The sequence below is a fragment of the Cibotium barometz genome, chromosome 5 (genome assembly GCF_041138505.1).
Source record: "Cibotium barometz isolate CiBa-2024 chromosome 5, ASM4113850v1, whole genome shotgun sequence".
NCBI classification, from domain to species: domain Eukaryota; kingdom Viridiplantae; phylum Streptophyta; class Polypodiopsida; order Cyatheales; family Cibotiaceae; genus Cibotium; species Cibotium barometz.
Window position 1 is genome coordinate 60,235,661 of NC_141050.1, and position 138,467 is coordinate 60,374,127.

General features: G+C 42.1%; 1 protein-coding gene across 2 annotated transcripts; it reads left to right on the forward strand.

Moving 5' to 3' along the window:
- The first annotated feature begins 8,795 nt into the window (after window positions 1–8,795).
- APM1 (aminopeptidase M1) lies at window positions 8,796–89,573 on the forward strand. 2 transcript variants are annotated; one of them, XM_086798692.1, is made up of 20 exons: window positions 8,796–9,122; window positions 9,219–9,689; window positions 53,979–54,124; window positions 54,223–54,325; window positions 54,586–54,772; window positions 54,851–54,944; window positions 64,438–64,591; window positions 64,676–64,780; window positions 86,510–86,626; window positions 86,816–86,929; window positions 87,088–87,270; window positions 87,349–87,658; window positions 87,749–87,870; window positions 87,962–88,059; window positions 88,140–88,317; window positions 88,432–88,546; window positions 88,651–88,718; window positions 88,801–88,878; window positions 88,985–89,059; window positions 89,149–89,573. In XM_086798692.1, the coding sequence occupies exons 2-20, from the start codon at window positions 9,375–9,377 to the stop codon at window positions 89,332–89,334; spliced, it is 2,748 nt and encodes a 915-aa protein (XP_086654818.1). In that variant the 5' UTR covers window positions 8,796–9,122; window positions 9,219–9,374; the 3' UTR covers window positions 89,335–89,573. The 2 variants fall into 2 exon arrangements, with proteins under 2 accessions (XP_086654818.1, XP_086654817.1); XM_086798691.1 differs by having other exon boundaries at window positions 8,896–9,689.
- Window positions 89,574–138,467: the final 48,894 nt, after the last annotated feature.

Consider the following 138,467-nt stretch of genomic DNA (forward strand, 5'->3'; position numbering starts at 1 on the left):
GTGTCCACCGCCTCACTAGATGAGCTCGATATCTCAACACCATAAACTAGCCCACAATTGTATAAACAAGATGTGTCACTAACCTTGTTAATTTCTTGTGCTTGAATTCTCATAAGAGACCTTGTTGCCATGTAGCCACACTCCAAGCTCCGCTCCAACACCGCCGCCGCACTCCAATGGAAGCTCAACCCTCCTCTCTCACTCAATTACACACACTCACTCTCTCACACACACATACAAGCAAGAGGCAAGCAAGGAAGCAACAGCATAGAAGAGTAGAGAAGAAGAGCACTCTATTGAATTAGCATAAAAGAATGAATGGTGAGTATACACAATGACCCTTATCTTGGTCCATAGTCTTCACACCTTGGACAGCCATACCTCAAAAATAGGTCCATGGCTATCCACAGCCACTTAGGCTTATGTAAACACTTGATCTAAGAATAAAATCTCAATTATTAATCTCGTGGCATGTCTTTCACATAGACAAGCGACGATTGCACACATAAAATATACAATGACACTGGGGAGAGGTGTCCGATGAGGGTTAACATGCTCCCCTTCTTGATGCAGATTCCATCCTTGAAATATATCGATGAAGATAAGTTGATGCTATTGTTGGATGCATGAAATGTTGAAGGTCTTGGAAGGTCTGCAAGCAACATGGTACCACGAGTAAGGTGCATCTAAGCATAATGCAAACAACAATCGTGCAGTGAGGAATGATATTTACAACTAGTTAACTTTTCTAGTTAAGACAAGGGTAATATGAAGGTTGGTCCAAATTCAATCTAAACCAAGGAGCAAAAAGTATACCTTGGGTTATGACCTTAGTCTCGACATACTATCACTTGGTGAGACCATCTCTAGCTATTTTCTAGCCTCCTAAATGGAACTTCTAAGTGGTTATTATAAGCGTTCATTTTGATTTCAAAAAATATACAAGTAGGGCACCACCCTACAGACCTAAGCAATGGTCTAGAGACCTCATACAAGAGTATCTAAGAACCACTAAGTATCTCCACAGTGATGTTTTTTTTTAGGCTCTTTATTGATAGATTTTAGCCACAAGGTTTCATCCCATGGAAATCAAGGCTATGGTCTCAAGGCTCCATCACACACTAAGAGCCAAAAGTCCTACCTAGATCGCACATGGCGATGGTTATCTTCTTGTGGGTTTTTTTTTTGGCTTTGTTTTTGTTTTGTTTTTTGTTTGTTTGTTTGTTTTTTAATAAACTAATGTCACTTCACAATTCACCTAGAAGGCTCTATTCTAACTAAAGAGGCACACTAAGAAAGGTGGAGTACTTGGCATACTCCTTTAGCATACTCTAAGGTCAATCTCAAGGAAGATGGAACTAGGAACAAAGCCCAAGTACTAACTAGAAAATTGATAGACTAGATACCTAGCAATGCATGCCAGCAAAAAGTAAATGGAGAATCACAAACAGTAAATAAAAGGTGAGGTTGGGTTAGAATACACTTGGGCAATGAGGAAAATCCTGTCCATATCGAGGTTGCACATCCGCCACATGTTGTAATTCTAGATTTGGTCTACATGATGGCACCTCAGTAACCTTTAAATCATACTATCTAGCAAGCTCATCATTAGATAACCATAGTTCATAAGCATGCTCTGATTCTTTGTCAATTTGAATTTTCCCCTCACTTGTGTGTACTCCATATATATATGCATCCTCTGGTCTACTAGGTAATAGTCTGAGTGCTCCATGTACATATGCATCCTCTGGTGTACTAGGTAATGGTATGAGTGCCTCCTCACTGTGATAGGGCATGGGTACTATAGGTAAGTTCACTAAGTAGCTACCATGAGCTAAGATTTTCAGGAAATCACCCACTATACCCAAGAAGAAACAAGGAAGTGGAAACATATATGCCATAATTGATGGTGTAAGTCCATAAGTTCTCCCCCTTCTCCACTGCTCTACAAGCTATTCCTATGTGGTTCTATCTTGCTGGGGTCCTCTCATCAGGTAATGAACACTCTCATGATCATGTCGATGTGGTAATTCTCCTACCATGGACTGCGATAATCCTATCCTGTAGTGCCTAAAATAAGCTCGACATTGCTAACATAAGTAGGACGCTGCGTATAACATGCAGTGCCCATGGTGCAAGGGGATGGAACTGTAGGTAGAATAGTGGCTCCACAATATGTCTCCCCTAGTGGTGCATAAAAATAGCATGAGTGGGTTTGGAAAGGGGGAATACTTAGCTGCCCTTGATAGTACCATTCCTAGCAATCCAGGCCCAAGATAGGGTCACTTGTGTCGGTCCACAAAAAGTCCATGCTCACGGCCTGTGCAACAGAGTCGTACTTCATTCTTCTATTTGATATGTGCTCCTTCTCATCATCTTTTTCTTAAAAAAAAATTGTATGGTTGGTCAGTTTTTTAGTATGTGTATAGTTGCTATATTGTTGTACACTATTGGATCGAGCTAGATTGTCATGGGTTAGCTTTTTTCCAATAGGCTTTGTCTTGATATGGACATAAACTTTGTCAGGGAGAAAACGGTAAGGTTATAACATCTATAACCTTTCTGCTCCATAGCATAACCAATAAAGATGCATTTCTCTGCCTTTGGATCCAACTTTATTCGTACGTTATCAGGAACATACACATATGCAATACACCTAAACACTTTCAAGTGAGACACATTCGGTCTTATGCCTGTAAACTTCTGTTCAAGCATCACACCATGAACAACTTCAGTGGGTGTCCTGTTCATAATGTACATAGCAGTTTGCAACTGCTTCTGCAAAAAAATAATGTGGCATATTCTTTTCAGCCATCAAGGCACGTGCCACTGTTGCAATGGGCATGTTTTTTCTTTTTGCAACACCGTTATGTTGTGGAGTGAACCTACATGTAAACTGTCTCTTGATTCCCTGCTTTCACAGGAAATCGCTGAACTCATTGGATAAATATTCTCCCCTACCATCAAATCTCAGGCATTTTATTTGCATGTCTTTTTCCTTCTCGACCAAAGGCTTTAAATCTCTGAAAGTGAGCAAAAATCTCACTTTTCTCCTTCATGAAGTAAACCCACACTTTCCTAGTGTGGTCATCAATGAATGTAACATAATACTTACAACCTGCAATTGTTGCAGTCTTGGCTAGTCCCCATACATCTGAATGTATAACATCTAATGGCCTTAAATGACATGCTTTTCATGTGGGAAAGCATGTTTTGCCTACTTACCAAGCTGGCATGCTTCACATACTTTATGCATACCATCAACCTTAAACTTTGGCAAACCTGCAAGGCAAACCTGCAACAATATTTTGGGCATGCATAGACTTCAGTTTGTTGTATATTCACATGACCAATGTGCTTGTGCCTTGTCAATATCTGCAATAACACTTGTTCCATGCGTAAATATGGCTACCTTTACCTTAGGCATGTTCACCTCCAAAGTAAACATCCTGTCATTTTTGTTACCCTTTGCAACCAAGCGACAATGGTTTTTGAAGTCTTCCATAAAACATGCTTAAGGATTAAACCTCACTTGTAGACTTGCTCAACCATTTGTCCAACAGAAATCAAGTTCTTTGTAATATTTGGAACATAAAGTATATCTGCCAAGTACTTCATTTTGCCATCTTGCGTAGACAATGGCACTTTACCAACATGCGCAATGGGATGCATAGTAGTATCACTTGTTTCTACATACCCTAGTTTTTCCATTTTTTGCATGTCTCTAAACCACTCAGCATGACTGGTCATGTGGTTAGAGACGCTAGAATCTACATACCATATATTTTGAGATCCTGACACATCCCCTATTATGGAACTGAGCATGTGCTGCATCACAAACAACTACTTACTTCTATCATCACCACCCTGTTTACTAGATGATACATGGTTGCCTTGCTACAACTTTCCACTTTTAATGTCATTATGCCTTTTATAGCAGTCCTTTGCCATGTGCCCCAGTTTGCCACAATAATAGCACTCTATGCTGTTTGCACTCTAATTTCTTTGCCAACCACCTCGGCCTCTTTGGCTCCCCGTGTCTCTAGACATACCTCTTCCACCTGTGTATGATTGCTGCTGATGTGAATCATTGGATGATTGTTATCCCGAATTCTGGTTTCCTTGTTGGCCACCACCTTGGCCTCGACCACGACCTCTACTTGAATTAGAGTAGAAGGCTTTTCTTACTTTGTGAAGAAGAGTCCTCACCTAGAGACTTTTCTTCTATGATCAGCATAGACACCAAGTCCTAAAAGTTGGGAATATTCTCTCTCATTGCAATGGAGGTCTTGAATGGCTTGTACTCTTTGCCACTCAGCAAATCATCATCTTCCACCGATACATTGATAGACCCAAGGGATTCAACAATGCCCTTGATCTTTAAAGCATACTCATTGATAGATATGCTTTTCTTTTTCATATTATGCAGCTCTTGTTTAGCTGTAATTTCCTTGCCTTTGTGTTGGTGTGGAACATTTGCACCAGATTCGGTCACACAACTGTTAGAGTGTTTGGCATCTTGTATGTGTTCTATCATTGTGTATGTGACACTAATTGAAAGCCAATACATGACTTTCCTCGCACCTTGGTTCCAATCAGAGGGGATGGCAGTCCTGTGAGCCAAATACATTCTTGGGCAACAGTCCCAAGGGAGGTTTATCCTCCAAGGGTGATGTGAAAGTGCCAAACTCATTTCTCAGGAATGAAGACCAAGACAGTGTTCAGAGTCAGGGCAGGAATGGATTGTGGACTACATGAAACAGATGCATAGATCTTGATCTAAGACAGAGTGGTTTTGGAGACCAGGCCGGGTTTTCAATGAAAAGGGTTGCAAGAGTTGGATGGATGACAGAGGGACTCCGGGCGTGAAAGTGACAAACAACTCTTGCTTGCTCCTTCAGAACCTGGAGCAAAAGTCTAAAACCAAGTGGAAACACGTAAGCTATGTTAGCCAAAAACAAAACCATGCATCATTCTACATATGACACACATATGCATTCACAAACAATATGCTCCCTGTTGGTGATGTCCCGTAGAGCCATTGTACCTAGCAAATGGAGATGGAGATGTAGATGGATACAGAGATGGAAATGTGGATGGTGATGGAGATGGAGATGTAGATGGATACAGAGATGGAAATGTGGATGGTGATGGAGATGGAGGATGGAGGTGGAGGATGGAAATGTGGATGGTGATGGAGGAGATGAAGATGGAGATGGTGATGGAGATGGAGGTGGAGGAGATGCAGATGGATATAGAGAAATGGAGGCCTTGAGGAGATAGATATGGAGAGCTTGCTAGTGATGGAGATGGAGAGCTTCAGCTTGCAAGGATGTGTAGATCTGTACCTTCACAGGAGGGGATGGTGAGCTCTTCCATGAGAGCTGGTGGAGAGGATGATAGATATGGAGAGCTTGCTAGTGATGGAGATGGAGAGCTTCAGCTTGCAAGGATGTGTAGATCTGTATGCCCATCACACCAGCAGAGAGAATGGGTCTACCCATGCCCATCACCACAATAGGGCCCACCAGCCTATGAGCAGTATCCCCTTCAAGGGGTACACCCACCAGTGTACCAAACAAGACCCCGTGGACCACAACCAGGTCCTCCCAGAGGACAAAGCTGTGGGTTGGCCAGGTAGGATGTATGCTAATGCACTCTAAGTGACTACATTCTAGCAAACCAAGGACACATTGTTCTCGGGTTATAGAGCCTATTTGAGGGTCCATACAGTCTCAGGTGGCTGTGCTGGAGCGATTTAAGATCCCTATATTACCCATCAAGAAAATTGGTCATTCTAAACTTCCAGGCATGGAAGATGTTCTTGTCCACGTTCTCATCACACTAATAACTTGATTGAGTCCATCATACATGTTTTCCTGCAACAATCGAAAACCTGCAACAAACAGATAATTTCTGTATGCAACCTGTAACACAACAGTATCTTCTGTGAAGGTCACTAAATATGACCAGAGTACATGTACATACACTCAATATCAACAATACATGTGCAAACACTGGCTATACTCCCAAGATACACTACTGCACTGTAATAACCACATTTTGACCAGAGATAGTTCTACACCATAACTTCTCAAAACTGCCGAAAATACCTTGCAATGATAGAATAGAGACTGAGACGCGCCCGAAACATGATTCTGGCCGCTTAACATCAGTTGTACCTAAACCACGAAGGGGAAGAGATGATGATGCTCTTACCTGTGTACCCCTTTCTTGCTTGCCTCCTAGATCTCACACAAAGCAGAGCTTTGATACCATAAAAAGAATGCAGGGGAGAGGGAGAGCTTGAGTTCCTTGTAAGCAAACACACACACACACACACACACACACACACACACACACACACAAGAGACTGCAAGACACAAGAGAGAGATGAATGACTGAATTTTCTACTTTCTTCTTTTCTTCTATACAACCATATAACTAAAAGATAAGAGTACATACATAAAGGGAAAGTACTCTCCTACAAAACAACATACAAAATGGTCGGTCTATAGTGTGAACCCGACTATATGAGCTGGCGTTATAACTATGTCATAACTCTAGTACTCCAAAGTGCAATGTCACAGAGCCTGTCATCCACTGGTGGCATATTAACCATAAGCTCACCAACCATGCCAATGACATAAGTGCGAAAGCTATCACCCAAGCGGGTCATCAATGTCCGCCGTAGTGCTACTTGAGCTCGATATCTCTACATGTCATGTGTGGGTGGTGAAAGGTTAGGAGATGGATTATGTAGACTTCACCATGCTAAGTAGGGTGCATGTAAGTGTGGGATGATTAACCATACTCTTGGGTAGAAGAAGATCTTCTCGGGGACACCTATTCCTAGGGTTGCAGGGCCCAAACACCCATATGACCTCGCATGGGTTTGTAATCTACACCTTGACCATAGGTCTCTTGTTTAGTCTAATATGTAGTATATATATATATACCATCATAAGGCCAAATGAATCTGAACTTACGAATAATTTTAAAAGAAAGAAGAGAATCACTAAAAATAATTAAAATAAAAAATAGGAAAGCTTAATATAGACACTTGAGAAGAAATAATAATAATAACTTGCAAAAATAGACAAATACATAACTAAATCACACACGCCCACATACACACACACAAATTCTTCATTGAACCACAACAAAAGAATTTCTATAACAAACAAGCTAAATAAAATTTTTAATGACTAATTAGCAAAACAAACTTTAAATGACTAATTCACTAAAACAAAACAAGCAAAGACAAGAATACAAGAAGTGCGAACTTTACCATCTGGACTAGTCGTGGGGTGCCTGGCATACCTATAATACGATCAACCATGGATAACTATATATAGACACATTTGGTAGTCTAAATAGTTATATTGAGATCAACGACTTAGATCTATCTTTATTGTAGTTGTGTGCCTTAATTGTGCTTTTGTCCAAAGTCTACCTAGATTGCCAAGCTGGATCGCACAGGTGGTTAGGCACTAATTCAACAAGATTCCTCAATCTGTCTTGCATCAAGTATTTTTATCTTGTGATCTTTTGTAGTGGTTATATTTTCTTACACTTGTTGGAAGCTGGGTTGGATGTTAAAATATGTGTGGATAATGGATCGTCCTACACCTAAATGCTCGGATTTAGATGTGGGACTCTTAGGCTATCTTCATCCAACCTATAGTTTTCTTATCATTTGCTATGGCATGTTACAAATGTAAACATATTGAACATAAGCATGGGCTTATTCATGGAAGTGGTGTTTGGTTCTAAGCTTAGGGACGGTGTCTCTTAGGATCAACCAGATTTGGCTAGGAAGTCTTCTCCTCACCCAGTTTGGGGATGTGTTAAAGTTTCCTCCTTTCGGAGGAAGAGATGGGAAGAGAATATGACCTTTAAGCTACTACAAGTAGCCATCCATTGCTTGCTCATGTGAATTTTTTGCCTTTACCAACCAAGCATTCTTCGAACTATCAATGACCTTGAACAAATTTAGGAGTCATGTTCTCTCTTCAACTATGCAACATTACAAGATTATATTTTGGGTTGGTTGGGAGGATGTAGCAAAGTGGATGAGGGTGTAACTTGAGGTTGTAGAGAAGTGGTAGAGGGTCAATTCAATCCTCATGTATGTCAATTCAATCCTCATGTATCTACTTGAAAACTTTGCTTTGTTGTATCAAATTTGGAAAGTGTTGCATTGTTGTATGCTGAAAAGTTTTAAGGGCTGATGAGCTCATGGTTTTCCTTATTTTGGAAAACTTTGCTTTGTTGTATCAAATTTGGAAAGTGTTGCATTGTTGTATGTACTTGAATACTTTGCTTTGTTGTATCAAATTTGGAAACTGTTGCATTGTTGTATGCTGAAAAGTTTTAAGGGCCGATGAGCTCATGGTTTTCCTTATTTTGGAATGTGGCAAGCTTCTCAAACCCTTAAGATTGGCGGTAGAGGTGTGGGAGATAGCCTAGCGATAAGGGCTCTTGCCCTACACCACGACGACCGGGTTTCAATACTCGCCCCCTTCTCTCTCATGCCTATGCGGTTTGTTTAAAAATAACCTCTTAATAAAAAAAAAGATTGGCAGTAGTTAAAAAAATGATATATCATCCTTGTGGATGGTATGTCAAAACCTAGCTAACTAGCCACATATGGCTGAGTTTCCATGCATGCTCTACATAAACCAGGAAAGAAGTGAAGTAGAAGAGGAAAAGGCCCTATGTCCATACGACAGTAGAGAGGTCGGGACCTGATCTGGATGCCAGTTGGACCTCGTCACACGTCAAGTGGGTGCGGTGGTACCGTTTTCCAAAATTGACCCTTGCCACATGTCACCACTGTTGAGGACGTGTTTTCTCGCCACGTGTCCAAAAGGAGACTCTCTCTCTCTCTCTGCTTTTTGTGGTCGAGTCCGCCGCCCCAGAAGAGTCTTGAATCTCATGGCCTTTCGTACCCTGTACTCCATCCTCTTTCTCTCCTTCTCCTGCGCTTGCTTCAAGGTCGTTCACTACATGGTCCGCTTTTTTGCGGCGTAACCTGCGATCTCCCGTTGGCGCACGCCACACTTTTTGGGAGATTCTGGCGTCTACAGTGCATATTCCGTGAAGTTTTCGGAAACAAGGTTAGATCTTCGCGACAATTTCGATTTTTCTACGCATCAACGTGCCAGAGTCTGAGGCATTTAGGTTTCCGGCTGTGGTTGGCTTCACACCTTCAGGTCGTTCAGCTTCCCGGCAGATTTACAGCGAGCGTCCGACAGATTTAGTTTGAACTTCGTGTTTCGCGGCGGCAGTTTTTCATATTCTGGCAGTTTTGCGGTGGCAGATTCACCGGCTGGATTTCCGGTTGCTTCTTTGAGCTTTTTGCAGTGGCTATGGCTTCCCGGCTTGCTTTAGCTGCAGCTGTGGTTTTTGCCGCATCCTTTGCCCTTGTGTCATACTTTCGCAAGCGCGACAAGAAATCCAGGAGCTCGGCTTCTCTTTTCAAGGGCTCTCCCAGATTACCGTCCTTTGCCGCGCCCCGGTGCTACAACATTGAGCTCCAGCCTGACCTCAATGCCTTCAAATTCTGTGGAAAACTGGCTGTTACCGTAGAAATTTTGCAGGAAACTTCTCATCTGGTTCTCAATGTTTTCGATTTGACGATTCCGGCTGGCAGTGTGTGGTTGCGTTGCAACAAGACTCGCCAGGTTAGATTGCTATACTTTTCTAACTGCTGTGCTCTTCTCCTTGGGATTGTCAATGTATTTTGCTCCTCTTAGTGGAAATACTGTGGTCAACTTATCTCATTAATTATTAATTTGCTTGTAATGACTCATTATATCAAATGTTTTTGGACCTCACATATAATACAACATATCTTAAAATGATTCTTTGAATCCTCAAAGTACTCCTCCTTTAAATAAAATTAATTTAATTTATATTTATATATAAAAATAAGAACATTTTTTCTATTTCTAAACAGAAATGCAGATCAGAAAAATGAATACAATCCTCAATTGTGGAGTTACTGGATTTGGGGCCTCCCTGCTATTCATTGGGGAAAGCGCCACAATGGGGCCTGTAATACCAACTAATCCCATCCGAATTTCTGGATTTGGGCTCCAAACGAACATAAAGGAAGCTCTTTGCTCCTTGGTGCCAGATCAGCCATTGGATCTTTGCCCCACCAAGATAGAGTCCAGATCAGCCATTGGATCTTGTGCATTTCAGTTGCCATCAAGATAGAGTCCAGATCAGCCACTGGATCTTTGCCCCACCACATAGCAAAACAATGAGAGACTCTGCTTCAATACGTCAGCTTATTGCAAATGCTTGCAACAAGAAGGGGGACATGATTATGTTGCCGAAGTTACTTCTTTCTTAGACAAAGCTGGCTTGGGTGTAGATGAGGCCAGGGAGGAAAAACTGATTGATTTTGTACACCGTGCCCAACAAAATGATATGCTTTCAGTGTGGGATGCCATTTGTATCGCTCTCTTCCTTCATTATCAGATGAATGCATATTAGATGGGGCCTTTGGCATATCATGATCTTGCTAAAGGAACTCCCATTACTGGGGCACTTCCCTGCGAGATGGTGCCGGAAGTTTTTTTTTTCCTTTCAAAATCTGCCAAGGGGCATGTTACAACCCTATCCCATGATGGTAAGAAAACTGAAAAAATGAAAGGGGGGCTCCCTCCATGGCTGGCCGCTCTCAGAGGGAGGGTACATCTTGGGGGGGGGGGATTGCCAAACAGGTGGCCTTTAATGCCAGATGATGTGCCTTCCTTTGTGCTGAGGAAGGGTCTGGTGCTCCAAGTGTAGAAGAAGGTTGCATGATATGTGTAAGGTCTTCGTAGACCACACCCAAGGATCATTGGACCTAGAATCAAAACCCTAACGAGGTTTCTTAGACCCGACATTGTCCGCATTGCATGACGACGATAGATTGTGGCTAGTGATTCACCACACAAAAGTAGAGTCCTGTGGACTCACCCCCGAGCGTGAGGTCTGATTGCTGCGAGCTTGCTTGGTAGCGATGGCCCCAACCTAGCGTCCCATAGCACTAGGCCGAACCACCCACCTTGCAACTCCATGGCCATGAGGGCTTGCATGCCTTGACATCATCCCCTTGCTACTGGCTTCTTGTGTGGTGTCCTATTTTAGCCTTTAGGGCTAACCATGTTAGCTAGAGGGGCTGGTCACCCCTCACATCATTTACCCACCTATTTTCCCATTTTATCGAGTCTTGGGCATTTATCCTATCCTAGTCGTGGAGAGCTGGTCGGTTGCCCCTACATGGGCATATATAAAGCCGGTCCTTCTCTCACCCTTTTTCATTGCATTGCATTGTTTGCTGCAGTCCCTCACATATGAGGCCTTCTCCCCTCTTGCTTGGGACTTGTATTCTTGTTTGGTGATATTGAGAGAGGTATACACCTGTGTTTCCTTTCCATCTCTCTCTCTCTCACTCTCTCTCCTGTGTTTCCACTTTCCATCTTCCGCTATGCATTCTATCATGGTATCAGAGTGCCGGTGACATGCAATGTTGGATGCTCCCTCCTCATGCTATGCAATGCAGCATTGGTATGGACAATCCCCGTTCATGAGACTATACCAAAATAGACGTGCTCTAGGCAAGTACATGAGGTACCAGACCCAATGGAACATCAATCCACTAGGCATTTCCAGGCATGTACGCAGAGGCACAAGTCCCAACGGAAAGCCAAGTCCACGGTATCACATGAATGGCATCAATCCCCGGCATATACAATTGCCATGGACACCAATCCAATGTACATACATGATGAGAAAGCACGGGTGGACCAATTGGGTGGCCAAATGGTGACAATCTCAACGGTTGAGGTCTTTTATACACAAGGAAGAGGTATCAATCACTTCTCGCCATGCATCTACTCCTCATGAGGCAACAAGTATGTGTATGTTGGAGCTAGTGGGCGACATGATGGCCTTGTGGATTCAAAGGATGTATATCATGGAGAGAGTGGTCGGCATGCAAACCGAAAGACTCTGCCCATTGAGTTGTCTCATGGTGAGACATTGCATCATTTGGGGAGGTCACATGCATCTGGGCCACAGATTCATAATGCACATGCCACCGTGTCTCGTGAAACATCTTTGGCTGCCCATGAAGCCCATACAGAGAGGGCTGCCCCGTTGGATAAGGGGAAAACTCTGCCCATTGAGTTGTCTCGTGGTGACACATTGCATCATTTGGGGAGGTCACATGCATCTGGGCCACAGATTCATAATGCACATGCCACCGTGTCTCGTGAAACATCTTTGGTAAAGCTCAAGGAGTTCAAGGCAGAGGACAAGTCCGTGAAATTTGATGCCTTTCATGGAGAGTATGATGCCTCCAAGGTGCTTGCTTTTGTGGCACAGTTTGACATTGCTTTTAGTGATGAGGACTTCACTGAGAAGTCTAAAATTTGTCATGCAAGCATGTTTTTGAAGGGGACGGCTGCCCATTGGTGGATCACTGAAAAGACCACCAAAGATCCCATTGGCACTTGGAAAGAGTTCAAGGATAACAATGAAAGTGTGCAGAAGTATGTCAACAAATTTTGGAAAGTCTTGATGGAGGTAACTCCCTCTATGCAACTCTCCGAAGATAAAAGAAAAAGAAAGTTTCGCTTTGGATTGCAACCAGCTTATCGTTCGGGCATTGAATTGCACCCGAAACACACTCTTCAGCAGCTCATAGCATTTGCTCTTGCTACGGAGCAATTGGTGCTTAAAATTAAGGAGGATCAGGGAGGTTCTAAGGGCAAAGAGAGGGCTGTCCCAAACCTGGAAAAAGGTGGACAGCCAGCTAAAAAGAGCTTTTGGGAAACCCAAAAGGGTGGTGAAGCTGAAAGTACCCCATCCAAAGACATTGCACCAAAGAAGAATAAGTTTGGCTTGACCCCCGAGCAAAGGGAGCAATATGCCAAAGAGGGGAAATGCTTTTCTTGTGGTAGTAAAGAGCACATGTTTAGGCAATGTCCTACCCGCAAGCAAAAGCATGAAGACAAGCCACCCAAGGCAAATGGGCATGCCATACCTGATGTGCAGGGTAACACTGAGCATGATGGCAAAGAGAGAGTGGTATGCAAAGCTTGGGTACATTAGCTCGCCTTATTCATGTTTGATGATTGTGCAATTGATAACTTCATCTCTACATAGATGGCAGCCGCCTTGGGCACAGAGATTGGAGACATGGGATCCCAAATTGAGGTAGAGGCAGCTTTTGTTGGCAAAGAGGTCTAGGTCACTCCTCTTATTGGCATTTATATATAGGGTTAGTTGGATTATGAACATTTCTTGATTGCCCCACTCAATGGATGTGATGTATTACTTGGCAAGCCTTGGCATCATAGGCTTGAGTCCCGCAAAGAATATAAAAGCAACAGGATCACCTTTATGCATAGAGGCCGCATGCATGTCATTGATGCTGGCAAGGAAGGGGATTCTATCCCAATTGTCTCTCACATCCAAATTAATAAGGCAATAAAAAAGAGTCTTTCCGCTTACTTGGTTTTTGTTCGTGACAAAATTGAACAACATAATGTGAAAGTAGATGTATTGACTCAAGAGAGGCTGAATTTTCTTAATGCTTATAAAGATTGTTTTGCCGATGCATTGCCACGAGAGCTTATGTCACGACCCTATGTTTTTCTCTGGACAGTATGCAGGTGTGCACGGGGACATGGTGGACAGTGTGAATGGCATCAGGTTGGAGTCAAAAAAGTAAACCCATGTGTGGACAACCCCAAGTGTGAAGGGGGCCAAGTGATTAAAGTCTTCTCTCATAACCCATGGGGACAAAGGGTTTTGGAGGGGACAAAGGTTTAAAAGCCTTTAAAAATAAAAGAACCCTTTTTAGGGGATAATCGTGGCCTTTATGCTTATCTTAGAGGGAGTCGAGCTGCAGCATGGGTCGCATGTGCTTTTTGGGTGGCTGTGTGGCAACCAAGTACAGGCTGCTGCTTGACATCTGGCTCAGGGCAGCGTGGCGACCAGGTGCAGGCTGCTACTGTGCGGGCAGCTGTAGGTGCTGTCCTGTACGGAAAGGTGCAGGCGCAGCATACAAGTGGGCTGAACCGCACGAAGGTTGATCAGAGAGCAGGCTGGACTGCATGTTGGTTGGGCAGGCAGTGCACAGGGGCTGCACAGCAGATGTTTTTCCACCTAGTAACTGGCCGGCTACAGCTGCATGTTTTCCTTCTCTCTCTAGGCGGCTGGCTGGGCTGCAGAGAAGTACAGCTTTGGACTATTCATGGCCAGGACTGCTGGCCGACAGGATTGTTCACTCTCTTGTGGAGGGTGGCAAGTTGCAGGAGAAACAGTAGAGGGAGGGCTGAAGCTGCGGCACATGCTTTTTCTCTCTCTCTCTCTCTCGCTTGTTGCTCAGGTGGCCAGGACTAGAGAGGTGCACATGGTGCTAATCCTTCTTGCAACAGGGTTGTTTTGGGACTGTTTATGGGCTGTTTTTGCTTGGCTGCAAATTCAGCTATGTACTTGGGTTTCCGGCTGCAAGTACAGGTCACTTGAATGTGTTTCTTGGCATGGGAGTGAAGCAAGCTCGCATGGCTGCGTGCTCGTGGAGCAGATTGTTTTCTTCCTGCTAGAAAGGAACAGAGGGACCTACAGTTATGGGCATCTCTATGTTGCGAGATGTTTCATGAGGGAACAGGTAACTAGATGTATGTTGTTGGCACTGTTGTTGAATGGTGCCATGAATGGTTCTGTATGGAAACAGGACATAAGTTTCAAAGGGAAACAGGCCTAAGGGTTTCATGTGGAAACAGGTCGTAGGTTTCTCGAGGAAACATGTATTTGGGTTTCTCCAGGAGATAGGTCACATGCAGGCAGAAGGTACAAGAATGGACACATGTTTGGTACAACCTTGCTATTGATTGGGCAGGGGACAGGGAATCCATGACAGAGATGGATAGTACCCTTGGAAGGTAGAGAGGGTTGGTACAGGTGTGTCGACTGTATGGTATGCTGTGCTGTGATGCGAGTTCTCTTTTGAGAGACAGTTTGGGAGTCTGTGTTGTGATGCAGAAGCACTGGATGTGTCAGGGTGTGATGCTGTTCATAGTGTGAGAGGTGTCTTTGCCTATATGAGGTGAAGAGCAAGAGCTGAAGATGAAGCTCAGGAGAAAAGACACCAAGGACAAGAAGTAGTCGGCCAGGAACAAGAAGCAGTTGAAGTGTTATGGTGCAAAACATTCGATAGTTTGTCACCGGTCGTATCTTCATAGAGGCTTCATGGGTTCGGAAGATAGTTTCTTTCTATGTTTAGCAGTGGTGATCTCCTATGCTTCAACGAGGACTTGTGCTTACCACTTGGGTGGAGTGCAAGCAGGTTTTGGGTGTCTGAGGATGTATCAGATGAGGCTCAGACGGAAGCGGAGGAACTTGACGAGGTTCTTTTTCCCGAGCAGATATTGGCACATAAGAAAAGAAAGGTACAGGGTAAAGTTTCCCGTCGCTATCCTGTGAAGTTCAAGGGCTGTTCACTAATGGATGCGAAGTGGATGGAGGAGGTTCACTGATGGATGCGAAGTGGATGGAGGAGGGTGACTTAGCAGATTCACCTCAGGAGTTGCAGCTTTATCTTGATGCCGATGAGTTGGAGTCGACTCTTGTTACGGCTCATTCAGGTTCAGCAGATCATAGGTCTGGAGCATTGCCTGATGCTCAAGAGGGGGGTAGCACCTCCACTCCCTTGTTACAGACAGGCTCAGTTGTCATCTAGGAGTCGCTTGGTGATATCTTTGTATTCACCCGAAGGTACTGAGGTTGACAGTACATCTGCTTATGGGACTTCTATGATCTTGTGTACTAGTCACATGAGATGGTAAAGTTGGGTATGGTTCACAGTCGGCCGCACCTTGAACTATAACTACAACTATGGATAACTCTATGTAGGGCATAAGTCTTGCGAGCAGTCCTAGAGTTGGTTTGGTTCATGGAAATATGGATCGAACTCTATTTGTGCATGTATGCATACACTTTTTGAGGTAGAGGTATTTTTGTATTCTGGTGCCATTGGATCCTGGTACCATTGAGAATACATTGGGAAATACTCTGCATTGTGTTGAGTGCTGCATGTATATTGGTATGATACATCAAGTGCTTTATTATGTTCATGGATGCACCACTGGGTGTGACTCCTGCGGGATGGCCATGAAACATATGTGGGAAAGTACTTAGTGGATATAGTGTTTGGATGCATTGAGTGCTTGCATATGCTCATGTTGTACCATCAGTCGTGGGTCCTGCGGGATGCCCATGGGCGTAAGGCTTGCGAGCAGCCCTTAGACTGTTACTTTAGAGTAGGCAGAGCAACTTGAGGAGCATATTGTTTGCGAATGCATATGTGTGTCATGCATATGTTTGTCATATGTAGAATGATGCATGGTTTTGTTTTTGGCTAACACAATTAACGTGTTTCCATTCGGTTTTAGACTTTTGCTGTAGGTTCTGCAGAGGAATAAGCAAGAGGTGTTTGTCACTTTGGTGTGACAGTGTGGCTTATTGTGCAGGATGATTGTATTATCACCCAGATGCATTGGAGGGCCATTGTTTTTGTCATATGGGGAGTCTTTGCTCATAAGATGCCTTACTGTGCAATCGAGGACGCTTGTATGTCACGACCCTATGTTTTTCTCTGGACAGTATGCAGGTGTGCACGGGGACATGGTGGACAGTGTGAATGGCATCAGGTTGGAGTCAAAAAAGTAAACCCATGTGTGGACAACCCCAAGTGTGAAGGGGGCCAAGTGATTAAAGTCTTCTCTCATAACCCATGGGGACAAAAGGTTTTGGAGGGGAAAAAGGTTTAAAAGCCTTTAAAAATAAAAGAACCCTTTTTAGGAGATAATTGTGGCCTTTATGCGGTGGCCAGGACTACAGAGGTGCACATGGTGCTAATCCTTCTTGCAATAGGGTTGTTTTGGGACTGTTTATGGGCTGTTTTTGCTTGGCTGCAAATTCAGCTATGTACTTGGATTTCCGGCTGCAAGTACAGGTCACTTTAATGTGTTTCTTGGCATGGGAGTGAAGCAAGCTTGCATGGCTGCGTGCTCATAGAGCAGATTGTTTTCTTCCTGCTAGAAAGGAACAAAGAGACCTACAGTTATGGGCATCTCTATGTTGCGAGATGTTTCATGAGGGAACAGGTAACTAGATGTGTGCTGTTGTTGACACTGTTGTTGAATGGTGCCATGAATGGTTCTGTATGGAAACAGGACAGAAGTTTCAAAGGGAAACAGGCCTAAGGGTTTCATGTGGAAACAGGTTGTAGGTTTCTTGAGGAAACATGTATTTGGGTTTCTCCAGGAGATAGGTCACATGCAGCCAGAAGGTACAGGAATGGACACATGTTTGGTACAGCCTTGCTACTGATTGGGCAGGGGACAGGGAATCCATGACAGAGATGGATAGTACCCTTGGAAGGTAGAGAGGGTTGGTACAGGTATGTCGACTGTATGGTATGCTGTGCTGTGATGCGAGTTCTCTTTTGAGAGACAGTTTGGGAGTCTGTGTTGTGATGCAGAAGCACTGGATGTGTCAGGGTGTGATGCTGTTCATAGTGTGAGAGGCTATGGATGGTTGTGGCAGCCTTGATCATGGGAGAAAGCTTCTGTATGCAGACTCAATGTGAGAGAGTCTTTCGATGCGAACAATGGCTGGTTGGACTTGTTTGTGGATGCCGAGTGGACAAGAAGCCATGATGCAGGTTCTTTGCAGGCTTCAGGGGTTCTACTGTGACGGCTGAGTTTCCAGCCTTATTGTAATCAAAGCTCTTATAATCAATTAAAGAAATACCGCAAGGGACGCAACTGCGATTTGGGGCCAATCGGTGTCTGTGTACTGTTTGTAGGAGCACTCTAGCTCCCCCTGTTTGTTTTCCTTTTCTAGGTCCTCAATGGCGTTGAAGTGTTTTATGTGCGAGTGTTTGTTTCACGGCCCGTCAGATTTTTGAAGGCCGGTTTCAGCTACCTTTTGAGAGACCGGAGGATCATCAGGAGATCATGAAGCAGGTTAATGAGCTTTTAGAGAAGGGTTTGGTTTAGCCAAGCTCTTCACCCTTTTGTTCTCCTGTGCTTCTTGTGCAAAAGAAGGATGGATCTTTTCGTATGTATGGATTATCGAGCTCTAAACAAGCTCACCATCAAGAACAGGTTCCCAATCCCACGCATAGATGACATCTTGGATAAGCTTGATGGTTCAGATTGTTTCAACCGTATAGATTTGAAGAGTGGTTACCACTAGATTCGTGTGGTACCCTAGGATGTCCATAAAATTGCATTCAGGACAGCTTTTGGATTGTATGAATTCTTGGTGATGCCTTTTGGCCTTACCAATGTCCCAGCAACATTCAACTGTAAGATGGACAGGATATTTCGACCCCATCGTAAGTTTATAGGTGTATTCTTTGATGATATCTTGGTTTTCTTAAAGAATGAGGAGGAGCACAAGATTCATTTGGCTATAGTGTTTGAAGAGTTGTGAAAGCATAAACTCTTCATAAATGCTAAGAAAAGTGAATTCTTCCTCTCAGAGATACACTATTTGGGGCACATCGTATCCAAAGAGGGTGTAAGAATGGATCCTGCTAAGAGTTGCAAAATGTATATCAAGTGGGTAGCTTTCTTGGGTTGTGTTCATACTATAGGGGATTCATAAGGCATTTCGCCAAGATTGCCTCGCCATTGCATGATCTTACAAAGAAGAAAGCCACTTTCCAATGGACTTCGAATGAGCAAGATGCTATCATTTGTGGACCCGTTTTGATTGTTCCCGACTTGAAAAAGCCATTCACGGTAGAATGTGATGCATGTAGGAATTGTATAGGAGCTGTCTTAAATCAAGAGGGTCATGCAGTTACTTATGAGAGCCGTTTATTGCATGATGCCGAATGAAACCGGCCCTCAGAAATCTGATGGGCGGTGGAACAAACACTCGCACATAAAACACTTCATCACCCATGGGAACCTGAAAAAGGAAAACAAACAAGGGAGCTAGAATGCTCCTGCAAATAGTACAAGGACACCGATTGGCCCCAAAATGCAGTGGCGTCCCTTGCGGTATTTCTTTATTTGAACAAATATGAGTACAAAGTACAACTTGTCGAATCCTTTACCAATAGGATCCCTTTTAGCTTTTCACCCTAGACTTTCCAAATAAGTAACTCTCGTTACTACAGCAAAGCATTCCATAGAGAAGGCACACCTGTACAACACCTCCCTGCTTGAAAAGGTCTTCTCCATCTCAACCATGGATCCCAGCCCTTTCCCAAACAGCAGTAGGGCTGTACCAAACCATATGTCCTTCCTATAGTCACAGCGTGCATGTAACCTCGAGAAAACTAGAACCTGTTCACACGAATTCAGAGTCATGCTTTCCACACGAAACCAAAGACCTGTATCTGATAAACCATAGACCTGTATCCATAAACCATAGGCCTGTATCCTCGATACCAAAGTCCCGTTTCTTCACGAAAGACCAATGTCCTGTTTCCATGACAGATAAATCCACATATGCATCATCAATCACGATGCCATAAACCCATAGACCCGCTTCCGTCATGCTGGTCTAAGCCTGTCCAGTCTGGCTGTGGAGATGCCTCAGCGATGCCTGCTTCATGATGTAAGAAAATCCGCTTGCCTAGCTGTCACATGCAAGTAACCTGCTCCACGACCACCAGTACCTGATATTCATGCGCTGGCAGCAATCCATGTGGCGCCTAGAGCTGTTCATAGCCCACCTGACAGCGCCCAGCAACAACCAGCGGCAGCAGTAGCAACATCACCCTGTGGCGGCAGCAGCAGCAGTAGCAGCGGCCGCAGCAGCAGCAGCACTCGGCAGCAGCACTTGGCGGTGGCAGCAGCATCAGCAGCACTCGGCAGCAGCAGCCCCTAGCGGCGGCGGCAGCGGCAGTCGCCTGGCTCCTGCGCAGCAGCACCACCTGCCGCCTGTAGCCGAACGTGCAGCAGCACCCGGTATAATCCAGCTGGCAACTCCCACACGGCGATCTCCACACACCCACCTTGATGCTCGCCACCCTTCAATTTATAAGGAAAACGATGCGCTTTTTCTCAAAAACGCCAAAAGCTAAGGTTAAACAAAAATGCATGCTTTTCAAGATAATAATAAGCCCTTAAATCATCAAAGGTTTAAAAACCTTATAACTTTTAAAGTTCCTTTTTGTCCCCTTTCACACTTGGGCTGGCCACTAACATGGGTTTCCTTTTCACATTCAGCTGATGCCTGTCCACATTGTGCGTCCCATGCCCGTGCCCACCTGCTTGTTGTCCAGAGGGAAAAACACCAGGTCGTAACATACCTCCCTCTTGAAAAATAGCAAGCGTTCTCGATTGCACTCAATAACACAGTAAGCATCCAATGAAGAAAGATTCCTCATATGACCAAAGCAATGCCCCTCCAGTGCATCTGGGTGATGAAACAATCATCCTGGACAATAAGGTCACACTATCACGTTGAAGTGACAAACAACTCTTGCTTGTTCCTTTAGAACCAGGAGCAAAAGTCTAAAACCAAGTGGAAACACATAACCTGTGTTAGCCAAAAACAAAACCATGCATCATTCTACATATGACAAACATATGCATGACACATATATGCATTTGCAAACAATATGCTCCTCAAGATGCTCTACCCACTCCAATATAATAGTCTCAGGGTTGCTCGCAAGCCTTACACCCATGGATATCCCGCAGGACACACGACTGATGGTACAACATGAGCATATGAAAGCACTCAATGCATCCAAACAGTACATCCACGAAGTACTTCCCACATATGTTCCTCTTGATGCTTTACACACTCTACTTATGGCCATCCCGCAGGAGCCACACTCAATGATACACCATGAACATGGTGAAGTACCTGATGTATCATACCAACATACATGCATCTTATCCTGACACATCCAAAGTATTGCCCAATGTATTCTCAAGGGTACCAGGATCCAATGGCACTAGAATACCGTAATACCTCGGAAAGTGTATAAATACATGCACAAATAGAGTTCAATCCATATATGAACCAAACCAACTCTAGGACTGCTCGCGAGACTTATGCCCTTCATAGAGTCTCGAAGTGTTAGCTTAGGTTGCCGTAGCCTTTGAGCTCAACCAAACCATGCCATTCCAAAGAAGACCAACTCCACAAATAGCATCATCTCAAAATCCAATTGACCGATCCTGTGGTCAAGAACAGCCAGAACCATATGACAAAGATCAATGTCCCAATCTTCCTCAGTCATACTTAGTTCCAAAGGCAAAAACCATCTCTCTTAACCATACGTGTAGACAGAGTTTTCCAAAGTTGCAGTTATAGTTCAAGGTGCGGCCGATTGTGAACCATACCCAACTTTACCATCTCATGTGACTAGTACACAATATCATAGAAGTCCCAAAAGCACATGTACTGTCAGCCTCAGGTCCTTGGGTGAACACAAAGATGTCACCAAGCGACTCCTAGTAGATGAAAAACTGAGCCTGTCTATAACAAGGGAGTGGAGGTGCTACCCCCCTCTTGAGCATCAAGCAATGCTCCAGACCCATGCTTTGCTGAACCTGAATGAACTGTAGCAAGAGTCGGCTCCAACTCAAAGGCGTCAAGATAAAGCTGCAATACCCGAGGTGAATCTGCTAAGTCACCCTCCTCCATCCACTTCGCATCCATCAGTGAGCAGTTCTTGAACTTCACAAGATAGCGATGGGAAACTTTACCTTGTACCTTTCTTTTTTGTGTGCCAATATCTGCTTGGGAATAAGAACCGCATCAATTTCCTCTACTTCCAACTGAGCCTCATCTGATACATCCACAGGCACCCAAAACCTGCTTGCACTCTACCCAAGTGGTAAGCACAAGTCCCAATGAATCATAGTGTCACCATTTGGCCACCCGAATGGTTCACTCTTGCTTTCACACTATGTACATATTGGATTAGTGTCCATGGCTTATGGAATATGCCTATGCAGGTGATTGACACGTGTCATGCTGTATAGTTGGATATGATATTCCGCTAGGACTTGATGTTATCATGCCCGGAATATCTGGAGGACTTGGCTTTCCACTGGGACTAGTGCCTTTGTGTACATGCCCGGAAACGCCTGGAGGACTTGGCTTTCCGCTGGGACTTGTGCCTTTGTGTACATGCCCGGAAACGCCTGGAGGATTGGCTTTCCACTGGGTCTGGTATTGCGTATACTTGCCTGGAAACGCCTGGTCTTATATGGTTTCATGAATGGAAATTGCTCATGCCAATGCTGCATTGCATAGCATCCTTATGTGCTTGCCTGCAAATGAAATTGCATGCTGTTTTCATGCTTGCATGACCTATGTGTAGTTCCGGGTAAGGGGACGCCCGCCCGTGAACCGTGCGTGTGAAACTGTCTGCTGACATGGTTGTGTGGCATGTGAACAGGTGGTAAGTATTTCCCGATCTAGGCTCAAATAGCCCTTAGGACTTGGCCAATATTTATAAGTTAGTTCGTTCCCATTTCATTAAAGTTTGGGCGCCCAAAAGTCACTTATAAATTATGACCTCTTCCAAGTTCACACTCACTGAAGTCCCGAGGCGGACAAGACTCAATGTCCAGGACCTGATCCTCCCCTTTTACTCATAAATGGGCATCTCCCCATGTCCCTTCACCTGATTGGACCCCAATTCACTTAATTCGTGTTTTCTCTTCATGAGGATTTTTGGAGGCTGAAAACTCTGTTTTTCCACCATTTCTCTCCATTTCCAAGCTCTCCATAGCCATACCCAACTTGCTAGGGTGTTTTCCAAGCTTCCAAGAGTGTTTCCAAGTGCTAATCACTCTCCTACTCACTCCCAATGACTGAAATTCAGCAAAACAGCTCTCATTTTTGCTGTAATTTCTGGTCTTTTTGTTGAAAACCTTAATTTCAGCCTTCCTTTCTCAAGTTGAACCATAGGGGAAGCTTTCCCAAGGTTCCCTTCATCCTCTTGAAGACTTTTGTCGCGAAGGATTGCGGCAAAATCGAAGATATCAACACTTCTAAAGCTTCCAACGCGAAGGCTTCCGCTTGCAACAACTTCTATGAAGACTGGTAAGGTAATTGGACAATGTATTGTCATTACTTACTCAGTAGAAGGGCAGGACTCCTTGTTTAGCCGTCCTGTGTAGTATTTCTCTTGTCCTATGTGCTCTTGAAGATGTTGCTACCTTGCTTGGTAGAACATAGAGCCAATGGTAGAGAATATGGGCACTGAAGTCGGGCCGGGCATCAAGGCAGCTCCTTGGTGATCTACATCGACATACCATTGTTTTCTAAATGCTGAATTTCATATGCATTGGCATGGAGGATTTGCCAATGGATGCCCGTGAAACTATGTATTGAATTTCTCCAATAGTAATACAATTTACTCAAGGGAGGGGTCGGCCGTTCCGGCTCATTGTGTGCCTCTTGTCAATTCAGCAATTTACTTCTTGTATTTGAGCAAGTGTCCTTCAAATCTTAGTGTATTTAAGTGTATTGATTAGCATTGTGTTCAACCAAGTTACATTGGTATCAGAGCGTACGGTTCTCTTTCACTTCTATCGTGAGAGACGATCACCGTGAACACTAGCTATCTCTACACTTAGAACATTATGGACAGCCATACAATGAATGTTGGAGATGCTAATACAAGAGGCAGGGACAATGAAATGCATGCCTCCAATGCTTTACAGGATGAGCAAACTCATGTGGTGCACAATAGGGAACATGAATATGTGGGACAGTCGTCCCGTGGCATAGAGAAGATGCAAGAAGAAGAGTCCATAGTCTTGAGGGCTGAACTTACTCGTATGCAGGCTCTTCTCCATGCACAACAACAAGAATTGAATCTCTATCGCCGCGAGGATCGATTGGTACATGACCATTTGAAAGCCAAGAAAGCTGAATCTTATATGGATCATGCAATGGCAATGATTGCTCAAGAGTTGCACATGCAACCGAGGGATGCAGCACGTGCATACTTGGCTCGTACCGAGGATGCCTATGTAGAAAAGGCAACCATCCCACATGTCTTGGAATCCCCACAAGTACCCGAACAAGAACTTATGTCTAAGAGGATGAACCTCCATGCGATGGGAGAGGAACAATCAGTGACTTCACGCCATGCAGGAATACCTCATGTAGCCCGTGAAGGATACAATGTTTATGGCAGTGGTCAAAATGTATGTCAAATGCCATTGCCGGCTGAAAATGTACATGCACAACACATGCAACATGGGCTGCAATTTTCTGTTGCTGCAGGTATTCCGCGTATCTCTCATGCCACTCATGCCTTCGAGTGTACTCGTGAGGGAGAAGTTATGGCTGAAAATGTATCAATGCATGTTGAGGGGCCAGCCATGCCTCATGCTTACAGGGCACATGTATCTATGCCTTATGTATCACCTTTTGGTCCAAAAATGATGCCAGTCTCACAGGAGCTGTCCCAATGGACAAACATGGGGGAAAACATGTTGAGATGCACACACATGCATCAAAGTCTCGTGACTTCAAGGCCGGAGACAAATCTGTGAAGTTTGACACATATCATGGAGAATATGATGCATCAAAGGCACTTACTTTTATTGCCCAGTTTGATATTGCTTTCAGTGATGAGGATTTCACTCAGAAATCCATGATCCGGCATGTAAGCATGTTCATGAAAGGCACTGCTGCCCATTGGTGGCTTACGGAGAAGCTCTCACCGAATCCTGTTAGATCATGGAAAGAGTTCAAGGAGAGGTTCTATGCTCAATTCTTGCCTCCCAATGCATTGAATGAGATAACAATGAAGTGGGATTGGGTAAAGCAAAATGAGGGGGAATCGGTAAATGCATATGTACAAAAGTTTTGGAAAGTGCTCTTGGAGGTGTCTCCATTTATGCATGTTACCGAGGCGGAAAGGAAGAGAAGGTTTCAATCGAGATTGCAACCCGTGTACGAAGCGGGATTACAAATGTATCCTGGTCATACCTTACACCAATTAATCGCAGCCGCCACCACCATCGAGCAATTGGAACTCAAATTGAGTCGATCCAATAAGGCTAAACCCTCATTTCAAGGCAAAGAGAGGGCTGTCCAAAACCTGCAAAATGATGGACAGCCACCTAAAAGGGACCAAAACCAAGCCAAATTAGGTCCAAAAGCTGAAAATAAGTTTGCTAACAAGCGCCCTTATAAGCCGGCAAACTTTGGTCTTAGTGCTGAGAAGAAGGAGCAATATATGCATGAAGGCAAATGCTTTACTTGTGGCAGCACTGAGCACATGGCAAGAGCATGTCCAAATAAGAAGAACAAAGCTGAAAATGCTAATGTACCGAAGCCTAATGTGCATATGGTTCCGGATGTGCAGGGCAACACTTCACATGATAGCAAAGATAGGGTTGTATGTAAAGCTTGGGGACAGCTCAAAGATCAACCCGCTTTGTTCATGTTGTTGTGCATCGGAGAATTTCATATCCACTCTCAGATGGCGGCTGCTTTGGGTATTGAAGTGGAGGACATGGGTCCTCAAATTGAAGCAGGGACTGCCTTTGTTGGTAGAGAAGTGCAGGTCATGCCTATTTTTGGCAAGTTGCGCATACACATTCAAGGCTATGTGGATCATGAGGATTTTCTTGTGGCGCCTTTGAATGGCTGTGATGTATTGCTTGGAAAGCCTTGGCATACACATATTGATCCGTGCAAGGCTTACAAGACTAACAGGATCACCTTCATGCATAAAGGCCGAGAACATGTAATTGATGCTGGTGAAGAGGGTGATACCATTCCCCTTGTATCTCATGTACAAATTAAGAAAGTAATGAAAAAGAGTGTTTTTGCGTACTTGATTTTTGTACGAGATCATGTTGAGAAAAATAATGTACATGTAAATACTCTTAGTAATGATAGGCTGAAATTTTTGCAAGAGCACAATGATTGTTTTGCTGATGAGTTACCACTTGTACGACCGGAAGATCATCGCATTGATCTTGTGCCGGGTAGCTCACCGCCTAATAGGCCAGCCTATCGTGTAAGTGCATCCCAAAAAGAGGAGATCATGAAGCAAGTAAATGAGCTTCTTGAGAAGGGTTTGGTTCAATCAAGCTCTTCCCCATATTGTTCACCCGTCCTCTTAGTTCAAAAGAAGGATGGATCCTTTCGTATGTGTGTGGATTATAGAGCTTTGAATAAGCTTACCATCAAGAATAGGTTTCCGATTCCACGCATAGACGACATCCTTGACAAGTTGGATGGATCGGCATGCTTTAGCCGAATTGATCTCAAGAGTGGATATCATCAAGTGCGTGTAGTGCCTGAGGATGTACACAAAACTGCTTTCAGGACAGCATTTGGGCTTTATGATCTTGTTATGCCTTTTGGTCTTACAAATGCCCCGGCTACATTCAATAGAATGATGGATCGCATATTCCGTGGGTACAGGAAATTTACAGGTGTCTTCTTTGATGACATACTAGTCTTCTCGAAGACCGAAGAAGAGCATAAAGCTCATTTGGCTATTGTTTTTGAAGAGCTCCATAAGCATAAACTCTTCATAAATGCAAAGAAGAGTGAGTTCTTCTTGTCAGAGATACATTATCTTGGGCATATTGTGTCCAAAGATGGAGTGCGGATGGATCTTGCAAAGATTGATGCAATTCAGAATTGGCCCGAATTGAGTTCAGTGCATGAGAGCCGTAGTTTTCTTGGATTATGCTCTTACTACCGCAGGTTCATTCGGCACTTTGCATGGATTGCTTCTCCTTTGCATGATTTGACAAAGAAGAAGGCCGTGTTCAAATGGACTAATGTAGAGAGAGATGCATTCCTCAAATTGAAAGATGCAACTACTCATGGTTCAGTGTTGATCGTTCCGGATTTGCAAAAGCCTTTTTGTGTGGAATGTGATGCATCTAGAAATTGCATAGGGGCTATCCTTAATCAAGAGGGACATGCCGTGGCTTATGAGAGTCGTAGATTGCATGATGCAGAGCTATCTCTTGGCATTTATGAGAAAGTGCTCTTGGCTGTAATTCATGCACTTACTATATGGAAACATTACCTTCTTGGGACTGATTTCACTGTGAAGATAGATCACCAGAGTTTGAGGTATTTTCTTACTCAAACTAAATTGTCAGAGAAGCATATGAGGATGGCTAATTTCCTCTCTATGTTTCATTTTCAGATCTTGCACACCCCGGGAGAGAAGAATGTAGTAGCCGATGCATTGTCACGAAAGCCGTATGTAGCAGCTATCTCGGTTGCCTCTCATGGGGACTTGTCTACCATGCGTTATTTGTATCATATGGATGCTGATTTTGCCACTATTTGGGCTGATTTGATGGTTGGTCATGCACATGCCTCATATGTGATCAAAGAGGGTTATCTCATGAAAGATAATTGCCTATGTGTGGTGTCTGACATGAGGCAAAAGGTTTTGGATGAGTGCCATGCTCCTCCATATGCTGGTCATAGAGGCATAATGCCTACTACGCACATGATTGAGCGGTATTTCTTTTGGCCAGGTATGCGGAAGGACATAGAGGCACATGTACGTGCATGTATCACCTGTCAAAAGGTCAAATTTGATAGGCAAAAGGCACCAGGTTTGCTTCAGCCATTGCCTATTCCCACGCAGCCATGGGAAAGTATTACAGGTCAAAAAGACCATCAAAGCTGAGCATATGGTTAAAATATATCTTGCACAAGTGTTCAAACATCATGGAATGCCGAAGTCCATTGTGGGGAATAGAGATCCCAGGACTACAAGTCTCTTTTGGCGGGCCTTATTTGATAATATGGGCACCAAATTAGACTTCTCATCAGCTTATCACCCTCAAACGGATGGGCAGAGTGAGGCTGCAAATTCAGCCGTGTTGGATCTCTTGAAATGTTATGTGGCGGATCAGAAGTCTTCTTGGGAGAAGTACTTACTGCTTGTGGAATTTGCATACAACAACACGGTGCATGCATCTACGGGAAAGGCTCCGTTTGAGATTGTTTATGGTAAGGTGGTTTTGCCACCCATCCTTCGCACAAAGGATGAGATATTTGCAGCTGATGAGTATGTAAGAGACTTGGATATTGCTTTTGCTTAGGTGCGGACAGCCATTGCAAGGTCACAAGACAAGCATAAAAAGGCTGCCGACAAGCATAGAAGGCAATTGGATGTTAAAGAGAATGATTGGGTATTGCTGAAATTTGAGAAAGCAAGACTTGCAAAGAGGCCTGGCAAAGAGGGTGCATATCCTAAGCTTGCAACCAGGTACTATGGACCTTTTCGAGTGATCGAGAAGATCAATGAAGTGGCTTTCAGATTGGCATTACCTAGTCATTGGCACATACACAATGCTTTTCATGTGAGTCTTCTTCGCAAGTATGTAGGGCCGGAGCCCAGTGAAATGGTCATTGAGGATCCACCAGAAGTGGATGAGCTTGAGGAGATCTTGCAGCCAGAGCAGATTGTGTATCACAAGGAACGCAAGCTTGCTGCAGGCAAAGTTGTGAGGCGTTACCTTGTGAAGTTTAAGAACTATCTTCCCATTGATGCTAAATGGGTAGATGAAGAGTTCTTCAAAGATTGCCCGCATGTGCTTTAGACATATTTGGATGCATTTCAGTTGCGGACAACTGTTTAGACGCGGGGGGGAATGTCACCATTTGGCCACCCGAATGGTTCACTCTTGCTTTCACACTATGTACATATTGGATTAGTGTCCATGGCTTATGGAATATGCCTATGCAGGTGATTGACACGTGTCATGCTGTATAGTTGGATATGATATTCCGCTGGGACTTGATGTTATCATGCCCGGAATATCTGGAGGACTTGGCTTTCCGCTGGGACTTGTGCCTTTGTGTACATGTTGCATGCTGTTTTCATGCCTGCATGACCTATGTGTAGTTCCGGGTAAGGGGACGCCCGCCCGTGAACCGTGCGTGTGAAACTGTCTGCTGACATGGTTGTGTGGCATGTGAACAGGTGGTAAGTATTTCCCGATCTAGGCTCAAATAGCCCTTAGGACTTAGCCAATATTTATAAGCGAGTGCGTTCCCATTTCATTAAAGTTTGGGCGCCCAAAAGTCACTTATAAATTATGACCTCTTCCAAGTTCACACTCACTGAAGTCCCGAGGCAGACAAGACTCAATGTCCAGGACCTGATCCTCCCCTTTTACTCATAAATGGGCATCTCCCTATGTCCCTTCACCTGATTGGACCCCAATTCACTTACTTATTAAGAGAAATTCGTGTTTTCTCTTCATGAGGATTTTTGGAGGCTGAAAACTCTGTTTTTCCACCATTTCTCTCCATTTCCAAACTCTCCATAGCCATACCCAACTTGCTAGGGTGTTTTCCAAGCTTCCAAGAGTGTTTCCAAGTGCTAATCACTCTCCTACTCACTCCCAATGACTGAAATTCAGCAAAACAGCTCTCATTTTTGCTGTAATTTCTGGTCTTTTTGCTGAAAACCCTAATTTCAGCCTTCCTTTCTCAAGTTGAACCATAGGGGAAGCTTTCCCAAGGTTCCCTTCATCCTCTTGAAGACTTTTGTCGCGAAGGATTGCGGCAAAATTGAAGATATCAACACTTCTAAAGCTTCCAACGCGAAGGCTTCCGCTTGCAATAACTTCTATGAAGACTGGTAAGGTAATTGGACAATGTATTGTCATTACTTACTCAGTAGAAGGGCAGGACTCCTTGTTTAGCCGCCTTGTGTAGTATTTCTCTTGTCCTATGTGCTCTTGAAGATGTTGCTACCTTGCTTGGTAGAACATTGAGCCAATGGTAGAGAATATGGGCACTGAAGTCGGGCCGGGCATCAAGGCAGCTCCTTGGTGATCTACATCGACATACCATTGTTTTCTAAATGCTGAATTTTATATGCATTGGCATGGAGGATTTGGCAATGGATGCCCGTGAAACTATGTATTGAATTTCTCCAATAGTAATACAATTTACTCAAGGGAGGGGTCGGCCATTCCGGCTCATTGTGTGCCTCTTGTCAATTCAGCAATTTACTTCTTGTATTTGAGCAAGTGTCCTTCAAATCTTAGTGTATTTAAGTGTATTGATTAGCATTTTGTTCAACCAAGTTACACATAGTAGATCACCACTGCTAAAAACATAGAAAGAAGGTGCCTTCCAAACCCCATGAAGCCTCCGTGAAGATACCTTTGGTGACAAAATGTCGAAAGTCATAGCCTTCAACCCATCTCTTGCACCATAACACTTTAATAGCTTCTTGTTCCTGGCTGACTACTCCTTGTCCTTGGTGTCTTGTCTCCTAAGCTTCATCTTTAGCTTTTGCTCTTCACCTCATATAGGCAAAGACACACAATCCTGCACTGTCTCCTGCACTTCCTTTTCACCTTCCACATGTTGAAGCTTTTGATGTGACAACCACGGGCTTGCCTCCTTGAGAAAGTTGACGATATCCCGGCGATGGAACCATGAAACCGGCCTTCAGAAATCTGCCGGGCGGTGGAACAAACACTCGCACACAAAACACTTCATCACCCATGGGAACTTGAAAAAGGAAGACAAACAAGGGAGCTAGAATGCTTCTGCAAATAGTACAAGGACACCGATTGGCCCCAAAACGCAGTGGCGTCCCTTGCGGTATTTCTTTATTTGAACAAATATGAGTACAAAGTACAACTTGTCGAATCCTTTACCAATAGGATCCCTTTTAGCTTTTCACCCAGGACTTTCCAAATAAGAACTCTCGTTACTACAGCAAAGCATTCCATAGAGAAGGCACACATGTACAACACCTCCTTGCTTGAAAAGGTCTTCTCCATCTCAACCATGGACCCACCAACCCTTTCCCAAACAGCAGTAGGGCTATACCAAACCATATGTCCTTTCTATAGTCATAGCCTGCATGTAACCTCGAGAAAACTAGAACCTGTTCACATGAATCCAGAGTCATGCTTTCCACACGAAACCAAAGACCTGTATTTGATAAACCATAGGCCTGTATCCTCGATACCAAAGTCCCGTTTCTTCACGAAAGACCAATGTCATGTTTCCATGACAGAGAAATCTACATATGCATCATCAATCACGATGCCAAAAACCCATAGACCCGCTTCCATCATGCTGGTCTAAGCCTGTCCAGTCTGGCTGTGGAGATGCCTCAGCGATGCGGTCTGCTCCATGATGCAAGAAAACCCGACCACCTGGCTGTCACATGCAAGTAACCTGCTCCACGACCACCAGTACCTAGCTAAATTCATTGTTGTGTGCCCATCTCTGCACCGCTTTCCCACACCTGGCGTCAATCTGACTGCCCGACTGGCTGTCCACCTAACTTATAGCTTGCCTGGCTGCCCACCTATCTGGTCGCTGGATGCTGGCAGCCCGTGCATATAGCACTCCTGATATCCATGCGCTGGCAGCAATCCATCTGGCGTCTAGAGCTGTTCACAGCCCACTTGACAGCGCCCAGCAGTAACCGGCGGCGGCGGCGGCAGCAGCAGCAGCAGCAGTAGCAGTCTCCTGGCTCCTGCGCAGCACCGCCTCCTGTCGCCTGTAGCCAAACGTGCAGCAGCACCTGGTATAATCCAGCCGGCGACTCCCACACGGCGATCTCCACACACGGCGATCTCCAACACACCCACCTTGATGCTCGCCACCCTTCAATTTATAAGGAAAACGATGCGCTTTTTCTCAAAAACGCCAAAAGCAAAGGTTAAACAAAACGCATGCTTTTCAAGATAATAATAAGCGTTTAAATCATCAAAGGTTTAAAAACCTTATAACTTTTAAAGTTTCTTTTTGTCCCCTTACACACTTGGGTTGGCCATTAACATGGGTTTCCTTTTCACATTCAGCTGATGCCTTTCTTTCCATGTTTCATTTTCAGATTGTACACACTCTGGGAAAGAAGAATCTAGTGGTAGATGCTTTGTCTAGGGAGCCTTATATAGCTGCAGTTACAGTGGCCTCTCATGGAGACTTATCTACCATGCGTGATTTGTATCATTTGGATGCTGATTTTTCCCATATATGGACTGATTTGATGGTTGGTCACTCACATACCTCTTATGTGATCAAAGAGGGTTATCTTATGAAGGAAAATTGCCTGTGTGTGGTGAAGGATATGCGTCCAAAGGTTATGGAGGAATGTCACGCTCCACCTTATGCTGGTCATAGAGGTATTTTACCCACCACACGTACGATAGAAAGATATTTCTTTTGGCCAAGCATGCATAAAGACATTGGCTTATGTATGTGCATGTATTAGCTGTCAAAAGGTGAAATTTGATAGGCAAAAGCCTCCCGGTTCGCTTCAGCCATTGCCTATTCCCTCGCAGCCATGGGAAAGCATTACTATGGACTTCATTATGGATTTGCCTAGATCCCAGCATGGGAATTATGCTATTTGGACCATAGTTGACAGGTTTAGCAAGCAAGCTCACTTCTTGCCCGTCAAGAAAACCATTAAAGTTGATCATATGGTGAAGCTTTTCCTTGCTCACATATTCAAGCATCATGGTATGCGTAAGTCCATTGTTGGGGATAGAGATCCCAAGACTACGAGCCTCTTTTGGAGGGCTTTATTTGATAACATGGGCACTAAGCTTGAGTTCTCATTTGCTTATCACCCCCAAATCGATGGTCAAAGTGAGGCTGCAAATTCTGCTGTGTTGGATTTGTTGAAGTGTTATGTGGTAGATCAAAAGAGTGCCTGGGAGAAGTATCTTCCACTTGTAGAGTTTGCCTACAATAACACAGTACATGCCTCCACAGGAAAGGCCCCGTTTGAGATTATTTATGGCATAGTGATCTTGCTATCCATCCTTCGTACAAAGGATGAGATTTTTGCAACCTATGAGCATGTGTGTGACTTGGATGTAGCCTTTGCTCAGGTGCGGACAGCCATTGCAAGGTCACAAGACAAGCATAAGAGAGCTGCTGACAAGCATAGAAGGGACATGCAAGTCAAGGAAGGTGATTTGGTATTGCTGAAATTTGAGAAAGCTAGGCTTCGGAAGAGGCTAGGACGAGAGGGATCATATCCAAAGCTTTCTACTTGATATTATGGACACTTCAAAGTGATTGAAAAGATCAATGAAGTGTCCTATAGGCTTGCTTTACCCAGCCATTAGAAGATTCACAATGCTTTTCACGTGAGTCTTTTGCGGAAGTTGTGGGGCCAAACCCGGAAGAGCCTGTCACAGAAGATCCGCTCGAGATTGATGAGCTTGAAGAGATCCTCCAGCCAGAGCAGATTGTATTTCACAAGGAAAGGAAGTTACCACATGGGAAGCTTTCCAAGAGATACCTTCTGAAATTTAAGAACTACTTACCCATTGATGCAAAGTGGGTAGATGAGGATTACTTTGTTGACTATTCGCAGCTTTTGCAAGCATATCTTGAGGCTTTTTCAGTTGAGGTCAACTGTTTAGAAGCTGGGGGGGATGTCACCATTTGGACCATCTCCATTTCTGGAGCCACTTCTATGGGACTGTCACTCCATAGAGTGGCCAGATTTTTACCATGCCAGGCATTAGTACTGGCGTGCCTGTTTCACCTTGCCAGGCGTTAGTATTGGCGTGCCTGTTGGTGCACGGTCCCGGAAGACCAGTGAGGGAAGGTGTTCACCCAGTGAAGGTGGGAGATTACCTGTGACTTGGTCTACACCGACAACATCTCATTGTTTACCAGTTGTATTCACTCCTCGTTATGGAGAAATCTGGCCTAGGGCCCGTGAACACTTGTACGAATAAATACTCCAAGAAATACAACAGCATTGAGGGGGGGGGGGGGGGGGGGGGGGGGGGGGCGACCCTTTCCGGCCCCAGTGATGGTGTCAAGTGTTCTTTGTTATTTTTTCAGTTTTAATGTTGCAAGTGTTGTCCATTGTTTGACTTAGTTAAGTGATCTAAAATATGTGTATTCTATTTTTCGATTTCAGTTTTAATGTTGCAAGTGTTGTCCATTGTTTGACTTAGTTAAGTGATCTAAAATATGTGTATTCTATCTTCCGATTTGTCAGGTCTCCTGTAGGGAGCGGTTACATCATCTCTCTCTCTTCCCGAGATAGATATTCATCTAGGACAGCATAGATCTATTTATACATCTCATTTGTAACCATTGCATATAATATAGCTGCATTGCATTGCATTGATAACTTTGTCTTATCTCTTAAGCATCATTAAGTGAAGTTTAGCTTATCCTAAGGTTGTGATTACTACGATCAGTCCCCTGCATGTCACATTGGTATCATAGCTTTAGCCTTAGTTCATGTTCATTCTAAAAGTCATTCAATAAGTCAGCATGTTAGTCGCTTCCGCTCAGTTAAATCCAATCCTCAAGATCTTACAGGCCATCCTTAGGGTTTTCCCCTTAGGCATGCATCAGTAACCCATTCATCTACATCCTTGCATAGCATATAGGGTTGCACATGGCTTGCATCAGCATAGTAGTCATCCTAGCAATCAGTCTAGCATTTTGCATCTGCAAGGCGTATAGGTTTTACCCATGAGTTCTTTGTTAAAGGATGACATCCATCATCAATGGAGTTTTGGGCTTCAACTGGTAGCAGGGAGTTCTCTTCCACATAAGAAGACGGAAGTTTGCTCCAACATCGCCCTCAAGAGGTTCAGAAGTTCAGGAACGACGGAGATGGTGTGTGAAAGGATTCCACAGACAGGTCAGTGGTGACTCAGGTTTTCCGAGCAGATCTAACAGCATTTGCCATTCAGTTCCCGCAGTGAAGAAGTCTTTGGCTCAAAGGATTCAACTCCTGCAGTCGACCTCAGTCCCGACAGAAGAAGGGGCAGTGGTTTCAGTGGAGAAGGATCAACAGAGGAGTCAAAAGGTTGCCAGCAACAGTTTAGTAGAGGGGAATGTCACGTGCACAGCCATCAGGTGTACCAGTGACATGGCATACCTTAGCATTCAAAAGAATTAAGCAAGACATTTAAACATTAATCCAAGTATAATCAAGGCATTAATCACAGCATAAGCATGTGTATGGGGTTGTGTTAGCACCATCATCAGCACACAAGTCTTCATGAGCATTTAGGGCATTTAAATACATTAGTTTCTGGACTGTTGTGACCAGCTGACAGTTGACAACATTTAATAGAGCATTTCTGGCAGTCGTCGTGAGCTTTACACCTGGTCGACAGCAGCCTATCTGCCCGACCAGCATCAGATCAGCATATAAAAGGCATCGCATCAATTCAGTTCAGATCATTCGGATCTTCTTAGCGTTTTTCTTCCTAGGCAAGGTAGGATCAAAACGTACGTACGGATCCAATCCGTACCGTTCATCCGTACCGTACGGGGATCCGTACGTTTTTTTGGGGGTTTTTTTTTGGCCGTTATGTCCTTCTGTGCGGCATGCCTGCGTCTTGCGTCTGGACTCTGGAGGCCGTACGACCTCAACCTTCCGGTAAGGGCTAGCCACCATGCTCTCTCCTCTCTACAGTCGCACTCTCTCTCTCTTCGCTACTGTCGCGGCCACCTTCTCTGTGGGCCGCCCCCGGCTCACCGCCGCCTCAATTCGCCTTTGCCCTCACCGCCCCTGTTCGCTTCGCACCTCTATGCGTAGCCGCCCTCTCTGTTCGCCACCACTGGCGCCCAGTACGGCTGGCAATATGCTAAGCCGCCCTCATTTCCCCTTCCATCCTTGCTCAGGCCCCCAAGGCAGCAACATAACTCTCTCTCTCTGAGCCCTAGCCCACCATCTGTGGACCGTGCACTGAGCTCTCAGCCTCTCTTTCCTTCCAAGTCTCTCTCTCTCTCTCAGTTGAGCTGCCCACTAAATATTATGCATTGGTACGTATTTTTATGTATTTTTACCAATGGTACGTATTTTTACGTACCTTAAATTTTTTTTCCGTACCAAACAATGTACAGTACGTACGGATCCGCACAGTACGTAACGTTTGGTACCACCTTGTTCCTAGGAGACAAGGGGATACAGTTTAGCATACAGTCAGCATCATATCTCATCTTCTCTTCAGCGTTTCCTTCCTAGGAGACAAGGGAAAGCAGATCAACAGCATATTCAGCATTCAAGTCATCTCCTGCTCTCTCTCTCTCTCTCTCGCCGCCGCCGCCACCCTGCTCTCTTCCCCCCTCCCCGCCATTTCGCCTGCCCGCCTGTTTCGCTCGCATCTCTCTCTCCCTGTTCGCTGTACGCCGCCGCCGCCGCCACCCTGCTCGCTTCCCCCCTCCCCGCCATTTCGCCTGTGCCTCTGCCCACCTCTCCCTCCCCGCCATTTCGCCTGTGCCTCTGCCCACTGCTGCCCTGTTCGCTGTACGCCGCCGCCGCCGCCACTCTGCTCGCTTCCCCCGCCTGCTGACCTGTTCGCTGTACGCCGCACAGGTCTGCTGGCGATGGCCACCCTTGCTCTCCGTTAGGCTGTGTGCCCTTCGCCGCCCTTTCCCCACCCACCCTTGCTCAGGCCCCCAAGGCAGCAGCATAACTCTCTCTCTCTCACTTCTTCCATGGCTTCACCCTTGCGCAACCCGACGAAGGCGACCTTTATGGTCACAAACAAGAGGATAACAAATGTGGAAAAGGAAATGAAGGAATGGAAGGCAGAGATGGAGGGATGGTGGAAGGAGAAAGCAAACTTTCTCCAAATGGTATTCAATGAGGGTAAGCGGTGGAAAGAGGAGAAGGAGGACCTCATAGCGGAAGTCAAAGACCTTCACGGGGAAGTCAACACGCTCAAAGGCGTAATCTCAGCTCTTCAGAGGGAGCTTGCAGAGGCCAAGGCAAATGGTGGACTTGAAGAAGGTGAAATTCAGCCATCCATGATAGAAGAGCTCAAGGTTATCAAGGAACAAGTACGGGCAATTAAGGAAGAAGAGAAGCAACAGGAAGCAAAGACTTCCTCATGGGTGGAAGTCATCACCAAGACGCAAAAGAAGATGGATGAAGCGGAGAAGTGGATAGAGGTCGCCAAGAAGGGTAAAGGTAAGGAGATAACAACCCCTACACCTACAATCATTAATATGACTTTGGAAGAGGAACAACGAAGACGTACACGTGCTTTGCATGTGAGGATTACCGGCCTTAAAGACGGGGATAAAGTTGAAGAGGAGGTGAAAGAGCTTATGGTGTTGATGGGGATTGACAGTCCGACACACGCAAAAGCCTGGAGAGTGGGCAAAAAAAGCGGAGGCAACGGGGAAACATCAAAGGAAAGAGCTCTCATACTTCGCTTCCCTTCTATTGAGGCGAAGAAGGAGTTCTTGAAAAGACGACCCACTTTAAAGAATACAGGCATTTTTCTTGGTGATGATCTTACTCTTTCACAGCTTGCACATATGAAGGAAGTCATGCCAGAGATTAGAGCAGCAAGAGAAAAGGGTAAGATAGCATTTTATAGAGAAGGGAGGGTGGTCATCGTGGAGCGACGCTCTACATGACGGTGCGAGACCTATGGGACCAAATTAAAGCTGGCAGCCTGGAACTGCAATGGATCCCTCAGACTTGATGTAGGTGCCTTTGAGGACAGCTTTACAGATAGAGATATAGTCTTCTACTCGGAGACTCACCAGGCCTCTGGTCAGATGATGCCACAGGTGACAGGATACAGATGGGAGACATCTTGCTGAGTAGGGACGAGATCGGTACACAGTAGTAGAGGATCAGGAGGGGTGGCAGTTCTTTTCAGGGAGGAGCTGCAACCGCTTATACACATAGTTCGGAGAGATGATCAGGCCAGATATATGTGGGTGAGACTGAGGGCCGACACAGGCAGATTCCTGTATATTGCCATATGCTATTTTGCTCCTAGTACATCGACATATGCAGCACCTAGAGGGCAGTCTCCTTTCTCTGTGCTAGATGATGACATATGGGAGTTCTCTAGGGATGGAGACATCATCCTGCTAGGGGACTTTAATGCCCGGACGGGCAACCGCCAGACAGCCTTTTATGATACCTCGGAGGAGATGCTGAGAGAGTTGGACACTCTGGATATGGGATTAGACAGAAGCTCACAGGATGTGGAGTGCACAGAGTATGGGAGATATTTGGTAGATATGGGGACTGCGCATGGGTTGGCCATACTTAATGGCTTGCAGAGGTTTCCGTCAGCAGCTGGATTTACTTGCTTTCCACATAGACATGGTGCTAGCACAGTGGATTATGTTATGGCTATGCCCAGCTTTGTTTCATGCATTGAGGACTTCACAGTTGGATCTCGGCCCATTGGGGTAGTAGTGGATCATGCATTGTTGACATTGACTATCTCTTTTCACTTTACCACAGCTCAGAGGACACGAGGGGCAGATCACACTCGATATACTTTTACCTCAGAGACTGATGCTGTCTACACAGATGGGATTTATAGACGTCTGTACACAGAGGAGCCAGGGAGACCTTTGGAGGAGTTGACCCATATACTGACAGAGACTTTACATGATGCAGCGAGAGAGGCATATCCACATACTCAGCCTGGACAGAGACAGCATTCTAGATGTATGCCCCAGAACAGCTGGTATGATGAGGAGTGCAGAGAGACCAGAGCCCGACTGCAGCGGGAGGTTGCTTTGGGAGTCACTACTTACCGACAGTCACGTATTGCCTTCCGACGCCTTGTGCGAAGGAAGAAGCGGGCCTTCCTTGCTCAGCTAGAGCAGGAATTATACCAGCTGTTCTTGAGCCAGGATTCGAGGGAGGCTTGGCGTCTGTTTCATGAGTCCTCCCCTGCTTTGGCCATCACTTCTACAGAGGTCTGGGGTAGTTATGCAGCATCTCTATATACAGTTCCTGGACAGACACCTTTTCCTGACCCGCCAGCACCATGCCCACAGACATGTACTTTCTTTACCGCAGAGATGGTAAGGAAGGCCATTGATAGGATGAAGACTGGGAGAGCATATGATCACGATGGATTGGTTGCTGAGCACTTTATTCATGCGAGAGACATGCTGGCAGAGCTTCTAGCAGTGATGTTCAATCGTGCTATGTGCGAAGGCTTACCCGAGACTTGGAGTAGGTCCACCATCGTGCCTATCTTCAAGTCAGGGGACCCTATGCAGCCAGGGAATTATCGCACTATTATGATTGGTCACACACTAGCACGATTGTATGCATCCATTCTTGAGCAGCAGTTGAGTAGATGGGCAGAGAGAGCTGGCATTCGAGCAGAGGGACAGGCAGGGTTCAGGAGAGGTTTCTCTACTCTTGACCACATCTTGACTCTCCGGGCCATTATTGAGGAGGGCAGGTCGCATGGGCGACGGATTTATTGTAGCTTTGTGGACTTCCGCAAAGCATTTGATACAGTGCCCAGAGCCAGATTGATGAGGCGATTACAGGAGATGGGGGTACCCACAGAGCTCATATGGGGAATTATGGCTTTATACAGATCAGTTGCAGGACAGGTACGCACCCCAGAGGGGGTCTCTACTTTGGTTCACTCCACTATAGGAGTGAAGCAAGGTTGCCCGTTATCTCCTTCACTGTTTGGTATGTATGTGGATGAGGCTTCTGACTACATTGAGAGATTGGGGGACAGAGGAGCCCAGCTAGCAGGTACATGGATCCCACTATTGTTATATGCTGATGATATTGTGTTGATCTCTGACTCTCCTAAGGGTATGCAGCGTCATCTGGATGCTTTACATGAGTTTGCACATGATAGTGGATTGTCTGTCAACCTTGGCAAAACCAAGGTTATGGTGTTTAACACCACGCCACAGTGGGTTAGGCGATCAGCTCCCACATTTACATATGGGCAGGAGATTGTGGAGTATACAGATGCATATACATATCTTGGGGTATTATTCAGTGGGCCAGTGTTTTCGATGAGGAGAGCAGCAGAGACTAGATTGACTAGAGCACATGCAGCCCTGGGTGGTTTGGAGAGGATGTGTTCGCAGGTTCAGTTTCAGGAACCTCGAACAAAACTCTGGCTTTTTGACACTCTAGTGACATCAGCTATGCTTTATGGAGTGCAGATATGGGGACCTTCAGTGGGCCATCACAGCGCAGGCGGGTGGAGAGGTATGGAGAGGCCTTTGGTATCTATGATTGCTAGGCTTATTAGAGCCAAGGCTGTGGTACCTCATGAGATTATTCGAGCAGAGCTGGCGGCTGCCCCTCTGGTGATTGAGGCTCTTACGAGATCAGTCTCCTACATACATGGCTTGTGGGATCTCCCCCGAGACAGATATGCACGCCTCGCCCTGGAGTCCTCCCGACAGTTAGCTTTACAGGGAGACACGGCTTGTTGGTATGGACAGATGACATCTTGGTTCCAGGCACATGGTTTTAGCATGGACAGATTGCCTCCCTTCCAGTATTCTCTGGAGGCACCCTCTCTCACTCTTACACGGACAGAGATTACCAGACTCATCCGTCAGGATTTAGTTCAGCTGGACATTAGGAGGACATGGATACAGCCGACTGAGGAGCTGGGCACGAAGATGGCTTTCTACAGAGAACATTTTCTTCAGCTCACAGCAGATGGTTTTGTGATCAGACCCAGTTACATGGATGTACACTTGTCTCATGCAGTACGATGTGCTATTGGTCAGATTCGCACATCCTCACACCAGCTTGAGATTGAGATTGGCCGATATAGAGGTATACCAGCTGAGGCCAGGATATGCCGAGTATGCCATGGGGAGCCAGAGACAGAGCTGCATTATATATGCCATTGTACTGCATACTATGAGATACGTGGTCGTTTCCACTGTTTATTCAGAGAGGGTTTTGGACCACTTTCCAGAGTCATGGGGTACCAGGACCAGAGGTGTTTGGGATTGTTCTTGCTTGAGCTGCGGAGACATAGAGATAGCCTGCTTAGGCGAACAGAGAGCCAGACTCAGAGGCACATTACAGACTTCTTTAGTCCGGCCATCACTGCGCCAGATGGACCACAGCAGCAGCAGGACATGGATACCGCCCACACCAGGGGTACACTGATTGATCGTGCGATTGAGCTTGGGTGGTCCAGACGCCCACGACCACGGAGGAGGGCATCCCAGCATAGACGGAGGTTGCAGCGGCAGATTCGGATTATTCTTGCGAGGCATGCGAGACACCCAGTCAGGGTGCTGACCACAGAGGATATTGAGGTGATCCGCCAGTGTCCGATGCGGCACATATTATGAGATGGAGGTACCTCCATAGTGTACCTTCCAGTTCCAGTTTCATTTTCTAGGTGCCAGTAGTATCATCTTTATTTTTCATTTTCTGGGCTTTTTTATCCAGACATTGTATCAGATCCACCATGATGTAACTTTTGGTCTCATAGGTCATTATGGCCTTTTGAAGACGTTAATATAACATTTCATTTCATTTCATTTCATTTCTCTCTCTCTCTCTCTCTCTTTCTCTGACCCTCCACGAGCTGCTTTGGACCTACCTCACGCGAGAGGAGTTACGTCGGACCGAGCCTCTGCACTCCAGCGTGCCCGACGCCCTCGATCCCCCCGTCCGCCACGATCACCTCATCAGCTCCAGATCTAGGACATGCTCCACCGCCATCGAGCTACCTTTCCACGTGACATAGCTGAGGGAGACCTCTTGGCCATACTCGTCAGCCCCATGCTTGACATTTTGGAGAGTGGTATACCATCTACTCGGAGCTGATGTTGCTCCTATGTTTTTATGTTCTTAGTATTCCATGATGAGTTTCCATGGACAATTTTGTATCACCCCAGTGAGATAGCTATATTTATGTTTTCTTTTTGTTTTTATTTTCCATTCCATGATGAGATATGCCATGGACATTATTGTATCACTTTGGTCTCATAGGCCCATTGGGTCTTTAGTAGACGCTTAATATATCTTTCTTTCTTTATTTCATAGGCCCATCGGAGGCACCTACCTCGCTTCTACGACCTCTCCATTCTAGACAGCCCCATGGCGGAGATACTTGATCTAAGGAGAGGGCAACACTTCAACTAATCAGCATACATGGATCTACCTGATATACATTTTTCAGTATTTTCCAGTATTTTCTACTCACTATCATCTCGGAGTCTTACAGTTCTGTTCTTATAACTGGAGGACAATCAGTTTATTGTACTTTTTAGTTTCATTTAGTTGTTCTCTTTGATGAGACACCAACTTCAGATGTACTCTCAGTTTTGGTCTCATAGGCCACTATGGCCTCTTAGAGACGTTAATATATCATTTCGTTTCATTTCTCTCTCTATTTTCTGCACATCTACTTCAGCAATGTGCGTTATATTCATTGTGAAAGATTTCTGAATTCTGAGCATTGAAGTTACCGATTTGACCACGAAGCTTCCGCATGTCACATTGGGGTGTGAGCATTCTTCAAGTGTGAAGTTTCAGCCATAAAAAACAAAAAAAAGAAAGATTTTTTTTTTCTCGTTTGTGTGGTTGGTTTCTGGTGGACCACCCCTTTCGGTGTGACTCTTGTCTCTCAAAGGACGGTTGGTTTTTCAGCCTCCGGAAGTCTCCCCCACACATAGTGGATGGTCATATTGCGCTCTGGAAAGGAAGTGCATTTTCTTGCTATGGCGAGCCACGACGAAAAGAGAGAACGACAAACTTGGGAACAAAGTGCACCAGGCAGTCCTTCGAGGGCGGCAGACGAGTGTGTACAGGAGATGTTCCAGCAGATGATGTTCTAGGACCATAGTGTCAGACCGAGATGCCAAGTTCACCAGTCATTTTTGGAGGGCATTGTTTGATAACTTTGGTACTGAATTGAATTTCACCCACACACTGATGGCCAGACAGAAATCTACAACCAGTTGGCCTTTGATGTGTTGAAGTGTTATGTACATGATCAACAAGGTAAGTGGGAATCATATTTGCCTTTAGTTCAAGCTGTTTTGAATGATTCCTTTTCTTTAGCTATTTGCAGGACTCCATATGAATAAGCGTTTGGAAGACCATTCCAGTCACTATTGACCAGAACCTTGTCTTTAGTACCTGAAGCGAATAGAATGACGGAGTCTTAGCAGGAGATTTTGGAGTCGGTGAAAGACAGGTTGGCTAAAGCGCAAGAGGCCTACACTCCACATGCCAACAAAGACCGAAGGGATGTAAAGTTCTCGGAAGGAGATTGGGTTTATCTTTGGATCATGAAGCAAAGACTGAAACAGGTGGACAAGCGATGCCTAAAGTTATCTTTTAGGATCTTCGGACCTTTTTCCATCCAGAGAAAGATTAATGAGGTTTTGATGAAGTTGAAGCTACCTCCGAGTTAGACTATGCACAATGTGTTAGTTGGCTAAAACCATATGTAGGTCTAATCCCTTCAGAAGTGAAAGACGAAGCGGAATTTGGGAACCAATATACTGTGTCCTCTCTCTCTCTCTCTCTCTCTCTCTCTTTTGGTCTCATAGGTCATTATGGCCTTTTGAAGACGTTAATATAACATTTCATTTCATTTCATTTCTCTCTCATAGGTCATTGGCCTTTTGAAGACGTTAATATAACATTTCATTTCATTTCTCTCTCTCTCTCTCTCTCAGACCACAGGCTAGTGTAGGAGCTCGGCCGAGAGGTGTGACACTCAACAGAGCCACTGAGTTATGCAGAGCTCGACGTCCCAGACCCCATGGCCCTCGCCCACGGCCACACCACCACAGGAAGATCCGGGCCATCATCTCCCATCATCGTAGGACCACCTCGCGCCAGTTGTTTTACCACCTTGAGCACCATGTCACAGCGGCCCATGAGGGATGTATTAGGGTGATATGAGAGCTCTCTGCTCATGTACCTAGATCAGATTTTAAAGTTCTAAATTTTTGTTATCTTTCTTTATTACTATTTTGTACCCAGGATTCTGAACCTCATGGATATGATGTAACCTTTTGGTCTCATAGGTCATTTTGGCCTTTATTTCTCTCTCTCTCTCTCTCTCTCTCTCTCTCTCTCTATTTTCTACACATCTACTTCAGTATGAATTCTGAGCATTGAAGTTACCGATTTGACCACAAAGCTTCCGCATTTACATTGGTATCAAAGCCTTCTTCAAGTGCGAAGTTTCAGCCAAAAAAACTAGAAAAAAAGAAAGACTTCTATTTTCTCGCTTGTGTGGTTGGTTTCTAGACTCTAGTGGACCATCCCTTTCGGTGTGACTCCTGTCTCTTGAAGGACGGTTGGTTTTCAGCCTCCAGAAGTCTCCCACACGCAAGTGGATGGTCAGATTTTGCTCCAAAAAGGAAGTGCATTTTCCTACATCTTCGGATCGTGAAGCAAAGATTGAAATGAACGAGATATAGTTGATAAGGCTGAAGTGATGGTTCCAGAACCGATCCTTTTGCACCGCTTCAAACATGCTCAAGCCGAAGACAAAGACAGTTCTTCACGAAGTTTTCGGACCAAGGGACCCATGAAGTGGTATGGCTTGACAAAGAATTCTTCGAAGACTATCCGGCTTTATTGACGAGGACTATTTGGAGGCTATGCAACTGCCGTCAAGTTAAGCAGAAGGGGATTTCACGTGCATCCCGCACTTGGATGCCACGTAGACATATCTGAACAAGAAGGTGCAGGACCTGGAGTGGAAATTGGTCCCATGTGAGCCCGGTATGGGACTTGTCAGTCCCCTAGGGTTCCACTCTATGCGTCCGAGGTCAGGTGTGCAGTGTCTTGCACATGAAGCAGTGCCAGTCCGTACTGTGAGTCTCCCTCTGGAATGATGTCAAATGATCTGTGTATGTGGTTTGCAACTGGATGCCAGTGTCTGTAGAAGCATGTAGGTTTGCATGTAGAGAAGAGGCCAGCCCATAGGGCTACCCTAGAGGAGAGCCCATGATCCCTCCATAAAAGGGGTTCTTTTATTTTTGAAGGATTTAAACCCCTTAAACCTTTGTTCCCTTTTCCACATGGGGTTATATAAAAAGAACCTTGTTAAAACCTTGAGTACTTTTTAACTCCCAAGCTGATGCCATTCACAGTGTCCACCATGTCCCCGTGCACGCCTGCATACTATCAAGAGAAAAGCACTGGGTCGTGACAACAAGTTCCTCATGCTTGGTACCAAAAGATTCATGCATACTTGATTGCCAAAGGGTTTCAGAACAGTTCAGTTGAGAGTACACTTTATGTCCGCCACATTGGGGACAATGTACACTGGCCCTGAAGAGGGTGATAGTTCAGCTTTCAAAGCTGATTTACAGCATGCATTTGATGGCACAGATATGGGGCATTTGCATTACTACTTGGGCATACAGTTTGTCTCAGTTGAGAGGGGTATTATGCTATCTCAAAAGAGAGATGTTGAGTAGCTCCTTGAGCGGTTTCAAATGTCAGATTGTAAGTCCTATTCCATGATGAAAATGGGAGAGAGGAGAGGAGGAGATTGCAGTAGAAAGCACAAGCTTAAGGAGGTTCAAAAATTAAACAAATCATAATGAGTAATTAAACATAATTAATGGGATTAGCTGAATTGATAATGATAATTACACACGCTTCATGCTTTGCATTAGATGTCCCAATTTATAGGCAAGAGATACAAGCTCTATACATCATCAATGAGGTCATTAGATTCCATATTCTCCTCCTTGATAGTAGGAAAAACGGTGGAGGGAATGTAGGAGAGAAAGAGGCGCCTCCTCTTATTATGAATAAAGAGTAAATGTCTCCTATTTGTATGGAGACCTTAGAAAAATAACCCATATGTTTGGGTCATTATTTCTAACACCCTCCCATGAACCAAACATGGGTAAAGACTAAAAAAAAGGCTAAGATGACCTAGACTTGAATGCCCTCCCACAATCAAAGGTAGCTACAAAGCTTGAGGTACAACGGTTATGATGACCAAGGTGAGGACTGTCAGAATGCGCAGTGGAAGACTAACGCAGGTAGGAGACGCATCACCATCGAGCTCCACGAACACCCCCAACGGGCACTGCAGCATCCCTCCACCGGGCTCCCATCTCCCGGTGAGCTGCCTCCCAAAACACCGACAGAAGGAGATGACTATGACAAGGTGCCTCCAACCTATATATGGCTCTTCAACTTCCCATGCTTCCACTTATGGGATAATCCAAGGCACCCTAGCCATAGATCACACACGCTCAAAATCGCCAACCTTCCAACACCCTCCCTCGATTCAAGCTTTGCAAGCCACCGAGGCGCGAGGAGGATCCCACACGCCCGGGCTTTATACCATGTCAGAATGTGCAACGGAAGACTGAAGCACATAGGAGATGCATCACCATCGAGCTCCACGAACACCCCCAACGGGCACTGCAGCATCCCTCCACCACCGGGGTCCCATCTCCCGGTGAGCTGCCTCCCAAAACACCGGCCGGAGGGGATGACTATGACAAGGTGCCACTCTAGCCTATATATGGCTCTTCAACTTCCCATGCTTCCACTTATGGGATAATCCAAGGCACCCTAGCCATAGATCACACATGCTCGAAATCGCCAACCTTCCAACAAGGACCACAAACAAAAGTGGTTGTTTCACAAAGAAAGATGTCCATGTGAAAGATGGTACATCAATGCAAAACCTTGGTTTACAATGCCATAGAAAAAGTACTTAAGCTCTAAACAAAATGTGATAGTGAGTGGACCAAGTCCATCAAAAGGCATAATCATAATCATCAAAGCAAAGATTGGTCTCATGGGTGGCCTTCGGTGGAGAGTTTTCTTCTTTCTTCTCTTTGGCAAGATAGGCCTTTTGGGTCTTTTTCTTTGCATAACAAAACTCCTCAAGATGTCCTAGTTTGTCACAAAAAGTGCACTTGAATGTCTTCTTGGTTTTAGGAGTGGCTTTCGAGGATGAGGCTTGCCCTTTGACAAAATAAGCACCATCAACATGGTACTCACTCTTCTTTAGAATCCTCTTCTCTTCTTCCAAGAGAGAAGCTTCAATGTCGATGAGGGATGGAGTTGGAAGATTTAAAAGAGTTGTTACAAGGGGTGAATATTCATCAAGATGTGACACACTCTTAATCAACACAGCAATTTTATCATCATCTTCTATTTCCTTCTTGTTTCCTATGAGTTGTGTTAAGAGACTTTTAAAATCGTTGATGTGGGCAGGCATAGTAGTTGTGGGATTCTTTTGAAGCCCAAATAATTTCACTAGGAGACTAATCTTGGAGTGTTTACATGTAGTACCAAATAGTTTGTCTAGAGTTTCCCATGCATCTTGAGTTGTATCACAAGTGTAAATGTGATGTACAAAAGTGTCATCCAAGTGTTCCCCTATAATTCCAAGTGCTTTATCATTCTTTAAATCCCATTGTGCACTACTCTCTCTAGTAGTAAGTCTTTCCTCTTTCCCTTGAACAATGTTCCACAAGCCCTTTTTCGTGAGATTAAACTTCACCTTGGTTTGCCAAGTGTGAAAGTTCTCCCCTCTAAACTTTTCTCTCACCTCACTAGGAGCCATAGCAAGGTCTTACTGCTTGCAAGAGCAAGGGCGGTATATAATGCTTCACAAGCTCAATTTAGTTGACGAAAGAAAAAGATATTAATAACCCATGTCTTCTTTTATATTCCCTGTCTCATATAGATGAAGGTTTGATGCAAGATAAGGACCTAGTCCTATTTTAATGGCTTCTCTATTGTACCAGGGTTTCTTTGGATTCCTCAGTTTTCTAGGAGCCTTATTAATGCTTCTTCTAACAACGGGTAGCTTCTCTCTCCTAGAGGTCAAGCTATAAATCATGAAGTAAGAAAAAGTTGTGCGCTGTATGGAGAAGATTTTATTGACTGAATTGGATGCTAGAGCTAGCATCACAAATGGCGAGACTATGGATTTACCCTTGATGATGCATTTGATGTACCACACAATGTAGATGAGTGAAATCCAAAATTGCCTTCACTTTGCCTCCCATGTGACCAGATAGATGCTTATGGAGGTATTTGGTGTGAATAAAAACCTTATAAATTATCTTGCCCAAATTTTGGCCGCTTAAATGCACCGTGCGGAGAGAAAGTATCTGCAAAAGAAAGGCGGTGATGATGTTGACTGCTGCTGGCTATTAGGAGCCGCCACCCGCTCTGCAAAGCGGCACTAGTCTGATGTGCCAACAATGACCAAAACTGCTTCTGTTCACAATAGCATGAGAACTACCAGCTCATGTGTGTGGAGAACGAGGCGAGCTTGAAATTGTTACGCTCAGCATTTACCAAGACTAGGTAGTGTTTGCTGAGACTGGGAAGCCAGGGGAGAAGAAGCTGGTCGTCGGCTCAAGCATAGCAGAACTAAGGCAACACAACTACAGTTGTCGTGAAGATGCTTAAGTTCAGCAGGCACTATAGAATTTAGGAAGAATCTCTAATACCATTTGATGAAAATGGGAGAGGAGAGGAGGAGATTGCAGCAGAAAGCACGAGCTTAAGGAGGTTCAAAAATTAAACAAATCATAATGAGTAATTAAACATAATTAATGGGATTAGTTGAAGTGATAATGATAATTACACACGCTTCATGCTTTGCATTAGATGTGCCAATTTATAGGCAAGAGATACAAGCTCTATACATCATCAATGAGGTCATTAGATTCCATATTCTCCTCCTTGATAGTAGGAAAAACGATGGAGGGAATGTAGGAGAGAAAGAGGCGCCTCCTCTTATTATGAATAAAGAGTAAATGTCTCCTATTTGTATTGAGACCTTAGAAAAATAACCCATATGTTTGGGTCATTATTTCTAACATTCCACTCCTCTGGAACCAGGTTTAAAGGTGTCACTTGAGCATGCTGGAGAGCCATTCGAAGTTGCCACCTATCAAGAAGCTGTGGGATGCCTCATTTACTTATTCTCTACTTGTTTGGATATTCAGTATGCTGTTTCTCCCAGTTGAGCAGGTTCATGCATTGTCCAAAGGCAAGCATGTAAACATGTTTTTAGATATCTTAAAGGCACATCAAACTTTGCCTTATTCTATGGCACGTCTTCTACATTATGCTTGCAGGCATACACAGACAGTGACCGGGCAGGATGCTACGACACAAGGGTGTCAACGAGTGGTAACTGTTTTCTTCTTGGTGACTCATGCATTTCATGGCTCAGTAAGAAGCAGCCTATAGTAGCCTACAGTAGCCACTTCTAGCTGTGAAGCTGAATACAGGGCAACATTTACAGCTACTGTGGAATGTGTTTGGCTACAACGCCTATTAGCCGATCTTGGTGTTGGACAACAGTCTCCTACCACCGTTTATACTGACAGTAAGAGTGCTTTGGCAGTTGCACGAAACCCAATTTTTCATGCCCGCACAAAGCATATTGAGGTTTACTATCATTATGTTAGGGAAAGGCTCCATGCAGGAGAGATTGACTTGGCTTATGTGCCTACACATGCCCATGTAGGCAGATGGATTTATGAAGTCTCTTTCGAGGGAAAAGAATGAAGCTTTCTGCAAAGCTTTGAGCTTACAGCCGCTACCAGGGTAGTTTGCTACACCATGTTTCTGTTCACATTGTTCACTTCATGGGGGGTTTGTTGACCAGCTGGTCCTCCGGGAAGTTCTAGTGTGAATAGACCTACTCACGAGCATTTTTTTCCTATGATTGGACATAGGTTTTTTCCTCGTGTGAGCACACGTATGTGTGTTGGGCACTTAGTCCTAGGTTATATTGTACTTGTACATGCAGATCTTATTATTATCAAGTACACACTTTCCAACCTCTCTCTCTCTCTCTCTCTCTCTCTCTCTCGTGTTTCTATCTTGGTGTGTGTGCATTAGGGTTGTGTTGCAGGTATCCTCCCTGACCCAACAGAAGCTTCCGGAAGTCTCTAACATGCATAGTGGATGGTTAGATTGTGCTCCGGAACGGAAGTTTATTTTCTTGCTATGGCGAGGCAGGACAAAGAGAGAGAGCGATAAACTTGGGAACAAAGTGCACCAGGCAATTCTTGGAGGACGGCAGACATGAGTGTACAGGAGATGTTTCAGTAGATGATGCCCTAGGACCAGTGTCAGATCGAGATGCCAAGTTCACTAGGCATCTACTAAATTGATAATTTTGGTACTAAATTGATTTTTTCCACTACATTTCACCCACAAACTAATGGCCAGACAGAAATCTACTTCCAGTTGGTCTTTGATGTTCTGAAGTGTTATGTCCATGATGAGTAAGGCAAGTGGGAATCATATTTGCCTTTTGTTCAAGCTGTTTGGAATGATTCCTTTTCTTCAGTTATTGGGAGGACTCCAGATGAATCAGCGTTTGGAAGACCATTCTAGTCGCTATTGACCAGAACCTTGTCTTTAGTACGTGAAGCGAACAGAATGACGGAGTCTTGCCAAGAGATTTTGGAGTCAGTGAAAGCCCAGGTTGGCTAATGCGCAAGAGGCCTAGACTCCATAGGCCAACAGAGACCAAAGGGATGTGAAGTTCTTGGAAGGAGATTGGGTTTATCTTCGGATCATGAAGCAAAGACTGAAACAGGTGGGCAAGCGATGCCTAAAGTCATCATTCAAGAGCTTCAGATCTTTTTCCATCTAGAGAAAGATTAACGAGGTTTCGATGAAGTTGAAGCTACCTCCGAGTTGGACTATTCACGATGTGTTACATGTTAGTTGGCTAAAACCATATGCAAGTCCAATCCCTTCCGAAGTGAAAAACGAAGCGGAACCAGTATAGTTAATGAGGCTGAAGTGATGGTTCCGGAAAAGATCCTTTTGCACCGCTTTAAGGATGGCTCAAGCCGAAGACAAAGATCTCACGAAGTTTCAAGACTGAGGGACCCACGAAGCGGTATGGCTTGACAAAGAATTCTTTGAAGACTATCTGGCTTTATTGACGGGGACTATTTGGAGGCTATGTAGCTTCCGTTAAGTTAAGCAGAAGGGAATGTCACGTGCATCCCGCACTTGGATGCCACGTAGACATATCTGAACAAGAAGGTGCAGGACCTGGAGTGGAAATTGGTCCCATGTGAGCCCAGTCCGGGATGAGTCAGCCAGGGTTCCACTCTATGCATCCGAGGTCAGGTGTGCATTGTCATGCACATGAAGTAGTGCCAGTCTGTACTGTGAGTCTCTCTCTGGAGTGAAGTCAGATGATCTGTGTATTTGGTTTGCAATTGGATGCCAAACGTCTGTAGATGCATGTAGGTTTGCATGTAGAGAAGGGGCCAGCTCATAGGGCTACCCGAGAGCAGAGCCTAAGGCTCTTGCTGTGGGCATGGGGCAGCTTATAGCCACCCCAAGGGGCCAGGAGGGCCCCATGCTGTGCCCACCAGCCCTATCATGGGCTGGGCAGGCTGTCGGCAGCCCTAGGGGCCCTGGCCAGACAGCTAACAGGGCCGAGGGCCCTGCCCAGCCAGTCGGCTGTGTGTGGGGAATCCCCACACCTATTGCGTTTGGCTGCCCAGCAGCCTGGACACCGAGCCAGGGCATGCACAGGCTGGACAGCCAAATTACAATGTGAAATGCTGACTTTAAACAGCATTTAATGCTAGTTTGTGATGGTCGTGAGATAAATCAGCAATCGACCCCAGTAGAACTGGCCGACCAGCATCCTGAAGGGGTATAAATATCCAAGCCAAGAAATCGTTAGATTCATCTTAGTATTCACGAAGGGTTGTCGCTTTCCAAGGGCTAGGACAGCCAAGATGAGTGCTCCAACCAAGGTGAACATTGCAGGTCAAGATTCAGTCTTTATTTTCATATTTACATCATTCTAATAAAGTAAATACACCATTCGTGGTGGGGGCCCTCCATGAGGGTATTTGGGACCCAATACTATTATATGCTGATGATATCATTCTTGTGTCGGATACTCGGACAGGGCTACAAAGGCATCTACAGGCCCTGGATACTTTCTGTGCGGAGCGAGGACTCACAGTGAACCTTGGGAAAAGCAAGGTTATGGTCTTTCATACATCAGCAGCAGTCAGATGCCAGACTATCCTTACACTAGCTCGGGGACAGGTAGAGGTGGTGGGCTCATATGTATACCTTGGGGTCACATTTACCAGCTCATCAGGGAGATTCTCTATGGCACAGGCAGCCAGAGACAGAGTGACACGAGGGTACGCAGCACTAGCAATTTTGGAACGCCAGTGTCACCAGGCACACTCCCAGGAGTCCCGTACTAAGGGGTGGCTATTTGATACACTAGTTACTCTAGCATTGATGTATGTAGTAGCAGTATGGGCACTAGGTTTGGCTACATCCTCATGGACACAGATAGAGCGCCCTCAGATTTTGATGCTCTCACGGATGATCCGCAGCAAACCTTCAGTACCACATGATATCCTTCGAGCGGAGTTTGCTGTACCACCTATGTTAGTAGAGGCCATGTTCCAGACCTTATCTTTTATACACAGGATGCGGGAGCTCCCACTAAATCGGGTATCTCGGGCTGCTTTTGAGGCATCCAGACAGCTTGCTGAGGAGGGACATACCTGGTCATGGTACTCCGAGGTGGTACAGTGGATATCATCACACAGGATTGATATTGACAGATTACCACCCTTACAGTATGACCTAGCTGCACCACACAGACGCCTCTCTCAGACAGAGAGGAACAGAGTCATGAGACATGACATTTGGCAGGGCCACATACAGGAGACTTGGCTATCTCCCAGCAGTCAGCCACTCCCGACAAAGATGCTCTACTACAGAGAGCACTTCTTGAGCACCTCCACAGACGGCTTCATCCAGCGACCATGATACTTGGAGGTCCACTTATCACATGGAGCGAGAGTAGCCATTGGGCGACTAAGGGTTTCATCACACCAACTAGAGATCGAGACTGGGAGAGCAGCACGCATCCCTCGAGGAGAGCGCATTTGCAGATTATGCTAGACGGGGGTAGAGACAGAGGAGCATTTTGTTTGCCAGTGTGGTGCTTTGCAGGAGATCAGGGCATGCTATCCTGAGGTTTTTAGAGGGACCACATCACTTAGACAGATTTGGGAGAGATCGGACCAGAGACAGCTAGGCAGACTACTACTAGCACTACAGAGACGCAGGGAGATCTTACTTCAGACACCCGCACATCATAGCGGAGGAAGATAGTCCCAGTTGACTGACTTCTTCCAGAGATTGGCATGAGTAGTCCAGCCACACACATTGGGAGTGACATCTCAGCGAGCGGAGGAGATTCGAGCTAGGCGACGATCCAGACTAGCCGGCTACCAGACACCACGGCTACACCACAGAGAGATCGCGGCCATCTGGTCTCGACACCCAGGAGCAATTGGCACATTTTCGCTCTGATCCAGGACGCATGTTCCAGACATTTACGGCATCCTCAGATCGGATGTATGACATATTGTACCCAGACTAAGGGACTGGATGGAGTTAGGAGTAGAAAACATATCATACTTGTATCACCCCTTCAGCATATAGAGATGCATTAGTAGCCCTAGTACTCCATCCACACCCTCTTGTTTGTACACCACCATTGAGTCCCCTATGGTTGTGTTGTCATACTTGTACATTTTATTCTCACTCCACATTTTCCTCTTGATGACTGGAGGAACATCATTGTACTACTTGTTTGTCTCATAGGCCAATTTTGGCCTTATGCAGACGTTAATATATCTTTCTTTCTTTCTTTCTCTCTCTCTCTTTATTTTCTACACATCTACTTCAATATTGTGCGTTATATTCGCCATGAAAGATTGCTGAATTCTGAGCATTGAATTTACTGATTGGACCACGAAGCTTTTGCATGTTACACTGACCCTCGGGGCTACCATTCGCTTGCATTTTGTTGACAGCGACCAGCCCAATGGGATTTCTACCCTGGCTTTGTTACTCTAAAACAAATGATCCATGTCATTCTCATTATCTGTTTTGCTTTCCACAAGACTAGTTGCTTTTGCTTTCCCTCTGCTTTTCCATCATGTTTTTTTGAGAAACTTAAAAGCAGCGAATACATTATAAGTAGACCAAAGTAAAACTACATGAAAGTAGTTGGGGTGAATGAGGTGTGTTACATCTGATTAAATACCTGATTTCCATATAGACTGACATGACATCTATTGAATTTCAAGACTTGATTTTAGCTTCTCAGTATCTTCGTACGCTCTGTACACATACTTGACAAGGGATGGTATGGCAGGTGCTTTGGCCAACATCAGTTGAGGTTGACAAAGAAGACGAGATATTGGTGCTTGCATTTGAGGAATGTTTGCCTTTAGGAGAGGCAATCCTTTGCATGGAATTTCAAGGAGATTTAAATGATAGCATGAAGGGTTTGTATAGAAGGTATGCATTTTTCTGACATAAATTGGTGCTGAAGAAATTCCCGAGCTGAATGGCTATGTAATGGTGCTGAAAGTATTGTAATCTTGTATGCGTTCCAGCTCTTATGTAAAGGATGGAGAGAGGAGATACATGGCAGTAACACAGTTTGAGCCTGCTGATGCTCGGCGTTGCTTTCCTTGCTGGGATGAGCCAGCTTTTAAGGTTTTTCCTTGTTACTTTGGCTTGTACTTGAGATAAATCCGTGTAGGTTTGTTACAAATTATCCCAAAAAAGGTTTTTGGTGATAAAAGTGAAGAAGTTTTTTTTTTTTGGAAGATTGAACATGGATCTTGATTTTGAATGGGCTTTTGAGGAGGCTTAAGACCACTCACTCTTGATGGGTTCTCAGTAAGCATTTACAAGAACACGTTTTTTTTTTTTTTTTTTGGGGGGGGGGGGTGGGGTGTGGTGTGGTGGGGCAGGCTACATTTAAGCTGAGTGTGGAAGTCCCCATAGACCGGGTTGTCTTGTCCAATATGCCTGTGGAAGCAGAAAGTGTTGTTGGAAGTACCAAGAGTGTGTCATTTCAAGAGTCTCCAAAAATGTCAACTTATTTGGTGGCTCTGGTTGTGGGAGAGCTGGAGTATTTAGAGAGTGAGACACCATCTGGTAAGGTCACGTTCTACAGAAGGTTCTTAGCTTTTTCTTGAAGGGTGTAGAGCATGACAAGGTTTCTGTGTTTTCCAGGGAACAAAGTGCGTGTATATTGCGAGGCTGGTAAAGCTGAACAAGGAAAATTCGCTTTGGATGTTGCTACAAAAACACTACCTTTCTATGAAGAGTAAGCCGTTGTGTTTTTTTGGTACTTATCTATTCTGAATCTGTCTCTAAAATTATTCAGTTGTAGGGAATTCTATTGTATAGATTTTTAACTAGATAAGTTTTTTTTTTTTTTGGGGTTAATACTGGTAGAATCTAGGTGATCTAGCATCCATTGTGTGCATGTGTGCAAAGTAACATTAGTTTATTTGAGCCTTAGGATAGAATAATAGACATGAAGTCTAAGGTTATTCTCTTGTGTAAGTGGCCAATTACTAAAGGGAAAAGTAAAGACTAGATGGATCTAGATAAGGGCTAGGTGGCAAGCCCTTGACATCATTGCTTAGGTCATTGGGAGGGCTCTTGGAGCCTATATAAGTTGTACCTTTCTTTGTGAATAATAAGCAAGTTTGATAGGGCTTTGTGACCTTCCTTTATGGAAACACTTGTCCCAAGCTTATCTCTTTGCTTGTCACTATGTGTGAATCTCTTGCTTCACTTCTAGCTTTGTGCTAGTTATGTTTATCTTACTCTTCTTTGATTATGTTGATTAGAATAGCATTAATCTTTGAGGTTAGGATTAAGCTTTGTGCTTGTGGAAATTAGGGTTTCACTCTCTAGTGCAATCCCTAATATTCCAATATGGTATCAGAGCCATCTTCCTTGTGAGTTCTCTCTATGTGAGGAGTGGTTTAGCTCTTTATTAAGCTCTTTGTGATGCTTGTTTTATGGAGGAGTTAACTTCGTGTTAATATCCTTATTATCATCTTTTTGTGAGGAGTTGTGTTTGCATGGGAGTTAGTTATATGTTACTTAACACTAATAATTTCCATTGTAAAGTTGTTTAGTTGGAGCTAGCTGTGTGTTAGTGTCCTCATGATTTCCCACATTACCTTCTTTGTGAAGAGTATTATGTGTGGAGCTAATTGTGTGTTGGCGTCCATATTACCATGAGTATATGTGAGGATGTACCTCTAATCTCTTCTCATTAAGTAATACTATTAAGAGAGTATTCTATGTTGCTCAACTCTCTACTCCTATGTGGATTGCATCATTAAGAGGAATAATCTTCTTTTGATCTTCTCTATTCTATTCTTTCTACTTATCATACCTAAGTGTAGTGTCTCTTTAACCATGGGGAGGTCAAGGGAGACTTTGCCACAATAGATTATGAGTATGTCAACAAGAGGGAGAATAGTGTGAGAGAAGTTGAGAAAAAGAGGGAGTATTCCTTTCCTTATTATATGCTACTTCTCTTCCTTCTAGAATTCTCTCCTTGTGAATTCTTGTCTAGTTAATCTATATACTACAAAAGCTCATCTTAGTTGGGAGATGGGTGATATATGGGCTTATCTTGTGATTATCTGTGTGTAGTGTTTTCTTGTCAATCCTTTGATTGACACTCTAGAGAATTGAGAAATGTTTCTATAATATAGAAAGAGATATGTGAAGCCATAGGCTCAATCTAGTGAGAAGAAGAAGAAGATTGTATTATCGTCCACTGGGGGCCAAATATGACCCATGGGACCAACAAACTAGTATAAGACAAAATAAAAACTCACCTTCTGTTACTATGAAGGGTAAAACTAGCAAGCCAGCGTGTGGCATAATGTGACTCAAGCTCCTCTCTATGTTTGAAGAGTCGAGTGATGAATGCCCCTAAAACAGTGGGTGTGGCTGAATGAGAGAGTAAAGGAGGGAGAAATTTGTTTGAGTGACTATGTGTGCGGCATTCAACAATGAGAGAGAGGGGGAGAGTTTCTCATTATTAAGAGAGAAAGAAGAAAGAAGAAAGAAAGTTGTATTAACGTCTTCAAACGGCCAAAATGACCTATGAGACCAAAAGGTTACATCATATCCATGAGGTACATCATCCTGGGTACAAAATAGTAATAAAGAAAGATAACAAAAATCTAGAACTTTAAAATCTGATCTAGGTACATGAGCAGAGAGCTCTCATATCACCCTAATACATCCCTCATGGGCCGCTATGACATGGTGCTCAAGGTGGTAAAACTGAGGTGGCGCGAGAAGGTCCTGCGATGATGGGAGATGATGGCCCGGATCTTCCTCTGGTGGCGTGGCCGTGGGCGAGGGCCATGGGGTCTAGGGCATCGAGCTCTGCATAACTCAGCTCTGTCGAGTGTCACACCTCTCGGCCGAGCTCCTACACTAGCCTGTGGTCTAGGTATGATGGGTGGATCCTAGAGCTCCGTAGACACAGGGAGTCCTTAGTGAGATCTAGATCACTAAGGACTTCCTGTGTCTACGGAGCTCTAGAAGAGAAAGTCCCAGGCATCTCTGATCTGGGAAGTCCATGATCCTGGAAAGTCGTCCGAACCCAGTTCGGAAGAGGCAGTGGAACCTCCCCCAAATCTCATAGTATACAGGGCATCGGCATATGTAATGGTCCTTTGGCTCGGGCTCTTTGTGACAGAGTTGGCATATCCTGTCCTCTAGTGCGGCCGTCGTAGGCCCATATCTGGCAGTCTCCACTCTCAGCTGGTGGGACGAGCTGCGGATCTGGCTGATTGCACATCTCACCCCAAAGGATAGGTGTATGTCCATGTAGCGTGGACGGATGATGAACCCATCCTCTGTCAGGCATAGGAGGTGATCTCTGTGGAAGGCCATCTTCATCCTAGGTGAACTCCGTGTCCTCTGAGTATCTAGACTGACAATGTCCTTCCTGATAACCCTGTTCTGCTCTGTGCGGCTGAGAGAGAGAGAGAGAGAGAGAGAGAGAGAGAGAGAGAGAGCTATATTAACGTCTACTAGAGGCCGAACTCGACCTATGAGACAAATCAATGTACAAAAAAGGACAAAATGAACATGAAATAAAGTTTGAAAGTACTGAGCTAGTGGGGGGGTGTGATGGATGGAGCACTACTGCTAGAGGCTCAGTATGCAACCTATATGCGTAGGGTATACAAGAATGCAATGCAGATCTGTCTAGCTCCAACCAGTACCATAATGGGGGTGTAATATGTGATACATAGGCGATGGCGAGGCAAAAATTCAGATCTACTACTCGAGTGAGACAGCTTCTCTTAGAAAATGAAATGATATATTAACGTCACTAAGAGGCCATGATGGCCTATGAGACCAAAACTGAGAGTACATCTGAAGTTGGTGTCTCATCAAAGAGAACAACCAAATGAAATTGAAAAGTACAATAAACTATCTTACAGTTATAAGAACTGTAAGTAAGACTCCTAGATGATACTAAGTAGAAAATATTGGAAAATGTATATCAAGTAGATCCATGTATGTTGATCAGTTGAAGTGATGCCCTCTCCTCAGATCAAATATCTCCGCCATGGGGCTGTCTAGAATGGAGAGGTCGTAGAAGCAAGGTAGATGCCCCTGATGCCAAGCAATAATGGCTCTGATCTGCCGATGGTGAGGATGCTGTGGTCGGGATCCTGGTGGGCGTGGCTAAGGAGCACGACATAAGACGACTGCTCTATCAATGGTGACTCCCTAGGAGTGTGGATGGTGTCCTGATGGCCCGATGGACGAGGTATAAGGAGGTGTGTGGGGTGTTGGTGTTGGTGTTGGTGCTGGTGCTGGTGCTGGTGCTGGTGCTGGTGCTGGTGCTGGTGCTGAAGAAATCTGTAAGGATCCTTTGTCTAGGTACATCATGGCTCGGTCTCCTTTCTACTAAGAGGGTCTCTCTATGTCTCCTGAGCTCAAGTAGGAATAATCCCAGGCATCTATGATCCTCAAACTCCATGACTTTGCGTAACGGCCCAAAACCCTCTCGGAAGGGGGAGTGACATCTCCCATGGATCTCATAATAGACTGTACATCGGCAAATGTAGTGCTCCTTTGACTCTGCCTCCTGGTAGCATAGCTGACAAATGTAGTCATCCGAGATTTGATGCACATATCGCCTTGTCTCAATCCGTAGCTGGTGTGATAAGGTCCGGATCTGTCCAATGGCACAATGTATCCCATGTGATAGGTGTACATCCATGTACGCGGGGCAGTTGATAAAACTATTTGGTGAGAGGTGCAGAAAATGGCTCTTGTAATGAGCGCCTAAGGGCTCAAGGGGACTAGTCCATGTCCTCTATGTGTCCACTCTGATGATATCCATCCTAATCACGCGGTTTTGCTCTAAGCGGGTGAGATCCAAAAGTGGACAATCCAAGCTGTACTGAAAGGGTGGGAGTGCCTCTATCCGCAAACCATGTAGATCAAACCATGATCTCATCTGAGCATATACCAGCAATGAGTATTTCCATCCTCTGCCAACTGTATGGATGAGGTCAATGCCAATCAGGAGTACCTCTGCTAAGGGAGCTCCCATCGCCGCTGTAAAAAGGTAACTGCCTGGAATAGGGCCTCGGTCACTACTGGTGCGGCACCCAACTCAGCCCGAACAATCTCATGTGGTACCGATGATTTGCTCCGAATCATGCGGGCAATCATCATAATCAGTGGTCTCTCCATATGCCTCCATCCCTCATCCGTCCCTCTCTGAGATCTGTGATGTATGTTGGGCCCCCAAATTGGAGCTCCGTACAGGAGGGTCGGTGTGACAAGTGTATTAAATAGCCACAATTTGGTGCGTGGCTCATGAAACTGTATGTGTGCACACTGCCTCTCAAGTGCCCCCAAGGCTGCATGCTCTCGAGCTAATCTAGCTGATGCTGCCTCCTTCAGGGAGAAACGCGGTCTTGTGAAAGTAGCTCCCAAATAGACAAATGACCTAACGTACTCAACCGGCTCCCCTCAGAAAGAGAACTTATGCGCTGATCTTGTCACCCATGCGTGTGTGGTGTTAAACATCATAACCTTGGTTTTCCCAAGGTTCACTGTCAGATCTCTATCCACACAGAATGCCTGTAATGCATCCAAATGTCTGGAATCCCTCCGAATAGTCTGAGATTAGAACAATATCATCTGCATATAACAAGATGGTATCAACACCCCTGCCAGGCATGCCCTTGGGCCTCCCAATCTGTCTACATAATCGGAGACCACATCCATGTACAATCCAAAGAGGGTGGGTGATAGCGGGCATCCCTGCTTCACCCCTATCGTGGGATGCTTCACCCCTATCATGCTGGTCACCATATCGGATAGTCCGCCTAGAGCTTCGACTCTGCCTGTCACAGACTCATACAAAGCATATATCCCCCACTGCATATCCTCAGGTACCTCAATGTCATGCAATCTGTGCATAAGCTTGGCATGTGGTACGGTATCAAAGGCTTTGCGTAAGTCCACAAAGCACCAGTATATCCTTCTCTTATGTGCCCTGCCCTCTTCAATAAGTGCCCGAAGTGTTAGTTTTTGATCCAAGGTAGTAAATCCTCTCTTGAAGCCGGCATGTCCCTGTGCTCGATGACCATGCCTCTGCCTAGCGGCTCAGCTCTGACTCCAATATAGAGCCATATAGTTTGACCAAGTAATGACCAATCATGATCGTCCTGTAGTTGCCTGGTACTATGGGGTCCCCACTCTTAAAGAGTGGTACAATGGTACGCTCTGTCTAGCTTGCCGGGAAACCCTCACAAATGGCACGATTAAACACATGTACAATCAGCGGAGCCAAAGTATCGCACGCATATGAGAAGTGCTCTCCAACTAGCCCATCATGATCTTGTGCCTTTGCATTTTGTAACCTGTCTATCGCATCTAGCACCATCCGCATAGTAAGAAAGGTGCCCCTCCTAGTGGAGGGGGGGTGGGGGGCTGTCTTGGTGCATCATATAGCTCTCTAGCATAAGCATGCCATGCCTCAGGTGCAATAATTGGAGTACTAGGCTGTCTCTCGTGAAACATCTTCGATGCCCTCTTGCTGTCCTTCCCGAGGAAGAGTTGGTAGATCTCCTCCTCTAACTTAGCCAGGTAGGCTCGTTTCTTCCTCCGCACAAGGCGTCAAAAGATCATCCTGTGTGTGAGTCCCAATGGCAATCTCACGTTGTAACTGTGCCCGTGTCTCATGACACTCATCATCATACCAACTGCTCTGTGGGGCAGTGTTGCGGGGAGGGGTGGAAGGGATCCTAGTGCATGGGAACCCATATGAGGCGGATGCATGTAGTACACTTGCCAATCCTCTCTTAATCTCGTCCAGAGGGCTATGCGGGTCTAAAGCAAACAAGCCATCAGATATTGCATCTCGGTAAACCCCAGCTATCTCACGTGTAAATTGATATCTCGGGTACCTAGGTAGATGAGTGGTTGGCCAATCTCTCAGGGATCTACCTACTAGTGTGAAACTCAAGTATGCATGATCGACTACTATGCCAATGGGCCGACTGGAAATCGTGAAATCCCGCACATCAGGTATCAATGAAGGAGATCCCATCAAGTAGTCCACTATGCTCGCTCTCCCTATAGAGTTCTAGCATGTGAGAGCATCTGATCCCTGCCATCTCGATAGGCCATTGTATATGACCAACCCATGTGCACTCTCGAGTGTGAGAAAATGCCTGCAATAATCTGTAATCTCCCCCTCATCCTGTGCTGATCTTTGCAACCCGAAATCCTCTGTCGTTATCTCCCGGTACATAGCCTCATGAGTATCATACAACTCTGTCTGCTCTGTGCGTGTACGTGCATTAAAGTCTCCCAATAGTAATATGTCTCCCATGCTGGCAAACCTCATGATATCATCATATAGTGGCGTATAGGGCGACTCTCCTGATGGTGCAAACCTGGAGTTGGCTGGGGGAAAGTAGCATACCGTCACATATAGCTTGTGGAGTCCCTCTTTGCATACTCGGATCCACATGTACCTCGCATCTGCATCTCTATGTACCACATGTATTTGGTCACGAAGCTACTCCGTGAAGAGTATTGCCACTTCTTTGGATCCTGTGGTACCTCCCACTGTGCGTGGTTGAGGGCAGAACAAGGACTCCCACCTATAACCCCGCACGTCATGGAGCCTCTTGTTTGTGCACTGATGGGTCTCCATATACATAGCAATATCACTGTGTCTGAAAGTATCCTGCATCTGTTCTAAGGGCTCCATTGCAATTCCACACCGTGAATCTCAAGGTCACATAGGCCGCGCACCGTCAGGCGGGCCTTCTCTCCGTAATGATGACTCGGCCATCTTTGTATACCGTCCATTTTTCCTCTTTCCTTGCCTCAAGCACATGCAGCATGTGTTCCTTCCGGTGTGCTATCTATGCCGGTGTAAGATCCTCATTCAAATAAATCTTTTCCCCCTTCAGGGCCATCCTTTTGGAGAGGAGGGCCTTCTTCTTCTCCAAGTCACCAAACCTGATGATCAATATCTTCGCCCTGGTTTCATCTCTGGCTACTTGCCATGCTCCAGCAATGGGTACATCAATGGCTCCAATTTTGTTACAAGAGCTTTTGCATCCTCTTGGGGATTCCCCTTATCTTCCCAACCATCTACGCGTACATGTAAGGCACGTGCCCGTCTCTTGGCTTTCTCTTCCTATTTAGCATTCATCACCTCTACTTTATTGACTGGTGTATCCTTCTGCTTCTTTACTACTTCAATCCATGGGCTTACTTCCTCAATTTTTTTCTTTGTGGCGCTGTTCGATAGATGAATCGCTAGCTACTCCTAGTTCAAAGTTATTGTTTGCTCCCAAAAGTTTTGTTGCACTAAGCATGAACAGGGAGGTTATTTCCGTCCCATCTAGTCTTGCAAACCTTGTTCCAAGCTTGTGTGGAAGAATGTCCATGGTTGCCAAGACGTGAATCCAATCCTTAGAGTCATCAGGCTGTGGAAGAAGCTCAAGTCCTAGTTCTCATCTTCACTATCCAACAACTTGTTGCAACATTTGCATATGTCGACCGAAGTGGTTCGGATAGTTATGTCAGACTCATTGGCAAGAATGCCTTGACCCATGAGGTGAGTCCTCTTTGTCTCAAGTTTATTTTGAAGGACTGGTTGCCTTTGCGTATGTAATGTGATTGGTTTCCCAATCATGAACCAGCCTTGCTTCTCTCAATCTTTGCGTCTCTAAGGACGCCTAGGGGTTTGGCTATGTTCCCATCAGCAAGAGTGACCATGAGGCTTGTGCCTATCTATGAGTGGTGGGCTTTCCCAAGCCTCCTAGCAATCCTTGGTGATTATGCTAACACTAGCACCACCAACCAAGATCTCGGAGACCATCGTTCTTTTGTACACGACAAGTAACATGACGTTCATTTCGTCGCCTATAAAGTACTGTCCCAGCTTGCTTTTGGTTGTCCTTTGGTTTTGGTTATGAGGGAGGGTGTTGAATGTGGCACGGCTGATCCACCTCCTCTTTAGGTTTAGGTTCATCAATGTGGGCTCTTAGGCTCCCATTCATCCAGTCGGATAAGTCCATCCAAAGTTGAGAATTTTCTTGCAAAAGAGAACTTATCGGAACTCGGACTTCGGAGGACAAGAAGACTGAGGCCTGCTATGTCCCCCGGCCAATATTCGCACTCGCTTGGTTTGTAGGCACTCCGAGAGGTGGGCTTGGACTTGTTAATGTGTAAGGGCTTGGACTTGTCAATGTGTAAGGGATGTGCACTTGTTTTTCCCTAGGTAGTAGGAGGGTGTCTTTGAAGGGGACGAAATGAAGTCGCCGCCAATTACATCAGAGAAAATGTTACAGTGACTATGATGACCCATGGAAGGCCAACTTTCACCTCCCACTGAGTCCTCCTTCATTGCATCTAGCAATGTGGGATCTAGTAGGATTGGTTCCCAAGGCACTGGCTCAGGAATTGGCTCTTGTTGTGGCCTCTTGAGAATGGTAATGGGTTTGGTCAAGGCCTTTGGCACACTCTGAGGTTCCCTCACTGGTTCTATGATTTTCTTTGGTACAAGGTCTCGGATACGCTCGGATGGGGTTAGAGGTTCGTACTCAACCACTTGATTAAGGATGGGCTCTAATTCGTTCTGCACCTTCCTCACAAGCTCTTGGGCTCGTTTCATTCTCTTTCTTCAATATAGGGTTGGGGTACTCCTTGAGTTTCTTTGGAACATTTTCGTAGTCAATCGGCTTCTTTTCGTTGGGAAGAGTGTGTTTGAGTAGGAGATCACTCGCTATCTGCAAGGGAGGCCCATGAAGCTTGTATCTTGAGGAATCCTTGGTAATACAGTCATATTACAAGGGGGGTTGGTCCTTTCCGGCCCTATTACGAGTGTCATTAAAATTTCAGCATGATGATGTGAACATGGAGAGGGAGATGGCGGATCAATCCCCAAAAGGCAGTACGCCCAGAGCTTTGCAGGACGCTTCGAACTTTTTACAAGGAAGTGCCTTCGTGAACAAATCTGCCAGGTTATCATGTATAGGCACATATACCAACTACAGAGAGTCTTTCCCTAACTTCCACATTCACATCCACATCCACAAACACAATGCTGAGAGGCCTATGATGGGGCATCTTGGGGGTGGGGTGTTGATATGAGGAATTCATTAGCTATGTCTTGTTAACTAGACAGTTTAGGCTCAGAGGGTGTTTAATTCTGCAAAATGTTTGTTTACGTGGAACTTGGTCCCTCTTAAGTTGTCCTGTTTATTTTGTTTATGTAGGTATTTTGGGACTTCGTATCCTCTACCAAAAATGGACATGGTTGCCATTCCAGACTTTGCGGCTGGGGCCATGGAGAATTATGGTCTTGTAACTTACCGTGAATCTGCGTTGCTCTATGATGAGAAAAATTCTGCAGCTGCAAACAAACAAAGGGTAAGACTGTCAAAAGCTTTCTTTTTAGCAATTGTGGATTGTAGAATATACTCATTGACTGTTTTTGTGTGTGGACCTGTGAAGGTTGCCATTGTTGTTGCTCATGAATTAGCACATCAGTGGTTTGGGAACCTTGTTACAATGGAATGGTGGACTCATCTTTGGCTCAATGAGGGATTTGCTACTTGGGTATGCTTACTCATTCTTCTTGCTTGGAAATTTAATATTCTTTCACTTTAATCAAATGCTTTTGTGTATCTATGGCCTTTTCTACCCTAGCAATCAACTTGTAGCAATGGGGAAGACTTCTTGTGATAAATAGAGCCCCATCTCTTGGCCTTTATATCCTTAAATGAAGGCACAGCTTTTAAGCCCATTTTTGAATTTGTTGCATGAACTTCTTTTGGTTCCATGATCATGTTATCTCATGGAACTATTGTAACACTTTTTGGTCTCATAGACCCTTTGGGTCTTTTGTAGACGTCTAATATAACTTTCTTTCTTTCTTCTTTCTTGTTAATTTCCCACCACTCACTTGGACTGCTTGCCCTCTTGTAGACTCTTGGGAATTGAATACCTTCAGAGTGGGATTTTACCACATTTGCAGTCTGTCTACGACATGGTGCAAAGTCTGCAAGGCGGATAGAGTGTACTTGATTTTATCATCATGTGAAGGCTTGCGCAACACCCAAAAGCTTCAGCTGAAACTGCTGCTAACCGGCAGGAATAAGGAATCATTAGTTTAGGTTACCCCTTCTCCCTCCTTGTTACCATTTGGGCCAAATCCCAAAGAACCCCTATGTTTAGTTAGCTAATAGGTGGTAGCTGGTTATCCAGAGGGCTTGTTGGACCGTTTTGGAGTCAACGCTGAGATCAAGATTTGTAAGTACAAGCAATATGAGAATGGGAGATGGTCCAGTACAAGGACTTTCATTACACCCTAGATAGCATGAGTGAATGTTTAATGAAAGGCATGTATTGTAGTAGACCTTGTCGCCCGGCATACTAGGGTACTTGTATAAACATGTAACATGTTTATACAAGTAGTCATCCCACGGTGGGTGCACCTTTTGGTGATGAGTAAGGCATGATTACTGCGCAATTGTCGCTAATTTGGCACCATTAACGTAAGTCACTTGAATGCATTGCTAATCCCAGTAAAAGTGCCAAAAGTAATAGTGGATGGAGAGGGTTGTGTTGCGTGGGTGCTGGATGGCACTTGACATGTCATTGAACACCTGTCAGCTGGATACTGGCAGGGAGTTTGGCAGCCCACCACTAAACAATTCACTATCTTGGTGAATGCAACTGAGAAGATGTTGTCGTGGAGAAGAAAGGAGGGGCCACCTCAAGCCAGGCCGTTGCAGGAGGACGAAGAGGCCAACACAGGCCCGAGTATTGAAATAAATGGTATGCTTATAAAGTGTAAAAAACATTCGAAATATCAAGCATTATCCATCCATTATGGAGCCGTTTAAGCCTAATGATGTAAAACCAAAACCTAGAGTGAATCTGGATGTTGAAATTGAGCAACATAAGAAGTCAAAAGGAACAAGGTGCCTAACTCAAGTGGGGTTAGGAGAATTCTGATCACCATAAAGTGAGTCCAAATTGTAGGAGAGGTGCCGAGAATCATCCGATGAAGATTAGGGATGCTTAATCCACAATTAGGTGGTAAATATCTTGAGCTAAACACATGTACTCATGCCTATTTAAAGGCCTCTAATCAATGGAGATCTAAGCGTGTGCATTATCATCATCTTGTCCTCATTATGTTAATCTTTTGAATCATTAGTGTTAATCACTTCACATTAGTGTAGCTCACAACGTTCAGTGTGCATGTTATAAGCTATCCAAACATCATAATCAATAAGTGGTATCAGAGCTCCTTTGATCCAAGCCTCATTAGTAAATAGCTAAATCCATCATTAGTGATGTATCACATTCTTCTCTTTGCAAAAACACCCCTCTCGGCAGATCAGCTGAGATCTCCTTCTTTGAGCCATTCTACTTCCAACCAAGCATCCCCCAAATTGCTGCTGCACAACCCGTTGGGATAGAAATCATGTTTTTGCCGCCTATACTTGTAGAGGAGCAAAACCCTCTTAGGGGTCATCTATTGGGCCTATGAGAAGTACACACATCAAATCTTGGAGCAATTTATCTACTGGTTGGTGAGATGTCACCATGAGAATCAAGAATTTTCTTAGTTTTCTATTAATGGTCATTAATAGTCGATTAAGGGTGATTATGGACACTAACCCTTGCCATTGGGGGTTCAAACCTGAAATTGGAAAGTTGCTATTTCATCCATTGATTTGGGCATTCAATTGCATCCTCCAATCTACACTACATTTCTGTTAGCAGTCATCTCCTGTCTGTACAGTGAGGGCCTTTGCTGTGGTGGAGTGTTTGTTTCACTGCCCGTCAAGTTTCTGAAGGCCGGTTTCATGGTTCCATTGCCGGGATATCGTCGACTTTCTCAAGGAGGTGAGCCCGTGGTTGTCACATGAAAAGCTTCTGCATGAGGAAAGTGAATAGGAAGTACAGGAGACAGTGCAGGATTGTGTGTCTTTGCCTATATGAGGTGAAGAGCAAAAGCTAAGGATGAAGCTCAGGAGAAAAGACACCAAGGACATATGCGTAATGCATAGCAAAGTTACGATATGTCAACGTGTCAACTGGATACCTGACCCTTTGGGACCTCCGCAATGCATGCGGATCACTTTGAACACCTAACACTGTAGCATGTGGAGGCACATATCTATCCTGCCTTGCACCTGGTGTGCGTAAAACTAGTATACCAAGTTCCTCATCCAAACTCTCTAAACTTGACGACTCATAACCTGTAATGCCAATTCCTTCAACCTTCTTTTTTCTTTCAACCTTCTTTTTTCCTTTATCCACAACACTACTCCTAGTGCTCACACTCTCATGTCTCAAGCGTCCTGACCATGGACGTATAGTGCTATTCTCAGACTCTGCTGGCCCAGACATAGAAATAGAACTTGCTTGTGGCAAGTTCACATGCACATCAGCATCAACGGAATCAATGACACCACCTTCATCCTTTGCCTTGCCAAGAACAAGAAGCAGTTGAAGTATTATGTTGCAAGAGATGGGTTGAAGGTTATGGCTTTTGACACTTTGTCACCAGTGGTATCTTCACGGAGGCTTCATGGGTTCGGAAGGCAACTTCTTTCTATGTTTAGTAGTGGTAAGCATAACTTCATCAGGAACTTGTGCCTACCACTTGGGTGGAGTGCAAGCAAGTTTTGGGTGCCTGTGGATGTATCAGGTGAGGCTGAGTTGGAAGCAGAGGAACTTGATGAGGTTCTTATTCCCGAGCAGATACTGGCACACAAGGAAAGAAAGGTACAAGGTAAAGTTTCCCGTCGCTATCTTGTGAACTTCAAGAACTGTTCACCGATGGATGTGAGGAGGGTGACTTAGCAGATTCACCTAAGGTATGCAGCTTTATCTTGATGCCTTTGAGTTGGAGCCGACTCTTGCTACGGCTCATTCAGGTTCAGCAGAGCTGGGGTCTGGAGCATTGCTTGATGCTCAAGAGGGGGGTAGCACCTCCGCTCCCTTGTTACAGAGAGGCTCAGTTTTCATCTAGGAGTCGCTTGGTGACATCTTTGTATTCACCCGAAGGTACTGAGGCTGACAGTACATCTACTTATGGGACTTCTATGATATTGTGTACTAGTCACATGAGATGGTAAAGTTGGGTTTGGTTCATAGTTGGCCGCACCATGAACTATAACTGCAACTATGGATGGTTTTTGCCTTTGGAACTAAGGTATGACTGAGGAAGATTGGGACATTGATCTTTGTCATATGGTTCTGGCTATTCTTGACCACAGGATCAGTCAATTGGATATTGGGATGATGCTATTTGTGGAGTTGGTCTCCTTTGGAGTGGCATGGTTTGGTTTAGTTCAAAGTCTGCAACAATCTGAGCTAACACTTCGAGACTCTATGAAGGGCATAAGTCTTGCGAGGAGACCTAGAGTTGGTTTGGTTCATATATGGATTGAACTCTATTTGTGTATGTATTTATACTCTTTCTGAGGTATTATTGTATTCTGGTGCCATTGGATCCTGGTACCCTTGGGAATACACGGGTAATACCCTGGATGTGTCAGGATGAGATGCATGTATGTTGGTATGATACATCAAGTACTTTATTATGTTGATCATTGGGTGTGATTCCTGCGGGATAGCCATGAGACATACGTGGAAAGTACTTCGTGGATGTATAGTTTGGATGCATTGAGTGCTTTCACATGCTCATGTTGTACCTTCAGTCGTGGGTCTTGCGGGATGCCCATGGGCGTAACGCTTGCGAGCAGCCGTGAGACTGTTATTTTGGAGTAGGTAGAGCATCTTGAGGAGCATATTGTTTGCGAATGCATATATGTGTCATGCATATGTTTGTCATATGTAGAATGATGCATGGTTTTGTTTTTTGGCTAACACAAGTTACGTGTTTCCACTTGGTTTTAGACTTTTGCTACTTGTTCTCAAGGAACAAGCAAGAGTTGTTTGTCACTTTGACGTGACAGTGTGGCCTTATTGTCCAGGATGATTGTTTCATCACCCAGATGCACTGGAGGGGCATTGCTTTGGTCATATGGGGAATCTTTGCTCATATGATACCTTACTTTGTTATTGAGTGCAATCGAGGACGCTTGCTATTTTTCAAGAGGGGGGTATGTTACGACCCTGTGTTTTTCCTCTGGACAGTAAGCAGGTAGGCGTAGGGCACAGGCACGGGCACGGGCACGGACATTGTGAACGGCATCAGTTTGGATATGAAAAGGAAACCCATATGTGTGGCCAGCCCAAGTGTGAAAGGGACAAAAGAGGATTTTAAAGTTTATAAGGTTTAATTACCTTTGAAGGCTTAAAATAATATTTATTAGAAATATGTGCTTTTGCTATTTGCTTTTAGTTTTTCTTTGGAGAAAAGCAAACTGAATCGCATCTTTATAAAAGCAAAAGGGTGGCGGATTCCGAAGCATGGTGGCGTGTGGCACTTCTCTTGGTTTTGTGCGCTGGGCTGGACTGCGTTGGTCTTCTTCCCTCTCTCTTGTGAAAAGTGGCACAGAACTGAAGGAGGCGGGTTGGACTGCAGGAGGCGGGCTGGTCAGCAGAGAGCGCAAGGTTGAACTACGCTTTCTCTCTCACTTGCGAGGGGCTGAGCTGCAGCACTCACAGTCTCTCCCTCTCTCTCTTGCTTTGGAAGGCTGTGGCCGGCTGGGCTGCTGAAGTGCAGAACTGCAGGCAGCTCTGGACAGCGAACAGGGCATCTCTCACGCTTTCTTTCTCTCGTGGAAGGTGGCAGATTGCAGGTGAAACAGGGGGGGACGTTTCTGGTCAGAGACAGCCGACCACTGTATAACCTCTCTCTCTCTCATCATAGGGGCCTGGCTTGTTTTTCTCATCTGTGTGCCATGGAAGTACAAGAGACTTTGAACAGGAGAACAAGCTACAGATGCACTGGACAATGTTCATGGGAGAGATGGTGTGATTCTGCTTCGTGTTGAACTTATATGTGCTCAGGGATTTGCTTACAGGTTCTCTATTTTTCTCTCGCTTGGTGCTATGGAAAACAACCCTGGGTTTTTGGCACCGTGATTGGATGGTGTATTTGTGGGTTTCTCATGGAAACAGGACATTGGTTTTCGAGAGGAAACATGACTTTGGTATCGAGGAAACAGGCCTATGGTTTATGGGATACAGGTCTTTGGTTTATCGGATACAGGTCTTTGGTTTCATGTGGAAAGCATGTCTTTGGATTCATGTGAACAAGTTGTAGTTTTCTTGAGGTTACATGCAAGCTGTGTGACTGTAGGAAAGGACATATGGTTTGGTACAGTCCTACTGCTGTTTGGGAAAGGGTTTGAGGGATCCATGGTAGAGATGGAGAAGACCTTTTCAAGCAGGGAGGTGTTGTACAGGTGTGCCTTCTCTATGGAATGTTGTGCTGTGATATCGAGAGTTCTCTTTTGGAAGTCTTGGGTGAAACTATAAGGGATCCTCTTGGTAGAGGATTCTACAAGTTGTACTTTGTACTCGAATTTCAATAAATTAAAGAAATACCGCAAGGGCGCCATTGCGATTTGGGGCCAATCGGTGTCCGTGTACTATTTGCAAGAGCACTCTATCTCCCCCTCTTTGTTTTCTTTCCAGGTCCTCAAAGGTGTTGAAGTGTTTTGTGTGCAAGTGTTTGTTTCACCGCCTGTCAAGTTTCTGAAGGCCGGTTTCAATCAACTATGGGCCAAATAGCATCATTCCATGCTGGGATCTAGGGAAATCCATAATGAAGTCCATAGTAATGCTTTCCCATGGCTGCGAGGGAGGCAATGGTTGAAGCAAACCGGGAGGCTCTTGCCTAACAAATTTCACCTTTTGACAGGTAATACATGCGTGTACATAAGCCTCAAATGTCTTTACGCATGCTTGGCCAAAAGAAATATCTTTCTATCATGCGTGTCGTAGGTAAAATACCTCTATGACCAGCAGGTGGTGGAGTGGGACATTCCTCCATAACCGTTGGACGCATATCCTTCACCACACAGAGGCAATTATCCTTCATAAGATAACCCTCTTTGATCACATAAGAGGCATGTGAGTGACCAGCCATCAAATCAGTCCATACATGGGAAAAATCAGCATCTAAATGATACAAATCAGGCATGGCAGGCCACTGAAACTGTAGCTATATATGGGTTCCTAGACAAAGCATCTGCCACTACATTCTTCTTTCCTAGAGTACGTAGAATCTGAAAATGGAACATGGAAAGAAAACTTGCCATTCTCATTTGATGATTTGTCTTGACTACAAATTCAGCTCCAAGAAGATAATGCTTCCATATTTTTAAGGCATGGATTACAGCCAAGATCTCTTTTTCATAAATGTCCATATGGATCTCGGCAGCATGCAATTGACGGCTCTCATAAGCAATTGCATGATCCTCTTGATTTAGGATAGCTCCTATACAATTCCCACATGCATCTCATTCCACTGTGAATGGCTTTTGCAAGTCGGGAACAATCAAAACGGGTCCACAAATGATAGCATTTTTGAGTTGCAAGAAGGCATCTTGCTCATTCGAAGTTCATTGGAAAGTGGCTTTCTTCTTTGTAAGATCATGCAATGGCGAGGCAATCTTAGTGAAATGTCTTATGAATCGCCTATAGTATGAACATAACTCTAGAAAGCTACACACTTGATGTACATTTTGCAACTCTGGCCAATTCCGAATGGTTTCAATCTTAGCAAGATCCATTCTTACACCCTGTTTGTATACGATGTGCCAAGTGTATGCTTTCACAACTCTTCAAACACTGTAGCCAAACGAGTCTTATGCTCCTCCTCATTCTTGGAGAAAACCAAGATATCATCAAAGAATACACCTGTGAACTTACGATGGGGTCGAAATATCCTGTCCATCATACGGTTGAATGTTTCCGAGGCATTGGTAAGGCCAAAAGGCATCACCAAGAACTCATATAATCCAAAAGCTGTCTTGAATGCAGTTTTATGGACATCCTGGGGTACCACATGAATCTGGTGGTAATCACTCTTCAAATCTATATGGCTAAAACAAGCCAAGCCATCAAGCTTATCCAAGATGTCATCTATGCGTGGGATTGGGAACCCGTTCTTGATGGTGAGCTTGTTTAGAGCTCGATAATCCACACATGCGGAAAGATCCATCCTTCTTTTGCACAAGAAGCACAGGAGAACAAAAGGGTGAGGAGTTTGGCTGAACCAAACCCTTCTCTAAAAGCTCATTAACCGGCTTCATGATCTCCTCTTGTTGTGCGGCACTTACATGATATGCAGGTTTGTTAGGTGGGGAACTACCTGACACAAGATCTATGCGATGATCCTCGGGTCTCTCTGGAGGTATCTCGCCTGGCAATGCATTGACAAAACAAACTTTATAAGCATTAAGAAAAATTAGCCTTTCTTGAGTCAATACATCCACATTCACATTATTTTGTTCAATTTTGTTATGAACAAAAACCAAGTACGCGGAAAGACTCTTTTTCATTGCCTTATTAATTTGGATGTGAGAGATGTAGGCATATGCTCACTTATGGTAGTGCTATGTGTGAACAGGGCTTAACCAAGGTGTACTTTTTCCCATGTGGTTTTTCCCCTTGGATAACAAGTGTGAAAGCATATAATATTTTGTACTTCTATATTATATGGATGTGACACACATGCAAGGGTGGACTTGCATTTTGTGGCTACCACACTTTTGGCTCCCTCTCTCTCTCTCTCTCTCTCTCTCTCTCTCTCTCTCATTTCTGTGTGAGCTTCTCCATCCTGCACCTAACCCTAATTTCTAGGTATGTGTGTGTGTGAGAGTGTGAGTCCAACACCAACAATTGGTATCAGAGCTGGGGGGCTGCGTGTGGAGTTCTATCTCTAAAATCTGCAACAAACTGTGAGTTTCTGTCCAAAACTACGAAATTCCGTCGCCTGCAGAATTCCGTATATCGCCTGCGAATTTCCGTCGACTAGGCTGCTTCCGTCGACTGGGTCCGTCGTTGCTGCTTCCGTCGATTGGGTCCGTCATGCTTCCGTCCGCCAGTTCCGGTCGTTGGGGGAAAAGCTTTGCAGGCACTCTACTCCAAGAAAATTTGCAAGTTACAGGTGGTCCAGGGTTTAGGCAATTTGGTTGGGGGATTTCTCAATTTGAGGCCAAATTGAAAAATTGGACATGTTGCTTTGCTTGCAATTTGGGGGTTTTCCAAATTGAGGTCAAAATCAGAAAATTGAGCCTCTTTCAGTTGCAGAAATTTGGGGCTTTTGTGAAAATTGGCCAATTAACTGCACATTGAAGCGATTGGAGTGCATAAAAATTGGGGGTTTTCAGATTGGAGCATGTAATTGGACATTACAGCTGTGATTGTCGCATATGTATACACATTGTGTGTAATTGGACAATTTGGTGCAGGTTTACACTTGCTTCAGTTTGTAGATAAACATTTGCACAAGACATTTGGTTGCTTGGCAGTGCACATTGGCGCTTGGTTTTCTTGTAGGTATATTTTGTTGACATGGCTCAAAATGTTACAGATGTATTTGGTGTGCTCACCCAGGAGGACAAGTTGGATGGATCTAACTACTCCCTCTGGAGTTTCATGATCCGTAATTTGCTGGTAGCCAAAGGGCTTTGGGGCATCGTGTGTGGTGATGACACACGCCCACTTACCATACAGCCAGCCACGCCTCAAAGGGGAGGTGCTCAAAGAGCTCCTGAAGTAGAACCTGCTCCCACACAAGAGCAGAAGAGATGGGACTCTAGGGATGCACATGCCATGTCATTGATAGCCCTTTCAGTGAAAAGGACTATTATTCCGCACATTCGTTCTTGCAAGACATCGAAGCTTGCATGGGACAATGTATCATGGTATTTTGATAGTGGTGCTTCGAGCCACATCACTTCATGCAAAGATGTATTTCAGCACTTGGTTTATGCTTCAAATGGCCGCACTGTATCATGTGCAGATCATACCACATATCTAGTAAAGGGAATTGGCAATGTCATACTTATTGCAGCCAATGGTACCAATATATGTATGAAAAATGTATCGTATGTTCCAGGCATAAAGAAAAATCTGCTCTCGGTCTCAGCCATAAAGGACCAAGGTTTAAAGGTGGAATTTGAAGATGGGAAGTGTTTGGTAAAAGACCCATCAGAGGGTTATGAAATAGTGACTTCTGGAACACGATACAAAGACTTGTATAAGCTGGACAGCTATGACAAGCGTACTTATGATGCAAATACAGAGGCTGCCCACACTCCTGCTATGCATGATGCAGAGCTATCGCATGCTCGTTTTGGGCATGTAAATTTTCGGAGTTTGATGCTTTTGCAGAAGCATCATATGGTTGATAATATGCCGCTTCTTGAGTCTCCACCAAGACATGTATGGGAGGGGTGTATTTTGGGAAAGATGCAACGAAAAATCATTCCCCAAAGATGAAGCTGTTAGAACTGAAAGTAAATTACAGCTCATACATAGTGATGTATGTGGTCCAATGTGGACACCATCCATAGGGGGGCATCTTTACTTCGTCACATTCATTGATGACTACTCTAGGTTTGCTTGGGTTTACCCTTTGAAAGCGAAAGCAGAGGTGTTTGCATGCTTTCGACACTTTGTAGCAATGGCTGAAAATATGTGTGGATGTAAAGTCCAAACACTCCGCTCAGATAGAGGTGGAGAATACATGTCAAATGCATTCAAGGATTAGATGCTTCAAAAGGGCATCAAACACCAATGTACTGTGCCTTATACACCGCAGCAGAATGGTGTAGCTGAGAGAAAAAATAGATCTCTCATGGAGATGGCAAGATGCATGGTGAAAGCACAAAAGTTGCCTCACAATTTTTGGATGGAAGCTATAATGTGTGAAACTCATGTGTTGAACAGGTGTCCAACAAAAGCTTTGAAAACCATAACACCATTTGAGGCTTGGTATAGCCGAAAGCCAACAGTGGATTATATGCGTACATTTGGGTGTTTGGCATATGCACATGTGCCAGAACAACTCCGAACAAAGCTAGATGACAAAGCAATGAAATGCATTTTTGTGGGCTACAGCAATGAGAGCAAAGGATATCGTCTTTATAATCCAACAACACGAAGGATTTTTGTTAGTAGAGATGTGGTATTTGCTGAAAATTCAGAACAGCCCATGTACAGCTTGTATAAAAGTAATGATACAGGCATACAGGACATGTTTGATGGACTATTACCCATTGCAATTAGGGGGGATTCAGATCAGCTAGCCCCTACACAAGAAAATCCTCATGTAGAACATGTGGAACAGCCAGCCATTCAGCCCCCTTCTATGGAAGAAGTGGAAGATCTTGTCAGAGAAGAGAGAGACACAGCCAAGTCAGTGCCAAGATGGTTGTTGAAAACTTTGCAAGAAAGCAAACTTGCAGCTCCACTCACAGGTAGAACAAGGGCTAGTTCCAGCCATGCATTGAATATACATCGTGGGGAGTCTGCATTAGCCATGGGTGGTCTCTTTGATTCAGAAGAGCCTTCTTCTTATGAAGAAGCACATGAGAATGAGCATTGGGTGCAAGCTGAAATCTCTTCTATCATGAAGAACAATACTTGGGATCTTGTGGAATTGCCTAAAGGCAAGCATGTCATTGGAACAAAGGAAGTCTGATAGTACTATTGACAGGTACAAAGCAAGACTTGTGGCTAAAGGCTACTCCTAGAACAAGGGAATAGATAATGAGGAGACTTTTGCTCGTACTTCGAGAATGACCACAATAAGATCAGTGATTGCATTGGCTGCACATAAAGGATGAAAAGTGCATCAATTGGGCATCAAAACTGTATTCTTAAATGGGGATTTACAGGAGGAAGTACATGTAAATCAGCCCATTGGTTTTGTAGTTGTTGGTGAGGAATATAAAGTATGCAGGTTACACAAAGCATTGTATGGGTTAAAGCAAGCGCCAAGAGCTTGGTATGATAAAATACATGCTCATCTAACCAGCCAAGGTTAGGTGAATAGTCCAGCTGAAAGCACATTGTATGTGAAGAAAACCGATTCCGATATTCTCATAGTCATCTTGTATGTAGATGACATGCTCATTACATGTACTAGCAAAGCACAAATTTCAGATTTCAAAGCTGATTTAAAAGCTGAATTTGATATGTCAGATTTGGGGCCTTTACACTACTATCTTGGCATACAGTTTATGCATACAGATGATGGCATTGTTATGCAGCAAACTAAGTACATAAAAAGTTTTCTTAAAAGGTTTCACATGGATGAATGTAAGCCCATTTCTACTCCAGTAGAACCATTTTCTTACATGCATAAGGCACATCCCCAATATACAATGGAGACACCTCCAGTTGTACCCAAATCAATAGTCCAAGAAAACACGAGGCTAGACATATCTTTTGGGGTGTCTTTGTTGAGCAAATTCATGCACAGCCGAGGCACAAAGCATTTGCAAGCAGTCAAACGCATATTTCGTTATCTTCAGGGTACCTTGGATCTTGGTTTGTTCTATCCCAGGGGGGGCAGCTTGCAGCTTTATGCATACAGTGATTTAGATTGGGCTGGTGATTATGATACCAGGTAATCCACCAGTGGGAATTGTTTTTTTCTCGGCAGTTCATGCATATCTTGGTTGAGTAAAAAGTAACCCACTGTTGCCACATCTACTTGTGAGGCTGAGTACAGGGCAGTCTTCACAGCTACAGTAGATTGTGTATGGTTGAGGAGATTATTGGCTGATCTTCGTGAGTGTCAACAGACACCCACCACCATTCTCACTAATAGCTAGAGTGCTATGGCCGTGGCACGAAATCCAGTATTTCATGCACGTACCAAGCACATTGAGATTCATTATCACTATGTCAGAGAGAGGTTACATGCAGGGGAGATCAGTTTATCTTACTGCCCTACACAAGATAATGTTGCAGATCTATTCACAAAGGCTTTACCTCGAGAAAAGTTTGAAGCTTTCTGCAAAGCTTTGGGCTTACTCTCATACAAAGAGTGATCTGCTACCAAGGATTTCCTGAGGGTGGTATAAGCTTGTTGTGGCATTCCTCTGTCCACTCGAAAAGGATCAAGAGTCCGTAAAGGGGTCGAGCTATATCAGCATACATAAAATGAAACGTCGATAATAGCCAACATGTCCCATGAAATGTTGAACTCCCTTAAAATTGGTGGGCAAGGGCAGCTCGACCCAGGCATGTTCTTCAGGGAGCTGTGGACACCCCCTTCATTGTTGTATACCCTTTTATACCCCCAGTATGGTACAGGATGGAGCTAGCTAGGTTGCATATCATGATTGTATACTCCATGCATATAGCTTTGCATTCTCCTAGTAGTAGAGCTCCATCCCCCCCTCCCCCCCAACTCATTGTATTTATTGCACACCCAGATTCAGCTTTTTAGTTCAGTACTTTTTCATTTTGTTGCGATGACAGAGGATACCCCATATAGGTACACCGATTTGTCTCATAGGCCGAGTTCGGTCTTTTGGAAGACGTTAATAAAATCTTTCTTTCTTTTTCTTTCTTTCTTTCTCTCTCTCTCTCTCTCTCTCATTTCTGTGTGAGCTTCTCCATCCTGCACCTAACCCTAATCTGCAGGTTTGTGTGTGTGTGTGTGTGTGTGTGTGAGTCCAACACCAACAAGAGACAATTGGGATAGAATCCCCTTCCTTGCTAGCATCAATGACATGCATGCGGCCTCTATGCAGAAAGGTGATCCTGTTGGTTTTATATTCTTTGCGTGGCTCAAGCCCATGATGCCAAGGCTTGCCAAGTAATACATCACATCCATTGAGAGGGGCAATTAAGAAATGCTCATGATCCAAATAACCTTGTATATGTATGCGCAACTTTCCAATAAGAGGAGTGACCTGCACCTCTTTGCCAACAAAGGCTGCCTCTGCCTCAATTTGGGGTCCCATGTCTCCAATCTCTATGCTCAAGGCAGCTGCCATCTGTGTAGAGATGAAGTTATTTGTTGCACAATCGTCAAATATGAATAAGGCGGACTAATCCTTGATTTGTCCCCAAGCTTTGCATACCACTCTCTCTTTGCCATCATGCTCAGTGTTACCCTGCACTTCGGGTATGGCATGCACATTTGCCTTGGATGGCTTTGTCCTCATGCTTTTGCTTGCGGGTAGGGCATTGCCTAAACATGTGCTCTTTACTACCACAAGAAAAGCATTTCCCCTCTGGCATAATGCTCCCTTTGCTCGGGAGTCAAGCCAAACTTATTCTTCTTTGGTGCAATGTCTTTGGATGGGGTACTTTCAGCTTTACCACCCTTTTGAGCTTCCCGAAAGCTCTTTTTAGGTGGTTGTCCACCTTTTTGTAGGTTTGGGACAGCCCTCTCTTTTCCCTTAGAACCTCTCTAATCCTACTTAATTTTAAGCACCAATTGCTCCGTGGCAAGAGGAGATGCTATGAGCTGCTGAAGAGCGTGTTTCGGGTGCAATTCGTGTTGGAACATGAAGTCAAGGTGTCCTAGTGTGTACTAGGAACTAGTCTTTGTGTGTGAGTTGCCATGTGGCACTCTTTCTATTATCCCATATAGTTGGGTGTCATTGTAACACTTGTACTTCACTTCTATATAAGTGAGGTCTCTATCATGAATAGATCATCCAGCAAGCTCTCAAGTCTTTTTATGAACACAAGTCTCAATCTTGTGGCCTAACTGAACTTGAGTCTATGTCTGAGTAGTTAGCTTCTTCATCATGCTTGTCTTTGTGTTCTTTCCGCCTTAGCTTAGCCTTGCTCAGTTCTTCCTGCTTTCTAATCTAGCTTAGCAGTAGCTTCCATGTTCCTTCATGTGGTATCAGAGCCACGCTACCCTCGTCGTCACGTTGCCTCGTCTTCCTCCTTCTAGCCTTGATGCTGCCCTGATTCTCTTCTCCTTGCCTCGTCATTAGCCTCGTCATCTTTGCCTCAAATCTGCCCGCCATTGCCTGCATTCTACCAGCCATAAGCTGCCCCAGATCTGCGCCATTTTCTTCTCCAGATCTGCGCCATTCTCCACTGGAAATCTGCCCCACATAATCTGCCCTCTATTTCTGCCCCAAAATCTGCGCCACATTTCCAGCCATCTGCCTCAGCATCTTCCCATGAATCAGCCCGCCATTTTCAGTTCACTGTCTGCGTGTATGGGAGCTGCGTATTGCTAATCTTCATTTCGAGTTAAGATATCTCTCAGATTGATTCATCATGATGAATCCTCACGCTGCCATTGAGAAGTTCAATGGCCAAGGATTCCACACCTGGCAAATGAAGATCAAGTTCCACTTGATGAAGCACAATCTGTGGAATCTGGTCAAGGGAACTTCTTCATCAAACGAGAAGGAGAAGGAAAAGGAACCTCAACGTCTCGAGCAAGCATTCGCAATCATTGCATTGGGTCTTGGAGACAATTATCTGCATCACATCTCTGATCTTGAAAACCCTGCTGACGCTTGGAATGTGCTTGACCACTTATTTGGTGCAAGTAGCAAGCATTCAAAGTTGTCACTCAAGATTGAATTCTTTGAGTTAGATCTAAAACCTGGAGCACCTTTGGATGCTCATATCAACAAAATGCGAAGCCTAATGAATCAATTGGCTTCCGTTCACTCTCCGGTGACAGAAGATGATGCTATGGCAGTGCTTCTCAAAAGCATGCCTGAAGATTATGACAACTTGGTCACGACACTGAAATATGGTCCCGATCCTTCATTTGAAGGGATCATAAGTGCATTGCAGGAAGAAGAAAGGAAGCGGGAGAAGCGAAAGGATCACCAAGTGGAGGGAGAACAAGCTTTGGCAACCAAGTTCAAAAGGATTTCTTTTAAAGCTTGTAGACATTGTGGCAAAAACAATCATGATGAGAAAGATTGTTTTCGCATCAAGCCATGTGGGATTTGTGGCAAGAATGGCCACTCTGAAAGTAACTGTTTCTCAAAGAAAAATTCAGCAAATATGGTGGAGGACACAAGTGATGAAAAAGCATATATGGTAGATGATAAAGATTTCTGTTTCTAGGGTTCCCTGCCTGGATCATGTTTCCAAAAAGGATTTTTGTAAACCTGTTGCAACCGCTATGAGTATGCAAGGGTATCTTGTCTTATCTGTTTGAACCTCTCAGAGGTATCTATTATATTTTGTGTGTTTGTCCTAGTATATCCCATATTCTGTACCTACCCAAGGATGTCCAACTTGCATGAGAGACTAGAGCCGTGGATTTATCCTTGACCAGAGACCCTGGCATGAGAGACCATGAGCCTATGATTTATCCTTGCAGTATGAGGCATTTCCTTGAGGGGGGATTTGTTGGGTATATCAAGGAACTGCATCTTTTATAAACTCATGATATCACTCACCTTTCCTTCATGGGGGGGTGTTGGAACATGAAGTCAAGGTGTCCTAGTGTGTACTAGGAACTAGTCTTTGTGTGTGAGTTGCCATGTGGCACTCTTTCTATTATCCCATATAGTTGGGTGTCATTGTAACACTTGTACTTCACTTCTATATAAGTGAGGTCTCTATCATGAATAGATCATCCAGCAAGCTCTCAAGTCTTTTTATGAACACAAGTCTCAATCTTGTGGCCTAACTGAACTTGAGTCTATGTCTGAGTAGTTAGCTTCTTCATCATGCTTGTCTTTGTGTTCTTTCCGCCTTAGCTTAGCCTTGCTCAGTTCTTCCTGCTTTCTAATCTAGCTTAGCAGTAGCTTCCATGTTCCTTCAATTCGATGCCCGAACAGTAAGCTGGTTGCAATACGGAGCGAAACTTCCTCTTCCTTTCATCTTCGGAGAGGAGTTACCTCAAGCAAGACTTTCAAAAATTTGTTGACATACTGTTGTACACTCTCATTGTCTTTTTGCTCAAGTCTATCCCACTTTTGGGCGAGAGTTTGCTTGGCATTTGTTGGCAAAAATTATACATAAAATATGTCCTTGAATTCTTTCCAAGTGCAAATGGGATCTTTGGTGGTCTTTTAGTCCTCATCACTAAAAGAAATATCAAACTGTGCCACGAAAGCAAGCACCTTGAAGGCATCATACTCTCCATGAAAGGCATCAAATTTCACGGACTTGTCCCTTGCCTTAAACTCCTTGAGCTTTTTGGGATGTAATTGCACGGTGGCATGTGCATTATGAAGCTATGGCCCAGATGCTTGTGACCTCCCCAAATGATGCAATGTCTCACCACGAGACAACTTAGTGGCCAAAGTCTTTCGGCTTGCATGCCGACCACTCTCTCCATGATATACATCCTTTGAATCCACAAGGCCGTCATGTCGCCCACTAGCTCCAACATGCACATACTACTTGCCTCCTAGCCCACGAGGAGTAGATGCATGGCGAGAAGTGACTGATACCTCTTTCTTGTGTATAAAAGACCTCAACCATTGAGATGGTGGGTCTCCCTGCTTCAAACGAGGTGGATTCTTGAATACTAACTCTCCATCCTCTCCTCCTTTGAGATCACCCTTGCAGATGAGATAAGAAAGTGCCAACTCCCTTGGCTTCTTGCCCGCTTCACGAGCCATAGACTCAAAGGTCATATCCACCATGGCATCAGCTTTTCTTGCTTCAATGACACTTTGTACATGGGGATCTTCATGCAAAAATTTCAGCTCTTGCTCCTTTGTCTGCAAAAGCTTCTTTATGTGCTCCAAATTTCATAGTCACCAGAAACGTTTCGGGGCAAAACGTTTCGGCCTTCAGCTAAGAAACGCCAAGGTTTCGGTTTTTTTTCTATATAATTTTGCATTGCTAAAGTTCCAAACAATAGAAACTTTTAACATTTTGAGAAACAATTTTTTTTTTGAGAAACCAAAAAATTAGAAGTTTCTGAAACGTTTCTTACGTTTCGGGGTTTTGGGGTTTCTCACTCCAGAAACACGTTTTTATGTGACTCTGGTTCCAATTCAGCCCTCAATGCATTGGGTTCATCCTCATGCACAGGCTCTTTTCCATGGGATGGCTGTGCCATGAATGCACTGTCAAAACCTCTCTCAAGAGGCTTGTGCCTTCCAAGCAATGCATCGAAATCACGAGAAGCACTGGACTAGCCTCTTGAATTTGGCACTTCCAAAGGGTTGCCTTAGCTGTCCATTGAGTCAAGTGTCTGTATTTGCTTCCGATCTCAAAACACCGTGTCTCCTCTTGAGAAAGAGAAACGATCGGGATCTGATACCAATGTAACCGCTCCCTACAGGAGGCCTGACAAATCGGAAGATAAAATACACATATTTTAGATCACTTAACTAATTCAAACTATAGACAACACTTGCAACATTAAAACTGAAAATAACAAAGAACACTTGACACCATCACTGGGGCCGGAAAGGGCCCCCTCCCCCCCCCCCTCAATACTGTTGTATTTCTTGGAGTATTTATATGTACAAGTGTAAACGGGCCCTAGGCGAGATTTCTCCATAACAAGGAGCGAGTACAACTGGTAAACAATAAGATTTTGTCGGTGAAGAATCAATTGTCGGAGTAGACCAAGTCACAAGTAATCTCCCACCTTCACTAGGTGAACACCTGCCCTCACTGGTCTTCTAGGACCGTGCACCAACAAGCACGCCCCTACTAATGCCTGGAAAGGTGAAACACCACGGAGGGAGCAATACTTGGTGCTCCCGAATCAGCTTTGCTCCCAATTTTCCTCATACCTCAAATGACCTTCATTAGCTCCTCCAAAATGTGAAGGCGTGGTTAGGGTAATCATGAGAAGAAGTCACCGTCTTGATGGCCTTACTAATGAAGGCAACAGGGTGTGATTTTTCCTGACAAGACTTGTACAAACAACATTTAATAATAATAATTACTGAATTTGAAATACGAAGATAAATACCTGACAAATATTCAAATTCAATTCTCAAGAGAGAAGCTCATCCCCTTTTTATTGCACTCCCAAATTGTAGGCAGGTCCTAGCAATAGTAGATGCTGGACAGCAGCTGGTACAACTGCAAGTACAATTGGTGGCCAGACCAACACAGAGATAAAATATCACTTTGTTCGTGCGAAGATTTTGGCTGGTGACATCTTGCTTGTTTGTTGTTCGACGGAGGTCAATGCGGCGGACCTCTTCACGAAGTCTCTACCTTGGGTTGGTTCCACATCCAGGAGCTGAGAGGGGGTGTTAGCAGTCATCTCTTGTTTGTACAATGATGGCCTTTGTTGTGGGTGTGCCCGCCTAGGAGCTTTTCCTATTTTTTTCCTTTTTTCCATGTTTCTCTCTATTTTTCTGGTCATGGGGACTATCTTGCACTGGCCGACTGCACCTGTCTTGGCCGACTGCATTTATGCTAGCCGACTAGTCATTTACTCAGCCGTGGGCATATCTGCTATTGTCGGCAGAGTTTACACAACTTCTCTCTCTCTCTCTACACTTCTGCGTTTTGTTTCTCACAGCACTTGTCTCATTTTCCGCTGTGCATTCTGACAATTTTCCCTATCTAATTAAGGGGAGCATTGCACTAATGGTGATTAAAGAATATCAATAAGAATTTAATCAGTGTTGTAAAGGGTTTAAGGTGCCTTCTTTTCCTAAGGCTCATACTCAAGAGAAGGCTAAGTACAAGGTGCCTTCTTTTAATGTGCAGGAGAGGCTTCGTGTAGGTGATATTAGCGTCATCTATTATCCATCACAAGACAACCTGACAGATCTCTTCACCAAGGCGCTTCCTTGTGAGACGTATGAAGCTTTTTGCAAAGCTTTGGGCTTGATTTCTTTTGGGGATTAATCTACCCTATACATCTACATTTCCACTACAGGGGGATTTGTAGGAGATATGCACATTTGTAGTGGAATTGTATGGAGGAGTAGGGAGGTGATAGTGCTAGGTATACTAGGCCTTATAGCATTTAGTTTGAGTGGTTTTTAAACCTTAGTCACTTACACTTTTATAGGGACACATTGCATATTATGCTTGGACCCCTTTGCACCTGATTTAGTGGCTTTTACTTTAGTTAATGAACGCCTCACTCATACACTTAACGTTAGGTTTTCCACCGCCAACTCTCCTTCGCTCTGTACTCGTCAAGTTCTACTCTATCTCTATGTGTGTGTGGTAGCTACATGTAGCATGCTCTTAAAAGCCCTACAACCCAACAAACAAAGGTCCGACTTCTTCACTTGTGAGATGGAGTCTGGAATGTTGTCAAGGGCACTGAAGAAGAGCCCAAAGGAGAGGAGGCATTGCGAGCTCGGCAGGACAAGAATGACAAAGCACTCGCACACATCGGCTTGAGACAAGCTGACAACCCCTAGGTACTGTGGACCGGGTCCTTAAAAAGATTGGAGAGGTAGCCTATAGACTAGAACTGCCTCAAAATGTGAAAGTTCATCCAGTCTTTCATGTCAGCAGATTGAAATAGATGCTGGGAGCTGAGAATAGCATTGTGATCTTCAGGAACTTGTTGAGTTTGAGGACTTGTCCTATGTTCCACATGAACTAGAAGCTGTGATTGATTTGAGGGAAAGGAAACTTAGGAATAAGTTGATCCCTGAGTATAAAATTAAGTGGAAAGATAGGGAAAAGGAGGACTTGACGTGGCAGACAGTCGCTAGTATAGAACATAGGTTCCCTGGTTTTCTTTCTTAGACATATTTTGTTTCCAAGAGTGGAAACGTTTGAGGAAGTGAAGTATGTTATGTCCAACTAATCAAGATCTCCTATACACAATCCAACACAAGATTAGAGAAAGGGGTGCAAGCAAGCTCACCCACCCAACTGTAGAATCAGTACTTCGATCCACCCCCGAGCCAGGGGCTAAGGTTCCACTCCACAGATACATGCCAATGAGCAATGGCGTCCCATACAACCAATGCTTGCCCATAGGGGCCCTCGGCAAGAGTATTTGTGATATGTCATCCACGACAAGAATAGAAACTCTAGTCAAGGCACACAGACCCATGAGAAGTGCACCGCACAATTGACTACCAAATAATAACCCAAGGCATCACTTACATAGTGATTACTGCTGCTATAAATAGCTGACCTGCTATAGATAGCCAGTAGCCTAGTTTATTGATTATAAACCTTGGCCCTCTGCATCTTCCTGCTATCTCCTAATCCTAGGGTTCCCAACCCTGTTGAATTAGGCTCACCAATCTGAGGATTAGCTCTAGGTACATAACACCTACAAAAGCATCGTACTTGGACATCAATAGAATATATCATTGAGTCATGCAACATTCTCTCCCCCTCTCTCTCGACACCATGGATATCTTCTATCCACCTTAGTTAGGTGCACTTGCGCAAATCCTAACCCTAAACTAAAATCACTTGCATAATTCTCGAAATTGGTGATACTCACATGAAGAACTAGCTACGTGCTGATAGGGGAGATGTCAAATCTCCAAAAAATCCCCATGTTTATCTAGCTCATAGGTGTGGTTGGATATACAAAGGGTATGTTGGATCTTCTTGGAGTCAGTGCCTGGATCCATATTTGTAAGTACATGTAATATGAGAATGCGAGATTGTCCAGGACAAGGACATTGCTCCCGGGAAAGTATGTGTGAATGGTCTAATGAAAGTCTAATGAAAGTCTAATGAAAGACATGTATTGTATTGTGATGCTTACTGGGACTGTGTAAAGTTCATTCTAGTGGGTCCGATGTTCCCTAGAACTTCTCACTATGAGACTGTGCTTGTGAACATTTTTTCTGACATGTCTTGTGGATTAGGATGTTGTGATAAAATGACCTTGCAAGTTCATGTCAATGATAACTTGGCCGGACACTTTATTAAGTCGGTGCCCAATTTTTAATGAGAGCATGAACCTCTTATGGGCTGGTGTAAAGCACAAGGTCACACACCCGGTGGGCTGTCCATGCCAATTGGCACTCACCCCCACACGTATGTTGAGCAGTGTATGTGCTTACCCACCACTACCCTCATCCCCTTGCACTTTATTAAATGGAACTTCATCTCCTCCATGCGTAAGGTTGATTCCTTTCCAAGATGCAGCTACTTACCTTTTCACCTGCAAAAGTGCCACTTTGCCGCCTTGCAGCACCTCTCGCACCTGCCTGCCTTCCCAGCGCTGCCTGCTTGCCTTCCAGCGCTGCCTGCTTCCTAGTTCCGTGTGCAGTCCAGTGCTGCCGTGTTGTTTGACAAAGCTACTAGTTTGAGTGCTGTTGAAGTTGCTCATCGAAGAACTACCTACATGCTCTTGAAAATAGCTTTTTTGCACTTGTTTTTTAATCAGTATCATCCACTCAATTTTCTCATCAACTCTTATTGCATTCAATTGCTTCAGAACTCAGTGTAATGAAGCCTGCAATAATTATTGGAGTAAACAAATGAAAACTTCGCTACCACCTAACAATTCATGTTTGTGTGCAGGTGAGTTTTTTGGCTGTGGACCATTTGTTTCCAGATTGGAAAATCTGGACTCAATTTATTGATTTAACTGTGTCAGCATTCAAACTTGATGGGCTTGTCGAATCTCATCCTATCGAGGTTGCTACATTTTTTATATACGGTGTTGATCTCCTTAGATACTGATTGGTAATTTGATAAGGTCTAAGTACACTGCACTTGGTGTACAGGCTCACAAAGTGACACTCTTCTCTAACTGAGACGCTTGTCCTGATAGTTGACTGTATAGTTCAGACAGGATGTAAATGCTTATCTTGTTTGCTTTGACAGGTTGAAGTTGGGCATGCAAGAGAAATTGATGAAATATTTGATGCTATCAGTTACAACAAAGGAGCATCCATTATACGTATGCTGCAAACATATTTGGGGGCTGAAGTTTTCCAAGTAAGTAATGAATGATGGTGCATAGAAGTAGTGACACAGTTTGACTTGCTGAATTCTAAGAGTGTGCAGTAGTTTGAACTGGGTGTGGGCATGATCCTTCGGTGAGAGAGTGACAGTGCTCAATTGCTTGCGTCTAAAGTAACCTCATTGTCTGTCAGAAAGGTTTGATTTCTTATATCAAGAAGTATGCTTACAAGAACGCAAGCACAGATGATCTTTGGACCTCACTCTCAGACGCATCTGAAGAACCTGTGAAAGAACTGATGGACTCCTGGACGAAACAGAAGGGATACCCCGTACTGGCTGTAACCATCAAAGATTCGGCTCTGGAAGTGGAACAGGTGACAAGCCTGTCTTCTTTGGTGCTGGGATTCTAAGTTAGTATAACGTGAAAGTGACGATTTATTTCTTTTTTGCAGTCACAATATCTCTCAAGTGGGCTTCCTGGCAGTGGCGAATGGGTTGTCCCAGTCACTGTTTGTTTTGGATCATATTCAGCCGTTGCAAGATCCTTGGTCAGAGGCAAGGTTTGCAGTGTGGCATTGCCGATCCATGTCAATGAGGATGGCTCAAATTTCAGAGAGATGTATGATCAAAAGCCTTCATCTGCCTGGATAAAGCTCAATGTTGGACAGACCAGCTTCTATCGGGTTCAATATGATGAAGGGCTTGCTGCAAAGCTCAGAGCAGCAATTGCTTCTGGCACTCTGGAGGCCACGGATAGGTTTGGTGAGAACCTGGTTTATGTTTGGAAGCTAGTATTAAAGTTTCTTTGAATCTACTGTGTGACTTCTCATGTGCTCTGGTCTTTGATTGCAGGCATTCTAGATGATACATATGCATTATGTAGTGCATGCAAACAGCCACTAGCCATGTTACTATCTTTAATGGATGTTTTCAGAAACGAGGCTGACTACACTGTCTTGGCAAGCTTGATCAACGTGAGTGATAAGTAAAGTTTTCCAAGTGCCTCTCAATGTTGTCTATGATTCAATGCAGAGCACAAAATGAAGCTGTTTATGTGGTATTCAGGTAGCCTACAAGGTATCATTGGTAATTAGTGATGCGATTCCTGAAGTGGCACCTGACATCAAGCAGTTTTTTGGCAAACTGCTTCACTATGCTGCCGAGTAAGTCTGCACACACACAGTTAATATGTTTTAAGTTTCAGTAGGGGGATTGGAGGGAAGCTTTATTGAACCATATGCAGAAAATTGGGCTGGGAGGCAAAGGAAGGGGAGAGTCACTTGGACGCAATGCTGAGAGGAGAAGTCTTGGGAGCCCTGATATCCTTTGGATATGAAGACATCGTCACAGAAGCAGTTCACCGATTTGAAGCTTTTCTGCAAGATAGAGGAACACCATTGCTGCCGGCAGACATCAGAAGTGTACAGTGTCTAATTTTCAAGCTAAAATACCAGCAGTAGTTGGCTTCTCTTTGTACATTTCTTCTTTGTGGAAAGATTATCTTATTTCTTTTCTTTGACCTACATGGAATGCAGGCAGCATTTAAGGCTGTCATGAGAAAAGTTACATCCTCAGATAGATCAGGCTATGAGTCTTTGCTACGAGTCTACAGAGAGACAGACCTCAGCCAAGAGAGAACCCGGATACTAAGTAACACTGTCTATCAGATTGTGATGAAGCACTATCATCCATGTTTGCAGTTTTCTATCCAAGAAATTATTGGTTGTGAAGTTCATTATTATGACTTTGTGCAGCTAACCTTGCTGCCTCACCAGACCCGACTATGGTAAAAGAAGCACTGAACTTTTCCGTCTCATCTGAGGTATTTGCCTTCTTTTTATTTGCTCTGGATTTACCCCTATTGGGAAATTTCACTTTGTAACATTTCCTACCTGCTTTTACAGGTTCGAAACCAGGATACAATGTTTGTGTTCTCTGGAATCAGTCCAGAAGGTCGGGAAACAGCTTGGATTTGGCTTAAGGTAGCTTCTCCCTCATGCTAAAAGTCTCTAGTTGCCTGTTGTGAAATGAACGATAGCAATATCTTGGTTTTGGTCTAAAATTGATCTTTGTTCGTTTACTTTACAGGAAAATTGGGATTTTGTATGGAAGAATTGGGGAGGTTTTCTTTTAACTCGGTTTATCACTGCTACTACTTCACAGGTTAGTATGAACTGGAAAGAGGTCTTTTACTTTCCATCCTTTTCTACATAAAATAGTTTACTTTGTCTACACTTTTTTCTCCAATATAGTTTTCAAGTGAAGAGAAAGCAGAGGAGATAGAGGCTTTCTTTGCAACCCATGGCAATACATCTGTGGAACGCACTGTCAACCAAAGTATAGAACGTGTGCGTATCACTGCTCAATGGGTCGAACATTTACGTGCAGAGGAGGGATTGATTGACATTATCCGGGAGCTCTTACAACGCTGTTACTGAGGCTTCTAGTCAAAAAGATTGCTAGAATTCCTTATATATTATTTCTTAAACTTGTTTTGGAAGAAGTCATGGCAAAAAATGGTGTAATATGCTAAAAACACCTAATTAAAACATGGGAGACAACCTCAATGAAACAATGATGGAAGCTAACTTTGTGGTAAAGAAGTTGTTTAACCTAAAAAAAATTCCTTGCTTCTTGAGGATTATGTAAGGAGTGTCTGTTTGCATCATCTTTCATTGATTGGTTTGCTATTTTGTTTTTATGCGGTTGAAACAATAACAGGTTATGTATGTATTGCATTGGTTTGGAAGGGTGAAGAGGGAGGGAGGAAAAAGGAAGAGTGCGTGTGTGTGTGTGTGAGTGGGTACATGATCTCTTCCCAGAAGAAACATCAGAGGGATGGGGCGAATAATCTTTAGCTCCACATGCGAGGACACGTAAAACATAAGGAGATCACTGCTTTGTGTATTGTCACATGTATCTGGGAAAGACATCACACAGCCGCATCTTATATTGCACTTTTCCACCATAATCTCATCTTGACGATCTTAACATGATACCAAACTCTAGTTGCATTCTATAATGTCTTTGGTTTTGGCCATTCCCTTCGTGTATATGTTTAAAATTGTACAACGTGCTTGTACATAAAGCTGGTTAACACAGTCTAGTGTGGAGTTATTTTGATATGTACAAAGTACTCTTTAATAGTACATCTATAGACCAAAGATTCATCGTGAAAAGCTTTAGATATTAGCTGTTGATGATCGGCAGGTAAAGGTAATGGGGCTTGATAGGAATACTAGTCCCCTTGAGTTCCGTTCAAATACTTTGTTAAATGATAAATGGTGTTATTCACTTAATGGTGTTTTTCAGTATTGTCTGTAGATACTCGTTTCAAGAAATTTGTGCCGAGTTCTATTAGGAGTATGCAAAGTTTTACATTGTTAATACAAATCTACTATTATGAGAAAGACCATACCAATCTAGTTTTTAATTCACATGATCACTCTTTGAAAATATCAAACCTTAATTAAGCTGGGCTACACTACAGTATCTAGTACCTGGTCGGTTATGCAAGATGGGCATCGATCAGATTGTTGTGAGATGTCACCTAGATCATGAAAAGGAAGCTGTGTTGCCAGCTGCACATCCTTACAAGTAGGATTATGGTGGCCCACAATCCGGAAGTCATATCTGCCAAATACAGTTGATCGGCGATCAGATGCCATACAATGAATTGGGAAACCCGCACGATGATGTGGTGTGATATTGAGAAGAAAAGCCAATTAGTTTCACATTAAGAACACGTGCAAAAATGTGAGGATTAAGTGTGTCGAATGCTCTAGAGTCTTTTTATTTCAAAAGATAAAACCCCCTTTGGGAATGAGATGATTCTAAGCAAATTAAAAACGCATGTGAAAAGAAAAGTTGGTAAGTCCAAATACCAAATTGGGTAGTCTTTATCAAATTTAGTAACTCCTTAGTTTGATTTCATAGTAATAGTGTCAGCATACACTTGAAAGCTGGAGTTGCTAGATTTTTAAACTTAGTTTGATTTCATAGTAATAGTATCAGCATACACTTGAAAGCTGGAGTTGCTAGATTTTTAAACTTAATTGATGGTATAAACACATCTTTTTCAAGGTTGTCTCCCTCTTTGAATACTTTGGTAAGATCACTTTTGCCTTGAAACCATATCCTTGAATTTCACTAATTATTGCAAACATGTAAAATAATTTTCTCTCTTGATGCTTGTATAAGATCTCTTAGCTCTATACATAAGGCAAAACATAAAGTATTATAGTTCTAATAAAATTTTTAATCATTCTAAATTATAATTCAAATTTACTAATTGGTATATTTATCATGCAAAAAATAGTTCATGACAATGATAGTTGCAAGTGCAATAGGAGCATTGGAATTGTGGGTGGCGAGTGGTCAACAATCATGCATAGAATTTTTGAAGGATTTCAAGACAGTAACGAGGCAGACATAGGAATATAATGAGATAATAAACTCTACCTTTTAGAGTAGTTATTTTTTGTAGCAAAATGCACAACCAAGAGTTGTGCATCTTTATAAATGAAATGGTCTTAGAGTTTATATACATAATAATGAATGGTGACTTGGGCTTTTATTGTCAAGCAATCATGTTGTATTAAAAAAAAATGTAAGGTATCTGTATCCTAGGAAATATGAAGATGATGGAGTATCTATGTATCAATGCATATGCATTCTTCTAATGATACTCAAGCATCTTCATCTATGCCTACTGATCAAGAGACAAAATCTATTCAAAATATACATGAGAAAAGACAGAAAATATAGTAAATAATGTATAAATGGCCATTGGACATCTATTTTCAAAGCCAAATGACAATTGGACAACTAGACACCTATTTTCATTGCCAACTAAAAATTGTATATTAAAGAAGAAGCCGCAAACATAAAATTATCAAGTATAATGAAGGCTTAGATGAATTTAAAGAAGAATCACTCAATTCATAAAATGATTGCTACAAAAGATTCAAAATCTATTCAAAATATAGCATCTCCATCTATGCCCACTAATCAAGAGACAAAATCTATTCAAAATCTACATGAGAAAAAGCATAAAATATAGTAAATCCTGCACTGTTACTCTCACTATTTTGCCCTTTCCAACACACATTCACCCACATGTCGATCTCATTTTACCATGCCTTAGAAAGGAGAGTTAAAAGAGTGAAAGACAAGCTTTATTTCCATTTCAAATTCAAATTTTAGTGTAAAAGGGGGTAATGTTGTAGGGAGGTCACTCATATGATGAAATCGTATCTCTCTTTCTCTGTATCAACATCGTTTAAAACTAGAACACCCCATCATTATATGTAAGGTGCATCTATTTGAGAATATAATAAGTGAGCACACCTCACCATACATCTCCACCAATGAAAAAAAAGTAAAAGCAATAACCATTTCTATTTTTAAAAAATATTTTTTCTTAACAAAAAATCTACATACATGCATACATACACTTGTACCGACACACATACTCATGCACACTCACATACACACACACATAGACACACGTAAGCATACATGCACATAGTCGTACATTTGCATATGCACATGCACACACACATGACTATGCATGTACACAAAGTCACACACACTCACATGCATGCACACAGAATCGACACACACCCAATCACCGACATGCACATGCGAGCACACACACCCACACACGTGTACATAATGCACATACACACACTCACTAGCATGCACACACACACTTGCATACATGCACAACACAAATGCATGTGCGTGTACACACATATATACACACATGCATGTATGTATGTATACATGCATGCACACACAAGCGTATATGTGCACACGTACACATACAAGCGTGCATCCACACGTAGGCACATAGATGTGCTCACACACTCTCTCGCATACGTGCACACACTCTCTTGCGTACGTGCACATACACATACAAGTGCATATACATAGGTGCACACATACAAGCACATAGAGACACATACACACGCATATACATAGGTGCAAACGCATACTCCCGCTATGGAAAAGCTTTGTGTTCTACTCCAATGGCACTAGAATAGGCTTATAGCCTGTCATAAAGTGCTTGGACATAACATATCCAAGCATGGTATGACACTAAAATAGGCTTATAGCTTGTCATACCATACTTGGACATAACATGTCCAAGACATACTACCTCTGTAATAACAATAAAATGCCACGAGGTGATCTCACCACCTCTATGCCCAAGAAATATCGCAACTCACCCAAATCCTTCATCTCAAACTTTTGCTTCAAAAGCCTCCTGACATCGTGTATGCCAACATCATTATCACTAATCAAGTCATTCCCATTAAATGACTAATAGCATGATCCCTCTATCTGTCTTTTTCACATAAAGTGAAAAATTTGCATTGAATATCTAAAATCCAATGGTATTAAGATACTTTTTGATCTTTTTTGACCATGCTCTGGGTTCCTGGTTCAAGCCATACAAGGCTTTATGTAACTTGCACACAAAATCTAGGTGTGCATCACTCTCATAATCTGGTGGTTGCATCATGTATACTTCTTCTTACAAATCACCATATAAGAAGGTATTCTTTATATCCATCTAATGTAAATACCAACCCTTTCATTGTAGCCATAGCAATAATAGCTCTCAAGGTTTCCATTCTCACAACAACTAGACTGAATGTCTTCTCTATGCTTGACCCTTGGCAACCAATCTTGCCTTACAACTACTCACTGATCCATTAGAGTAATGTTTGATCTTATAAACCCACTCACATCCAATTGTCTTCTTTTCCTTAGGCAAAGCACTAACTCCCATGTTGCATTTTCATCCAATGTTGCCATCTCCTCATTCATAGCATCTTTCCATTTTTTATTTCCAAGTGCGTGCTCAAAACAAGTGGGATCCAACTCTTGTATTGATTTAACCATGTAAACATAATGATGGGCTATATATTTAACTCCTATATTGCTTTAACCATGTAAACATAATGATGGCATGTATATTTAGCATATCTCAACTTATCAATAACTTATCAATAGGGTATCTAGCCCTTAGTCCTATATGGATTATTATTATTAGGCTAGTGTGTATACTTGGATTGTTGAAAATTGGTGTTTGTCATGTCATGTACCAGGACACATATATCTTAGGATATTTTGAAATTGGAATGGATGTAAGCTAAGGTTATTTAGGGATGTGAATGGATGAATGTAAAGGTGGGCAATGGTCAAAATGTAGGCACATGGAAGGTGCAAGGATGCACAAGACGTGAGCATTTATGAACACATGTATAGTGTGTGTGCATAGAATATGTGGATGAAATCTCTATGAGAGCTACATACGGATGTAACAAGCTTATTCTCATGAAAAACCTGAGCCCTTGTATAGTATTGATTTCATTCTTAATATTTGTGATTAGGTTAACACTATGCCCTAAACTATGCCTTATCTCACATTCCATCCACCATAGCTCTCTTGTGCAACCTTCTTATACCTCACATCATTCTCTTATCATGGATTTTATCATGGTATCACATCTAGGACACCTTGTCTTCACTCTCTAACACTTAGCATTAGCAAGTCTTAACATTCTCATTAGTGCTAATCACAAATATTAGTAACCTCGTCTCTCTTTTTCACTTGGTTGAAAACACACAATCAGGTGGAAGCCTCGCATTATCGACACCACCATTGGCCATAAGCTTCTATGGGGACCGTCTCAGCACTTCAAGGCATAGCTACTACTTGGAGGAATTACCGGAATTCACTTGCAATCACGCAAATTTGCTGATTGAAGGCAACACTCATCAATTTGGGGAAAACAACAAATTTACACGTTTCACTTCAAATCAGCTTAAAGGGACACACTTTTGGGGGTTTTTCCATGCTGTGAATCTACTGGAAGTGTCAAAAACACAATTGGAGTAGCATACGACAAGATTCAAGCCTGGATGCTTCTTTCTATGACCTTTTTATTATGGTTAATTAACATTTAATTAAGCTCACTGATCCCTATTATCAATAGCTTAAATTCAATCCTATTTGTTGATTTTTTAAACCCTAAAGCTCCTCAGGATAGAATGTGAAGCCCTCGCATCTCAATTAACCACTCAATATTTCTCACTATTTTTTAGGGTTAATTTATCATTGGTGTTCTTTATGTTGATTGGCACACAAATCAGGTTCAAATAGATGTGAAGCCCTCGCATCTCAATTAACCACTCAATATTTCTCACTATTTTTTAGGGTTAATTTATCATTAGTGTTCTTTATGTTGATTGGCACACAAATCAGGTTCAAATCTATGTAAGAGGATTAGACACTGCTGAGATCCAATGAGCTATGGATACCCAAATTTTAGTGGTGAAGGATTTCATACATGGCAAACAAAAGTCGTGTATCTACTTATGCAAAAGGAACTTTGGAGGATAGTAAATGGAGATAAGCTCAAGGAAGGGAGCGATGTTGAGGTCAAATCATGGAAAAAGAAAGAGAGAAAAGACATGGCCACCATTGGGTTAAGTCTTGGGAATAATATCATTCATCACATTAGCAACAAAGAGCATGCCAAAGAAGCCTAGGATGAGCTAGAGAACGTATTTGGAGCTAGGGCAAAAAAATCAGAAATAAATCTGAAAATACAGTTCTATGGGCTTGATATAGAGTTTAAAGAATCATTTGTGGAGCATGTAGGTAAGATGAAGAGCATTATGATGTAACTTATAGGTATCAAGGCACCCATGGATGAGAAAGATGCAATTAAGGTCTTAATCAAAAGAATGCCTCAAGAGTTTTTTTGGCAATAGCAACTCTTACTAATCTTCCAATTCTTACTCTTGAAGGTGTTGAATCCTCCTTTTTTGAAGAAGATAAGAAACTAAAAGGTACACAACAAAGCTCAACAAATAGTAGGGATACTTCTTTCTTTAACCAATCCAATGTCAAACGTAACCATTGTGGAAGGATAAGGCATGTAATTGCCCAATGTCGTCAATCGAAACAAGCCCAAGCTTGTATGTGATGCATGTGGCAGGGTAGGCCACCTTGGGAAGAACTTTTGGTCTAAGGACAAGTAACAAAGCAACTTGATGGTGGAGGCAACTCATGAGGATGCTCCACAAGAACACCTCTTCTAGATGTGATGATGTTTTATGTCATGTATTATGTCTATGTTGATGTCTATGTCAACCTTGGGATTGGGTAACCCTACATGTGTGTGGATGTGATGATGTCTATGCTCATGTCCATGATGTTATGTCATGTTGAGGTTAATCACCTTTAGCCCCATCAATGATGTAGGCTAAGTGATGTATCTATGTGTATCTCCATTAAGGGGTGAAAAATGTCAAGTCTATGTATGTCACATTATCTTCTTGGGATGAGATCCATTTAGGCACCAAGGAGTGGTGTTGAAATATGGTGCATGTCATGTCATGTATGGGACACATGTATGTCTAATACGGTAGACGAAGCTTATGATATTATGAAATTGGAATGGATGCAAGGTAAGGTTATTTGGGAATGTGAATGGATGAATGTAAAAGGTGGTCAATGATCAAAAAGTATGCACATGGAAGGTGCAAGGGTGCACAAGGCATGTGAGCATTTATAAACACATAGATGGCACAAGTGTGGATAGAACATGTGGATGAGAGCTCTATGAGAGCTACATATGGATGTAATAACCTTATTCTCATAATGCCAAAACTTGATCCCTTGATTAGTATTTAATTAATATTTGTGATTAGGTTAACACTATGTCCTAAACTATGCCTTATGGGACAACGTCATTACTTCTTACATCTACATCTTCTGTTACCTTCATCGGTGCATACTAGCTGCATATCTCATCAAGAAAATCTTTCTTACTCGCATCTCACGAGTCATAGGGTTAAATATCTATAATCTTTCTGCTCCAAAGCATAAACAATAAAGATGTATTTCTCTATCTTTGGATCCAACTTTGTTCTCACTTCATCGGGAACTACACATATGCAATACAACCAAATACTTTCAAGTGAGACATCTAGTTTTATACATGTAAACTTATGTTCAGGCAGTGGATGTAAGCTGAAAAAAGACATAATTAAAGAATAATATTAACACTAATACAAGTGATTAAGATATGAGTCAAGGCTAATCAACACATCACGTTTTTGCATTATGAGAATGAACTTGATACATCTATATATATGTAGCTCTTATAGAGCTCTCATCCACATGTTCTATGCACACTTGTGCCATCCATGTGTTCATAAATGCTCACATGCCTTATGCACTCTAGCACCTACCAATGTGCCTACTTATTGACTATCGGGCCACCTTTTACATTCATCCATTCACATCCCCAAATAACCTTACCTTGCATCCATTCCAATTTCATAACATCCTAAGCTTCTTCTACCTTACTCCCACATACATGTGCCCCATACATGATATGATGGGCACCATATTTCAACACCATCCCTTGGTGTCCAAAGGGATCATCCCAAGAAGGTAATGTGACATACTTAGACATGACATTTGTCCCCCCTTAATGGAGACACACACACATACATCACTTTGCCTACATCATCGGTGGCTAGAGGTGATTACATAAACATAGTCGCAAGCTAGGGCAACTTGGTCACCTATAAGCAGGAAGAAGAGACAATCATGTGGCCCAAAACTAAGCTATTTGGGCCAGACCTACTCTCACTGTGCCAGACCATTTCAAGACATACCCAATTGATTAATGAAAAGTGATCCAATTGACGGCCAAAGGAGTTAAAAGAAGCTAGTTTATCCACATCGTACAATGGCCCAAGAAAATTGATATTGCAGAGCCATGGGAGGAAACCAAGCTTGTTTATATCGCCAAAGACTTGACTCCAGCTAAGGAAAAGGAACTTGTTGCTCTCCTTAAGGAGTTTAAGGTTGTTTCTTCTGAAACTACAAAGAGATGAAGGGTGTACCATCTGAAGTGGTACAACACACGATCCCAATCATGGAAGGATCCAGGCCAACCAAGCAAAAACCATACCAGATGAATCCTAAATATCATCACATCTACACACATATGGTCACATCGTTACCAAGGGTTTCCTAATCCCAAGGTTAACATAGACATAAGACATAACATAAAACATCATCACACCTAGAAGAGGTGTTCTTGTGGAGCATCCTCATGATTTTCCTCCGCCATCAAGTTGCTTTATTGCTTTTCCTTTGACCAATAATTCTTCTCAAGGTGACCTACCTTGCCACATGCATCACATACAAGCTTGGGCTTGTTTTGATGAGACAAAATTGGGCCATTACATGCCCTATCCTTCCTCAATGGTTACATTTGACATTGGATTTGTTAAAGAATGCAGTCTCCCTGTTTTGGTTTCTTATCTTCTTCAAACAAAGAGGATTCAACACCCTCAAGAGTAAGACTTGGAAGATTAGTGAGAGTTGTTACCAACAACAAAGAAAACTCTTGAGGCATGCTTTTGATTAAGACCACAATTGCATCTTTGTTACCAACAACAAAGAAAACTCTTGAGGCATGCTTTTGATTAAGACCACAATTGCATCTTTCTCATCGGGTGCCTTGATACCTGCAAGTTGCATCATAACTCTCTTCATCTTACCTACACGCTCCATAAATGAGTCTTTGAACTCCATATCAAGCCCATAGAACTGTATTTTTAGATTTATTTTTAAATTTTTTTCCTAGCTCTAAATACTTTCTCTAGTTCATCACACAGGCTTCTTTGGCATGTTGCTGATGTGATGAATTATATTATCCCCAAAACTTAATCCAATGATGGCATGTTGTTTGTTGCTGATGTGATGAATTATATTATCCCCAAAACTTAATCCAATGATGGCCATGGCTTTTCTATCTTTATTTATCCATGCTTTGACCTCAACCTCGCTTCCTTCATTGAGCTTATCTCCATTTACTACCCCCTAAAGCTCTTTTTGCATGAGTAAATACATGACTTTTGTTTGCCATGTATGAAATCCTTCACCACTAAATCTATCCACTATGATTTGGGTAGCCCCATTGCTCCAATGAGAAGGTCCTTACGAAGATTTATAGTCGTATCTCAGTAGTGTCTACTCCCTTACAATAATTTGGACAAGAGTTGGCTCAAATTTGGATGCTAATCAAGATTAAGATCACTAATCACTTACTAATCCCAAGAAAAATATAGGTAGATTTGAGTAGTCAATCGGGATAGTTGTACTCACATTTGAGCTAAATGCTTTGAAAGAATGGAATAGCAAATAATGAAGATGGAGTTGAGCTACTAGTACTTGGGATTAACAACCTTTTAATCAAGGATTGAGAAACTTAACAAAGCCTTAATGAAAAGAGAGGTGCAGACCTAGATCTCACTGATCACTCCACCTATCATCACAAATCCAACACCAACGACATGTTTAGCACCTTCGAAAACCCCTAAGTCTTGATGGAATCGACCGATTTTTGCTCAACGGCCGACGAATTTGTGATTTCTCCCTAAAATTGTGGCACCAACTACAATAGCTATTGCACGCAATTCTTGATGAGATTTCTTAATTTCTTGAATGTGCTTGGTTGCCTTGAGGTTATCTAGCTTGAGCTAGAAGGATTTGTGAAATGGTTGCGAGAAATAGGAGATTCAAAGCCTCCAATGGCAGCCACTCATTTTGTGCAGAGGATAAGGTTAATTAGAGATAATAACAAGCCTCTAACTACAACCAATTCATCTCCTAATTAGTGCTAATACTAAATTTTTATGATGAAATGATGACCTAGCTATTATACCATGTTGAAAGAAGTGGATTTGAAGAGAGTATTAAGTGCATAAATATGAGAAGTGAGAGCTATGGTGGATAGAAGATGGGAAAAGTCATAATTAAAGCATAATATCAACACTAATATAAGTGATTAAGATATGAGTCAAGCTAATCAACACATCACATTTTTGCATTATGAGAATGAGATTGGTATATCCATATGTAGCTCTCATTGAGATTTCATCCACATGTTCTATGCACACTTGTGCCATCATCCATGTGTCCATAAAAGCTCACATGCCTTATGCACTCTTGTACCTTCCATGTGCCTATTTTTTGACCATTGACCACCTTTTACATTCATTCATTCACATCTCCTTATAACCTCAGCTTGCATCCATTCCAATTTTATAACATCCTAATCTTCTTCTACCTTACTCTCACATAATGTAAAAAACAATTGCTTGTTTTTTGTGCCCAAAAATAATATGGCATATTCTTTTCAAACATCAAGACATGTGCCACTTCTGCAATATGCCTATTTTTCCTTTCTGCAATATCATTCTGTTGTGTACTATACCTACACATAAACTGTCTCTTGATTCCTTGCTTTCTCAAGAAATCATTGAACTTATTGGAAAAATACTCTCTGCCACCATCCGACCTTAGGCATCTGATCTTCATACCTTTTTTTCTTCTCAACCAAGTCTTTAAATATCTAAAAACGAGTAAACACCCTCAAGTTTCTCCTTCATAAAATAAACCCACACTTTCCTAGTGTGATCATTCATGAATGTAACATAATATATGTAACCTGCAATTTGTTTGCAATCTTGGTTGGTCCCCATACATCCAAATGTATAACATCCAATGGCCTTGCATTGACATGCATTTCATGTTAGTAAAGCATGTTTGGTCTACTCACCAAGCTGGAATGCAGGAAAGCATGTTTGGCCTTCTCACCAAGTTGGCATGTTTTACATACTTTATACATACCATCAACTTTAAACTTTGGAAACCTATAACAATATTGTGGGTCTATATAGACTTTAGTCTCACTGTATATTCATATGACCAATGCACTTACACCATATGTCAATAAACATCATGTCCCATGTACAAACATGGTTGCCTTCACCTAAAGGTTGCCTTCACCTAAAGCATATTATTTTTATTATCATTTGCATGCTCACATATTCAAAGTAAACATCCTGTCATTTCTATTATCCTTTGTTGCAACCAAGTGACACTGATTTTTGAAATCTTCCATAAAGCATTCTTGAGGATTAAACCTCACTTGTAGACCCTGTGTAGCCACATATTCAAAGTAAACATCCTGTCATTTCTATTATCCTTTGTTGCAACCAAGTGACACTGATTTTTGAAATCTTCCATAAAGCATTCTTGAGGATTAAACCTCACTTGTAGACCCTGTGTAGCCATCTCTCTAATAGAAACCAAGTTCTTTATAATGTTCGAAACATGAAGTACTTCATTTTACCATCTTGCATAGACAATGGCACTTTACCAACATGCGCAGTGCATAGTCATCACTTTCTTTTATCGTTCACTCTTTCTTATTCACCCATGCCTATCCACTATGGTCGTTAACTCATTCCTATCCATGATCGTTCACTCTTGCTTGTCCACCGGCCATTCACCCATGCCTATCTATGGCCATTCACTCATTCCTATCCATGGTCATTGACTCACTCTTATCCATAGTCATTCACTCACTCCTATATATCACGGATGTTCACTCATTCCTATTTGTGGCCTTTCACTCATTCCCATCTATGGCCGTTCACTCATTCCTATCCACGACAGTTCACTCATTCTTATCACAGCTGTTCACTCATTCTTATCTGTTAGCTGTTCACACACTCCTATCCACGATCGTTCACTCTTTCTTACCCACCATAGCCATATGACTATAGAGCCATGGCCATTCCTCCCGCCTTATGTGTAGCCAACGGCCATACCACTTCAAAGCCACGGCCATACCACTTCGTGGCCATGGCGGTACCGAGAAATCTATAAAAGGGCCGATCTTCTCTCATTTTTCTCACTATCTCTCTTGCTCTCTAGCCAAACTCTTTCCATGTTTTCTCTCAAATTTAGCAGAATCTCACCCTCACCTCACCTTCTACTCACCCTTTCCCATGGCCAGTGCTGCGTCGCAGAGAATTCATACTCTTCTCTTGAGGTGGTAACCTACACCCCCGAAGAAGAAGAGATAGGTAGGCCATCGTTTTTAATAATCGATTTTTTAAAAATCCCCGTAAGTCCATAAAGAAAAAGGGATCATTTTATTCATGAAAAATTCACAGGTAAGGGGTTTACACGCACGTGATACATAAGGTTTCTTAGTAGTACGTCCCTCGAGAAGAACACCCACAAAGTTCACCATAAGATCTTGTGGCCGAACCAATAGTGGTAGCATGCCTAGAGCAAATCAAACTCGATGGATTGCCCATGATGGAGCCATGGGGACCTGATCTTCTTAACTGCTTGTACTTCATCAAGACATACAATGTAAGCCAGGCTACAAGGAACGCCATTGTTGATTCAAAAGGAGCCTCAGGTGCATCTCAATGTGGATGTGGTACAAGAAGCTCTACAACAGTTATCGAGGATCAAGCAGCCATATGTCTTCCATAGCCATGTCATGCATCTTGTGCGAGACACATTTTAGGGGCCCATGACCAAGGATGGTGTGGAGTGGCATAACATTACACAACATGACCTAATCATGCCATCTAGAGAACTTTCTTTCCTCCTCACCATGCGCTGGGCAGACAGGTTCAATCAATGCAAACTCTCCACTCTGGCTCATGTACATCAAGGAGTGGCAGTCAACTGGGTAGAATATCTCCACAAGGAGCTCCACTCTGTCTGCACCAACCCTCAAGGCAAACTGGTAGCCTCCTCTCTCCTTACAAAGATCTTGTATCCTGCTGTGCAGAGTGGGGCACATTGCCTAATCCAATCCATTTTACAGGTAGAGGCCATAGGTTCTCGCCCACTACCCAAACCTCACGCCTCTCCCAACACTCCCCCCTCCTCCAAGTGCCAGCACATCGAAACACAAGAAGAAGAAGACCAGTGCACGGGTGTAGAGAGGAGGAGGAGATTTGAAAGACATCCTAGTTTCTTGAAGAAACTTTTTTATAGTCATCATTCGGTACTCCTAGAGGCTAGAAATTACCCTTACTCTCGCTAGCCCAACACAATGAAGTACCTTCTACATCACCTTCCTAAACCAACACCAACAAGCATACGATGGTGTTAATCTAATTCTAGGATTAACAAGAGCTACTGCCATTATCTTACATCAACAAGGAGTCATTGTAGATACACCAAAGGGTCATATATTCAAGATGTAAAGCAATAGTGTCCAAAGCTACAACTTGGACGGACGCCCGTAATGGTGTGACGGAGTATGTATGGCTATTCCGGCTTCAAGAGCGTGTGGTAGCAAGTTAGGATGAACTCCTATGTGATGTACTTCATGGATATATTATAAGAGTAGTCATTGTAATAGCATTAGGCCTCTTATGAGCCTAAAGTGCCCGGCCGGCCATAGTTTAAGTGAGTTTGCACACTTATGGCCATGTATATAAGTGAATCTCTCTGATAATACAACATACTCTCCCATTGTGCAATTGAGTCTTGCTCTTGATAATCCTCTTGATAATCTCTCTCCTCTCCCTAATGCATGCTAGTGAGTGTGTGTGAGTGAAGTGAGGTGAGAGGAGGGACGCGGACCCGTAGTGCAACACGGAGGTGTGACAACACTCGCGGGAGACGCGGTGGAATTGCTTCTCAAGGAGTTGTAGAGCTTGGAGACCTCAAGGGTTACGAGCTTGGCCATTGGAAAGATCCTCTCATGCGACAGTTGCAGTTTATTAGGTAATCTCTTTTTGGATGTGTTTCAAGGAGGATTAGGGTGAGCTATTGTCTTTTACATTCTTTTTGACTGTTTGTCATGCCTTGGCTTCTTGTAAGTGTATAAGCACATTCAAGGGCACCATGGACAATTGCCCGTTTTGTACACTTAAGATATTAAGAGTTGTATTTTGTGAGACAAGTTGTAGATTGAAGCAACTGGTTGAATCTTGGAACATGTGATCAATGCCACATCGTTCACACATTGGTCGTCGCCTCGCAAGGTGTCAGTGACTATGGGCATGGAAGTATTCCAAACTGTGCAGTCTACCACCTTGTGAGAGGTCCACGACAATAGAAACACTAAAGTGTCTGATTAACTGCTTCCTGAGCAGTTTCTACCCTTTGGACTATTTCTGTTTGGTGCACGAGAGATGGAGGTTTTAAGTCCATTGTGGATGAAGCGGGACACTTTTTACTATCATGGTCAAAGATTTTATAATATATGCAGTATAGAAGAACAGGTGCCTTGTATGCACAATGAGGATTGGGATGGCCATATTGATTGCATTCACAAGGCATTTTGCTCCTCACTATTAGAGGCATTAAGGATGTTTGGTTTTGAAGGTTTTCATCCTATCTTATAGATGTCTACTGTAATGTTTTAAGCAAGGCTGCATAAAATTTTGGGAATGTCAATTTCAAGATCGACCTTTCTTTTGCCATTGCTTCACTTGGTTTAGATGAGGAACACCTCGTAGCATGATCATCTTCTAGCATGATGTCATCTAAACGTATTGCTTCTTTGCAACATTGGTCGAATGTTTCCAGATTGGATACAATGATCAAGTTGTGTAAGCTATTATTCTTCAAGCCCATCATGAAACATCTCCTCAATTGAACGTCGTTTAATTTTTCCCATGTCTCACAACGTGAGTCTAAGAGTTTAATCCGAAGGATAAAATTTCTAATGGATTCATTGGGTTGACGTTCAATTGAATAGAGTTCTGTTGTTGTACTCCACCGATCACCTTGTCTGGAAAAGCCATGTATAAAGGTTGATTTCAAGGTTTTGAAGGTCTTGATTGCTGGCATCAATGTGATGAACCATCGACTAGCTTTTCCCTCTAAGCATAAGTTCAACACATGTACCTTAATGGAGCAATTAGGGTTTTCAAAGGCTTCACATCTCTGTTCATCTCTATTCAAACATTTGAATGAATTGAACAGGGTCTGTTGTTCCGTCATATTTGCCCATAATTTTAAAAATTTGTACGATCGTATTTTTGTATGTCACTAAGGCCATATGTGAGTGCTCTTGTTGGAAGAGACTCAATGAGTCCTTGGGCCCACCCCCTTCCTAGACTAGTCAGTATGTCCAAGGTGTGGGCATCCAGGAAAGGTTTGGTACTTATAGGATTTGTGGGAATGGTAGGCAAGGGACCAAAGCCCGGTTGAATCGAAGTGACAAGGGGTGTAAAACCCAATGACACGCTTGTTATAGGCATGGCCAATGGCATGGGGAGGTGAATTGGTGGCATAGATCTCAATGGCTCGAATATGTCAGCCAATTGGGTTGAGTCCTTGTGTGATCCCTGGCAATCCCTCTATCGTGGCCATGTCAGAGTGCCTAAATGCTGAGCAATTACAGTTTTTTTTAACTTTTTAAACTTTCCCACAGCCCGTTTCAGCCTCAAGAGGCTTGGTATACTCTTCGTTGGATCAAACAGGTGTCCGTTTGCCCCTAATTAACTTAGGCACTATACGTACATGAACCTCTTAGAGATATTTTTTCCAAAAAAAGCGTATGCTAAGAACTTCCCAAATGGAAGAGGAGGTCCTAAAACCTGTTTTCCATCACTCTCAAGACGAAAAAGTTTCCCGAGAATTTTTTTCTTGTTTCGCAGCACGTTTTTTAGGGTGTTCCAAAAAGGAATTTTGAAACACTCTGTATGGGGGAGTTGTAGTATTTTTGGAGTACTACAACTTTGTTTCCCTAAGTCATGATCTTGTTGTCTAGACCTCAAAATGTAGCCCGAATATGGCTCGTCATTGTTTTTTACGATTTTTCGTGGTTTTGGGCTATTTTTTGCCTCAATTTCGAGGTCGAATTTTGAGGCTGTTGGTCGGAGGCCAAGATGATTGATTTTGACTTCGGACGATGACAAGTCCAACGTCGAAGAGCTCGATGTCAACTTTTCGATGAGTCCTAGAGGGCCTTCAACGGATATACCGTTTAGGAGATACGAGCCTCCAAACAGGGGTGTTTTTCAGAGTCTTTTTCCCCCCCACCCCACGTGAAACTGGTGTTTCACGCTGTGAAAAGGTTTTCACACCGAACTTCATGAAAAATTAATTTTTATTTTATTTTTTACCGCTAACATCGCCATGTGAACTGGTGTTTCACGCTGTGAAACGATTTTCACGTGTGAACCGGACTTCACGTGGAAATTAAATTTTGATTTTGATTTTATTTTTTGGCCACATGAACTAGTGTTTCACGTCGTAAAAAGGTTTTCACACCGTGAACCGGACTTCACGTGGAAATTAAATTTTGATTTTTTTAATATATTTTTTTGCTCCCCATGAACTAGTGTTTCATGCCGTGAAACGGTTTTCATGTGTGAACCAGACTTTACATGGAAATTAAATCTTGATTTTTTTGGGTGCCACGTCGTGAACTAGTGTTTCACGCCGTGAAATGGTTTTCACTCCGTGAACCGGATTTCACATGGAAATTAAATTTTGTTGGGGACATGCTATGCTTGGTGTATGAACCGGATGTTTCCATTCCCAACAAGCATACTCAGAAGGTATCTACACCTCACTTGGTTTCTTGAATTTAGTAAAGGAGTTGGTGGGTTCTATGACAACGTATATGCAGAGGTAGAATGGGCAAGTCACAGACTTCCGAGTTGGCCATGCTTTTGGCTAGATCTGACCTCTTATACACAATGTCAACAGGAGCTCCATGCTACTCTGAGTGCAAATGACAAGCTACAAGAGTCCCTCATAGACTAAGAAGCCAGCCTAGTTGAAGCCCTGAATGCAATTGATCAACTACGAGTTGAATTAAGGAAGAGTGCTGGTTAGCTAAGGAAGAATTCTCCATAGCTCTGAGGGAATCGAGATAAATGCAGCACATTGTTCATACCATCCAGGGATAGTCGAGAGAACATCCCCCACCTTCCAAGCATATAATAGCAAGTCACGAAAGAGACACTGGCATGGAAGGAGGAGTAGTTACAAGCCTCAAAAGAGAGAGCCACCAAGCTCCTTACGCTAACCTTCCCTCCCTAGAACCTTGCCAACATCCTTGAACTCCATTATCACTCTCTCCAACTTAACCTCCTTCAACATACAATCTTTTTAGAGGAGCCCATCACCATCTCTTCTCTCTCATACATTATCACCGAAATCCCTCTGCCCTCAATCAATATGCTTATCACCTTATTTTTCCACGGCCAAATCTCTTTTGACGCTCCCGCTATCATGTTCATCCTCCCAGTCTAGCCTCTTATGGCGGCCAATCTCCTTACATGGGCCCACATCTTAGAACATGGATAAGCCACAGACTCTGATGTCTCGGTGGAGCTAGCAGTGCCCGATGGCCTCTATCCTTTTCCTTACACTTGTTCAAAGTCTCTCACTACGTTATCTTGGATGGAAGGGGAGGGGTGGCAGGAAATCCACGTGGCCTACGAAGCACTTTGTCATCAAGCACCAGATCCATAGTCCCCCTAGGCTGATTGGTTTTGTATAACCGTGTGTACCACTAGCTGATGCAAATAGATGAATCTCATGTGGCACCTCCCCACTAGGAGTTCATAGTTGAAGAGGATGGTCAAGCCAGAGCCTTTTTCTTCTCCAAAAATCCCACCACTACTACTGCTTGCCCACAGAGAGCGAGGATGACTAGGATGATGATGACGACGATTCCTCCCTACCCTTAGGTGTAGTGACACAAAATCCTGGGCACCTGAAACCATACACCCACAAGCATAGAACCCACCAACTTCTAGAACATGAAAACATCTTCCTAACACCCCCACACTCCATGCCAAACTTACTTTGGGGGTCAGATTTTCGTCCTAAGCCTCATCCTTGACCACCCTTTCTTTGTTTCCTCTATCACATGCCACCCCTCCTCACTTATCCTCACCACCTCCTCCTCTCTGAATCCACCTTCACCTCCTCTTTACATTGGGTTGGGCCCGCCAACACTCCAGCAAGATACACCCTCATCAACGTGCCAACCCTTTCTGCTTAATGCCTCACTTTGTCCACAAAGCTCTAGATTGACAACCCCTCCACTCCAAAAACCCCAAACCTAATAGGTCCATCTTGATATTCCCTTGGAGGAAGGAGAAATCCCCTCATAGCCACCACAACACCAAGAGGAAGTGGACCCCCACTTAATCTCCTTAACTACTAGCGTGACCCCTTGGATTGTAAAAAGGTTAAGCAAGCCATCAGGATCCTTCTTGCTTGACAGGTGCAACATGATCACCTAATGAAAGTAATGGATCGTCTGGACATCAATGTCCTATGACTCTACATCGATGCCAAGCAGCTAGGCACTTGCTCATATGGCACTAAAGGCTTTCATCCTAGCATAAGGGTTGATGGAAGGGGTGGGACTGAGCCATGTGAAGTTGAACTGTATCTTTTGATTTTGTTGTTGCTCTTATCGGAATAGGTTCCATGCCCATCATAGATGGATGGGAAGGTATATCGAGTTGGTGCAGCTATGCCACATGGCCTTGCAGTACTCTAGCTAGATGTGTGGTTTCAAAAGAAGAAATATCTCTAGACATGCTATTCTTCCATAAGATCAAAGGTGATATTCCTCGTGTCAGGGTTTGGCCTCTTGTATCTACTTCTCTGTCTTTGCAGGTGCTCCTTCTTCTAGGCATCCTGGTCGCTTTTGCAACCATTAGGTTCTTTAACCTCATCATCACCTTGTTAGCCAAGTTTCCCATATGGCATCACTATGATGAAGGCAACCAAGGACTTGCTTTCAACATCAACCAGGGCCCCACCCTCGAGTGCTCTTTCGGTACTACGAAAGAATCCAGTGGTATAAAAAAATATACCAATGGTGCCTCTAGCCAAAATCTTGGTATATGCATGAGACATTGATGTGTTTTTACTGACATAAATACTAACATAAATATTTACACTGGTACATAAATATTTTTGCGAGTAGAATGGGATAACTTTTTCCCAACCTATCCCATTCTACCCATAGTACCTTGCCATGCACTTTAAACATTAACACATAGATGACAGATGTAGAAAAGATAATCAAATTTATGCATAAACTTTGGAAGATTGAAAAGTGTATAAATATCTATATTCAAGATTTTGTAACTCATTGGCAGAGTAAGAAACCTAACAAGCAGTATAAAACTCCAAACACCGTATTAAGAAATTTTTAAAAATCTTAATACTTTGGGAATTTTGAAAGTTTTCTTTTTTTTAAAAAGTGAAGCTAGTTCTCTTGCAAAAATTACGAACATAGCTCTTACAAAAAAATATGAGCATGTATAAAAATATGAGCATGTATAAAAACAAAAGACCTATGTAAGAACTACTCATCTCGCGATCCAACATCTCGTCCCTCTTCTCGTGGCTCCTCCAGAGGTCCCTGCATGATTAGAACCATATGTTTTATCAGGATAATTTAACATAAAAAATAAAAACATGTAGAAAAGATAATGAAATTTATACATAATTTATGCGTAAAGATTAGAAAACTAAAAAGTTATATAGTTGTTGATGATATTATATACTTACATAGTGGAGGATGTGGGTACAATTGAGCTCGTATCCTTCTTTCTCCATCTTGTCGAATAAGGACGTAGTTCCATAAGACCACACAAAGTCATACTCTTCTTGAGTATAACCACGGCCCACTACTTCTCTTTACACACATTCAAGATAGAATTTTTAGCAATTTATACATACATTATTAAGTATATTGTAAAAATTTAAAAAGCTCTTATTTATAATTATATTGTAGATACACCCCTTTTATAAATTTAGAGGTTTAAAAACTACCCCTTTTTGTATAGATTTAGAAATTTAAAAAACTACTCCATTTGTGTAAATTTTGTATCTTAGATATACCCCTTTTATATATTTAGAGGTTAAAATTTGCCCTCTTTTTTAATAAAATTATATATTTTAGATACATCCCTTTAATATATTTGGAGGTTAAAAATTATCCCTTTTATTATTTTTTTAGAGGTTAAATTTTATATTTTACATAAACCCCTTTTATAAATTTAGAGGTTAAATTATATATTTTAGATACACCCCTTTTATAATTTGGAGGCTAACAAACTAGCCCTTTTATTATTATTATTTACTTTATCAATAAAAACCCTTATATTTGTAAATGTTTCTATAAGTCTATGATGATTAAAACCCCTTATGTTTGTAAATGTGTCGATAAGTCTATGATGATTAAAACCCCTTATGTTTGTGAATGTGTCGATAAGTCTATGATGATTCAAACCCCTTATGTTTGTAAATGTGTCGATAAGTCTATGATGATTCAAACCCCTTTTGTACAATTCATGTGATAACTTAATATTCTTAGGTCCCCCCCTCCCCCTCCCCTCCCTTTCCCCCCTCTCTTATCCCCCATGTAAATTTTTACAATTTTAGTAGATATAAGTGAAATTATTTAATGTCATGATGTTGATTTAATCAACTATTGATATTGAATAATGGTTCCATGTTATGTGCACAATAGATGTGCATATAATAGGAGGCTAACCCACCCTAGGCATATGAGCATTGGAGCATGGGAACATGCTCTAGTGGGGCAAGGTTTAGGGGTCACACATGGAAATGGAGAGTCACTTAAGCACTCTCCTATATAATAGGGGCATGGGGCATGGGGCACTCTCCTATATAATAGGGGCATGGGGCACTCTCAAGGGATGTTCTCTTGTGTAGAGCATTGTATCTACTCTCTTGCCATTTCATGCTAGAGCTATGTGCTGCTGGAAAGAAGTCATATCTCTTGTTGGTATGGGATACCAAGGTTAGGTATGTGCTACTTCATTGTATTTATGTGTGCACCCTTGGGCTCAGGCGTGGTGGGTCGATGAGTATATGCTTGGTTTATTCATGTTTATGCATAATGATTAGCTACAGAGATCTTTAGGGTTTTAGTAGTGATATCAGAGCGGTCTCTAGTTAATTTTTGATGTTTTTTCTCCTCTTAATTTTTTCTCATTATTCCAATTTCAGTATTTTTTTCAGTAACTTTTAACATTTACTAAGCAAACAAAGTTATTTTTTTGTTTGTTTTGGTGGCCTATGCATTGGAAACATCAATATGACAGTTGGAACGTGGTGCTTCTTCACTTGGATGGACGTATTGACATTGCGGGGAAATTTCGTGAGTGGAAATGCTATTTTTATAGTTAAAATAAGTATTTTATGAATTTTTTTTACCAAAATACTACACATGCTATTATGGGTATTTTTTGGTAGAAAGTATTCCCTAAATTTCTATAATTTATAAGAATTTTTCCTAATTATTCAGAAATTTTTAAGAGCATTTTTATGGTTAAAATGTATTTATGATGCATTTTTGCAAGTTTCTCTCGCGGGCATGCTATCAAATTCTCAGTAGGGGGCAACATGTTGATGCATCAAGTTCTCTCCCATGTGCATGGCATTTTTTCCACCTCTCTAATCTAAATATCCCTTCATTTTTTCTCTACCGTGTGTGAACACCTCTTAGGTGGGAAGACTTGATTAATGCTAATCATAATTAAATATTAATTATGATTAGTATATAATCCAAATTATGGCTTAATCTCAATATTAAACAAAGAAGAGATGAGAGAGATGGTGAAGAAGGGAGTTGATTTGGAGAAAGGGGATGAGAAAAAGAAAAACTTGTTCCTCCTTCCCTCTCCCTCATGATCACGCCCACGTCAACAGGGGGATTTTTTTTTCTGGTAGCCGGCACACAGCACCCCCCCTCCCCCCTCCCCTCGATTCTTCATAATTGTTTTTAAAAAAAAGCTTTGGTAAAGCTTTTAAAAAAAAGAGAAAAAAAATCTTCAAATTCATGATGTTTTTTTTAACAATTATGTTGAGCCCTTTGGCCTTTCGGGTCCAAAATTTTTTCGACCTTTCAAATTTCGGAGTTGTTTGTCTGTTCATTTTCTGCAACCCTTGGCTGTCCCCACAATCCAAGGTGACTCTTCGAGTTCCAAAATTTTTTGACCGTTCGTATATTCAAATGTGTTCGAGGTACAATAAAAATTTTTAAAAATAAAAATTCATGGAAAATTAGACAAAGGTTATTTCCAATTTTTGGAATATCCGGGTTTGTCAATCAGCATGTGGCGTGTCCGTTCGGGTGTCCCTGACTATTCAAATTCCTTAAAAAATCTATTTTTTACTTAGAAAATTAGCAATTCCATTAAAATTGGAGATTTTGATTTAATTTAAGAATTGTCGGGCGAAATTGAAAAATTTTGTGATCGATGGGATTCTCGGGATAATTTTTTTAATAATTACTTAGGAAAATTCTAGAAATTATTGTAAAAATCTAGGAATTGTTATTTTTGAAATATCAATTGTATTTTAGCAAATTTTACTGCTAGATGTTTTTGGAAAAAAATAGATTTGGAGTGCCATAATACAGAATTTGGTGGATTTCAAAATTAGTAAATTTTGAGGCCCTAGAAAAATAGGAAAAATTAGGAAAATTTTATGATAATTCTTTTTTCTCCTTAGGGTTATTTAGTATTGAAGTACATTTTTTTATGCACTGACATTAGATAGATGTGAGTTATGTGCATATAATTAATGCGGGTGTTCCTCGTATTTGTAGTTATTTCCATTTGGATTAATTCTAGATGGTGTTTTCATGATTTTGTACCGTTATTTAGCCACCAAATGCTAATTAAAGCATTTTTTCTTATGTAGTTTTGAAGAACCTTATTACCATGGCTCATATTGACTTCTCAGTCTCATCAATGATAATGTCGATGAGATGAGTGATCATCCCAACTCAAGTAGGAAAGATCTTAAATTCCAAGTTAAAGAAGAGGAGGCTCTTGGAAAGAGTGAATTTATGGAAGTGACAGAGTGTCTAGAGGCAACTATTGCCAAATGCCATGACGAGATGAAGTCACTAAAGATGTAGATCTTGACTTTGCAAAAAGCTCTTTTGGCGGCACCTCCTGCTCCTACCAAAGCAGTTGCTCCGTCGTTTGCACCAAAGATGTATGGAGGTGAGAAAAAGAAGGAGACTCAGGAATGTGTAGATGCCTTAGGTGGACTACACACTTTACCTTTCATCCATTCACTGATGCACAAAAGCTGTAAATGGCACAGGGATTATTAAAAGGGAAGGCATTTCTACCTATTTTATGAATATCTTATATATGAGAAAAAAATTGAAGGAGCCACTTCATTTGAAATAAACCAACGAGGGTTGAAATCTGAAGGCCTCCTTTATTGAAACCCATATGAAATTATTATTTTGAGAACATATTTGCATATACTAGGAGCTTATCAGAGCAAATAGGCTGTGGAAACCATGCTAAAATCAAGCGGTTGCATGTACACTTATAAAAGGTTTGGTTCCTAGGAAAGCAATAATTGGTTTTTGCATGGATCCATAGTATACACATAAATTTTCCCCAAAATCCCAAGCTTGATTTTTGTTCCAAGGCATTCTTCCATCAAGTACCTATAAAATTTAATAAAACATGTTAAAAAAACATGTGTCATAAATTAACTATTAATCAACTATTAATATTTAATAATGGCTCCATCTATAATTCCACTATTAGTTAAGAGCTTGGCAAGGCCTTCTCAATTAATCTAAGTAATAGACTTATGGACTAGTGTTCTCATCTCGAGATAAGTTATTGACTTCAAGAACGCTTCCCCCACATAGTGCAAATGACTCATAGAATTATGGATCATGACATAAAACAATAAGCTTAGTTTTCTCATATTCTTAAATGAGTATCAAAATTCTACGCTCATGTCTCAAAAGAGAGGGCATCTAAAGAACTTTTCTACCTATTTTATGAATATCTTATATATGAGAAAAAAAAATTGAAGGAGCCACTTCATTTGAAATAAACCAACAAGGGTTGAAATCTGAAGGCCTCCTTTATTGAAACCCATATGAAATTATTATTTTGAGAACATATTTGCATATACTAGGAGCTTATAAGAGCAAATAGGCTATGGGCACCGTGCTAAAATCAAGCGGTTGCATGTACACTTATAAAAGGTTGGGTTCCTAGGAAAGGTAGTCAATAATTGGTTTTTGCATGGATCCATAGTATACACAAATTTTCCCCAAAATCCCAAGCTTGATTTTTGTTCCGAGGCATTCTTCCATCAAGTACCTATAAAATTTAATAAAACATGTTAAAAAAACACGTGTCATAAATTAACTATTAATCAACTATTAATATTTAATAATGGCTCCATCTATAATTCCACTATTAGTTAAGAGCTTGGCAAGGCCTTCTCAATTAATCTAAGTAATAGAATTATGGACTAGTGTTCTCATCTCGAGATAAGTTCTTGACTTCAAGAACGCTTCCCCCACATAGTGCAAATGACTCATAGAATTATGGATCATGACATAAAACAATAAACTTAGTTTTCTCATATTCTTAAATGAGTATCAAAATTCTAAGCTCATGTCTCAAGAGAGGGCATCTAAAGGACTTTTCTACCTATTTTATGAATATCTTATATATGAGAAAAAAAAATTGAAGGAGCCACTTCATTTGAAATAAACCAACAAGGGTTGAAATCTGAAGGCCTCCTTTGAAACCCATATGAAATTATTATTTTGAGAACATATTTGCATATACTAGGAGCTTATAAGAGCAAATAGGCTATGGGAACCATGCTAAAATCAAGCAGTTGCATGTACACTTATAAAAGGTTGGGTTCCTAGGAAAGGTAGTCAATAATTGGTTTTTGCATGGATCCATAGTATACACATAAATTTTCCCCAAAATCCCAAGCTTGATTTTTGTTCCGAGGCATTCTTCCATCAAGTACCTATAAAATTTAATAAAACATGTTAAAAAAACATGTGTCATAAATTACACATGTTAAAAAAACATGTGTCGTAAATTACACATACTTTTAACCTCATCTTGTCACTTTGAAGGGCAAGGGTACATGTTAAAAGGGTTAAATGATGCCCACTATTAGGTGTTCAAGCATGGTTCTACTTAAGACATATTATGAATTAACATTTGGAAAAAAAACTCTTTTATGCTTTAGTTACACTATGATGTGATATGGCCATGTAGTCCTACCAACTACTTTCACTCTTGTTTATTAATAAAAGTTTAAAAAATAATCATGAAACCACTTTTTAAAATATTTACACCTCCTATTTCTCATGAGTTTTGTCTATCTATTTGAATAAGTGCAACAATCATGCCGTAATGACCATTATGTCTATACTTGGGATTAAATCATGAGTTATCACAATAATTTGAGTTTGTTCTTGTGTGTGCCCATTAGTATATTTTAACCATTAGTATACTTGGTATCTTAATCATGAGTTATCATGATTAAGATACCATTAGTATACTTGGTATCTTAATCATGAGTTATCAAAGTAACTCAATGTGTGTGCCCATTAGTATACTTGGTATCTTAATCATGAGTTATCAAAGTAATTTAATGTGTGTGCCCATTAGTATATTTACCCATAAAACAAAATGTGAAATATCTATTCTACTTTGTGTAACTTCAACAATGAAAACTGAGTTATTATTTGTCCTACACACTAAGTTAAACCAACTCTCTCTCTCTCTCTCTCTCTCTCTCTCTCTCTCTCATGGGAAAATACACACACACACACATGTGTGTGTGTGTGTGTGTGTGCACGTGCACACATGTATGTGTTTGTTCGTGTGTGTGTGTGTGTGTGTGTGTTTGTTCGTGTGTGTGTGTGTGTGTGTGTGTGTGTGTGTGTGTGGGTGGGTGGGTGGGTGGGTGGGTGTGTGCCCACACATATGTAAGTAAGAGAGAGAGAGAGAGAGAGAGAGAGAGAGAGAGAGAGAGAGAGAGTATTGTTATTTTTCAATAAGTGGAAGAATTTTTTTAAACTTGTAATGATTCAAAATACCAAGTACATGGCTTTTAAAGGAACGATTTTCTTTAGGTGGCCTCTTTTGATAATTGTTTGTTGATAGAGAGTAACGATAATGATACCTTAACTTTAAATTGACTCACTTAAAAATTATGAAAATGAAATTGCCAACATAAATTAGACTATAACAATTTCAGCCATGTTGTTAAAAGAAAAATGGATGGCCACATACTAGCATCATAACCATTTTGAGAGAATTTATGTGACCTTAATATAAAGAGAGTAGTTTTTTTGCACCTCTTAACTTTCATGATGAAACTCAACACAATGTTTATGAGATATATAATATGTTCGATTCCTCTTATCTCTCATTGTGGTACATAGGAAATCATGAAAACTTTAAAAAGTACTTTAAACCATAGCAAAAAATACATTCTTTGATATTAGACATTGCTTTCAAGTAAAGGTACCTTTTTCCTCCATTGTTTCCTTTACAACATAAATTTGATATCAAATTCCCAAATATTTGGAAGTGGAGCTATTATAATAGTTCTGCATGAACACTATACAAATATAAATAAGATTACATTGCAATCATTTGACTAATTTTCAAGATACACCGACATGAAATATTCTCTTAACCCAAGTAATCATGAAGTCCACTTTGAGTGCTTGTACTCATGGGTTTATTTAAATAATGAGAATCCAATTTTGGTAGAAATAATCATCTTATTTGAATACACAAAACATTCTACGTATCCCATTAAAGTCCATAGGATTAGATTTCATAGTCTCTATAGCTTAATTTTTACATTTTTGACTCCACATAGAGTTTAAAAATGCCTTCATGTGGATGGCACATGATCTCATTTTCTTGAATCAACCTAGAGAGAGAGAGAGAGAGAGAGAGAGAGAGAGAGAGAGATGGGGGGGAGAGAGACGGGGGGGAGAGAGAGGATAATAATGAAGTTATATTGCATACACATTCATTTTATTGTTGATGGTATTCTGTGTCATTAAAAAATGTATTTTCTCAAACAAGAAATTAACAATAGGTATATTATTTTTTCTTATCCTAAATTGATAGAAGGCATATAATATTTAAAAGAAATAAAACAAGAATTAATATTTTACTATTCAGACAATTGGCAAATATTATTTATAAGCATGAGCATAAGCACACATGATCATACCCCTTCTTTTTCCATTTTTGATTTTGTTTAAAATAGTGTCATATATGACATGATATTTAAACCAACAACCTCATAAGAGAATGTTAGCATGATCTATCCTCAAACAATTTTATTTATAGCATTCTCAAAAGGAACTTTAACAATAAGGTACTATTAATCCTCACTTTGTTTTACTAGCCAAGACACTCTTGCATTGTTACTTTGTAGGACCTCTCACACCCAGATTAAAACTTTAAGAGTAGTACATCTATCTCTTGGTCCTCGAACTTGTATGATTCCGACCATAACTTATAAGTACATTTGATCACCCATTGATGTAATTTGCCTATAAACAAAAGTAAACTTCATTGGGATATGTACTAATTCCCAATTTAATTTCTCACATGAAACTCATGATCAACATGGTTTCCAAAGTGTCAAACACCTCTCAATTAAGCCAAGCATAAATCTATCTCTAGAGATTAAATCATTATGAAATGAATTTTATCTAATCCCATCAATGGTGAATGGTAGTGAGTAAATTTCTCTTCACTTATCCACCTTTGGCAATGATGTAGACAAGCCCGCCAGCAATAGTCTTTGGAAAAACTTAAGACCTTAAACAATCCTCCTTGATGAGGATGTATAGATAAAAATTAGATCTCTCAATTTTTTTTGAATTTCAAAGTTGGTCATTCATCTACTAGTTTGGGGGTAATTTCTATTGATAAAAAACAATGTAGGTAGTCTCAAGCTCTTACTTTTAGGACGTCAATATTTCCAAGGTGTTCCCAATCATAAGACTTCATATATCCCTCCTCTATTCAAATTGCATTATCAACATTTTTCATAGAGTTCTTGTGGTCCAAGATGTTCTATGCACAAAATCACCATGATAAATTGTCCATTTTGTATGTACATAATTAGTCCAAGTGCCTATTAACACTTTAGTTTTTGTCCCCCCTTTTGTGATTCTTTTTAAAATGTAGAGTTGGTCCATACACTTGTATAAACCTCCAATGATGCATCCATTTCCATTAACAATACATGAACCTCTCCTCCCCTTGAGCATATGGTTAATGTAGCATAGGACTGCATAGGAAGGGGAGTAGCCTTGCCTTAGAGTTAAGATATATAGGGAGATATCCATGCAATACGGTGGAGAAATTTCAAATCTAATGATGAGATTTGATGGTGTAGGAGACCCCATCCATCTCTTATTAACATTAAATTACTTTTGTGCTCTCAATTACAATACCAGTGTTAAAAACAAAGCGTATTAACACATACCTTTCATTATTACAAGAGGTTTTGGTCAAATGCAAACACAACTTTTGCACTTGTTACACACACTATTGCTTCATATGTCTTTGAGTCTATGTAGCCTTACTAACCATCAATTTTATAAGTTTTTGAGGAGACAATTATTCTCAAGTAAAAATAGTGACAAGGGTGGAGCATTAATTTCCAATAGTATTACATCAGTCATCATTAGTTCTAAGTGTATCAAGTGTATTGAAAACTGTGATTTCTCATTTAAAGTTTGGCAAAATCGAGAATGCAAACAGGGCAATACTTGAAGTTTTATAAGTGGAAACATGATAAAGTGTTAAATTTTAGTGCTTGGAGAGAAATTATAATGCTTAAAGTTTAAGAGTGAAGAGATTCTTAGAAGAAGGAAGGATGTTACAAAGCATGATTACAAGAGAGAATTTAAAGCTAGAAAAAGGAGATAAAGAAACAAGTGAAAACATGAAAGCTTGGAACAAAGGAAATTTAAGTGATGTATTACATTAGGTATTCATGTGTGGTTCTATAATGCAAAATTATAAAACAACTAAAGAGGTATAGGAAAAAATCCCAAGCATGTTTAAGACATCCACAAAACTAGAAAGATTCAACTCAAGTAAGAGTTTCATGGGGTTTAAAATGTAAATAGAATGGGGATGCATAAATAACACTTGCATAAACCCTAATTAGCTCTCACACAAACATAGACCCAAGATTAGGATAAGCCATTGTTTTATTACATTCTCATTCACACACTCTCTATCTTCCAAGAGAACCCAATATCATTTCATTCTCTTTTAGACACTCTCTATTTTCACACCTCGGGGGGGTGCACTACTAAGAAACCCTATGTATCAAGTGCATTCAAGGAGTATTTAACACTAGTTTGGTAATAGAACACAAAAGTGTCCGTGGACATATTTATGTCCTTTTTATTACTGACCGACTTTATAGAATTATTTAGAACACATGGATAGTGAAAATTAAAAGTCTTCTTTTTTCATATCATCATGTACATGGTGACGGAAATTTGGGATTTTTGGGATCACATTCATTACCTCTATACTTTTCAATATTATAAGAATTCATAGGTCAAATTACAGTCGTAATGCAGAGCTATTTGGACTGTATTTGGATCAAAGTCTTTAATTAGCTAATTTCTCATTGTTTTCCAAAGTTTTTGGATATACATTGTTGAAATACAAGTGAATAGGGTGTGTGCGTGAACAAGCCCTTAGCAAGAGGCTATAAAAGAGAATCTGTAAATGAGAGAGAAGCTGTGAAACGGTGAGAAGTATCTACTGGGAGAGAATAAAGGGTAGCATGAGAAGATTTAGGATGTGTGGAGATATTCTGGGAAGAGGTGGAGAGAATCAAGCAAAAGAGGTAGAGTGGGAAAAATGAGTGGAAGAGCAAGAATGAGAAAGCATTAGGACTCATCGCACTCACTTTAAATGATGAAATCATTCATCACATCACAGGAATACAATGGGCAAAAGATGCATGGGATGAACTCAATAAATTGAGGCATTGGCCTAATAAGAATTTACTGGTTTTTGATTATCTATGCCTACATTAAGCTATCAGTTAATTACTCACTAATCTCATCTTAATCATTATCTAATCTCTTTGTTAATGATATTTATTCTAGCATTTGATCCACCATAGCTCATCACATTGCTCCAAATTTAACATGGTATCATAGCCTAGCTTAGAATGCATCAAATTTATGAGCCCATTATCTTGCTAATCACCTAGTTAATCATGATTAGAAAAAAATCAAAATTTTAGCTCTTTTTCAATTAACCTCTGTACCCTTAGTTGGTGGAGGAGCTCTCTCTCTCCCTTCACACATAACATTGGCCCAAACCCTTTTAGCCAAACATAGCTACACTCCCTGTGCTTCAACTTGTCAAAACGAATCGCCAAACTGCCATCGTGAGTTGCAGATTTTTGCGTTTTTTCAAGCATCGTTTTTCTGAAGTAAAACTGAGATCCCTTCTGCACCAGATACAATTGGTCTAATTCCTCTTGGCCCCAGGGGTTTTCAAGGGTGCTCTATAAGCTGGTGAAGACAATTTTTGATTTCATTAAGTGTACAGAGTGAGATCCAATCTTTGCATCAAATTTGCACGTGACTGGTAAAACAGAGATTAAGCATTCAATGTTTGGTCAAATCTTGTGTTTCTTGGCTTAATCCTCTACTAGACTAACTGCTATTGATGTCTTTGAAAGGAGTTGAGATCATTTGAACTCTAAGGCCCCAGATCTGGACTCCCCGCGTACTCTATTTTTTGCACACAAAACAAAGGATTATTTTGCGAATTAGTGATTAATCAACACTAACCACTATATTTTGGTGCAATTGAGGGTTCAAATTAACATTGGGTATTTGATATAGATCCCTACTATAACTTCATATTGCAATTCGGAGACGGTTTGATACTCCATGAGATAGAAGGAGCTCTACTAGAGCAAGAGACCAAGGTCAAAGAGAAGAAATGGCTGGACTCAACAACTGGAGAGGAAAAAGCATTCTTCACCCGAGGAGGATTCTCTCACAAGGACAAGGACAAGGAAGAGGTAGAGTAGGAGGAAGGACCTTTACTTGCCATAATTGTGGAAAGCCAGGACACATGGCAAGAGACTGCTATAGCAAACCCAGTGGAGAAGGAACGACATCGGCAAACTTCATGGAGGCTCCTAAGGAAGTGGAGTCAGATCATCTTTTCTGAGAGAGAGAGAAAGAGAGAGAGAGAGAGAGAGAGAGAAACCCCACAACCTAATGTAACCTGCTCCAACAGAGTAAAACCACCTATGAGTCGCCGATGATGTAGGCCATGTGGTAGATGTATGTGTGAGCACTTTAGTCAAGGTCACGGGCCCTTGTAGTAGCCTTGGACACATAGAGAGAGAGTGTGTGTCAAGGACTATGAGTTTAGGGACTTGAGGCAGTAGTCTTGCAGACTACCAAAGAAGAGGGAAACTTGGTATAGGGTCCAGGTGTGCTAGGAGGGGAGGTGTTGAAATATACAAGTGAATAGGGCGTGTGTAGGAATAAGCCCTAAGCAAGAGGTTGTAAAAGAGAATCTGTAAATGAGAGAGAAGCTGTGAAAAGGTGAGAAGTATCTACTGGGAGAATAAAGCGTAGCATGAGAAGATTTAGGATATGTGGAGATATTCTGGGAAGAGGCGGAGAGAATCAAGCAAAAGAGGTGGAGTGAATCAAGGAGAGATCAATGGGATTAGATGCTTGGATGTAAACTCTATAAATTGAGACATTGGCCTACATTAAGCTATCAGTTAATTGCTCACTAATCTTATCTTAATCATCATCTAATCTCTTTGTTAATGATGTTGATTCTAGCATTTGATCCACCATAGCTCATCACATTGCTGCAAATTTAACATACATTACTTCATAAACATATATATGGTGTAATACAATCCATCTTCTTAGGCTAAAAAATTAATTAGAACTCCAAAATTTAGGTCAATGAAAATTCTAAGGTATTGAGCCATCTCAAAAAATTTAACCTTAAGGATTTTTATAGCTAATCAAACAATCATAGACTAGGACCAAATCTTACTCACATGTTCTATATAATGTTATGCTTTGCTGGTACGTTTTGTGAGAGCCAAATCACATATACACCTATTATTTTAGGCACTTTATTTTAGACAAAAGTTTATAAATCTTGCCATATTTATTACTATAGAATAAGAGACTACTTCATGCATTTCGAAACATCTCATAAGGTTTTAAGTGAAATATCTGGTCATTTTATATAATAATTAAACACTATTTTCATAAGTATCTCTCTAGATGATTCAAATATAAGCAAGGGTTCATATACATTGTTTTGTTATCAATGGAGTTTTAAAAGTTGAGACCATCGCCTTGTCTTCTAACTAAATTGAATTTTTTAGACACGTATTCTTGATCGATTACTTTAGTGTATACATTGATTCATAAGTAAAATACCATATAAGTTCACACTATTATCGTATCTTGGGTGTCAAAGACTCAACAACTAAAAAAAGCTTCCAAGAAGTAAATTTAATTGAATTAATTATTAGTTTTATAAATTTTTTTATCATGAAAAATCTATCTCTCATCTCTTAAATACTGTAAGGTTTAGGGAAAATTTATAATCAGTCTCGTCGAGATCATTTTTTTCTTGCATGTAGGAACCTACTTTGTAAATTCATAACCTGTTTAGATTATAGTGCTAGATACACCTCTACTTATAGTGATTTATCAATTATTTTAAGGTTATTTTTATCTTTTCAAGGTTTTCACAAATTTCATGAAGACATGCCTTAAAAGAGAAATGTTAAAATACCACTCCCATTAACGAGATATGAATTTTTTAGCAAACCCCTGAAACTCAGGGAGTTAACTATATGTAAACTCTCTATATCACATGCGTTCAAGGCCTAATTTAAAAACCCCTTATCTGTAAATTTTTCATGTGAATAAAACACACGCTTTTTCTATTCAGTCTGTAAATACCCCCTTTAAATGGTATCCTTTTGTATGTAAAAAATTGTTTTAAAAAAGGGATTATAAAAATCCCTTCTATTGAACTCACGTGTTACGCTTACATATTTATGAGTGACTTGTTGGAATTAGGGTTACAGACAAAGCTTGGAGAAGAAGAAGCAAGAATGCACACAACACACAATGTATTAGATTGTGTCAATGTACAAAAGATAAGTTAGCCCTAGAAGGATGGGCGTATATACAAGCCGGGGAAAAAAAACCTCCTAAAGAGAGAAAAAGTGCCCTGACGGTCCTAAGTGTGTTCACACACATCACTACCTATATATATATGGCAACAAATCCTCCCTGGGAGTGATAGTGTGAACGAGAGTTGACACTCATGTATAGGGGAGTGCCATGCCCGAAGTAGATCAGTCCACAAAGGGGAGCAAGCCCAAAGCTTTGCGGAAAGCTTCGAACTTCTCACGAGGAAACGCCTTTGTTAAAAGATCGGCGAGGTTGTCTTGTGTTGGCACATAGGCCAAGCTGATCTCTCCTGCTGAGAGTCTCTCCCTGACATAGTGATAATGTACCTCAATGTGCTTTGTGCGAGCATGAAAAATTGGGTTTCTCGCAACTGCCAATGCACTCTGACTGTCAGTGAAGATAGAGGTGGCAGACTAAGCCGTCTGAGCCACACACACTCAACCGTAGCTGTGAAAGCTGCCCTGTACTCAGCTTCTTGCTCAACCAAGATATGCGTGAGCTACCGAGCATGAAACAAAAACCACTTGTGGACACTCTTGTGTCATAGCAACCAGCCCAATCTGAGTCCGAAAAAGCATGTAAATCTGGCAGCAACGATCCCTCCTTGGGATAAAACAACCAATTGCCTTCCAATGTTGAGACCCTGGGCTATGCATAAACCTGCTCACCTGTGAGACTGCAAACTGAATGTCCGGCCTCGTAATGCATACATAAATGAGGCAACCAACAGCTGTCTGATAGAGTGTGACATCAAAGTGATCTCCAGCATCATGAAGACTCAACTTCAAACCTGTCTCCATTAGAGTAGCAATAGGCTTGTAGTCTTCAAGGCCAAATCTCCGCAACAATGTTTTAATATACTTTGTCTAACACAAAGCAATACCTCCATCACACTACTTAAATTGTATCCCCAAATAATGATGCAAATGCCCAAATCTGACATCTCAAAAGAGGCATTCAAATCAGCCTTAAAATCAACAATATGACTTTCATTTGGTCCTGTGAGCAGCATGTCATCGACATAGAGAGCAATGATTAGATGTACATCATTCACACATTTAACATATAAAGTGCTTTCTGTTGGACTATTATGAAAACCATGTGCAGTCAAATATGCATGTATCTTTTCATACCAAGCTCGTGGAGCTTGCTTTAAACCATATAAAGCCTTTTTCAACCTGCACACTTTGTTTTCCTGCCCTCTTTGAACAAAACCACGAGGCTGTGATACATACACCTCCTCATGCAAATCTCCATTCAAGAACGCAGTCTTTATGTCCAACTGATATACATTCCAACCATTATGAGCTGCCAGTGCACAAATGCTACGAATGGTAGTCATACGACAAGTGGAAGCAAAGGTCTCATCAAAATCAATGCCCTTTTCTTGAGCATAACCCTTTGCAACAAGTCTAGCCTTATAGCGATCAACACTGCCATCTGGCTTTCGTTTCAACTTAAAAACCCACTTACATCCAATGGCCTTTTTACCAATAGGCAAATCACACAAAGGCCATGTACCATTCTTCATTATAGCATCATATTCACTTTGCATTGCAACCAACCAATTGTTTGATTTTTGTGCCTCATCAAATGAAAGAGGTTCTTCCTCTTCACACATACTAGACACAGCCAAAGCATAACAATGTGATCATAAGAGGCATGCTGAAAACCTGAACGAGTACAACTAGATATAGGTGCATCAATTTTACTATCATGCAAGGTTTGCACCAGCCATTTAGGCATACCTCTAGCCTGCTCATTTTCAACCCTATCCTCACAAATTACATCCTGTCAATCTGCATCAGAAATAGGCTGATCTATGATGTCGTTTGAAATCTGCATAGGCTGAATATTTGTCTCATTAGGACTTACATTTGAATTCCCACCTGTAAACAGAGGCAACAATGTATCAAATACATTGTTGCCTCACGGGATGTATCAAATACATCCCGTGAGCTCACACCTGTCTCTTTGGTACATGATAACAAAGACTGCACAGCATCTTCCACAAAAACAACATCTCGACTAATCAAGATACGCTTTGACTGTGGATGATACAATCTGTAACCCTTGCTCTCAGCACTGGAACCAACAAAAATGCATTTGACAGACTTATTATCCAATTTTCTGCGTTGTTGCACAGGCACTAAAGCATAGGCCAAGCAACCAAAGACACGCAAGTGACCAATAGAAGGCTTCTTGCCATGCCAAGCTTCGTATGGAGTAATAGACTGCAAGGCCTTAGTGGGACACCTGTTGAGTACATATGCAGCACACATGACAGCCTCAAGCCAAAATGCATGTGGCAAAGCTTGGCTCTTGACCATACATCGTGCCATCTCCATAAGTGACATGTTTTTCCTCTCAGCAACACCATTTTGTTGAGGGGTATACGGCACTGTACATTGGTGTTTTATCCCACGACTAGCCAGAAATGCATTAAACTCTTTAGACAAGTACTCCCCCCCTCGATCAGAACGAAGGGTGTCCCACAGTACAATTGGATACATTTTCAACCATAAGAAAAAACTGTTTGAAGCACAAAAACACTTCGGACTTTGCCTTCAGCGGATATACCCATGCATGCCTTGAGTAATCATCAATGAAAGTCACGAAGTACAAGTGTTTTACCAAATGACGGAGTTTGCATAGGCCTACATACATCACTATGTACAAGTTGCAATTTGCGAGTGGCCTGCATAGAACCATCCTTTGGAAATGTAGAACGCTGCATTTTGCCCAAAATACAGCCTTCACAAACATGTTTCAATGGTGCCTCAAGAGGGGACAATGAAGCAACCATATCAACTTTCTGCAAACGCAGCAAACTAGCAAAGTTCAGATGACCAAAACAAGCATGCCATAGTTTTGCATCTAAAACTGCCTTTTCATCACAGAAACTGCATTTGCTGAATCTTCCACACACTTGTCATAAGAATTGAGCCTATACAGCCCACGAAACAAGGTGCCAGATGTAATAATCGTATCACCATAAGTCAAACCATGAACAGTACATTTGTCATCCACAAATTTGACTACAAGTCCAAGTCTAGCAAGCGCAAAGACAGACAATAGATTCTTCTTTATCCCTGGCACATGCAAAGCATCTGAAAGTGTGAAAGCGCTGCCATTTGCAGTAGTAAGCATAATTTTAACAACGCCCTTCACTGGGTAAGAAGCATTATTGGCACATGTGACAGTATTCCCATTAGAGACAGTCTCAAGACAAGTGAACATATCACGATGCGAGGTAATGTGCTTTGTAGCACCACTGTCAAAATACCATACATTAGAGTCAACAGAAATTGCCAAACATGCATCATGTACAGATGGGTCATACTGACAATACACGCTAAATGCCCATTCTGTATCCTGCACAACATTTGTAGAATCTGCATTTGTAGAAGCATCCGCTATTGTGGCTGCATTTGACTCTTTCTTCTTTGCCTCTTTAGCCTTTAGCTTAGGGCAATTCTTAATGACATGATCATTTTCCTTACAATAGTTGCACCTGGTCTTTTTCTTGCCTTTATCAAGAGCCTTCTCAGACTTATTGTTGCTACCTGTGGAAGGAGAAGAAGTTGCAGACCTACTAATAGGAGAAGAAACAGTGGAAGGGACTGACTTACCACTTCTTCTGTGCTGGGCAGCAATAAATGCCTGATCAACTGCACGTTGCCTAGCCCTATTTTGCCTGGACTATGCTTCTTGCAAGAGCTTGTTGACTAAAGTATCATACTTGACAGTAACAAGTCTCCACGTGGAAGCAAAAGTCTGATATGACTCAGGTAAAGCATCAAGAACAGTCTGCACAAGAGAATGATCAGGAATATCACCTGTAGAAATCAACTGTTCCTTGAGATCTTTAATCTCAGCAAGAAAAACATTCATGTCATCATCTTCCTGCATTCATGTCATCATCTTCCTGCATTCATGTCATCATCTTCAGGCATAATCTTTGATTCTAGCTCTTTACGCAGGTAAGAGATTTTTGCCTCGTTACGACCTGCATACAAACCAGCTAGAATATCCCAAGCCTGTTTTGCTGTTTTAGCTGAACGAATATGTGGGGTGATGTTACGTTTGACAGAAAGTGCAATCAAGGCATGAGCCTGCGCATCTTTACCATCCCAACGAGCTTGTTCAGTAGCAGTGGGTAAAACAGCAGCAATAATAGAGCTGCTAGAATCTGCAACATCCTCAACAGATCCTACATCCACAGAACCTGGACGTACACTCTTTTGCAACTAAAACATGCTGCATCATGTATGCCCAAAGTGGGTAGTTGCTGTCTCCATCCAATTTGTCATCAGCAGAGCAGATAACATGCGAAATACATCATTGTTGTTATCATCAGCCATGGTGGCCACTGACTGAAACTGATGCAAAAGCTACCTGTAATGAAGCAAAGACTGAACAGAAAACAACTCGTGCTATGTAGCACGGTCCACAATAGAGTACGTATGCCTGTTTTGCAGAAAACTGCACTATCAAAATTTCTGCACGAAAACAGCTGTGCAGAACTTGAAAATTTACAAAAACGGAGCCCGAAACGACCTCAGATGCGATTTCTGAGAACGTAAAGCCTTATGGGTTTATTTGAAGAGTATAGGGACCTGCAAGCGCTCGTGAAAGCTCACCGCAATCAGAGAACGTGAGTCGGAGGGTGCTGGCGGCATAGCCCTGGGAGCCGATGCCTACTCTGATACCAATTGTTGGAATTAGGGTTGCACACAAAGCTTGGAGAAGAAGAAGCAAGAATGCACACAACACACAATGTATTAGATTGTGTCAATGTACAAAAGATAAGTTAGCCCTAGAAGGATGGGCGTATATACAAGCTGAGGGAAAAAAAACCTCCTAAAGAGGGAAAAAGTGCCTCGGCGGTCCTAAGTGTGTTCACACACCACTGCCTATATATATATGGCAACATGACCCCCCCAAGCCCTAAAAAGACATATTTATGTCCTTGTAAGCTACCAAACTAGTGTTAAAAAACCCCTTACCTGTGAATTTTTCATGAATTAAATGACCCCCTTTTTCTTTATGGACTTACGTGTTTTTTTCCAAAATTATTTTAAAAATCCCTTCTATAAATGTATTTCTATAAATTTACCTTAAATTTTTGAATTAAAAAATCCTTTCATTTGAACTCGCGTGCTATACTTACATATTTTTAGGCAAACCCCTAGAATTTCACACACTCTCCATCTTCCTTCCAAAAACCACACACACAATGATAAATTCACACCATATTGCTATAGCACACACACAATGATAAATTCACACCATATTAATGTAGCCAGACATAATGATAAATTCCATTGTCCTTCACACCTTCACACACTCTCCATCTTCCAAAAACCACACATACATAATGATAAATTTGCACCATACTAATATAACACCAAATATCTACAGAGTTGGCCATTGCACATTGCCAATTGTTATCCACATACTCCTACCACTAATGCACACCACGCATGTGTCAAACTAACACTATATCCGGATGAACTTGTTATCTCAACACTCCCCCCCTCAAGTTCATCATATCCATCTCTAGTACTCTATCTTTCTGAAGTACTCATACTTCTCTTTCCAAGTGACTTTGTGAAGATGTTGACAACCTGTTCTTCAGTCTCTTCACATATGCTAAATTAACTTGTCCATCCAACACCTTCTCTCTAATAAATGATAATGGAGCTCTATATGTTTAGTTCTCACATGATATACAAGATTACTATGGCTAATTGAATGTTTCTCATAGATTACCAATCGACTAAACACCGTGTTATTGGCCAATACTGCTTATGTTGTTCCAATGTATGACAACTACTCCATGATTACTTCACTCCATCATGTTCTGATGTTGTCCCAAATTATCAAGTAGTTTTTATAGCCATATCACTTCACTTATAGCCATAGTGGCTCCTCTATTCTCTACTTCCATGCTAGATAGTACAGTTGTGGCTTGTTGCATAAACTGGCTATCTAACCCAATTGTGTAGTTCATATCTAGCTTGGTGATCATCATGTAGATCAAGCTGTCCACTATCTTGCTATACATAGTGGCATTCACCAAAATCTCACTTATATTTACACTCAGCTTGCCATTTTTATCCAACGGTACAGAAATGGGATGCTCTGCCTTCTAAGGACAAATTCAAGTCTTGCACCTTGGTGGACAATTAGGATTTCTAAAAGCTTCACAAATTGTGTCAAACATTTGGAGATACTAAAAAGTATCTCCACTCCCATCAAACTTATCCATAAGCTTGGAAATTTCTTATGGAGTATATCTAGGTAGCTTTGAAAGGTTCAATGTGTGTGTTAAACCTTGTTCCCCCCTTTCTAGAGCTCTCAACATGGAAAGAGTTTGTTCACTAGAGGATAATAAAGGGGATTGAGAATTGATTGGGTTGAAATTAGAGTTATGCAAGGGACTTGATATTGGCAAAATTAGGGTTCCTACAAGTTTGGTGAAACCCAGTGGAGCACTCCTGTGTAGTGTATTAGTCCAATATAGATATGAAGTCCCTAAGGAGTGTTAGACCTTAATATGTGGCATAGTTTTCCTAAGGCTGACTTCAAGGTCTAAATAAAAAATGTGTATGTGTAGGGGTAAGCTTGAAAAGACTGGGGGGAAGTAATCTCCCCTCCATCTAGCCTTAGACACTTAACCTATAAACCTATTTGCTTTTCAGCCAACCTTCCTTGTGTGGTCATAAATGAAAGTAAGTAAACACTTCACTTTTCTCTTTCATGAAATAGAACCACACCTTCCTTGTGTGGTCACATAAATGAAAGATACATAGTATTGACATCATCCTCCCATTGATGCCATCTTTGTCAGCCCCCCCCCATACATCTGAGTGAACCGCATCGAGTTCTCTCTTACTTACATTCCTATCATATGGAAATACATTCTTTGTTTGCTTTCCAAACTTACATGCTTCACATACTTTATGCATTCCATACACCTTAAACTTTGGCAAACATGTAACAATTTATGAATTATACATAGACTTCAATCTCTGCTCATTAACATGGCCAATACGTTTATGCTAGATATCTATATTGACCACAGCACCTGCACCTTGTGTAAACATAGCAACTTTCACCTCATGCATGCTTACATCCAAGGTAAACATTCTGTCTACTCTTTTTCCCTTTGCAACTAAATGACATTTGTTGTTGAAGTTCTTAACATAGTAGCCCTCAGGGTTAAAGCATACCTACAAACCTTGCTCAATTATCTACCCGATAGGAACCAAATTATTTATTATGTTATGCACATAAAATTATATCAACAACCAAGTATCTCATCTATCCATCCGATAGGAACCAAATTATTTATTATGTTATGCACATAAAATTATATCAACAACCAAGTATCTCATCTATCCATCCTGTGTAGCCAATGGCACATTCCCACCAATGTGAGTAATAGGATGAGCTATATCATCCCCAGTCTCTACATAACCTCATTTTTCTAGATTTTTTCACATCTCTAAAACTACTCTCACCATGACAGGTTATGTGGCTATAGGCTCTCGAATCCACATACCATACATCATCTCGGTTTGTGGATACATCTGCAATCTAAATTCAACATGTTTTGCATAATAAATAAATGCTCACATCTATCTTCATCACAATTGTTTTGCTGCAACTTGCCACTTTTTATGTCACTCTGTTGCTTGGCGACATTTTGCTACAGCAAAAGTGACATGGTTTACCACAATAGAAGAAATCCTTTGAATCTGATCCCGAATACTATCTTTTCTAATTGACTCAGCCTCTCTCGCTCCCCCTACCTTGAGATTGGCATGTTCCACATGTATGTGTTTGCTACTACTCCAAATCAATGGGACTTCTGCCAATAATTTTGATTTCCAAAATGGCCACCACCTTGGCCTCGACCACAACCTCTACCTCTATCTAAACTTGAGTAGAAGGCCTATTCTGAAGTGTTCTTACTTTGGGAGGAAGAGTCTTCACCCACCACTAAATACTTCTCTTCTATGATTAACATGGACATCAAATCTTGAAAGTAACAATAGAGGTCGTGAATGGCTTGTATTCTTGCCAAGCTCATTCAAACTAACGCTCACACTAATGCATTATCTTCCAGTGATACATTAATAGATCCAAGGGATTCAACAATACTCTTGATGTTTAATGCATACTCATTGATGGTGGACATATGTCTTCTTCTCAACTTTATGCAGATCCTAGTTTAGCTGATGTTGTGCAACTTCCTTGCCTTTGTGTTTGTCTGGAACATCTCACCAGGTTTTTCCATGTAACTGCTAGAGTTTTGGCATCTTGTATATGCCATATTATAATATATGTCACACTAATTGAAAGCTAATACATGACTGTCCTTGCATCCAATTCAATCTTTAAACACCTTTATCTCTACTAGAGTAGCGTTTTCTTCAGATAATTCTGGAGGGTCCAAAAATCATTATCTCCTTCAACATAGTCCCAAAAACCTTTTCCCATAAGGAAATTGGTCATTTTGAACTTCCATACATGGAAGTTATTCTTATCAAGATTCTCACTGATAATTTGAGTGATGTTGTCAGACATCTTTTCTGACAACAACCAAAAACCTACAAATAGATAATTTATGTATGCAACACAGCTGTATCTATTATAACTCCTGTAGCGGTAATTTTGCACAATCTATATGTCACAACACATGACCAAAGTACATGTATATATACCCACAAGAAATATATGTACAATCACTGTTTGTACACCCAAAATGTTGTGCGCTGCACTGCAATAACCAGAGTAAACAATTCCAAACCAGAGCATCCTAGAAGTGCCCAAAAACACCTTTGCAATGGCCAAACAGAGGCCAAGATATGCCCAAAATACAAATATGGCCTTAAACATCTAGCACATTCATTTTCCTAGGAGTGAGCATGAGATGGCCTAAATATGCTCAAATTCTTCTAAGAAACAATATTGTGAGTAGTGTTGAGGCTAATCATTGCTTGTTTTCATTGAATGTTTATTCCCAGAAATCTAGCCAAATGTTGATTGGATCCTCAAGAGGTAGCATAGATGTTTCAGTAAAATGATTCCCATTCACTTCCAAATTCATTCATTTAATCTGCAGCCCCTTAAGTTATATTCACATGTCACACTTTTAAGTATACAATTATTCACAAAAGATGGATCAAGAGTTTGAAGGTCATTTCCAAGTTCCACAACACTAATTATGTAGAAAGACACATTCAGTTTGTTACCCCTTCTCTTTGGTTGTGTTGACATTTGTGTCTCATTTACATGGACACTCTCGGTTTCATTTATTACTATAATAAAAAGCCAATGGCATTGTTCTGCCTCCATACAACACATTGAGTTCTTTCCAACAATTAGCCTGTTTAGCTTGGGATCTGGGTTTGAATTTCATTTGTCAAGTCTAGCTCATTTTAAAAGGAAAATTGATAATACTCAAGTTGATCACATTTCTCTTGCATGAACATTTCCGAAGTCGATGGAGAGGAGTCAACGGGTGACTCGATGCACAAATCAACCAGTCTTACCATGCTCTTCACGTTTCACACTCAGAATTATTAGTTGAAGTCAATTCTTCTTCATTTTGAAAGGGTGAACATGCTTCTAATCCCTTGATTTCCCATGTGGTGGCATAGGAAAAAATTTTATTTTGGGTTATGTTTGTGTCCCTTCATGTAGCACTTACATCCCAGTCTCTTTATCTACTAACAAAAAAGAAACAAATAGCCCTTCATGTAGCACTTGCATCCTAGTCTCTTTATCTGCTAACAAAAAAAAAACTACTAGCCCCAACTGTAATAACCCATGTTGTCAATAAATGACAATGGCGGCCTTATCTATGGGCTCACCCATATCACTACATAGCTTTTGAAACCAAGCCACCTCTCACAAGCTGCCATAGAAGCACCGCTGTACTCCATCCTTGTACTCTGCCTATATACTCAACAAGGAAACTTTTAGCTATTTCTTCTACTCCAACTCATAGTAGTAGCACTCCCAAAAGAAAATATAAAGCCATTGGTAGATCTTCTGTCTACGACACTACCATCCCAATCAATATTTATGTACCTATGCAGTTATATCTCTATGCTAACCTCATAAAAAATTCTATAATTAGAAAAGTCTATAATCAATTGTGGATTTTATGTACCTGAGAATCCGTCTAGTCCAACAACATAGCTTAAGTCTGGCCTAGTAAAGCTATAATCAATTGTGGATTTTATGTACCTGAGAATCCGTCTAGTCCAACAACATAGCTTAAGTCTGGCCTAGTAAAGCTATAATCAACTGTGGATTTTAGAATCCATCTAGTCCAACAACATAGCTTAAGTCTGGCCTAGTAAAGCTCATGTCAATCAAGCTACCCACTATGCTCAAGTATGGCCTAGTAATGGTCATATAGATCAAGCTATTGACTATGCACCTGTAAATAGTGGGGTCCTCCAAAAGATCATTGTATCTGTGGAAAGCTTTTTGTTCTGCTTTAATGGCACGATGTCCAAGCCATACTACCTTTATAAATAACAAAAATCACACGAGGTGATCTCACCACCTCTATAACTCAAAAATATCATAGCTCACCCATATCCTTCATCTCAAACTTATGGTTCAAAAGCATCCTGACTTCATGTATGTTAACATCACTATCACCACCCAGCGATAAATCAAGTCATTTGCATACATTATTAATAGAATGATTTCTCTATTTGTCTTTTTCATATAAAGTGAGAAATCTACATTGGATATCTAAAATCCATTGGTAACGAGATCCTACTTGATCTTGTTTGACCATGATTTGGGTGCCTACTTCAAGCCATACAAGGCTTTACATAACTACACACAAAATCTAGGCGTGCATCACTCTCATAGCCTGGTGGCTGCATTATGTATACTTCTTCTTGCAAATCACCATGTCAGAAAGCATGCTTTACATTCATTTGATTAGAAAACAACCTTCTACCTGTAACCATAGTAATGATAGCTCTCAACTGGGTTGAGTGTCTCCTCTCATAGTCAATGCCATAAGTGTGCTCATAACCCTTGGCAAACCAATCTTGCCTTATACCTACTCACTGATCCATTTGAGTTATGCTTGACTTTATACACCCACTTATATCCAATTTTCTTCTTTTCCTTAGGCAAAGTCACTAACTTCCATGTTGCATTTGCATCCAATGTTTCCATCTCCTCATTCATGACATTATCACATTTTTTACTTATAAGTGCCTACTCAAAACAAGTAAGCTTCAAATCTTGTATTTCTTTAACCAATGCTACCATCTCCTTATTCATGGCATCTTCCCATTTTTTATTTTTATGTGCCTGCTCAAAACAAGTGAGCTTCAATTCATGCATTTATTTAACCATGTAAGGATAATGATGTCATATCTTAACTTGTCAATTGGGTACCTAAGTCTTCTAAACCTACATACACCTAGATCACTGCTAGGTGTCCTCAAAAAAGAATTGGTTCTCCTTACACTAAGAGTAACAACTGACAAAATACCAAGCTACTCATTAAGGCTATGCTTGGAGCCACTAGAGTCAGCACCATCCACATATGAGTGACCTAATCTCTCTTTTCCTTCCCTTTACATGTAACTACATCTGCCCCCCCTCAACCAACCTGACCATGGACTAACATTGGATCCATGTTGCTAGAGGACTCTTGCCACAGTAATAGCACTCTATGCTATTTACATTTTGATTTCTTTATCAACCACCTCAGCCTCTTTAGCTCCTCCTACCTCTAGAGTGGCCTTTTCCACTTGTATGAGATTGATTTTCTCGTTGTTATTGTTGTTGTTGCCCATGATTTCTATTTCCAAGTTGACCTCCAAATTGACCTCTAGATGATGATCTACCTTTGCCTCCACCTATATCTGAGTAGAAGGCATTTTCATTTGAATTTCTAGAGAATGAACCTTCGCCAATATTCATCTCTTCTTCACAAATAAGGAGAGTAATCAACTCCTAAAAATCAAGAAAGTTCTCTTAAACTCCAATGGAAGTCTGAAACTAATTGTATTCTTTTCTAAGACCATTCAAGGTCATGGACACCATATCATCATCATCTACCAATAGAAGCAAGGGCATCTGCAAGCCCTTCATTGAGCAATCATTTATACTCAGTTTGTCTCTATCACATTATGCAACTCTTGCTTTAGCTACATCTTCCGAGCTTGGGTATTTGTGTTGTACATCTTCACCAAGGTGTCCCAAGCCTCCTTAGGCATTTGTGCATCTTGCATATGCATAATCATAGAATATATCACACTTGTTAAAAAATATGGCAAACACCTTCACTAAAATGATGTGTAGGGCACATACCTTGTAACTAGCACTAAAGTCATAGATTATGGGCAAATGGATACAAAGGTTATTATGCAACCTTACCATGATGTAAAAGAGTCATTTAGGAGCTCAATATCAGCCAAAGGGGTCGTGATCCCTTGATTAGGTAGCATTGGTGTGATTAGCAAGATTCTAGGGTTGGTAGTCACTTTTAGGTGCTTGAATCTAGGAGGGAAGGTGGAGATGATTTAGATGATGATTAACACCTAATCTTGAGCTTAATCCTCATGTACTTCAGCCTATATAAAGAGGCTCTCATCTATTGAAATCAACACATTTTATTGCCCCTCACTTATGTTGTCATTATGCTCATCATTATGCTAATTACTTCTTGATTAGTAGCTTAACTTCATCTTCTTCATTTCTATTCAACTATGCAATGGAGCTAGTGTTTGATCCTCCTTAGAATGGTTTTTTTAACATGGTATCAGAGCTAGTACTAGCCCATTCATCTAGAATCAAGCCCCATCTTATTTGCTTAGCAAGAGATTAGTGAAAATTAGGGTTTCATTAGCTTTTATGGGTTTCCTAGAAAATAGGATCTAGAATAGCAGCTGAGTGGAGGCCTTGGTGCTCACAAACCACGTAACCATTGCCAAAATCCTTCTGTGGGAACTTCACCAGCAATATTGCTAAGGGGCATGGCACCTCAATTGCACCATTCATAGCTCCACGTCGCCGGCAACTTCGTTTTCCCCAAAACAGGCACGTTTTTGATAGGCGACCACCAAAAGTATTGTTGCAGCTCACACACATCAAATTGGTCTAATTCCTCTGAGGTGTGGCTTCATTGGAACCTAAACTTACTCCTCCTAAGAGGGTTTTGCAAATGATTGAGTGTGCTTCACACACCAAGCAAAAAAACCAGGGTGCTGTCCAGAACTGCCATAGCCAGAAAAGGTACTTTGGTAAATTTGAGATTACTCATTGATTAAGTTGCTTAAGCAAGTGTTTGTGGGCTCTAAAATCATCTAGACATACTGCTATTCAATGCCCTTGAAGCTTTTTAGCTTATTCTTTGTGCAACTCCTTCAAATATTGACTCCAAGTGAGCTCATTTCTTTGCATAGTGAGCAGAATATTCAACTCCACTAATCAATGATTAATCTATCCTAATCCTTATCATTTGGTGCAATAAGTGGTTCATACATGTCATTAGGGACTTGCTACATCCCCTTATTACTTCACACTTAATTTGCCCCTTGATTAGGTGTCTCCCTTGCTTCCCACAAATCAATATATTTTCTGGTTTTATCTTTTGGAAAGCATATGCTAAATAACTTGATTTAGCACTATTCCTTGGTCTTAATCTCTCTTGTAAAAGGGTAGACACTGCCTCAATCATCAGAGGTAAGACCCCCTTCATTCCATATCATAATGGCTACCAAGGATTCTCCATCAATGCGCTTTAAAGGTCATGGTTTTCACACATGGCAAACCCGCATCAAGTTAATGCTCATGAAGAAGGGGCTCTTCAACATAGTAAATGGGAATGAGAAGAAGCCAAGGACTCTTGCTGATGTTCCTTGTTGGGAAGTAAGAGATGACAAAGCTCGTGCCATCATCACATTGGAGCTTGATGACACTTACATTCATCATGTGGATGGATGCGAAACTTCCAAGGAAGTTTGGGACCAACTCACAACTCTATTTGGGGCTCGATCTAAAAGTTCAAAGTTTGGTTTGCTCATTGAATTTTTTAAGCTAGAAATGAAGTCTGGCACATCCCTAGCCTCACATTTGAACTACATGAAAGGCCTATTAACACAACTTGCAGGAATAGGTCTTAAGATGGATGAAGATGTCTCCATTGGTGTATTACTTAAATCTTTACCTGAAGAATATGACCATGTGGTCACAACCTTGACCAATATGCCAATATCAAAGCTTGTGGACATTGAAGCATCTCTTCTTGAGGAGGAGAGAAAACTAAAGACCAAGCAAATGGAGTCTCCATCGTCATCAACCTTGTCTACTGAAAATGCTTATTATGCAGGATCTAGTAGGTATGGCAAGAACAAAGGCAACTACAACAAGGGCTACAACAAAAAAGGCAACTACAACAAGGGCTACAACAACAACAATCTCATTTGTGACTTTTGTCACAAACCTGGTCATGTAGAGAAGAATTGTTTTGCCAAGAAGAAGATGCAACGAGTCTACATCATGGAAGAAGTGCAGCAGGAAGAAGACCAAGAAGAAGAAAAAGATGAAGACAAGGGCCACCATCATGAGGCCCTATCTATGATTAGATCAAATCATTTATTCTAAAGTGCTAAAAGCAAGGGCATGCCCTATACACATGGGTGTCCTCTTCACTCATACATGTAGCCACGTCTTGTCACACTCTTCTAAAGTCGTCCCATACCTCTTTTGTACGCATGACTAAAGCCTCTGAGTTCACATCGGCATAACCTATGTATGGCATTGCTATAGTCAGACCACGCTCATGCATGCTATCACTGAGCATTGGGTGGTTAATTAGGCTCATGAGAGTCAGCATGACCAACTGCATCATTGAGTGGATTCAGTGTTTGAGGAGGGGTGTTAAAAAATATGGCAAACACCTTCACTAAAATGATGTGTAGGGCACATACCTTGTAACTAGCACTATGCACTAAAGTCATAGATTATGGGCAAATGGATACAAAGGTTATTATGCAACCTTACCATGATGTAAAAGAGTCATTTAGGAGCTCAATATCAGCCAAAGGGGTCGTGATCCCTTGATTAGGTAGCATTGGTGTGATTAGCAAGATTCTAGGGTTGGTGGTCACTTTTAGGTGCTTGAATCTAGGAGGGAAGGTGGAGATGATTTAGATGATGATTAACACCTAATCTTGAGATTAATCCTCATGTACTTCAGCCTATATAAAGAGGCTCTCATCTATTGAAATCAACACATTTTATTGCCCCTCACTTATGTTGTCATTATGCTCATCATTATGCTAATTACTTCTTGATTAGTAGCTTAACTTCATCTTCTTCATTTCTATTCAACTATGCAATGGAGCTAGTGTTTGATCCTCCTTAGAATGGTTTTTTTAACAACACTAACATACAACTAATATAGCACCTTTGTGGCTCTTTCATACCATGCTTTATATGCCTACACTTACTAAGGAGTGGGATTTTCTTCACCAATCTCTGGCTCCTTTTCATCACCTGTGAGTGATGAACTCCTAATATCCTTTTCTTATAAGGAATTTGTT

Excerpts from the sequence above, each read along its gene's own strand:
- APM1 (XM_086798692.1), top strand. The coding sequence starts at position 9,375 with ATGGCTTCCCGGCTTGCTTTAGCTGCAGCTGTGGTTTTTGCCGCATCC. Across the intron at positions 64,781-86,509 it reads ATGAGGGATTTGCTACTTGG|GTGAGTTTTTTGGCTGTGGA; the intron begins GTATGCTTACTC and ends GTTTGTGTGCAG. Across the intron at positions 88,318-88,431 it reads TGCCGGCAGACATCAGAAGT|GCAGCATTTAAGGCTGTCAT; the intron begins GTACAGTGTCTA and ends CATGGAATGCAG.